General features: G+C 44.5%; 3 protein-coding genes across 10 annotated transcripts; 2 read left to right on the top strand and 1 right to left on the bottom strand.

Moving 5' to 3' along the window:
* The first annotated feature begins 3,722 nt into the window (after positions 1 to 3,722).
* Wasf3 (WASP family member 3) lies at positions 3,723 to 93,718 on the top strand. Of its 7 annotated transcripts, none has more exons than XM_013120487.3 (11): positions 3,723 to 3,798; positions 48,341 to 48,428; positions 57,023 to 57,229; positions 62,807 to 62,949; positions 74,955 to 75,089; positions 76,844 to 76,997; positions 79,276 to 79,393; positions 84,620 to 84,795; positions 89,382 to 89,648; positions 91,164 to 91,510; positions 93,285 to 93,718. In XM_013120487.3, the coding sequence occupies exons 4-11, from the start codon at positions 62,817 to 62,819 to the stop codon at positions 93,440 to 93,442; spliced, it is 1,488 nt and encodes a 495-aa protein (XP_012975941.1). In that variant the 5' UTR covers positions 3,723 to 3,798; positions 48,341 to 48,428; positions 57,023 to 57,229; positions 62,807 to 62,816; the 3' UTR covers positions 93,443 to 93,718. The 7 variants fall into 7 exon arrangements, with proteins under 7 accessions (XP_012975941.1, XP_005079963.1, XP_012975943.1 ...); XM_040751370.1 differs by lacking the exon at positions 3,723 to 3,798 and adding an exon at positions 42,300 to 42,646; XM_005079906.4 differs by lacking the exon at positions 57,023 to 57,229.
* Positions 93,719 to 108,324: 14,606 nt separating this feature from the next.
* On the top strand, positions 108,325 to 124,498 carry LOC121142067. The gene is made up of 4 exons (XM_040751454.1): positions 108,325 to 108,372; positions 108,660 to 108,841; positions 121,967 to 122,118; positions 123,942 to 124,498. The coding sequence occupies exons 1-4, from the start codon at positions 108,325 to 108,327 to the stop codon at positions 124,322 to 124,324; spliced, it is 765 nt and encodes a 254-aa protein (XP_040607388.1). The 3' UTR covers positions 124,325 to 124,498.
* A 15,385-nt stretch (positions 124,499 to 139,883) lies between these two features.
* Gpr12 (G protein-coupled receptor 12) lies at positions 139,884 to 142,697 on the bottom strand. Of its 2 annotated transcripts, none has more exons than XM_040751371.1 (2): positions 142,566 to 142,697; positions 139,884 to 141,526 (listed from the first exon to the last, which is right to left on the bottom strand). In XM_040751371.1, the coding sequence occupies exon 2, from the start codon at positions 141,436 to 141,438 to the stop codon at positions 140,911 to 140,913; it is 528 nt and encodes a 175-aa protein (XP_040607305.1). In that variant the 5' UTR covers positions 141,439 to 141,526; positions 142,566 to 142,697; the 3' UTR covers positions 139,884 to 140,910. The 2 variants fall into 2 exon arrangements, with proteins under 2 accessions (XP_040607305.1, XP_012978268.1); XM_013122814.3 differs by having other exon boundaries at positions 139,884 to 141,930; positions 142,566 to 142,687.
* Positions 142,698 to 144,179: the final 1,482 nt, after the last annotated feature.

The raw sequence follows: 144,179 nt of genomic DNA on the forward strand, positions 1-144,179 counted from the left end.
AGTGTGAGAGGAGGTGGTTCACTGAGGGAATTACCTTTGAAGCAGAAAGGGATACTGAGTGGGGTCTCCACCTCTTCGTGTGTGTGTGTGTGTGTGTGTGTGTGTGTGTGTGTGTGTGTGTTACCACTATGAAGTAAGCAGTTACCACAGGGTTCCTATCATGATGTTCTGTCTCACCACAAGTCCAAAGCAACAGAGCTAAGCAAACATGGAGCTCAACTTTTGAAACTGTCATCAAAATGCATCTTCCCACCTCTGCAGCTAATTTTCTCAGGCAATTTTTTTCTCACTATTACAGAAAGCCAACACATTGAGGGCCAAATGCCTTGGTGTTTGGAATTTGCCTCCAAGTGGTTTAGTTAAGTAAGCTGGGTGGCAAGAGGAAGAGAGGGGGTAGCGAGGAGACAGAGGAGTGGTGGTGGAGAGAGAGCAAGGGATGGAGGGAGAGAGAGAAGAAGAGGGAGGGAAAAGTGCGAGGGCCAAAGTGAGCAGGAGTGAGACAGACAGGAGGAAAAGCCAGAGTGGAGAGTCTGGACAGTGACAAAATGAAACGGGCATTCATTTCACAAGTCCACAAATTTTCTTTTGCATTTGGAAAATTTTCAATATGAAGTTGTTTAAGAACTTAATTATCTATGTGAGGAAGAACTAGATTGTGATTTGTGACTAAAACAAGGCAACAATGACCTTTTAAGAAGATGAACATTTGTCTTCATTGTGTTTACTACAGGTTCTATGGGTTTGTCATTGTCAATGATTAACTCATTTTTAAAAGGACATCTGGATTTACAAAGTAATTGAGTAGGTAAGCACACACATTTTCTGGTACTCACCCTATCCTCCTAGGTTTTGGTTATAAGTATATTAGTGTGGCCCCCTTGTTAAAATTGGCATGCCCACGTGGGTGCATTTTTATTAAAGGGAGCCCACAGTTTACATTAGAATCCTTCATTCTCCAGGTCTGGACAAATGTGTGACGTACACATAGCCACCATGGTGTCACCTCCAGTGTAACTGCGTGTCTCAAGGGTCTGAACTCCATCTAGTCTTTGGTTTCCTACTTCCCCTGACCCCTGGCAACCACTGATCTTATGCTCTCCATAGTTTTGACTTTTTCAGAATGTCACATTTCCAGAATCTTGTAACATATTTTCTGAGCTGGCTTCTCTTATTTAACTGTGAGTGGTTTCATCATCCTTTTGTGGCTCCATTGCTCGTTTTTTTTTCTCCTTGTGGAATAATAGTCCATTATATGGATATGCCACTATCTACTTACCAAGAAAGGACATTTTGGTTTCTTTCTGTGTTTATTGATTATGGTTAAACATTTAAGCATATGTTTCAAGATTTTAAAAAATATTTATTTTTATTTTATGTGCACCTGTCTATGACTGAGTGTGTTTGTGTATCATGTACATGCAGTTCAGCAGCCAGCAGAGGGCATCTCATTCTCACAGGAACTGGAGTTACAGATAGTTGTGAGATGCCATATGGGTGCTGGGAACTAAACCCCATCCTCTGCAAGAGCAGCATGTGCTCTTACCATCAAGCCATCTCTCCAGTCCAAGGTGTGAGTTTCGTATGCACTTGGATAAATTTTAATTCCATTGGATAAATTTCTAAAAGTGTGTTTGCTGGATCCTGTGGAAAAATTAGTCTTTGCTTTGTATGAAACTGCCAAATTGTCCTCCAGAGCGGCTGTGCCATTTTGCATTCCCAGCAGCAGTGAGTGAGCTGTCCTGTGGCTCTGTGTCCTTGCCAACATTTGGCATTGTTGCATTTTTGGATTTCAGTCAATCCAGTACGTATGCTGTGCTATTTAATTTGTGTTTTAATTTATAACTCCCTAATGGTATATTTGGTGGAGCATATGCCTATTCAATCCCTGTATTTTCCCATGCCCATTTTGACAAAGGGTCTGTTCAGATAAATTGCTCACTTTTAAACTCTGTACACCATTTTCTTACTGAGACTTCAGTAGCTTCTTATAACATGGGTCTTCTCATGAATGAGTCAAATGGGAGACTTGGCCATGAATTTATTCACTTCACAACTTCGGCAGGTACTGGCCATGCACAGGTTCTGTATACTTTTTCTCTTTTACTAACAGAAACTGGATGTCTTTCTGTCTCAAAATAAGTAGCACTTTTGACTCCTTTGTAGCCATGTGAACGATGCTAACAGTAAGTTATATGTACTGATACTCAGTATGGCAGTACAAGGTATCACACTGTGTGGAAGCAGAGAATAAAGTGAGGTCTTCCTCAGGGAACTGAGATCTAGTTAAAGGGCAGTGGGCTGTATGCAGCAAATGTCAACACCAGAACCGGGCAGTTAGGGATCACAGTATGTTCAAAGTAAGTCTAGATGCAGCTCAGATAAATGCTACTGAAGGAGAATTGGGAAAAATGTAACAATCTTGTAAGACATCCTGGGTACTGTATACCAGAGTTCTGAAGTTCTTGATCAATGGCCTGAATATACACACGGCAGCCATTCCCCTGGGTAAGAGCAGATGAAAAGGAGGAAAGACAATTTTAATTCATCTTTGGGCTGGGCATACATTTGTCATCCCAGTTTCAATGTTTAGGACCCTAAGGAACTGAAACCTTGCTTGCCTGTATATTCCACATTGCTATGTTATGGGAACCGAGCACAGAGTTTTTTTTTGTTTGTTTGTTTTGTTTTTTGGTTTTACGAGACAGGGTTTCTCTGTATTGTTTTGGAGGCTGTTGATGGATCCAGCCTGGCCTCGAACTCACAGAGATCCGCCTGCCTCTGCCTCCCGAGTGCTGGGATTAAAGGCGAGCGCCACCACAGCCCGGCCTGAGCACAGAGCTTTTAAAAACCTTTGAAAGCAGCGTAGACTTTGTGAATGGTGCATGACTGTTCTGCTGCTTTTCTGGTGGTGTGAACTCTGTTCAAATCTCTATCAATAGTTAGACATTAAATTTACCATATGCCTTAAAGACACCTGAATCAGTTTTTCTTGAGCTCTTTATTGGAATTTGATTATTTTTGTTTTGTTTATATATATATATATACACACACACACATACACACGCGCACAAACACACGTACACAACTGTTTCCATTTTATGATCTGATTTGTAAATAAAAGCAAAAGGCATGTGTAAGATTTCTGTTTGTAAAACTCATTTCCTTTGGAATCTAGGAGAACATACTGTCTTCCCTTTTATTCCCTTTCCTCCCTGTCTTGTTTTAGTTGATAGTTCAAGAGTATTCTATGTAATAGGCAGTGTGAATTTCCTCATAGGTGGGGGGATAGGATTTGGAAATGGGTGAAGACACAGGAAAGGGAAATCTGTAGATGGAAAAGATGGGAGGGTTCTGAACCGATCTGAACAGGGCTTAATGCCAACTGATGACAGGGCTATAATCCTCTCAGGCTGGGGTGAATGCTCAGCCCTGCACAGTGTCTGAGGACATACAGGTAGGTAGACAGCCTGTGTCAGAAGCCCTCAAGACCCAGGTGAAGGTTAGGCTACAGGTGGTGACTCGAGGGGTCTGTGAGCAGAGGGGGTACCCAGGTCCCCTGGTTCCCCACCTTGGAGGAGGAGGAGGCCTGAGGAGGCACCGCCTCCTCCGCAACGCCCCGCCCCCGCAGCGCCTACGCTGCCCGCTCCTGACCGCTCACCATTGGCCGCAGCGCTCGCCAATCCGGCCCCCTGGCCGCGAAGGGGGCGTGGCCTCGCGGTGCCGGGCCGGGGGCGGCGTCTGTCGCCGCTGCGTGCTGCGGTGCGGGCGGCGGGACGATGGAGCCGGGATCGCGGCGCGGTGAGTGCGGCTGTGGTCCTTCCCAGGCTCCTGGCCGATCTCCGGGGGACGTGGGGCGGGATTCCGAGGGCGCCGCGCTCGGGCTGCGGACCTGCCCTGGTCCCTCCCGGCCGCAGGTGGCGCCGCATCCTCCCTGAGCATCCTTCATCCCGATAGCTCCCGTCCCGCGTGCGGCCTGGCCTGCGCCGGGGTCCTGCGGGCCGCGTGCGCCGAGGCTCCGGCTGCTCCTGGCCTGGTCCATCACGCAGCTTTCCGGACTGAACATCTTTCCCCCCTCTGGCTTTGGTACTTCCCAGCAAATGCCGATTTTTCCTCTTGGTTTGGCCTCTCTGCAGTGGAGAGCAGAGTTCTTAATTATTGAGAAACTATGCAATAGGCCTGGGATTAAAGGGAACCTGTCATCTTCTTGGCTGCTGTTGAATGGAATAAGGACTTCTTTATCATTTAGGGGTTGGTTTTAATATGGTGGTTGCCTTCTAGCAGTGATTTTTTTTTTTTGAGTTTTCAAAAGCCGAAGGTTAGATAGGGTCCCTTTTATTTCGCGTCGAAGCTCTTAAATTCAAATGCCTAATGAGGCATGATATTTTGACTTTTAAAATTCTGAACCCACGTTTTTGTAAGGGGAGGGACTGACCATTTGAAATGTTTTACATTTCGAAAGTTTGGCTTGTCTAAAACTGTGAAAATGACTGCGACTCTACAGCAAACCGAGTTTAGAGTATTATATACTTGGCTGGTTTCTCTGTCTAGTCCAGGGCAGATTATCCTGAGCACCGAGTGTTTTTGTGCATGCCTTCCTAAACTTTCCTATTCAAGCAGCGAGACAATGCAGTCACTGGGTCTTTCAGCCGGTTCTTTCATCTGCTTGAGAGGCTAAACCAGAGAGAGCAGATTTGACCTTTCCCAAAGGCAGTTAAGGATCTTCTCAGCTCCCTTCTCCCAGGGTTCTAATAGCTGCCTTGTAGCGCTTTGAATTTAAAAGATCTTTTCAGTTGATTTTTAAGAAAGCTGTGTTGTTTTAGATATTCGAAGCTCACCGGATTGTAAAGGAGACCTCGCTTGGACTGGCATTTGTGTTGCTTTACTTACAAGAGGGCAAAGAATCTTGTTCTAGACCGGTGTATAAACATCACAGTTTTGCAAGTGGAGCTTGGTCCCTCATCAATCAGACATACTTTATAGTTTTCATAGAGACTTGTATGTTGACAGGCAATTTTTTAGTTCTTGGGATGCTTGAATGAAAACAACTTTGTTAGATAAATATGAGAAGTGTTGTCTGTACTGTGGTCTACTGGTTTTTGGATTCCAGAAATTTCCTTTGTAGAATGTAGGTTGTGGCTTCCCTTGGGAGTGTGTCTCAAAATTGCTGTACCAATTTCAAATTGCGCACCTTCTCAATTTTTTAAAAAGTTAATTAACTTATTCTAACTGCTTGTTTAAATTCATTTTTACATGTGTGTGTGTATGTGTGCACATGTGTGTATGTGTGTATGTGGGTCCTCTGTAGATCTCAGACTTTCTTGGGGCACAGTCTCACTGAACTTCAGGCTCTCAGTTTTTCTAGCTGGGGGTCACAGCCCCTGCAGTCCCCTTGTCTCTGCCTCTCCTTGCTCCCCAGGGCTGGGGTTACAGGTGCACAGCTATACCTGGCTTTTTACATAGGTGGTTAAGATCGACACCCAGCTCCTAGTGCATACACATATGCATAAGCACTGTTACCCACCGAGCTCTGCCCCAGCCCCAGAGTATTTTATTTTTTGTTAGGCCCTGTTTCTAGCTTTACTTTTGGGGCATTTGGAACCATGTGTACACTGGAAAAAATATTTCATGTCAATATAGAGATTAAATGCGGAATAAAAAGTGTTGGTTTCTACCCTTCCCGCCTTGTGTCTTTGATGATGCTGTTTCTTCAGGGCTAACCAAACTTAATATTATGGAGTATGTCTCTCTGGATTTGTTTAGAACATTATTTATTTATTTAATGTGTATGGGTGTTTTGCCTGCATGTATGCCAGAAGAGGGCATAAGATCCTCTGGAACTGGTTACAGATGGTTTTGAGCCCACATGTGGGTGCTGTGAACTGAATCCGAGTCCTCTGGAAGAGTAGCCAGTGCTCCTATCCATAGAACCGTCAATCCAGCTCCCCAGATTTGATTTTTTTCAAGTGGCCTTTTCTATTTAGGTGAGTTCATATGCAGTACCAAGCACTACCTTACCCATTGGGGTTACAGAAGTGAGACATGAGATTTTCAGATCTCCATACTGACAGACAGAGGGATGTGGTCAGTATTGTGATGGGCAAGCTTCATAGATGCACTTCTCTTCAACATTCAGGATACTTTAGAGTCTGTCATGCCTGATAGGGGTGTGCAGGTAAACAGGACAGATATCTCTGTTGGCTGTCAGTGGACTTACTGGCTGCAGTGTCTGTCTTGAAAGGGCCATAAACCCCAGAGGGGGACCACTGACTAGAATTAAGGGGCTGTTCCGAGCTGAGGAAAGCTCCCAGAGTAAGTGAATGAAAAGGAGTTGGCTCTAGTCTCAGCTGAGGGAGAACTGTGGAAAGACATGGGCGGTGTGCAGTGAACTAACCGAAAACAGTGCTAGGGTGTAGGCACAGGGAAGTAGCGGGAGGAATTAAAAACAACAGGCCATCGCTGATGGCAGAGTTTGAACATCAGTGGACCGCAGGTGAATACAGGGAGTGAAGGGTGGATGCAAGGAGTAGGGGTGATGGCTGGGTTCAGGGAGTGGGGGTGAAGGGTGTATGTAGGGAATGGGGGTAAAGGTGGATGCAGGGGTAGGTGTAAGGGGCAGCCTTGTTGATTTTGGGTGTGAAGAACTCATGTGCCCTACCACATGGAGGGAGGTCCCTTAGTGACCTCAAGGTAGCTGTTGGGTTTGGCCTAGAGGTGCTGTTAGTAGCTTTGCTGAATTCTCTCCCAAGCCTTGTTGCTGTGGATTAAGAACTAAAGGGAAGAGAGAGGAGCCAGCCAGGGTAGGTGGGCTCCTAAAACTCCGGGAGGAGAGAAGAGTAGAAATTTTTTTTTCTAGATTAGCACTAGAGAAGGGTATCTGGTACTGGATAATTTTTTCCTTCTTCTTTCTCAAGACATAGAGTTTTTAGAACAGGGTAGTCCTTATTTGAATGGGTTCTAGTTGGGCTAGTCTGTCTTTGGGTTCCCCTTGAGGTCATGTTGTCCTTAAAGTGGCAGTGCCCCTTTTTTTGCTGTCTTTTCTTTGATGAATGAGCACTCTCTCTGAGTTATGTCTTTGCACTTGCTTCATGGTCTGCTCTGTTTGGGTCAGAGCCGGTCCTCCTAGGCTCCTAGACAGAATGACTTTTCTGTGCTTATGTTTCAATCGCTCTTCCATCATTTCCTCTTGGACCCATGCCTGCTCTGGGAGGTTACCACTTTTTTTTTGTCTTTCTTCTGAGGACTCTTTTTAGTTGTTTTAATTTTATATGCTCCAAATATCCCAGGTTACACTCTCATCTTTCAGGCCAAGCTTCTAAGCCTTGGTTCTGAACTCAGCGCCTGGGATCATTTTCAGCTTTGCTTTATCTTTTCTGGGTGGTACAAACAAGTAAACCTATGCCCTGGCCATGCTAGGTATGCCTTCCACCACCAAGTCTTCTTAAAGGTTCCTTATTTTGAGATAGGTTTCACTGAGTTACCCAGGCTGCTCAAGTAAATCCTAGGATCCTCTTGCCTCTGTGTCTTGAATGGCTAAGATTGTTGGCGTGCATCATCAGGCCTAGCTCCCAACTTTGTACTTTTTTGAAACTTTTCCTGGGGCATGTTCTTAAGGTCCCCTCTACCACCAGCTTATTGGAGCGGTGTTGAAATGGGTCCCAAGTGTTTTCTGCAGTATTTCATATTTTAGATATAAATATATATGTGAGTAAATATATATAGGCTCTTTTATCATGTAGTTTTACGGTTTTCCTTCCTTTTCTGTGTGCTAGTCATTTTTAGTTTGTTACTGTAACAAATGCCTGAGATAACTAGATTACAAAGTAAAAAGGTTTATTATGTTCACTGTTTTAGTCTATGATCAGTTGGCCTTCTGTTGCCTTTAGGCATATGACAAGATGGCATATCATGCTATAAGCAACTCATTGCTTCAAGGCCAGAGTAAGTGTAGGAAGAAGAAACTGAGGTCCTACAATACTACACCCCCAATGCCTTGAAACTTTCCACCAGTTCCACCTCTTAATCTTACCAGCTCCCTGCCACATTTCTCTGGCAGTCAGAACTTTAACTAGACCTTAGAGTGTTACAATTTCAACTGTAGTAGTCGGTCCTCATGTTTGGATGTCTATGTTTTAGGTACCATTGTAGTTACCCAATGCTTGACATGATCGAACTTCTGTTTAAGTCTGGAGTGCCCAGAATCAGAAGTGCTTTGGATGCTGGAAATTTCTGCATAAACATAATGAGCTACCATGGGTATGGGGCCCAGGTACAAACAGATAATTCATGAATGTTTAAATATATCATACACACGGCCTCAAGTTAATCTTGCACAATGTTTATAATTGTTTTGCATAAAACTAAATTTTGTGGTGGGGATTTTCTGCTTGTATCATAATGTCAGAGCTTATGAAGTTTTGGTTTTTGAATTTTTATTTTGTTATATGTGTGTGTCTCTGTCTGTGTGTATGTGTGTGCCTTGGGGTGTGTGTGTGTGTGTGTGTGTCTGTTTGTGTGTATGTGTGCTTCGGCTTGTGTGTGGTCAGAAGTCACAGTTCAGGAGTCTGTCCTCTCCTTCCAACATGGAATCAGATGGCAAGAGCTTTTACCCACTGAGCCATCTTATTAGTCTAAAGTCTCGGTCTTTGGATTAAAAGTTGCACTGCTTCCTATTTGTCAGCTTGACCTGGGAATAGGGAACCTTAGTTGAGGAATTGCCTCCATCAGGTTGGCCTATGGGAGTGTCTGTGGAACATTTTCCTGACTAATGATTCATGTATGAGGGCCCAGGCCACTGTGGGTGGTGTCACCCCTAGGTTGATGGTCCTGGGTTCTATAAGAAGGAGGGTTGAACAAGCCAGTGAGTAGTGCTCCTCTGTGGTACCCGCCTATGTGCCTGCCTCAGGTTCCTGCCCCGATTTCCCTCCATGATGGGCTTTGATCAGAATGGGTAACCCAAACAAATCCTTTTCTCCCTTAGTTGCTTTGGTCATGGTGTTTATCACAGTGATAGGAAGCAAAGAGGTCAGCAGTGTTCAGCCCACTAAGAGAAACAATTTTCTCCTGGTAAATCATGACTATTGTATAGATTGTATTTCTCATCTATCTATCTATCTATCTATCTATCTATCTATCTATCTATCTATCTTAGTTGTTTTAAATCTACTGCTATATGATTTTTAGTCAAAAAGCAGGATCTGACTTGTACCTCTGGCCCTGGACCCATGCCAGATGGAGATGTATAAAATTGCCCAAAAGAATACAAGACACATCCTACTGTAAGAGGTAATATAAATGATCTGGGCCATGGTGGCACACACCTTTAATTCTAGCACCTTCACTGTGAAGGCGGAGGCAGTGGAATCTGAGTTTGAGGCCAGACTGGTCTACAGAGGGAATAATAGTACCATCAGGGCTACACAGAGAGACGCTGTCTCGAAAAACCGAGAGAGAGAGAGAGAGAGAGAGAGAGAGAGAGAGAGAGAGAGAGAGAGAGAGAGAGAGAGAGAGAGAGAGAGAGAGAATTAATGTAGGACCTGTCAACCACCTGGACAGAAACAGCCCTCAGTTATACTTTAAGTGATCTGTTGTTATAGTTTAAAGACCTGTTAATAGCTATCCTTTTAATAAGAAACATAAAGTGTTTTTATTATATTCTCTCTCTCTCTCTCTCTCTCTCTCTCTCTCTCTCTCTCTCTCTCTCTCTCTCTCTCTCTCTCTCTCTCTCTCTCTCTCTCTGTGTGTGTGTGTGTGTAAACCAGAGGACAATTTACGGGAGTTCTTTCTACCGTATGGGTCAGGCTTGGTAGCAGGTGCCTTTACCCGTACAGCCAGCTTGCTACACCTGAGATATGGACTTTTATACCCAGAAGCCCTTTCCTCACTGCTGAGCCTTCCTGCTTTTCTGAGTTAGAACTCAGTCTTTGCCTTTCCCCCTTTACCATTTTCTGACCCCTTCACTTAAAATGAAAACAGGCAATAATACCACAATCCTGGTTTTCTCTCTTCCTCTAACCCAGCTCTCATGAAATTATCCTCCAGTTTCCTTCTGTGTCAGCTGTAAAATTCTGTTATCTATGAGACTTTGAACCTGAAGAACGGATCCTGGGGTCCCCTCATCAGTAGAATGGAATTCTGAGTGCGGCTGCTGGGGCTTGCAGGGTTTTGTGTCTCTGACAGAGGCCCGTGTCTGACAACTATAAAGCTTAGGTGTATTAAGAAAGGATACAGTAGGAAGCAGATCTGAGCAGGGAGAGGGAGAGGCTCACAGGAGAGGTGCACCAAGGATCCAGGTGGCTGTGTTGCACTTTGTGGCATGAAGTTTGCAGACCCTTTGTCATGCCTGTGGAGTCTGTTACTTACTTGCCTTGCTGGCTCCAGTGTCCCTCTTCCTCTTTGTCAGTGGGTTCTTTCTTTCTTTTTTTTTTCTTGAATGCTAATTTTGTAGTCTTTGTGTGAGGCCTGGGATCACTCTTGTTCCTGCTCCCCAGCCTCAATAGTGCCATCATGCCTGGCCTTTTGATTTTTAACTTAAAACTGGAAGTTGCAGAAATCCCCCAATTCCCTGGTTTTAATTATACAATGCAACATCATTTCTTAAGACTTCCCTGCAACTGAATCATTCTTTGAAATATTCTGACTATTAAACTGTTACTTTTTCTTTCCAAAGTTGACATTGCACTTTCAAGGTTTGTCAGGGATGATTATAAATTCATACTTGAGCCATACTTACAATTTCCATGACTTCTCTGTTGTTTGTACCTTACATAAACTTAATTAGAAGAAATTCTTCCTATGTTAATATGTCCAGTTTCTTCTGTACTTCCTCAAAACAAAACAAACACACAAAGAACAACAGAAGCATCCAACCTGAAAGAGTTGTGTAAGGCTCACACATTGTTACAGTTAGCTTCAGCTGTCAACTTTATACAACCAAGTGTCACTTGAGGAATTGCCTCCATCACATTGACCTGTGAGCATGACCTGTGGGGAATTTTCTGATTACTAATTGATATAGGAGGGCCCAGCCCACCATGGGTGGTGTCATCCCTAGGCAGTGGGGCCTTGGCTGTTTAAGAAAGGTCGCTGAACAAGAGCCTGGGAGCTAGGCAGTGATGGACTGTCATCTGTAAGTGGAATAAACCTGCTCCTCCCCAAGTTGCTTTCAGTCATGCATTTGTCACAGCAGCAGAAAGCCAGCTAGGACAGGCAGTAAAGTGGTTAGTATGTGAGAGCCACACAGCTGCCACACTCTCGATCCATTTATTATTAACTTCGTTTCGCCACTAGGCACTCGGAAGTTTCTGGTTTTACTGTTTTGCTCTTTAGTGTGTAATGATTGTCAGACTTAATTTAGACACAGCATCTTACTCTGCGTTTTAATATACTCTGAGTGCTTTCTCGTTTTTTGGACAAAGAATTTCGGTCTGCTTGCGGGTAAGTGAAAGTTACTAGTTGTGTTTAAGTGGGTGTGTTTATTGTCTGAGATGCTTATGGTTTTATTGGCCATAGTCGGTGGAAGCTTCTTGCTGCCTTCCACTAAATGAAGATCTGAGTTAACTCATAGGAAATACCCATAACAATAAAGAGCTAAACATGAATTCCAAGAATCATTAATACATGTGGACCGAGAGTGAAACATTAAGACCCTCCCTCCAGTATGGTTAAGTCTCCATGGCCAGTATTTAAGATGGCAGAACTAATAGCTTTAGTAACTGCAAGATTTCAACAACTTGGCCTGAGAAACTGTGTGTAGAGGCTTGTGTCTCCAGCACAGCTGGCATCCCGAGTGGACTTCTGCATGGCTGACTACCAGGGCATCCTGCTCTCCGCAGAACTGGTTTAGCTGGTAGTTGGGGAAAGATAAGAGCCTGTGGAAGGCTTTAAGAGCCAGCACATATCACCTCTCAAACTGCAGGCTGTGCCAGGACCCGACCTCATTTACCCTGATGTAGGCTAGAAGATGTAGTGTAGCAAGGAACCCCAGAGAAGAGATGATGGCACCAGCTGTTGCCCAGGGCTGACTAAGAGTGGTAGCCGTAGCGAAGGGAACAAAACTCGGCTTTATGCTGTAGTTTGCACGGTTCGTAAAGAACGTACCAGTTTCCTTAGTAAAGCCTCAGTTTCACATTGCATATCCTCTAAGCTGCAGCTTTCCGAGACCCGGCCAGAAGCCCGAAAAGAGAGCAAGTCCCCTTCCTCCCACCTCTTTATTCCATACACCTTCTATGTACCTGTGACATGGTTAGTGCTAAGATCTCTCCCTACAATTCCCCCTTTAGTGTAAATAAAAGATTTAGTCATGAAACAAAACTAAGTTGTGTCAATATACAAAATGCCTTAAACATATGTAAAAGCATATATACATAGAAAATGATAAGAATATTTATGTACCAAACACCATAAGTAGAAAGAAGACTTTACCCAGTGTGACAAATTGCAATGAACAATTTTCATTAAGGATCTGATGGCATGATTGCAAAGGGAAGGGGTCCCTGCAATGTGCTGCCATAGGCAGAGAAGCAAAATGGCCTTAGGGGGGTGTGGGCTCCAAATTGGGAGCTAACACCTCACTGAACTTAGAGGTGCCAATCAAGAGTGCTTCTATACCCATGTTCTGAGGTTGTTGGAAGGGCTGGTTGCACACAGTGTTTCACCCAAGCCAGGCACTCGGCTGGATTGTCAGAGCTTCTGCTAGAGTCCAGGTGGTTTGGCTTTTAGATCAGGTGGCCATGCCAGCGGTGACTGTCTGGACTGTGAACAGGAGTAGTGCTAAGTCCCTGTCTCAGTGCTAAGCCCAGATGGACAGCACTGAAGAGGGGAGTGATGTTTGCCTTCTCTGCAGAGAACGGGGCCAAGGCAATTTTGATTTGGGAAAAATAGCATCCCTGAGCTATAAAAAGTCAGTAATCTGTCGAGAGTGTGTTGTGAAGAACTGCTGTCTTCATGTGTACCCAACAATATGAAATAGTTGCAAAATGAACCTCTATGTAATTAAACAAATTGCTGTGTTCCCTAGAGTTATGGATATGACCCAATTAAACCTGGGAAGATGCCTAAAGAAATTACTTTATTTTCCAGGTAGGTGACATTAAGCCATTTTGAATAATGATTAGCTGGAAAGAATGTGATTTTTTAATAACTGTGGAGGAGGTCATTTACTTTCCTATTCCCTATAATAGAGTGTCTACATAATTAAAAATATTTTTAGTGTTTATAGTTTAAGCTTAAAGTGAAATAAAGGAACTAAAACCATAAATTGTAGGATTTTAAAAAAAATAAACACAAGGGCTGGAGAGATGGCTCAGCTGTTAAAGGCTAGGCTCACAACCAAAAAAAAAAAAAACACATTTTCTGCAACATCTAGAACTAAATTTAGTAAGGATTTGAATGAAACAATTAATACATTTCTTTGACATGTCCAGATGTTGCTCTAAAAGGTATGAATACACATTCTTTAAAGTTCACACAGACATTTACACAAGTCCCCAGCTCACTGGGGTAAAAGAAAATCCCAGCAGATGCTAGATGAGTCAAATAAAATAGAATGCTGTTCTTTAAATTAAACAAAAATCAATAGCCAAATGTGTCTAGAAAATGTTGTAATAGGAATGACTAAATTTTAGAAATATTTTGATTAGAGTTAATATAAAAATATTGTATGTAAGGACTTGGGATGCAACTAAAATTGTACTCAGAGGAACATTCTTAGCTATAAATGCATACATTAAGAAAGAGAAAAACCTGGAAAATGTGTAGTGCTCTGAGCATTCCTTTAGGATGTTAAATGTTAGTGTGTGCACCTATGTGCCTTGATACTCTCTCATGTATGTCTGAAGTCACACCAAGAAAGAAGTCATCCATCTTAAATTAAAAAAAAATTATCTGTATGTGAATGCAGGTTCCTGTGAAGGCCAGAAGAGAGTATCAAATCCTCTGGGGTTGGAATTAGAGCAGGGTGTGAGTCACCCAATGTGAGCGCTGGGAACCCAACCCAGGTTCCCTGGAAGAGCAGTATTCATTATTAACCACTCAGTTCATCTCTCCTGCCTCCTCAAGAGATTTGTTGTTGTGACTGTGAGTAGTTGAACTCTGTCAAAAGTTTTTTCATTCTCTCTGGAGGTAACAATATAATTCTCTTGCTGTCTATTAATTTGGTGAATTATCTTGCTACAGTTGCCCACAGTGAAACATTGTCACATTCCTGGTATGAGCCCCTGCAGGTGAATTTCCAGTCTTTTTGTTTCTTGTGTGTGTTATTTGGTTCATGTGAGTCATTAGCTTTTCCTTCATTGGAAGTATGTTCAACCTGTAAGTAGTCATTGTCTGTGTCAGTAGTTTTGTCTTGACTTTTCTTTTATCTGATATTATTAAAGCATAATATTTCCATTTGCCTAATACATTTTTGTCTACTCTTTAACCTTTTGAGTATGCATTTGAACTTCCTGTCAATGCGCTACTTATTCTGCATTTTAAACATGACTCATATAGTCAAAATAATTAAACTTTGCTCTAAATAATTTGAAAATATTTTGCATTCAATAGGCAAGTTAGGATCATTTACATTAATTGCCATTTAACTATGTTTGTTTTCAATTATGTCACCATCATAATTATGTCCATATTTCACTTCATTTTATTTAGTCATTCATTGTTAGATTTGTGTCATTGATTAAATTCTTTTGATGCCAGCAAAGACTTTATTATTCTAGTAAGTACCTTTGAAATAACAACCTCAGAAACACCTCAATGGCCTTCTCATTTTAACCTGTCCGCTTTGACTAGCATCCTTTGTTCTCGCCTATTACCGGCATGGCAACAGTGACTTCACTGTGTTCTCCTCTCAATACCTTGGTGGTATTCTATGTAGTTAGAGCATAGAAGGTTTACCTGCCATTAATTAGTTTATTGTTTACACTTTATTTTGATTTTATATATGAGTGTTTGCCTGAATGTATGTAATGTACACTACCTGCATTCAGTACCTATGGAGGCCATAAGATGGCATTGGATCCCCTGGAGCTGGAGTATGGAGTTATGGGTTCACTGGAAGAATAACCAGTACTCTTAACCACTGAGCCATTTCTTCAGCCTCATGCCTATTGTTTCTATCCAGGATCTCAGTCTTGTTTCACCTTCATCCTACACTCTATACACAAAGTGTTGGCTTCTTCACTATGCTTTTACTCCGGTGGCTTTAGTAACCCTTCAGCAGAGAAACTTCTGCTCTGATTTATCTGTTGAATACAGTGAACCACCTCTTTCTGATGTATTAGGATGGTGTTAGCTGTGTGCCATTTGGGGGATAACTGAGAACTTTTTATTGAGATAAGATGTGATGGTCCTGGGGTTTTAGAAGCATGGATGGAACCATCAGGAGGGATAGTATCAAGTACTTTGAGTCTCTTGATTCTTCACATGTTGTGTGTCTATATTTATTTATTTATTTATTTTAAAATCATTTCTTCACTTTTATTTCATGTGCATTCATGTTTTGCCTGCATGTATGTTTATATGAAGTTGTTGGGTTCCCTAAAACCAGAATTATAGGCAGTTATGAGCTGCCATGTGAGTGCTGGAATTGAACCCGAGTCCTCTGGAAGAGCAGCCAATGCTCTTAACCACTGAGCCATCTCTCCAGCTAGTCTATATTTAAATGCCCTTGATATTTGAAGGAAGCTCCGTTGGCTGTCTTTAGTTTCATTTATTTTCCTAAAGGTTTTTTTTTTATGATTTTCTACTTCTGTGTTGCTTTTGCTTTGCTAAATCTGATGTAGGCATCATTTTCCACCCTTGAGGACATTTCCTGTGCTCTTCAAATGTAGCTTACTACATTTAGATTTTCTTTTTTCCAAGACAGGGTTTCTCTGTGTAACCCTGACTGTCCTGCAACTCACTCTGTAGACCAGGCTGGCCTTGAACTCAGAGATCCGCTTGCCTCAGCCTCCCAAGTGCTGGGATTAAAGGTGTGTGCCACTCCCTGCCTCCCCCCCTTACATTTAGATTTAATAGTTTGCCAGGGCACATTTAAAGTTCTTTGTTCTTAGCACTCCCATTTGGCTCTGGGAATGTGTCATTTCAGGTCCTTCATTTTCAGAAAGTTTTATTCAAGTATCATTTCAATATTTTATATTTTGAGCTTTTTTTTCTTTAAAGTTTCATATATGTGTACCTTGAAAGTATGTGTATTTCTGGTTATATGTGATAGTTAACTGTCTTTCCCAATGTCTTAGTTCTTTTCTTTCTGATTCTTCATAGTTCACTATTTCATTTAAACCAAACTCCCTTCCTTCTTTCTTTCCTACCTTCCTTCCTCTCTCCTTTTTCTTCTTATCTAAAAAACATTTTCTTTATGGTTTTTATTAAACTGTCATTTGACTCTCTTTGATGCTTTTGGGCATTAATATTCAGTTTACTATAATTTTATTTACTTATTTTATTGATTCAAAGCATTCTAGTTCCTCTCCTTCCCCTTCTGTCTTAGGGTTACTATTGCTGTGATGAAACACCATGACCAAAGGGCAACATGGATAGGAAAGGATTTATTTGGCTTACATTTCCTTATCACTGTTCATCATTGAAGGAAGTCCGGACAGGAACCCAAGCAGGGCAGGAACCTGGAGGCAGGAGCTGATGAAGGGGCACTGCTTACTGGCTTGCTCCTCATGGCTTGCTCAGCCCACTTTCTTATAGAACCCAGGACCACTTTCCCAGGGATGCCACTCCTCATGGGCTAGGCCCTCCCCCAACAATCACTAATTAAGAACATACCTATGTTTCCCTTTGGACCAATCTTTTAGAGACATTTTCTTAATTGAGTTTCGCACCTCTTTGGTGAATTTAGCATGTGTCAAGCTGACAGAAAGTTATCCAGCATGCCTTCTGTTCTTAGTGCCTGTGTAGGTTCAGTACCATAAGATGGTCCTAGGTCATGCATCTGAAAGGTACTGCTTCCTACAGGAATGGTTTACCCCTGGGATTTCCAAAATTGTCACTTGTGGAATGCAGTCTCTGAATTGTGATGCCCTCTGGAGCGCTATGTGACTGTTACATGGGTGATCCCAGTATGTTTGGGAATGGGACCCAAAAAGGATGTAAGATAGGTTCCCAAATGCACAAAAGGATCATCTTCACATTTTCGTTTCCTTCTTGGGAGTTTACTGTTATTATATAGAAATGCAATTAATATTTATTTGCTTACTAGTATTGAACATTGGACACAGGGCCCTATGCATGCCAGGCAAGTACTGTCCTACCAAGCTATATCCACCTTCTCTCCTTCAAATGTTAAATTAACATCTTCTTCTCCTCCTCCTTATTCTTCCTATTATTAGTATTGTGTATATGATGTGTGTGTGTGTGTGTGTGTGTGTGTGTGTGTGTGTGTGTGTGTGAGTGTGGGTGTATGCGTGCCCGGGTTGTGTGTATGGAGGGGCGGGTGTCAGAGGACAACTTTCAGGGGTGGGTTTTCCTTTTTTACAGTGGGTGTCAATTCTGGGAATTGAAGTCAGGTTGTCAGGCTTACCAAGTATTTTACCCAAGCCATTTCACCGCCCCCTCAACTCCTACTTTAAACTTTTTATTTTGAGACAAGCTCTCACCAAATTGTCCAGTCCGGCCTTGAACTTAAGATACTCCTTCCTTTGCCTCTCAAGTACCTGTGATTTCTGACCTGCATCACCAGGCATAGCTAATACAATTTATTTTTAACTTTTTATTTTGAAACAATTACAGGTTCATGATAAGTTCAAGGTGTACTCTCAGTTCAATATCACATCTGTTGGGACTAATGCAGTATCAAAATTAGAGCGACAGGGCTGGAGGTGGCTCAGCAGTTAAGAACACTGACTGCTCTTGCAGAGGGCCTGGATTCCATTCCCAGAACCAGAATGGCAGTTTCTAAACGTCTCTAACTCCAGTGCCAGGGGATCTGGTACCTCTTCTGGCCTTCATGGGTACTGCACACACATGGTACCCATTCACATAAAATAAAATAAAGTAACATAAAATAATTAGGAGGATCCGTCCTAACTTTTTAAAAAATCACTATAGTTAGAGCAGTGGTGGCACATGCCTTTAATCCTAGCTCTCAGGAGGAAGAGGCAGTCAGATCTCTGTGAGTTGAATGCCAGCCTGCTCTATGAAGCTAGTTCTAGGACAGCCAAGGCTACACAAAGAAACCCTGCCTCAAAAAACAAAACAAGTACAAAGCGAAACAAAGCCACTTTAAAATTATTTATTAATATTATTGTGTGTGTCACACCACAGCATAACTTGGAAAGTCAAGGACAAACTTCGTGGAGCCTGTTCTCTCCTTCAACTTCACATGGAATCAGGTGGTCAAGCTCAGGTCGTTAGGCTTATGTAACAAGTACCTTCCCCACTGACCACTGACCCAGTGCTCTTTTTCAAATGTTCCTGTCCTTGAACTTATCTTTTGATTCTTGTAGGGCTTTTTTTCTTTTTCATGTGTGTGAGAAGTGCTAAATCTTCTTTACTTGATATTATACCCAAACCACTCAAAAGTGCCATTCAGTAGTGAGAGGCGACATTCTTTGACAATAGGGAATTTTAATTAAATTGGCACCATCAAGAATAGAGACAGTTTCTTCTTTGTGTTTAAACAGGAACAGACCAGTGAGCACAAGTCTCAGGGGAGTCTTCTGCTCAGATCTATGGCAGTGAGTCTCCCCATGTTTAAACATCTTTTGTAAATGTAAATCTAGTGTAAAAGAGTCATATAAATCTAAGTGGAAAACCATTCAATAGTCTTGAAGTTGACATTTCCCACCTCTGCAGAAAGTTGAACATTATTAATTAAAGCCAACCCCATCTTTAGAAAGGGGCAGCAGGTGGCAGTGCCTACAGAACTGGGATTATTACTGTAAGTCAACCTTACTTAAATCAGGACTCATGATCAGAGTTCTGGTGTATGGCTCTCACTAAAAGCCACGGGATATTTGTCTCATAAATATGTATGGCAGTGGCTATGACCCATTAGTGGCCTTTAAAAGGGATCAGGTCTGTTCTTTTTCCCTTCTTAATCCCGGCACAGGTCATTTATTCTCAGGGATGCGTCTCCAGGCATTCACTGCATATCTCTGATGCCTCTGTTCTGGCCGGCGTCTGTGTAAGAGGATTCAGTGCTTTGAGCCATCTTCTGCCCTGGCAGACAGTGAAGAATTAGTCCAGTCTTAAGCTTGCCTTCCTTTGCTACAGTGTGGCACTGGGCACACCCCTGAACAAAAGTCTCCTTGCAGTTTCTCAGTGTCACCCCTTTTTTTGGGTCCTGGAACTAGCTCTTGTAGACCAGGTTGGTCTCGAATTCAGAGAGATCCGCCAGCCTCTGCCTCCTGAGAGCTGGGATTAAAGGCATGCACCACCACTGCCCGGCAACGTTACCCATTTTTAACTCCTCTCACCAACACTGTGAATATTATGTCCTGAAGCCATGTTCCACTTTCTGATTTGAGTAGTTTTATTGTATGTTCCTTCTGATTTTCTGCATGTGACATGATGACATGCCTTAGTCATGAAGTTGAATGTCAAGTTGACTTCACTGGCTTGATGCTCATGTGTATCCACATTCATTGTCATTGATCTTACCTTTCTTGCCTTACTGCCTTGGGTGGGAATTCCCACTGCAGTCCTGCATGGAGTTGGCAGGAACAGGTGTTTCTGTCTTGGTCCTCAATTCTGAGCATTAAGTGTGATATTAGGTATAGTGACATTTTTTGTAAATGTCTCTTGTCAAGTTTAGGAGGAAAAGACTTATTTTATTATTTATTTATGTGTGGGTATGTGCATGTGAGTTCAGGTGTCCACAGAGGTCAGAAGCGGCTGTCAATCCCCTGGAGCTGGAGTTCCAGATAATTTTAGCCTCTTGATGCAGGTGATAAGAACTACACTCAAATTTTCTATAAGAACACTGCCGAGCCTTCTGTCTGGCCCCTGAATTACTATTATTTTCAAATGGTGAGAAACAAAAGTTCTCTCTATTATGAGGGGAGTGATGGCAAAACTGGACTGAAAATTCTACTCTAGTGTTTGTTTCTTTCTGAAACGGTGAACTGAAAGATAAAAGGTAGTTCATATTTGAGTAATTAAAAAAAAGTAGGTGAGGTGGGTGCAGCCCAGCACCTCCAAAGCCCAAGTCACTGTTGTGGTTTTCATTATTGTTATTAGCTGTGGGCTAGTATTTCATTGAAAATACCTCATTTTATTAAAAACTCAAAATAACAGATGAGTTGGTCTTTGTCACTATAACAAAATATCTGAGATGGTCAGTTTATAATGAGAGATTGTTTTGACTCAGTATTTTAGAAGTTCCACTCTGCGATAGGTTGTCTTATTGTTTCGGGCCTGTAAAGAAGCAATGCATTATGGAAGATGTGTGTGGTAGAGCAAAGCCACTCATGGCCAGGAAGCAGAGAGACAGATGGTGAGGGCAGGAGGGGCCTGATGTCTCATAATCCCCTTCAAGGACATGCCATCAACAGTATCTTGGAGCTTCTTATCATCTTCCCTCTTGAAGGTTCCATCACTTCAGAGTGTCACCATCTCAGGAGAACATTGTCATATCCAAACCATAGAAGTGAGTTTAGTTTTGTTACCTTCTTTTTGGTTCATTAAGCAGTTTTCCAGTATGATCGTCTCGACCATCACTGTCCTCTTCTGAGGGCATTTTGCCTTTTCTTTAACTTACTCTTCTGTATGTCCTATGCAGGATTTCCCTCCCTCCCTCAGAGTCTTTGTTGTCTGTTGAAGTCACTCGAGCTATGCTGTGGCTTGCTGGCTTGTGATTTGGAGGCTGCCCAATCTTTCAGTCTCCCCCTCAAACCAGGCATGTCCTCACAGGAGTCAGAGCCGCAGCTGTCAGAAGAGGAGCCCAGGGAGTCTTGAATGAGAAAGCAGAGCCTGGGCAGAGATGAGGGCTTCTGTTCAGAAAGGCTCAACTCAATTTGAGAAGATGCTTGCACTCATTGCCTTGTGCCTGTGAACTCCAAGAGACAGTGCACTTTTGCCTGATGTTTTACTCCCTCAGTTTCCACCTGGTTCTCTTTTCATCCCCAAGATACATACTCGATTTTACAAGATTATTGATATCAAGCAAACACTGCAATAAAGTAATTCCTTCTTGATACATTTTTCTAACATTTTAGATTAGTTTAGATTGGTTTCAAGAGACCAGTAATTGAATAGACTGTTGGGACCTTAGTGATTTTTCTTCAAAGCTAGTAGTTTTGGATGAAATGAAACTGAAGTATTTTTAGGGTTTTAAAGATCAGAAAGATCTTTAAATAGAAAATAAAAACTTGTTTTATAGATTTATTTATTATATTAAGGTGTGTGTATGTGTGTGTGTGTGTGTGTGTGTGTGTGTGTGTATGCCTGAGTGTATGTATGGGCACCACATGCATGCAGGTCTCCTGGAACTAGAGTTTCAGACGGTTGTGTAGGTGCTGGGAGTTAAACTCTAGTCATCTGGAAGAGTAGCCATCTCTCCATCCCCTCATAATATAACCACTGAGCCTTCTCTCCATCCCTTCAATGATTTAAAATATGTTTCTACTTTAAGACTGCTTAAACATTTTATTTCTTCTAGTTCTTAGGAGTTTCCATTGAAATATTTGACTCTTATTTGGTTTTAAAATGTCCAATAATGGCCCCCTCATTAATGTGTGTCTAGTTGTTATGGTAATGCTGAATGTGGTTGTTTCTGTACTGTCATTTTTCCCCTCCCTCCCTCCCTCCCTCCTTCCCTCCCTCCCTCCCTTCTCTCTTTCCTCTTTTCTTCCTTTCTTTGTCTCTTTCCTTCCAACATTTCCTTCCTTCCTTCCTTCTTCCTCCTTCTCCCCCCCTTCCCCTCCTCCTCCTCTTTTTTTTTTTTTTAGACTAGGTCTTTCTCTGTAGTTGTACCTGGCTTGTTTAGCCCAGATTGGCCTTGAACTCTACTTAGTCTTACCTCCTTAGCCTCCTAAGTGCTGAGATTCCTGGCCATGGGTCACCACACTGGGTTCAATTTCTGCCCATTTTGTTCCATCATAGCCTAGTTTACTTTGCTCTGCCTAATAATAGCACTTTTAATTATTGTGTTTTAGAGTATCTTAATATGTGACAGGAAATGTTCTCTGTTCTTTATTCTTTTCCCGCTCTTTTTAAAATTAATTTATGTTTTGCATTCTAATCCCAGTTCCCCCTTCCTCCTCTCCTCCCACTCCCCCCACTCCTTCCTTCCATCTGCTCCTCAGAGAGGGTAAGGCCTCCCCTAGGAAGTCTACTAAGTCTGTCCCATCATCTAGTTGAGGCAGGACCAAGGCACCTCTCCACCCCCACAGTCCTGTGTCTAGGCTGAGCAAGGTATCTCTCCATATAGAATAGGCTCCACTAAGTTAGTTTGTGCATTAGAGTTAGATCTTGGACCCACTGCCAGTGGCCTCATATATTGTCCCAGTCATGCCATTGTCACCTATATTAAGGGAGTCCAGTTTGGTCTTATGCAGATTCCCTATTTGCCAGACCTGAGTCAGTGATCTCTCACTAGCTCGGGTCAACTGATTCTGTGGATTTCTTGATCATGGTCTTGACTTCTTTGTTCATAGTATCGCTCCTCCCTCACTTCTATTGTACTCCAGGAGCTTGGCACATTGGTTAGTTATGGATTTCTACATCCGCTTCCATTTGTTTCTGGAAGAGGGTTCTAGCTTCTCTGGGGTTGTGGATTGTAGGCTGGGTATCTTTTGCTTTATGTCTGGTATCCACTTATGAGTGAGTACGTACTATATTTGCTTTTCTGGTTTTGGGTTACCTCACTTAAGATGGTTGTTTTCTAGTTCTGTCCATTTACCTTCACATTTTAAGAGGTCATTGTTTCTTACCACTGGATGATACTCCATTGTGTAAATATACCACATTTTCTTTATTCATTCTTCAGTTTAGGGGCATCTAGGCAGTTTCCAAGATCTGGCTATTACTAATAATGTTGCTATGAACATAGTTGAGCAAATGTCCTTGTGGTGTGAATGTGTCTCCTTTGGGTATATGTCCAACAGTGGTATTCTTTTGTCGCACCTGCTGTGCGGCCTGCATCCGAGAATGTAGCGAGGTGGTCGGGATAGATGACACAGAGACCGGTCGGTTGCTTTAAGAAAACTTTATGCTTCCCAAGTCAGCTTAGGAGGAGACCCCAGTCCGCTTAGGAGAGCTCTCAGGAGAAGTCTCTGGCGAAATCTCTGGAGAAGTCTCTCCAAGAAAAAAGAGCTTCCCTTTTTTAAGGACTTTTGCCATCCATTTACATACCATTCTTTCCACTTCTCACCCTCCTGGCTGGTGGTTTAATCTCTGGCCCCAGAATGGGGGGAGACACCACAGGGGGCAGGGACAGGAAGAGGCATCTAGCCGTAGGAGGTGTGAAAGGGATGGTATTTCAGTGAGCCAGCCCTTTTCTGAGCCCTATCAAGCTTTAAAGCACTGAATTGTTTTCAGTAAACATTACATAGATGCCTGCTCCCAGGCCGAAGGGGAAGTGGGTTTCTGCTCAAGGTCTGGTGTCCCCACAATTCACCCCTTTTTATTTTTAAATGAGGCACTCCTGTCTTAGGTCAAGTAGGGTCACCCTCCCTGGCCCGTCTTTGGGGGACCTTGAACCCCTGTTAGGTGAGAGTGGGTCTTCCCCACAAGTTGCCCGTCATAAGAGCGCCCCAACTTTAAAATCATTTGTAATAAGGCTTTATGGCTATCCGGATTGCCATGGGCTAAGGCACTTTGAACTCAGCATGAAGCCAGAACGCCTACTGCCACTGTTACCATTCCTAGGACCCCCACTGACATAGCGCCTCTCTATCACCTGCCCATCCCCCGATCTGGGCCTTAGCATTCTACCACCAGCCTTTCTTTGCTACAAGGGTGATTTATAGTTACAATTTGAAGGTCAAAACAGTGATAAAGTTTACAATCATTTTAAGATCTACTTAGGAAAGCATTAGAGAGTGCACTTGCACAGATACATTAGGTACAATCATTGATGTTACACATGTAGCATTATAAAAAATATGAACAAGAGGCTTGTTGCACTATTTACAGAGTACCAATTTGTTCCTGTGGTGATGTAGTCTGTCGATTTAATGTCAGTAGTATCAGCCGAACATGCAACCCCAGTCAAAGTCTTTTTGTCGCACCAGGACAAACCATATTTCTCCAGAAAAACACATTGTGATTCCAAAAACAGGAACTACCGAGTCTGATATTTCAAGTGACCATGTCCTGTTCAAATACTGAAAAGAGGCTTTTGTCATTCATCACAGTCCATACCAATGTCCAAATGTTTTAAATTGGTCTTTTTTCACCCAAAGGGAAAAGCTGGCAAAATGAATTCTGTTGTTTTAAGGTGTATCAAAGGCTAGCTGCTAATCTTCCAGTTTTGTTGGCTTTGGGATGAAAACTCACGGGTCCAGGAGGTTGATGTAGCAAGCCTGATGAGACACTGGAAATCTCGAACTGACTGTTTTATTTCTTTCTCGGGCTGTAGATTTGATGACATCAAGGGTCAGGAACACTGATTTAGGAGATCTCGAACTGGCTTGAGCAGGCTCCCACGGTCTCAGGTCCAGTTTTTTCTGCTCCATGCATCTCACCAGATGTTGTGACTGCTACTGAAGCTTTATTCTTTTCCTGTAAGAAAACACAAACATGCCCTCGACCCCAAATTAGGGTCTTCTCTACTGTCTAGTGTATGGATGCTTCCATTTGGCCTGAGTAATAGTTATTTAACATTATGTTAGAATCTGTCTGAAGCAGATTCCTCACTGGCATTTATATTTTATAAATATTTAAATGAGGAGTGGATTATTTAATGAATCATGTGGAGACTGGGGACATTACTCCCTTTTATTTTTAAATTTTGTTTGAACTGTTGAAGTTGGACCATAACAGTAGAAGGATTTGTCTACCCTCCTTAGTCAACTATCTAGGTGAATTGGGATCACTATTTAAAGTATTAGTAGATGTCCTTTAAAAGGGACATAACCATTAAGTACCTTTGAGAATCATTTAAGGATTGTAAACTATACTATGTCCCAAATAGTCCTTTTTTTTTTCCTTCTAACCTGTAGCTCTCACTAGCTGACAAGGCCTCATTTGCATCTGAGCTGACAAGGCCTAATTTGCATCTACACAGACACCTTTGGGGGTGGGGGCCTGCCAAAGCGGCAGGCCAGTTCCCTGAAAAAAACCTCTCTCTCTCTCTCTCTCTCTCTCTGACTGGCTCTGAGGGCTTAACTTGAATTTTTTTGTTAAAATATTAACCGACTGACTGGATGTTTCTTTTGGCTATATCTAAATCAATTTAGGTAGTTTTTAACTGTTTGAAGGGATTTAAGTATCCCTTTAATCATATCCAAGGCAATTAGAACAGTTGCTTTTGTCAACATTCACGCATTTACATTTCACACTTCATACATACTGATGTGGCCACGTCCATACACACAGACCATGCATACATATCTCTCCTTGCCTAGGTTATGATTAGTTTGTTGAACTGAAACTTCTTTAACAGAACAACTCCAGTCAATCTTTTAATTAAAACTAAAGGTTGAAAAAGTCCTGTATGTCCCTCGTCATTTCTTCATTAGAGAAGTTTTGAGCTACACTCAGGGGCTACAGCCATACCCACTCCTTGTAATTCTGTAGATGCAAAGTGGAAAGGCCAGGCTTTTGCCAAAAGTTTTTAGAGATGACTCACAAAATTCAATAACCTACCCTACATAAATGTAACCAAACATTTTTATTTTATATACCTTTGTCTTTTTCTTTACTGAATACTAATACCTCATTTATTAACTTTACCATTTTTTTTTACCCATCTTTAATCTATCCTCCCATTGAGGATGATCCTCCAATCCACCCTCCAACTGAGGGCAACTTTTCATCTTAGGTTCCCTTGACCTTTGTTAGGTGAGGGCTGAGGGCCTAGACATTTGATCTAATCCACCCTTCAACTGAGGGTGATCTCTTAGGTTCCCTTTTTTTTCCTGACCTTTTTCAGGCAAGGGCCTAGAGATTTAATCCAATACCCCCTCCAACTGAGGGCAATCTCTCAGGGTCCCCTTACTTTCCTGACCTTTGTCAGGCGAAGGCCTGGAGATTTAATCCAATCCACCCCCCAACTGAGGGCAATCTCTCAGGGTCCCCTTACTTTCCTGACCTTTGTCAGGCGAAGGCCTGGAGATTTCATCCGGTACCCCTAGCTTGGTACCCCCTTTTTAATACATACTTACTTATAGCCTTACTTGTTGGCCAGTCTTTTAAATCTCTCAGTTTTCCTTTACTTTCCTGACCTCAGTGGATCAGGTGAAAGACTGGAGATTTCTTATTTTACCCTCCCTTTTTTTTTTTTTTTTTTTTTTTGACTGGGCTTCTCTCTATCCTTTTGGAGGCTGTCCTGGAACTTGCTCTATATACAAGGATGGCCTCCATCCTACCTACCTCTGTCTCTCGAGTGTTGGGATTAAAGGCATATGCCACCAACACCCGACTCTAAAGATCATAGTGAACATCCTTCCAATCTGGGACATTTAAGTCTCCCCCAGTAATGAACCATGGACTCGCACGTTCAATCCATTTTAAAAAGCCTTCCAAGGTTTTAGACTTTACTGTAGTCCCATGTCCTTCAAGTAACTTTTTAACTTGATACTGTAATTCGAGCTTCCCAGAACTATTCCCCATGGTTTCTTTTCTTTTTCCCCCAATCTGTCCCTGGCCAGAAAAAGAGACAAACCCGCTCACTTACCTCGCTTTTATGATCTCGGTGGGATCCTCCAATTGTCGCACCTGCTGTGCGGCCTGCATCCGAGAATGTAGCGAGGTGGTCGGGATAGATGACACAGAGACCGGTCGGTTGCTTTAAGAAAACTTTATGCTTCCCAAGTCAGCTTAGGAGGAGACCCCAGTCCGCTTAGGAGAGCTCTCAGGAGAAGTCTCTGGCGAAATCTCTGGAGAAGTCTCTCCAAGAAAAAAGAGCTTCCCTTTTTAAGGACTTTTGCCATCCATTTACATACCATTCTTTCCACTTCTCACCCTCCTGGCTGGTGGTTTAATCTCTGGCCCCAGAATGGGGGAGACACCACAGGGGGCAGGGACAGGAAGAGGCATCTAGCCGTAGGAGGTGTGAAAGGGATGGTATTTCAGTGAGCCAGCCCTTTTCTGAGCCCTATCAAGCTTTAAAGCACTGAATTGTTTTCAGTAAACATTACATAGATGCCTGCTCCCAGGCCGAAGGGGAAGTGGGTTTCTGCTCAAGGTCTGGTGTCCCCACATTCTTTATTCTTCTTTTATAGATTTTCTTTTGTTTTTCTGGAAGAATTTTAAAGTCAGTCTGTCTGGTTCATAGAAGATGGTCAGAGATTCTCAAGAGAAACATTCTCTCTGCCATAAGTTCTTGGGAGCATTGTCTGAATTCTAGATCTGGAAACCCAGTTTTAGACTTTAGTCTAACATTGACTCAGGGAAAAAATATTTAGGTTCATGCTTTATTAGACAGTATTTGCTGGCCTTTGAACACTTTGTAGTGTTTTTGTTGTTGTTGTTTTGTTTTTGTTTGTCAGTTGACAGGGTTATTGTAAAAATTCTCAAAATCCACAAGCACCGTGGTGGTGGTCCTCCTGTTTGCAAAAACCAACGCAGCTCTTTGTTGCTGTAAAACTCAACTGCAAGTAGTGAGAGGCCCATTATACCACCAATCCAGTTAAGGACTGAATTGAAACGTTGGTAGGAAAAAGACTTTCCTACCAAGAGAGGGGCTTCTGAAATGGTTTTGGCAAGATCATTTCTCTCTGCCTCTTCCTCTAACCTAGTTGGTGTTCATGCTACTGTCCAGATTTTCAGAGTTCTCCAAAACCAGGGCAAGGGAGACCCTTCTGTCTGAAGCCTGGAATGTGATTGTGTGTGTGTGTAGCAGAGGGCAGGGCTTTTGTTCTATGTGTGTCATTCATGGTTGCAGGAAGCCTTCTTCTGAGAGTTGCCAACAGGACGGTTGGTTTACCGAAGACAGTCAAGACTGCAGTCGCTTGTGAGAGCCAAACTGTAGACCTTGAAGGGCAGATCAAATTCATGGTTCATGTAACTCTGTGAAAGATTGGAAAGCAATGGAGCAAATGATCAGAGAAAGTTGACCTTCATCTGCTGGTGAACAATGGTCTCTGTTAATTGAAAATGAACTTTCTAAATGAGGGGGTTGTTTCTTTTGTTTTTTTGTTTTTGGGTTTATTTTTGACCCTTTTGGAAAATTATTTTGAGAATCTGTTAAAATTGCCACAGGGTTTAAAACAACTTCTTAAACTTTAACCATAATCTGCCATTCCAGTCATGATAATATTCCAAAGAAGAGGGTGAGGTTTCAAAGTTGTGTGGCTACACTAGACAATCTATTGAAGAATTATACATAACGTTCTCAAATGAGAGTAAATATGATAACGAAATGGGCTGATATAAATGACTACTGAAATTTAGAAAGATGAGAGAAGGGAGTTTAGAAAAAAATATAGAAACAGAAGAGTAATCATGGAGGATAAGTGTGAAAAATTCAGAGCAGGGTCAGTTTAATGACCAGCCCTCAAATGTTACTTACTTTGCCCTAAATAGGAGTGAATTGCCGGGGCTGGGTGGAATAGGACTGAATTGTCAGGGCTGGGTGGGGGCATGGCAGGAAGGAGGCAGAGCAGGAGGGGACAGGGTAGTTGGGGACAACGGGGGCAGAAGGGGCTCTTGACAGCATTCGTATGTTTTCATTGCTCAGAGAATGTGACAAAAAGCAGAATTGCCCAGTCACTGTTCCACTTTTTTCAGGAGGGCAACTTGGGCCCACTTGGGTCATGTCTCCTTGGGCAGCCTCCCCCAGGTTTATGAAGTTACATGAGTGTCACGGTTGACGTCCGTGTTCAGTTGCCATCACTGATAACATTTGAGGAATACACATTTCTGTCTTCTAGAGCTGAATTGGAGCTGTGACCCCTTCTCAGTTGTCCACATTTCCACCACTGGGGCCTGCAACTACCTTCTTCTTCCCACATTGTGGCCTGCACTGGGATTTTTCATGTTTTCATCTTTGCTAATCTAATAAATTAAAATTGTTATGCATTGCATTGTACTATGCCTCTGGCTTCCATTTCTTTATGTTGCATGAGGCTGGACCTTTTAAAAAAATATCTGTTTTCCAAATAATCAGTAGGTGCACATTTTATTTAATTAAATAGTTTTTGAGGCATGGTCTCACCTAGCAGCCCTGACTGGCCAGGAATTCACAGAGATCTGCCTGCCTCTACTCCTTGAGTGTGCGGATTACAGGTGTGTGCCACATGGCCAGCAGGTGTTGACCTTTTTTGTTTTAAGATAGTGTGCCATGTAGCCCAGGCTTCTCTGGAACTCCTCAGCCTCCTGCTCCTCTTGCCCCCACTTTTGAAGTGTTGGGCTGTAGGTACAACCAGGTTTAAGTTAATAATGGACAGATTTGGCCTGTTGTGGCATCCATAGATGCATTTGTGAATGCAATGTGTTGACTGTTAAGAATAACAGTCTCAATGAGACTTTAGCCTGCTTTGTCAGTATATGTACTGTAGAGTGAGGCTTTTCCCTGCATATATCCAACCTGCCACTGTTGGATCTGCAGAAACAAAACTGCAGAGATGAGGACCAACTCTGCCATCTGGAGGTGTTTCTCTAGTTTCTAATAAAATAGAATGAAATGCCAGAAGCACTTTCCACTTTTATTTTTATGCAGCTAGTTAGTGAATAACCACTGTATGCCACAGCCTCTTTTGGGCACTGGGGACACATGGCTGAACAAAATATTAACAAGTTCCTGCCCTGCCCTGCCCTGCACTTAGAGTGGAAGTCTCATGGGAGAACCAGGCAGAAGAGATTCACACTGCAGAGCGGAAGCTCACAGGTGGTAATGGAGAAGGACATTCTTCTGAGAAAGTAAAGGGGCCTGGGGTGGCAGTTTTAGCTGGAGTGGGGTCAGAGCAGGTAGTGTTTAAGCAGAGATGTGAAGGAAGTGGAGCGATGATGCATTTATGTAATTATTCTTCATCAACACCAGGCTAAAACCCTGAAAAATCAGAGAAGCAGCAGAGCAGCTACCAGTAACTTCCTATCTCTTCTGTTCCTCCATCAGCCCCGCCTTACTACTTCCTGTCTCCTATCTGTCCACAGTCCTCCAAACCTCTATAGTTAATGGCTTTGGTCAGCTTAGTGGCTAGCTCTGTCCTCTGACTCCAAGCAAGCTTTAGTATCAGAAATACGATCACAGTATCACACAGCAGGGTGAGGTGGAGGGATGGGGGGTGGGGAAGAACATTCCAGGAGAGACTACAGGTGGTTGCTGCCTGTAGATGGGAAGTTCTGTAGAAGGCTGAGGTAGAATGAAAGATAGACAGATCAAGACACACACACACACACACACACACACACACACACACACACACACACACACACACACACACGCCCTAGATGGCAGGGAGGAAGTGGGTAGATTTGTTGGGTAGTTCCATTCAGTCCTTGGAAGAGTTCTTTCCTCTGACAGAGTTGCTCTGGCTTTTGTGTGGTGGAGATCAGCCTGATGGAAGGAAAAGAAAAGATCAGGAAACCAGGCATGAGGCTAGGACTGAAGCAGTAGGCTGTCTGATCTTGGTCTGTGTAGAAGGAAAGACTTGGGTGTCAGGATGACTGAGTGGCCTGAGGTGCACAAAACTCATTGTTAGGAATACTATCCGCTAGTAAAAATGTTAGTAATAAAGAGGATTTTAATACAGTGTGAGTCTTCTCAAATTTTACAAAGTGTATAAATACTGCATATTTGTAGGTCTGGTATATTTACCTTAATTCTTTGACTTGGTATATTTAGTTGTATCTGAGTTCATCACTGGATAAAAATGTCAGTTGTAATGATTTGGTTAAGTAAAGACTCACATACACTGACAACTGAAGTATTGGAGCTCTTTCGCATTCAATCCCCAGCTCTGCATTCACCCCTGTGGGTGGTCTCATCCATGGCTGGTCTAGACTAGACCTCTGATTGAAGCCAGGGCTGTTGATTTGCAGCTTCTGCTCCTAGCTGCAGCTCTGCACTTTGTAGACAGGACATTCCCCTGCACCGGAAACCTACTGCCTCCCAATGTTCAATTTTTAGTCTTCTGTCAAAATATGTTCCCTGCCTCTGTAACTCTTCTGGGAGAGATGACAGCAAAATCTTGAGTGGAATTGTAAGTGATTCTTAGCTCCATCTCACTTTTATCCTTAACTAGCTTGAGGATGCAATTTATTACAGTTTGAATCTGAACTGTCCCCCAGAGTCCCATGTGTTTGAACACCTGATCCCCAGCAAGCAGCACTGTTTGGAGAGGTTATGGAAGCTTGGCTGATGGGCCTGACTGGCAGGTATGGGTGAATATGGGTCTGTAGGGTAGGCCTTGAAGGTGACAACCCAGTCCTGCTTCTTATCCCACCCTCTGCTTGGTCTGAGGCCACGGTGTTAGCCTGTGCCGAGGGAGCTGCTCCTCCCTCAAGTTGTTTCTGCCAGGCCTTTTGTCGCAGCCATGGCAGAGCAGCATGCCCTCTTGTTTCTGCGCTTTCTGATGTTACTTTGGTTCAAGCTATGCTCTCCTGGATTGTTGCAGTATCGCCCTGTCTTGTTTTGGTGTGTATCACCCACACTGCCAAGCCACCTCTCTAAAACACCCCTCCAGCCCCTCCAACCCTCCCAGTGGCTTGTAGAGCGATGTTTGAACCGTTGCTCAGCAGAGGCCTTGTGCTCTGCCTGCCCACCCTTTTTATCGTTTCTTAGGGCTTCCTCTCTCTCTTCTCTCTTGGGCGTCTTTGGCCCTGTGCACTTCCCTCGAGTGCCTTCTTTATACACCTGTAGCCGTGCCTCAGTGTCATTGCTCACTATCGACTACATTTGTCTTTAGATCCACTTTGGTGAAGACTTCTCCCCAGTGACAGCTTCCTTTTCTGTGCAACCACCCCGAGTCCTTCACTGAGTCCTTTGATGATGATTGTGCGGGGCGTGTGCCACACCCTGTGATCGACTCTTCCTGTCTTTGATTCCACTCCCATGGAAACTTCTGTGGAGGAGCTGACTATCAGTGTGCATTGAACTAGCAGATGTCTCAGTGGGATCTCACGGTGCCCGGTGCTCTTGGCTTTCCTGCGTTATTCCTTCCTGCACAGTCCAGTGCTTTCATTCAGCCTGAGGGGACTGGAGGATCTTTGTCCTCTGGGTCTGCTCAGGTTTGGGTGACCAGAAATGTCTTCATGCCTTATTTGCCTTCTTCTAAAGAACAAAAACGACAGCACTTTTATTTTACAATAATTATACTCTCACAGAAAATTATCCCCATATATGTGTGCGTGCGTGCGTGCGTGCGTGTGTGGTATCTCATCTATTTTTGTTCAGGTTCCCCAGTGGTAATATACTTTATAATTAGTAGAATATCTTAAGTGCTGAGCCATCTCTCCAGTCTCAAATATGTTTTCTTCTTAGCTTTCCCTTTATCATGAAGCAAAACACCCTTCAGGTCTTCTTAGGTGGTTGTATCCATTATATATGTATTTCATTGCTGACTAGTATGTCATTATGCGGCTTGTTTAACTGCCCATCCAAATAGCCTTTTGGTATTAGCAGTAAAGCTGGAATGAACCTTCCCATAAGGTTTTTGTGGGGTTATAAACTTTCATTTCTCTGGGATGATTACACCAGAAAAGTGGGAACAAGCCGTTGTTTTTGGATTCCTAGCTGTCGGAGTTTTATTGTTAATGTTCCATCGTGAGAGTAATGTTCTCTCATTTTGGTTTTGATTTGCATTTTCCTGTGGCTCGTGTTGGTCACCGTCTTTTTTTTTTTTTTTGGTTTTTACGAGACAGGGTTTCTCTGTATTGTTTTGGAGGCTATCGGTCCAGCCCAGCCTCGAACTCACAGAGATCCACCTACCTCTGCCTCCCGAGTGCTGGGATTAAAGGCGAGCGCCACCACCGCCTGGCGGTCACCGTCTTTAAAGTTGTTCATTTGCGTCCTCTTTGATGACATGTTTTTTTGTGTGTGTTTTGTTAATTTCATAATTGGATTATTTTCACCCAGTTATTTTTATTTGAGATTTCTTTACTTTGACTTTATGTGTGTGGATGGTTTGCCTGCCTGTATGTCTGTGCTCGATGTGCATGCAGCACCCACAGAGGCCGGCAGAGGGCACTGAATCCTGGGGAACTGAAGTTAAGGCAGTTGTTAAGTTGTCAAGTGGATGTTGGGAATTGAGCCTCCTAAACACTGAGCCGTCTCTCCAACCCCATACATTTACTTAGTTTTGAGAGTTTTTTTTAATGTAGATTTTGCTGAATGAAGGATCCTGTGAAGCAGTCATTTTCTCACATCTAAACAGCCTAACATCTGTCCATTGCTGCGTCATGCTCAGCTTGATCCTGGAAACCTGACTTGAGTAACAAGGAATGAAGAAAGTACAGATAGACAGACACAGGTTCAGGAAATCTGGGTGCCCATGAGCTATGCTCACTCTGATCCAGTAACCTGGATTCTCAGTGCCATGGGGAGGGGTTAGCTCATCTCCATAGGAGATCTCTGCAGGGACTCTCAGGTTGCAGTCATCTGGGAGGAAAAAGTATGGTTGCTGGTTTTGTATACACTGCCAACCAATATCTGTATGGAGACCAGGGGGAGGCTTTACCAGTTCCCATGGGTCTGAGGTGTTCATCCTTGTCAATAATACACATCACTCAGGACTTCATCCTCTCCTCACACATTCACTCAGGACTTCATCCTCTCCTCACACATTCACTCAGACTTCATCCTCTCCTCACACATTCACTCAGACTCCATCCTCTCCTCACACATTCACTCAGGACTCCATCCTCTCCTCACACATTCACTCAGACTTTATCCTCTCCTCACACATTCACTCAGGCTTCATCCTCTCCTCACACATTCACTCAGACTTCATCCTCTCCTCACACATTCACTCAGGACATCATCCTCTCCTCACACATTCACTCAGACTTCATCCTCTCCTTACACATCACTCAGGACTTCCTTGACTCCTGTGGTCCATTCTTTTCTGGCTTCCATAATTTTTGGTAAGAATTAGTATAAAGAGCAGAGGAAGCCCCAAGCCAGTGAAGTCCTTAGTGAATGTGTGCCATTAACATGGGCACAGTTTTGTTGATACTCATGGGACACCTGCCCTTTCCTAAACATAGACAGATGAGGAGTAGATTGTGGGGTGGGAACAGAAGGGGGAATTGGGGAGGGACTGGGAAGAGAAAGGGAGGGGGAAACTGCAGGCAGGATGTAAAATACATAAGTAAATGAATTTATTAAAAACCAACCAAACAAGCAAAAATCCAGTGAAGATCATGGGTCCCTGCCTCTGGCAAAGGGCCTTGTCACACTGCTGTGTTGGTTTCTGAGGCGGGGCTTGGCCTTGTAGCAGCACTAGTCTGAGTAATTTCACTTCCACTGTCTCCTGTTCTGGGATCAGCCTTTGTTTCTAGCGGACTTTCATGTCGGAGCCCAAGCAGGACCTGCGAGCTCTCTCTGCTGCAGAGACCAGCTCTGAGCCTCTGAACAGCAGAGCTCTCTCTGTCTTAGAGCAGGTAGGGCTTTCTCTCTGCCTTACTTTTCTTCAGGAGGATTGTGCTCCATTCTTCAGCCTCATTCCCAATGCCAGGTGTTTGAGAACATCCACAGGTGTGTGATGAGAAAACATCCCGATTCTTCTCCCAGTCTCCAGTGTCCTATCCTTGTGTGCTTAGTAGTGGCTCACTGGGAAGAATTGGCAGGTAGATGCAGACTAGTTCAGGGTTGGCCCGGAGGTCTTATTCCTCATATCGGCTCACATGTGGTTTATAAAGCTAAACACTTATCTGGTCCCTTCTTATCCCCCCAGTGGTGTGCTTCCATGCCGAGCACAGCTTGGATGTCTGCTTTCCTAGGAAAGCCTTGTTGACACCTGGCATTTCTTTCGTTTAGGTTTCTTTGTGTTCTGGGATTATTTTAAGTCCAGGGGCATGCTGTATTTGTATAATGGGCATTACTGTCACCCTACAGGATTTGATTTGATCCCCTAGACACAGTATTTTCAGAGGCACCATCTATGAATGAAATGGGCAGTTTGGATGTCAGCTTTGAGCCCCGGAAACTTCGTGGCAGATTCAGTAAATGTCTTTGGAATACTCATTCATTAGTGTGCCGTCCTCTTTGGGCTCTGAAGATGGTGGAGTGGAGGGTATATCACCTCCATGGGCTTCAGTGGCTGCCTGGATTACTGCCAGAGTGGTTTTGAGATGTTTGCTTTTAATAGTGGAGCAGACACCCTTCTGTTTCCAGAGACGTCTTCAGAGTGAGATGATTTTGTTCTAAATAAAAGGCTAATGGATGGAAGCCCTGTTTTCTAGAAGCAGATCTTCCAGGTTTCACTCTCACGTCTGTTTGCACCATGGGTAGAAATAAGAGAGGAACTGGCCAGGGACATCTAGTACTTTTGTCAGCTGCCACAGCGTCTGCAGTGTCCTTTGGATTGGTGCTCCCATTTTTACATTCAGGGATGGAGAAAGGGGTGTGCCACCTGCACACCAGTGTGGGGTGATGCTAATACTTCCTCTTCAGAGGATCCAGGAGAAACAGCTAAGTGCGGTAGTTGTGCTCTTCTGCTGCCTTCTCCATTTCCTGACAGGCTCCACACTGTGCTGCCTACAGCAGAGGAGTGCTGGTTGCCATTCCTGAAATGCACCGCCCACTCCCCTGTGCTCTTTGCCTGGGATAGCCCATCCTCTCTATCTTCACCTTCTGAAAGGCTATTGTCAGCCATGTTTTCATACAAGGGGGCACTTGAGGATCTGTCAGTAGTATCCTCACCAGTGCCCAGAGCTTTGGCTAGTTGGTCCACGTATGGAGCTCAGATCTCTGCAGACCCCAACCCCATTCCTTCCCTTTTACCAGACAGGCTTGGGTGTCACAGGAGATGTTTCTAAGCAGGATCATACTGAGTGTTGAGTGAGTATTGCCACTTAACTAATCAGAGTTTGGATTTAATATTAGGATCCTCTCAGTGTTGGTGAATTGTGCCGGTTCTTTCTCTCGTTGGCGAGAGAAAAGTGCCTGATCTAAGCATATATGGATGCAAGGGTTCATGCTGGCTTATAGACCTTATAGACCTAAGAGGCATGGCAGCGAGAGCGGTCACATGGCACCCACACCAGGAAGCAGAGCGGTGGATGCTGGTGCTCAGCCCATGGGTTGGCGTCACCCACAGTTAGGGTGGGTCTTCACACCTTACTTAACCTAATCTAGATGTTTCCTCACAGAATGCCAGAGATGTAGGTGATCCTGGATCCTGTCAGACTGACAGTGTCAACCATCACAAGTCTACCTGCTTGTCAGTTTAACATTAACACACATCACTGTCAAACCACCACCTTATTCTCCCACACCCCCAGTCCCCATAGGCCTGTGGTCATCTCCTAACTCACAATGCAAACTGCATGCAGTCTCACTTCAAAGTCCCCATGATCTTTAGAGTCCCAACACTGTTAAAAGATGAGTGCAAAGTGTCTTCAGAGACTAAGACAGTCTCTTACCTGTGAACCCCTACAACATAAAAAAAATACCAAAAAAAAACCCCAGCTAAATGTTTCCACTATGCAGTGGCATAAAGCAAACATCTCCATTTCCAAAGAGAAGACTAGGGTGATCAGAACAAAGCAAGACTGAAACCCAACAGGGAAAACACTAACACCTGCAACTCCATGTCTGGCATAAAGGGCTAATGGTGGAATCACCCGGCCTCCAAAGGGCTTAGGAAGCTGTCTGCAGCACACAGACCTCCCCCTTGTGCCAGATCCACTCCAAATCTTCTATTTCCTCAGTAGTTTTCTCTTGGGTCTAGCATGTCTAATATCCTGAGATCTCCAATACAAACTGGACTGCACCATCAATAGCTCTGTCCTCACTCTTAGAGCCTCCTTACAGCAACTCTGACCCTGCCACACATTGCCTGCCTAGCCTCAGTGTCTCTGTGGAACCTTAGCACCAGACCCCAACCTCTGCTGTTGCATATTTCATGGCTGCAAAAGTAGTAATCACATGGCCGACACTGCCAAGTTCTGCTGCTAATTTGGGATGGATCTTGGATCACAGTTATATCAGCTTCTACGTACTGACCCTGGAAAAACACTTCTCTAGGTGATTGTTTTCAAGCAGGAAATCCGTTGGGCGGCCCTGCCCTTTTAGATTAATTCGCATATTCAGTGGGTTAGGTCTTGCCTTTAGGGCCCCTTTCATGTTGTCCCAGTGTGGTTTCTCTTTAATGACATTGCTTTCATTAGCAGTCATAGCTACCTTCAAGCCCACTCTATCTGTAAGGCTAGGTCCTGCTCACACTCTCTTCCTGCACAAACTGCACATCTTAATCACTTTTCTGCTTCACTTTTTGCTCTGGCTCACATAGACCTGGATGATGGCAGTACTATGACATAGCCTAAATGCCATCCTGTGTCAACAAATTAGTTCACTACCTTTGAATTCAACATTGATGCCACCATTCTTTGCCAGAATGTAACATGAATGACTTCTAGGTGAGTTCCCAGTAGAGTGAGTCATTGTTCCCTTCCAAAGCCTCGTGAGCCAGACCCTCACAGGCCACATTTTCCTCCGCATTCTGGTCTTATGAGCTCCCACCAGAATGGTCCAGTAAGTTCTGTTTATAACATCCCAGGGTTTCTCTAGCCTGACGTTCCAGACTCTTCCAAGTTTCTCCAGCAAACCAGCTCCAGAGGCTCATGAACCCCAACAAAGATAACATGTTTAGGAACCAGTTTTCTATGTTAGTCACTTTCCTGCTGCAGTGGCCACAATACTTGATAAAAGTGGCCATTTAGCCCTCTGACTGTTTCATATGGTCAGACTAGAGGTCTGGGAGAGTGGGGTTGGAGTGGTGTTGTGAAGCAGTCAGCTGTGTTTGACGGTCTTATTTGAACATAGTCCTCTGTGGGGAGAAGTGTATAGACCTATTTGTTACAGTAACCATGACTGCACTTTATCCTCAGGTAATTTATACATGAATTTCTTGTATCATATTTAGTATTACAGCTGGCTATGAAATATAGTTTGATTGTAGAATAGTAAAAATTGCCATGGTAATAATGAAAAAAAATATCCTCCCTGTAATGTTCCTCAGGCCTCTATGCTTTCATTTAATACAGGTGTGGGTTTCCCAAGTAGTTTTTCTTATTTATGTAATAATTCTCATTATTTTCCTTTGTCAAACTAGAGTTCACACATCTAGTGACACTGAATGGTGACCCTGTGATGAGACTCACACATCTAGTGACACTGAATGGTGACCCTGTGATCAGATCACACATCTAGTGACACTGAATGGTGACCCTGTGATCAGACTCAGGCTTCACTTTCAGTGATGGGACATGGTGTTTCAGGTCAGGGCATTTGTCACCTGTTTGGATGTGGGGGTTTGAAACAGAAGGAGGTCAGGGTCCTAGGGAGGTGGGAGTAGCTATTAGGGCTGTTGTTATGTCTTTCCATCCAAACAACAGTGGCAGTGCAGAGTGCCAACTGTCAGCTCAAGTTTTTTGTTTTTGTTTTTTTTAAGACACAACCCCTCCCTGGCCAACAGCAGAAAGCTCTGCAGCTCTCCTGGAAGACTGAGGGGAGGAAAGGCTGGGCAGTGGGATCAGGGCTGGTGATTCAAGAGGAGGATGCTTGCAACTGTGGAATATCGCAGGTTAATTGCATTTTTTTTATTTAGTGTGGGCTGCAAAGACAGACTGATAGACGGCAGTTTTTGTTGAGCATCACATAGGCGCTGAGTTTCTTTGCATCTACTGGGAGGGGTGGCCCCAGAGCATGCTGAGGAAGAGAAGGGGTTGCAGAGTCAGAAGGTGCGGGCTTTGTGGGTGAGTGTGCTTCCATGTCTCTTCATGTAGGATTCTTTTGTTTTTCTCCAGGCTAGGGAATTGAACTTAAGGCCTCAAGATGCCAGGCCTACTAAGCTATATGGTCACAGTCCTTGATGTATAACTTGTAAGTGTGCATTTTTCACACTTAAGCTTGGGCTCCAATTTATCAAATATATAAAAGCAATTCTCGGGCCTGGAGAAAGGGCTCAGCGGTTAAGAGCAGCAAGTGTGCTTCTAGAAGATCAGAATTTGTACCTTGGAGGCTCACAGTTGCCAATAACTCCAGCTACAAGGGATCTGCTGTCCCCTTCTGGTCTCCACAGAGCCATACACACATTGGTGCATGCACACATATACATTGTTAAAAAGTAATCTTACCTTGTTGGTGTCAATGTTTTGGATTAAATAAGGCAATTTATATGCACACCTTTTGTAAATGACCCTCTGGATTCAAATGTAAGTTGTTATTAATAAAAATAACTTGCTCTTTTCGATGGGGAAACACATTGATGATTGCTTTATTTTAATTCATTCATCATATGTAAATGAGATTGTATTCTTGCAATCAGAGTCATTTAATGAAGGTCATGATTAGAAGCAGAGGGAGTAAGCCAATGAACTATTGTGTCATTGTTGTTTGTTTTGAGACAGAGTCTTCCTGGATGTCCTAGAACTCACTTTGTGCATAAACCAGGTTGGGGTCTTGAACTCAGAGATCTACCTGCCTCTTCCTCCCATGTGCTGGGATTAAAGGCATGCACTTCAGCATGCCTGGCAAGGAAACCATTTTTAAGTAAGAAATATTGCAGTGATTTCAGTAATAGACCCGTAATTGATACTGAAAATTAATGTTTTGTGTATATCTGAAGTGTTCTCTATTTTTGCTAATAAAAAGACAGCACATTTGAAGGGTACATTGAAGAAAACTGAGCTAGGAAAATTGAGAACAAGATGGTGTGATGTCTCATTCTGCATTCTGTAGAGGGCTATTTTTAGTATCTCTTTGAATCAGTGATGAATTCTCATTTCAAGATTCAACTATTAAAGGAGAGAAAAATATAAACCAGTTTAGACAAGGCTGCTTTCCACGTGGCCCAGATCTGTTTCAGGCTTTAACATGTGACAAGGGCCCTTTCTGGGAGCCACTGGTTTGCAGTCTTTGAAGGAGCAAGAGCAATGGGAAGAGAAAAAGCCAGAAGATCAGCCAAGGACACGCTGCTCCACTTTTACAAACTCTGGAATCGGGGGTTGCTTAATGAGGAAGCTGCATTGTATCTGCGAGGCTGGACAAAGGAGTCAATCAGGCGTCCCGTGGCCTCCCTGCCTTTCCTGTCCGCGGATCCTGTTGTTACCAGTTGGTGTCCACCCTCTGGACCCCATCCCAGCTGCTGCCCCCATCCTGGCCGATGCTTTCTTTCCCCAGTCTTTGGGCTCTCTCTGAGGACAGCTCAAGAAAACTGCATCCCGAAGCCAGCTGGTGCCGGTCCACGCTGTCCACGTTCAGTGGTGCCACTCACCAGCCTGGCCACGCTCTTCTCAGTGTCAATCTCTCCTCAAGTGGGAAGCCTTACTTCATCGTGAACAAATTATTCTTATTTTTATCTTCCGATGCTCATTCCAGAGAGGCTCATTAACTGTTTGGTGGCCTGGAAACAGCTGCTGCCCTGGCATGCATTCTCATGCTCAAACCCATGGGACTCTAAGTGGGGACTACAGATTTGGTTTGCGGTCCTTGAGCCCAAAGCACAGCCAGCTTACTCTTGCTCAAATAGGTCGGAATTTTTTTCTAAGCTTAGGCATTTGAGAAAACTCACTTGATTGTCAAATGAATGGGTATTGTGTGTGTGCTGAGGGAGGACAGGAGGCAGGGGAGACAAAGAGTGCAGTTAGGATGCAAAGTCTGAGAACTTTTGGGGTCATGTCTGCCCACCAAGGGAGATTAACATACAAAGAAACACTACCCTGGCCTGTGTAGACTGAAGCATCGTACAACTGGATGATCTATTTTCCTTCGAAAACCAAATGTATTTACTATGAGTATCTGACCATCTTCACCTTTTCTTGGCAGTGATTGGGTTATTTTGATACGTTAATGAAGAACTCAACAGATTTAAAACCAGAACTAAGCTGAACCTTTCCAGAAGAATGTTACAAGCTTTAGTTTGTGTGTGTTGGTTTTGTTCAGGCTAACATTGATTGGAAGTTGCTGTGAAGTCCTTTCTGGATGACACCAGGGGTTAGGATCCAGGTGTTGTGACCCAGTCCGGGAGTCTTCAGTCTGGTGGGATGGTTGCAGGACAGGCTGTGGCAGTGCTGTCGTGTGCCGAGCCCGGCTCTTCTTATCATTAAGTCACTTAATGAGTCTCCCAGTGTCTTCTTTGTAGCTTGGGAAGCAGGTTTGAAGGAATTGCCCTGAGTCTCACCGTGAGTGAGTGGAGGGAGGCCCATGTGAGATTCAGGCTGGCTCAAGCGCCCACTGTAGAGTGGCATCCTGTGCAGAGGGCACAGAGAAGGGTGATGGAAATCCCCAGGGTGTCTGATCAGTAAGTACTCTTCAACAGTGTCACTGCTGGTTGCTCACTGGTGAGAAAGGGATGGGAAATGCCAATGCCGGCCTGCTAGGGCTGGGGAGATGTGTGCTGCTGAGAAGTACCTGAAGGCCATCTTGGAAAAGCAATTGGCATCCTGCATGGCCTCGGATGCTATGCTCAAGAACTGGGCACCACTGTTTGGAGTGCTGCAGGGTCAAGGGACAGGGACCCTTTTTGTGCTGACAGCGTCAAGGAAGTAGATATTTTCTGAGGGTGTTGCAGCCCAGAAAGGTGTGTGCCTTCCCTACCTTGTGTGGTGGGCACGGCCTTAGGGCAGGCATCTCTTCTGTGGCCTGAGTTCGACTCAGGAAGGTGGTGGAGTTGTAGATTCCAGACACTGGTGTTGAGTTAGAACAGGAAGTACTGATTTGATGTTTCAAGGATGCAGGCTTCCCCTAAATACCAAGAAAGCCTTATTTCACACTGTGGTGCTTAGTGTCTGGGATTACAAATCATTAACTCCCTCTGGGCCTCGGCAGTGTTCAAGTGGAAGTGGACAGGAGTTAGAGGGGGGAGTCCTCGCTAAGTAGGAGGTGTGTCTCTCAGGCTCCTTAACACCTGACACTGCTCAAGTCAAGTGTGAGAGGCCCTGTCTCCCTGGAGACACGTGTGCACTGTGTGCAATGTGTCAGGAGCAGGCAGCCTATCGGCATGGTGTTCAGATGATGCCAACCTTCTATCTTTACATTCGCCTGATATCCTCCGCATCCGAAGGACGGATCCTCAATGTCACTGTTCTACCGGCAGATTTGAGAGCTTCTGGCTTGATGCAGCTGGAGCCGGTTTTCTCTCAGCACTCTGTACACATCCTCCAACACCCTTCCAGCCTGGGCTGCAGTGTCTTTCTAGCATGTAGTGGGAGGCTAGAGCCAAGGGGCAGAATTCAATGACGTGTAGTTTCAAGATGGCTTTTATTGGTGATTCTGTAATCAGACAACTACTTGTATAAAGACAGTAAGTGTTCGCAGTGCTGAGAAGAGGGGCGTGGATTCACTGGCAGAAAGGAGGAATGAAGAATGGATTGGTTACTCTAGAGTCACTGTGCATCTACGGTCAGAACAGAGGGATTTTACACGCCAGCCCAGGTAACCGGACCTCTTCTGATTGGCTGCTTAGTGTTTCTTTCTTCTGATTTGCTTTTTGTTGTTGTTGTTGTTGTTGTTCTTACATGCCAGCCCAGGTAACAAGACCTCTTCTGATTGGCTGCTTAGTGTTTCTTTCTTCTGATTTGCCTTTTGTTGTTGTTGTTGTTTTTATTTGTTTTTTTCCCCTTTTGAAAGTCGGTTTATTTCAGGTTCAGTTTGATGGTGTGGTGCCTCACAGGAATGTCAACATTCTTGTTAGGTCCGACCCACAGAGCCCTACTGCAGTTCAGTCCAGAACAACAGCCTACTGTGGTCTTCCTTTCATATTTTCGACCAGGCACTGTTAGCTGGTCAAACCCATGTTCTAGTCCTGAGTTCCTGTGAAGTCATGGCAGGAATTGATTTTCCTTCCATCATATCATATCAGGCTCACAGCCATCTTCACTTCCAGTTCCCACAGGATTCTATATCCTCCGTTAACCTCCAAGGGCACCATGCACAGTTGTGGTGTGCATACATACGTGCAGGCAAAACACTTATGCACATAAAGTAAAATGAACAAATCTACAAAGAATTTTCAGAAGCAAAAATACTAGCTGACAGTGTGATTTGCGCTACATTTAATAAATGCCACCTGGTCTTTTTATTTTAACTTACTCCACTATCTCTTCCATTACCTGCTTTATGTTTATCCTGTGTTCCTGCCAGTTCAGTAAAGACTTGTAAGGGCAAGGGCCGTCTCTTTTTACTCAATAGTGGCGCCACCATTGTTTCTTAACAGTTCAGTTATATGTTGTATTTGTATTTGAAAAGTTTCTACATCCCGGTAAGCCTCTCTGCCATTGCAGCAATCCAGATCAGACCAAATCGAACCGAATTAGAAAAAGTCTTCATTTGATGGATATAACACTCCTTGATGGTCTTCCAACCCCCAGAGAGGAGACAAGAGAGAGACTTGAAAGCCACATGTCTATTTTCTGGGGGATAGTTTAAATAATCTGTGGGAGTGGTCTTGAACATCTCTGGGAGAGAGGTCATCATGCAGCAGGGTTTGGAGGGAGGGAGGGGAGGGGGCCTTGGGTGGAACTTCCACCATAACATCCCAGACTCTTTGGGTATGTGGATGCCAGGGGCTGGGGTGAGGTATTGAGACATGGGGCCAGATAAACATGGTCCCACTGGTTCTTCTGTAGAAGGTGTAGGTGTGTAATGCAATGAAAACTAAACTCCAGAGACCAGAGAAAACACCAAAACTGCTGCTGGTGCCAGACGTACGCTCCATGACCCCACTCTCTCTCCCTCCCTTCCCCCTCCTTCCATTCCCCCTCTTTCTCTCCTTCTGTCCTTCCTTTCTCTTTCCTGTGCTGAACTATCTCCTCATTCCACTGAAATGTCATGTTTCACGTTTTATGAAGTGTGCATTTCTGACACTAGTAGTGGCCACATGTTTTATAGGCTTGAGCAGGGTGTTGCAGACAGAACTTCGTTTGTGAATGCTTGAGAATGCTGCTGGCCTGATCTAAACGGAAATGGGGCCTAGTTAAGGGAGTGGAACAAGGGAGGGGCTGCAGCGAGTAAACAGCTGCACCAGGAGGGACCACATGCGAGTGAGCTGTGTGTTATGTCAGCTTCTGACTTCTGTGAAACTAGGATTGGGAGGCTTAAGAGCCATGGCATGGACCAAAATAGTCAACAGGCTTTATGCGATCAGATTAGGGGGATCTGGGCAGATTAACAGTGAGCAGTTTAGATACAATCTGTTTTGACAGGAAGCATTTTCATATCACAGCATTCCTTATTTTATATTGACTTTAAATGCAAGTGAGATCAGCAGCTGATTTCAGGGAACACTTGACTGTCGCTGGCTTTGAATGATGCCCTTAGAAAAGACCTCCTGAGCTCAGTCCAGTCGTCTTTCGTGCTGGGGGCTGAGAAATGTGAACTGAAGGGAATTGTACTGCTGTTGACTCAAATGGTCTGAAATGCATTTGAAGTCACCTGGACTCATGTTCATTATCATAGAAGATGTCTGGTCCTCGCCCCTCTCTCCTCCCTTGCTTTTAGGAAAAGACTCAGAAGCATTAACAACAACAAAACTGGGTGGTTATTTATTCGAAGCTGTGACTCACTGTGGCTTCACTCTAAGTGATTTTTATTTGGTATCAACATTCTTACAATTACCTGGAGACAACAGGAATGCATTTTGATGCTGTCATGTTGAGGCCATTAATCAGAACCCAAATGGCCGAGGGTAGATGCATCTTTGATGGAATTTTGGAAGGGGAAGTGGCTCCCCAAAGACAACCCTTCATTCTTGATTTGTTTGTTCTTGGAGTCAGTGAATAGTTTTGAGTGTATGAATGCTATTCTTCACAGTATATCTTTCTTAGATACTGTAATAGGAGCTTCTATCCAACTGTCTGAGCCAGAACCCCTGGGGTGGCGCTGTTTGACAGAGTGGCCACTTGCTTCATTTCGCTGCTTATGTTAACATTAATTAAAATTAAATAAAACATTCCGTCTTTCCTTCACACTAGCACCCAGGCCAGTGTTGCAGGTAGCTGGAGGCTGTCCCATTGAACATTGTTCCCTCACACCACGGAGCTTAGGTGGACAGGCTCCCCGAGGGTATTCCTCGACTCCCCTATCTGGGAGATAGCTCAGCTTTCCCTTCCACTTCTGACCATGGCCTACACCTCTCACTTCATTCCCTGTAAACCTCTCCCTCGTCTTAGTATAAGGCTGTATCTCCAGCCATCTGAATTACAGCTCAAAGTCAGTCTCTAAATCTATAGCCCTTCCACAACCTCTCTGCAGATGGCAGACCCTGCCCTGTGCTGGTTTGCACCATTGTAACCTCTGTAAAATACTGGTTACCTGAAACGTCACTTGCTTCTTTTGGTTTACTGAGAGATACTTTGGAGTGCAGGATGGGGCTTTGGTCTTTGCAAAGTGGGGACTTACATGCTGTTTGACATGTAACTACAAATGTGTTGACTGAGAAGATGAGAAGGATAGATGAAAGTGAATGGCAGAGCCAGGGGTAGGTTTCATTCTGAAGGGCAGGGACGCTTTGGGTACCTGGAAGCCACAGCTGAGATGATTGCTCCAGACAGAGGAACGTGAAGGGCAGGAACTGGTGGGGAGCTTTTGTCCGCTCCTGGATGGTAGCCGCACCAGGCTGCTGGGTTTAACCTTAGGCACGGGAAGAGCTGGAGCCATGCTGCTCTCTGTAAACTTGTGCCCCCAAGCTGGTAAGATTTCAGCTCTTTAAAATTTCCTCTTTAGCCAGGCAGTGGTGGTACACACCTTTAATCTCAGCAGGTATGCAGAGACAGGAGGATCTCTGTGAGTCCAAGGCCAGCCTGGTCTACAGACCGAGTTCCAGGACAACTAGAGCTATTATACAGAGAAACCCTGTGTCTCAAAAAACAAACAAAAAAGAAATTGTTTTTAAATTTACTTATTTTATTTTATGTGTATGACTATTTTGCCTGCATGTATGTATGTGTATCACGTACATGCCTAGTTCCCATGAAGTCAGAAGAGAGCATCAGATTCTCTGGAGCTGGAGTTACAGGTGGTTGTGAGCTGCCATGTGGGTGCTGGTTCTCAAACCAGGTCCTCTAGAAGAGCAGCCGGTGTTCTTAACCTCTGAGCCATCTCTCCAACACCAGCATTTCACCTCTTGGTAGCTGTCTGTATTTCGCATATAATAGTGTTGACCACGAACACTCTCTAGTTAATTCTCAAAGACTTTTTAGTTCCTGACCTGTACTAGAGATGTTAGCATCTGTGCGAGGAAGAAAACTGCATGTGTTTTTCTGTGAATAGAAACCACGTGGTCTCGGTAGTAACTCATCTGGGCCCTTGCTTGTCCTGTGTGACCCTGGACAGGTCACCTTCTGATGTTCCCCTTCTTCACTGCAGTGGAGGTTCTACCTGCTTCCAAGACTAAGTTGGACCCATGTGATGTTGGTTTTAGAAATGTTCCTGACCCCAGCATGTACCAAATGTTAGCTAGTAGTAGAAGTGGTGATTCGGTAGACTTTCCCACAGATCAGAGAGTTCCTGGGTATAGCTGTCAGAAACCACGACACTGGCCACTTTCCTTCCCCGAGGTGCAGTCTGTTAGGTGTCCCTTCTCTAGATTAGCTACTTTTCTGTCACTGATCAAATGCCATGGCTAGAACAACTGGTAGAAGAAGGAGTTTATTTTGGCTTACCATTCCGAGGCATGGAGTCCATGGTGGAGAAGGCATGGCATAGTGCAGGGGCAGGAAGCTGAGAGATCATATCTCGACCATACATGGGAAGCAAGGAGAGAAAACAGGAAGTGGGGGAGAGGTCAGGACCCTCAAAGCCACCCCAACGATGTGCTTCCTATGGCAAGGTACCATAACCTTCCCAAACAGCGCCGCCTACTGGGGACTAACTGTTCAAACACGAGTCAGGTGAGGGCAGTGGCATTTCTGGTTCAGACCATGGCGATTGGTTACTTGTGTTTATAGGTAAATTGATAACATACACAAATTACTTAGGGAAAAACATTTTCTAGGGGTTTATTTTCTTTTTAATTTATTTTATGTATACATGTGCGTCATGGGTATGTTCCCATGAGTGCTGATGCCTGTGGAGGGCAGAAAAGGGTGTCAGAGCCTGGGGCTAGAGTTACAGTCATTGTGAGCTCTCTGTTGTGGCTGGTGGGAACTGAACTCAGGCACTCTGCAGGAGCAGTAGGCAGGCATGTCTAGCAGCCCAGCCATCTCCCCAGTGCCCAATTTTCTCTTTTACTCTTCAAGCTACATAGCTGACTTTTAAAAGTGTTCTCAAAAGGGTGGTGGCTGGCTTCACTTTGTTGCTTTTAAACTGGTATAACTGAGGCATGTACAAATAATTCTTTTGGAAGACTTGAAGTTGCTTTCTCTGTTTCAGAATCTGTACTGTTTCTCCTATCCCCTTGTGCCTGGCCTGCCTTCCAGGTTTGATGTCTGCCACTGGAGACCACTAAGTGGCCACTGGAGACCACTAAGTGGCCACTGGTGATCACTAAGAGGCCACTGGTGACCGCTAAGAGGCGGTTTGGCAAGATACATCCTATTTCTAGGCTGCGTTGTTCTCAGTGTCTTGCACAAACTGATTTTGCAGCAACCCCCGGCCCATGCGTTTCTCATTCGGATTCTTTCTCGAACAGTCATTTCTAGATGGTTTTATGTGTTTGGTATCTAAAAGGGGCTGACTGGTCTTTTTTAGTGTTTATCTCCATTTTTTTCACCATCAAAATGTTTATAACACAATTATCAGGATTCTAATTAAATATAAATATTGTTGGGAAAAATGAACCATCCATACAAGACGAATCAGTATTATTTGGCTAATTCTGTAGAGGCAGTAACAAAGCCTAAAAAATTCTTACTGTTGAATGAACAACTCAAATCACTTAGTAGAAGGTGCTTAGGATACATTTGACAAAATCCTTGAAGTTACTTCTAGAATTTCTCCCAGAATAGAGAGCTGGGCTAAATAAAGGTTTATGTACTATAGTAGATCTTTGCTTAAACTAATTTTTAAAAAATTAGCCGTTCTGGGTTTAGGGGTCCCTTGGTGAAATTATTCAGTTGTAAAATTCAAATTGGTGAAGACTTGAACATTTCAGTTACTGTTATTAATTATCTCCTTTATTTTCCCATTTAGTTTTGATCCCGCTCGCTGTCCCTGCTGACACCTGAGCCGAGGCGGTGATGCTGCCAAGACCTCTGCAGCCCACAAGTCAACCTACATGGTAGGAGTGCCAGCCTTTTAGCCTCAAGGCCACTCAAGTGCAGCACCAGCACAATCTGGAAATGTAATTGAAAATAGAATAGCATAAAAGATATTGATGGCTTTGAATGTTTACTAACAATATAATCTGATATATTGATAATAACTAGTATTTGGGGATGGTAAAAGAGAAAAACTATGACTGGGTATAGTAGTAATATGACTATCTGGTTTATGTCTTACCCAACAGTTCTATTCTTATTTCCCCCTATGAGATTGTTTAAATGAGGTTTTATTTTATGTGTATGATAAGTGTTTTCCTGCATATATGTATCTGCCTGTATTGTGTGCATGCTATGCCTACAGAGATCAAAAGAGGTTGACAGATCCTCTGGCAAATGATTGTGAGGGTCCACGTGGGTGCTGGGAATTGAACTCAGATCCTCTGCAAGAGCAGCTAGTGCCCTTAGTTACCTGCTGAGCCATCTCTTAGCACTGCCTCCCCTTATTAACTGAACTGTACAGTTCTCAAGAGTGACCTTTGCATATGAGTGTTGTGTCACAGTGTCAAATGGTGTAATGATAGAACCCATAATTGATAAGGTCCCAGAAAAACAGCCATGTGAGAAACATTTTCAAAGATAGGAATACAAAAGTCCTTCCAGCACTCGAGAAAGGTATCTGCAGAAACCCTGTAGCTAATACTGGAATCATTAGTAACAGAGGAAATGCTTTCACCTGAGGCTAGGAACAAGGCAAGGGTGGCCTAGAGATCCGTGAGCACAGGGAAGCAGGAACGGAAATTAGAAGACCCAGGAAAGGAAGAAACAGAAATCAAATTAGCCTTCTAGGCTCTGCAGGAGAGAAAGGATGAGAAGCAAGATAGTGAAGTCTAGATGCTAGTGGAGGCGGTGCAGGTTTTGTTGTTGTTGTTTGTTTACATACCTCTACAGAAAGAGATGAACAGAAAAAAAAAGGCAAAACAGCTGGCATGCTAACATAGGATAGTGGTTTTTAAAGTCCCTGGAAATTTCTGTCCTTTCTCCATGGGCTGAGACTTCTAAAGTTCCCCATCCTATTGATTTAGGCCACAGAGACTTAGCTAGAGAATACTTTGGGGCTTGAGGCTGCCCCCATTTCTGTGACTCTGCAGCTCTCAAGAGTTCTGAAACAAGCAGGGGCCAACAGCTAGGGGGAGGGGCTGCACCTCAACATCTGTAACCCTGATGAGTTGTGAATGCACCTCGTACTGAAGATGGACCATGGCAAATATTTCTAACAAGAGGACTGGGGATAGGAGTGGATGCTGACAGCCAGTAGATGTCTACTAGATGTATGTGCGCATGCATGCATATGTGAGCACATGTGCATGTATGTATACCTGCATGTGTGTGCGTGTGCTTGTGGTGGGGCATGTGTGCACGCATGCCTGTATGTGCGTGTGTTTGTGTGTATGCACTCATGTGTGTGTGTGTATCCCCGTGTGTGTGTGTGCATGTGTGTATACTTGTATGGTGTTTATCATTTGGATCCCATTGTATATCACTACAAGTCACATGTTATGGCTATTGATTACTTAGTGCTCCCCAACCTTTACTCCTTTTTATGAAGTTTCACAGTATGGAGTTGGGGAAATTTGAATTCTGGTCCTGACTGCTTGGAATAGTTGTGTGACCTGTCTAGTGGCTTTGGATGATTTTCTAGAAATAAGACAATTTGAAATAAATCAATTACTCTAGCCTGGGTAGGATGTCTAGACATTTTATTAAACCTATGGCTGTGTGCCTTTCCAATCGCATGCTCTGTGGGGTGGGGTGGAATAGTACAGTAGTTCATACATTAATCCCGAAAGCAGAGGAGACAGATTTAAGTGCTATCCGTCAGCGGCCGTTCTTTTGCTTGAATTGAGTCGAAGTCATGAAAACGCTAAGTGCCAAGTCCATCTTCTGAATCGAGTCGAAGTCATGAAAACGCTAAGTGCCAAGTCCATCTTCTGAATCGAGTCGAAGTCATGAAAACGCTAAGTGCCAAGTCCATCTTCTGAATCGAGTCGAAGTCATGAAAACGCTAAGTGCCAAGTCCATCTTCTGAATCGAGTCGAAGTCATGAAAACGCTAAGTGCCAAGTCCATCTTCTGAATCGAGTCGAAGTCATGAAAACGCTAAGTGCCAAGTCCATCTTCTGAATCGAGTCGAAGTCATGAAAACGCTAAGTGCCAAGTCCATCTTCTGAATCGAGTCGAAGTCATGAAAACGCTAAGTGCCAAGTCCATCTTCTGAAGTGTTCCAGCCTTGAGCTTTATGAGGCAGTGGCTCTCAGCTCTCAGCCTTACTTAGCAGCTCTGAGCTCCCATTCCCAGCAGCTGTCAGCAGCTGGTGTTGACGGCTGCTCTTGGCAGCCCTCTTAGCAGCTCTCTGTCGCTGTCCCCAAGCAGAGCCAGTAGCTCCTGGCAGCTCGCTCCACAACTCTGCCCGCTTGGCATTTTCAAAGCCAGCTTTCAGTGAAAAGAACTCAGCCCACTCAATCCCTGATGCAGACATGAGCAGATGATAAAAGCATCAGAACATGGTTCTACCAGGGTTTCCATAAGCTGCTGTGCTTGCAACAGAGACTTGACCCTGGCCCAGTGAGGACAAGATGAACACTGCTTATGTAGACGTGAGAGAGCTCATGCACCATCTGCTGCTCACTAACTATGGACTTCCTGTGTTGCCATGCCGGCCTGTACAAGAATATAGGACTTACCTACCCTGCCTGTCATAGATAGGGGGATGCTGGTCACAGACCAGAGTTAGGAAACCAGAAATAACTGTAGTGTGGGCAGAGATACCTGAAGTGCTGAGGCTATGTGTCCAGGGACACTTGCAGAGGGACCGCTGCACGAAGGGCTGAAGGAAATGTACCAGGAATGGTGCTGGCTAGTTTTATGTCAACCTGATGTAACTCAGCTGAGAAAACGCCCCTATCAGACTGGCCTGTGGAGAGCCCATGGGGCATTTAATGTGGAAGGACCCGGCTCACTGTGGACAGTGCTGGTGCTACTCAGGTGGTCCTGTGTTGTACGAGAAGGCAGCCGGAGCAAACCAGTAAGCAGCACCTTCCATGGCCTCTGTTCAATTTCTGCCTCCAGGTTCCTGCCCTGTTTGACTTACTGCCTGCCTTCCTTCAGTGATGGGCTGTGATGTGGAAGTATAAGCCACATAAACCCTTTCCTCCCCAAGGTGCTCTGGGGTGTGGTGTTTATTACAGCAACCACCCTGGTGGTTGCTATAACAACTTCAGAAGTGATGGTGCCTGGAAGCGGCCTGCTCTGCTGTCAGAAAGATAGCGCGCTCAATCCTCAAGGCAGCCATACTCACACACTCACTGGAAGCCCCGCTCCCATTGGAAGCTGGGGCAGATGTTGTGGCAGCCAAGATGCAGAAGCCCAGAATTCAGAGCCAGGGCTCCCAGCAGCCATGCCTGATCTCGGCTGATTTGTGCTGCTGTGGACCATCCCGGATCCCTTTAGGATGGTGGTAGCAGCTGTACCAAGGAGCCCATCATTTAGGGCTCCGGGAGATGCAGGCTTGACTGTCAGTTTGCTGGCCTTGTAAGGGAAAGATCATATTTGATTAATGTCTTGTGTGGCTGCCATTTGTGTTTCCTGGGTGGGACTTCCCTCCCCTTCTGTTATGTCTCTTTAGCCTGCAGACCAGCACAGCCTTCAGCACGGTTTTCGCTTGTGCTTTTTTCATTGCTATTTAACTGCTACAGGTTGTTTGTCATCTGTAGCTCAGCAGAGTTGTTCACATATTTGAAACATGGGTCTTTATTTCTATGAGTTGGAGCCTGAAGGACTCCAGGACACAGGAATGTCCTTTTTTTTTTTGGTTTTATGAGACAGGGTTTCTCTGTATCGTTTTGGAGGCTGTCGGTCGAGCCCTGCCTGGAACTCACAGAGGTCCACCTGCCTCTGCCTCCCGAGTGCTGGGATTAAAGGCGTGCGCCACGGCAGGAATGTCCTTTTTTATTGATTATAACACTTTTGAAATAATTCCTATAAATTATTGTCATTTTTCAAAACATACCTGTTTTCATACACACCTAGAAATAATCTCTCATTTTAGTAGAGAAATATATGCATTTGGCATGTGCTGAAAGGAGACTAGACTACAGGAAGCACTGGAGGAGAGCCAGAAGGCCTTCTTCCTCCTGTGGTAAATTGGGCTTTTCCTTGGCATGGCCACAGCATTTCACCCAGTCTCCTTAGCAACTCTGCATTCTAGTCTTACATGCTCAGTTTCTTCACAGACACCAAATAGAATGTGTGTTACAAGGAGCCATACTGGATCGTGGTCCACAGAGACCCGGGACTATTCCCTTGGCCTGAGCGAGCTTAGGTGTGTGTGTGTGTGTGTGTGTGTGTGTGTGTGTGTGTGTGTGTGTGTGTAAAGGAGTGCAGAAAGGAATAACACAGGAATCTCAATTCGTGCATACCATCAGCCGCAAGGCAGTGTGGGGAGGGGAGGATCCAGACAGGTAGTCGGTTAGGGAGATAAAATCTGTGCTATAAATGGAACAGCAGAAAGGTAAACCAGTTTATCTCTTTTATATGCTGGAGTTGACCATTCAGGACAATGAGAGTTAAGCTGAGAGGAACTTCCGAGGAGAGGGAAGGAGAGAAAAGTGGAGACACCGCATTGGAAGTCAAGGTCATCTCCAGTTCTCAAACTGACAGACCACACTGCAGACAGCAGAGGTGACCACTTAGCACAGGGCAAGTCCTTAGGTTAGTGTGATCTTTGCTGTCCCTCTGTCCCCTCAGATCGCATTTTTGAAGTGTAACAGAGAGGATATGTTCAGGCAGCATGACTGCAGAGGATCACATGACTAATGGGACCTCAGAAAGCCAAGCCCTTGCTTTGACTGTGGGAAGGTTTAGCTAGTGATGACTGCTTCCCAGGAGATATGAGGAGGCCCTTGACTCCACCCAGGGTACTGTAACACTGAAGCAAATAGTCTAGATTGAGTCCTGGCTTGGAAATAAAAAGGGCGCCCTTAGGTGAAAAGACATTGTGGACTCTGGTCAGCATCATGTCACTCTCTGCGTGTGGCCACAAGGATGCCGCGGGGATCGCTTGTCTTCCAAGGTGAATTACCAGCTCATGTAATTAGAAAGCCAGCGTCTGCAGCATGTGCAGACTTAGTTCAGTGTGAAAATGTAGCCTGCACCACCCAATTTAGCTCTGCCACACACCGCGCTCTGAATTGCCTGGCACGCAGCAATCAGACTAAAGGTCACCAGCCCTTCAGGAATAGAAAAGACAGGATCGTTAGCCCTGTCAGACCTTCCAAGCGAATGGAGTCTTAGGTCTCTTGTATAAAGATAGGGACACCTTACCTCCTGCCTTGCCTGTTTTTAACCCTTTTATTTCTCTCTCTTGTTTGACTGCTATAGCGAAGGCATTAAGCACTGGGTTGAATGAGTGGAGAAATTGTGGACGCGCCATCCTCCCCTGATCTTAGTGGAGAGGTTTCGGTGTTTTCTCATTTGCTACAGTGCTGACCAAGGTTTTCATGTGTGCCTTTGTTTTGTTGGGTTACAATCCCTCTATTCTTCATTTGGGGTTTTTATCAAGAAGGAACTCTCAGTACAAAAACACAACTCTGATCTCACAAGGGTTAAGGGGCAGTTCATTCTAGAGTGAAATATGAGTGACCAATTGCGCGGGAACACAGATTTGGGTTGTCTTAAATAAATAATAGTTTGCTGATGTTTTTATGGTAACAGAACAAAGAGAGTCATGAATCAAGGCATTCTCAAATAAACCATGAGAAATGTTAGGGCACTGGTTACAGCAAGGCTCGGATGTTTCAGCTGTGACTTCAGGTGCTGTCTGGTGTCATTTTAGACTTTATGTGATGAAACTAGGGTTTTGTTGAGTTAATATATCCCAAGAGGCTTTGTCTGTTAGTCACAGAATGGTAGACCAGACACAGAAGTGGGCAAGGGATGGTTATTTAGCAAGCTGAAGGTATATTGTATATATGAGATAAACTGTAGGGAGGAGCTGCCTGTGATTTTCCAACCTATCTACAGGCAGTGAGGTTCTGATTGGCCAGTCAGCTTTGCAGAAGCGTCAGTGCCAATGTGCTTCTCTTCAGGGACTTCAACTCGCAGTCCCCCATCAGTCATACATCACACCTTGTGCATGTGCGGACTGCATATAATTTATTAAATATTATTAATGTCGCCTGTCACTAGGAAAGTTTCATTCCTAGGAACTGATGTAGATGAGGCCGGGTGCTAGGCAGAACAACAGTTTTCAGGTTGGTAAAGTCGTTAGGAAAAAACTGTAATTATTGGATCATATCAAAATTTACTAGCCAATGTCATCAGATTTGATTTTTTGGTCTGTATTTGTCGTGACATGTAACAGGTCCCAGGAGTAATCTAAAATTAAAATAATCAAGAACACTGGAGGGCTAACAAAGTAAATTTGGGAAACAGATAATTTAAACAACAGAAATTTACAATTGTGCAGCTATTTGATTGGTTGCCAGTTTCCTCCTGTACTGACAGTTACTTGTAGCCTATGAACTTGTTTTATTGTTGGGGTATTGAAAACACCTATTGCCTTTTAATTTTAGTTGGTCTTTTGGTCAGCTTGATCCTACAGCTACAACCATGTGCAAGATCCTGCTCTGATTTCCAGAAAAGATAACGTTATTAACAGTTTAGTACTGCCAGGTTAGTATTGCTTTACCATCTAGGAATAGACTAAAAATACTAAATATTATGAGCAACTTTAAAAAAATCTAATTAAAATGTTTAGCCTTGGTTACTGCATTTCTAATGCAGTTGAACATGAGTGTTATCTAGTACTTGGAGTCCGTGTGGATGTGTTCTAGGATGAAGCTGATCCATGTTTGAAACAACAAGCTAAAAGTTTGTCCCGTGAGGTTTTATATTATAGGAGTAGACTGGAACTACCAGGGTGGAACCCTTTTCTTGTAGGCAGCCCGGAGGCTTTAATGGGATTCGCTGCCCCCAATTGATGAAATCGTCTGATTTTATCCTTCTGGAAAGACTCTTGTAACTAATTCAGAATTTTTAGTCATCAGATTTAAAGTCTCACACATCCGGAGACATTGTGCAGGGGTCCATTGGGCCACTTCGTGGGGACTGCTGCCTCAGACAGGCACTTTTTTTTTTACTTCTTACTCAATTTCTCTTGCATTGTGGGACATTGTCCTGTGTGGGGGGGGTTAATTTGCAGGACAGAATTTTTGTGCCTTTATCATGACATCCTTAAGAAATCCAGGCTTGGCTCGGCTTGTGACCTTCAAACTCAGACTACCTCTCTCTGCCTAGAAAGTGGACACGCTGGTGGTTACTGTGCAGCTCCTTTGGGTTTTCCTGTCTTGTCTCTCTTCACCATTCCAATTGCAGCTGCGATCAGTTTCTAAGCAGCATCCATGTGCTGAGGTAACCACTGTGAGCACGAGGCTGGGGCTTCCCCTCCTTCAGCTGGCCATGTGACTCTGCAGCTCCAGTAGTGACTGGAATGTTTGGCCTCGATACTCACAGGCTTCCTTTTTTCTCTCTGGTTTTGCTCTGACTTGAGTGTTCCTATCTCATGCACTGGATCAAATTGCTAACTTGGCTGACAAACTCCACAATTTCTGAGAATCCCTTGGTGTTGTGTGGTCCCTACCAAGACCTGGTGACAAACCAAAAGCTTTGTAACAAGGGTCTACTCTGAAGTGATGGCAGAGTCCCTGGGCATGCATTTGGCTCTGCTGGCATTCAACGTAAGCCTTACCTTCCTATCATTGACACTTCTATGTCATCTGGAGTCTGTTGGGTAATGTAGACTAAGCAGATGGGCTACCTATGCCACAGCCCGCCCAAACCAGGGAGCTGCAATTTCAACCCAGTGTGAGGGCCAGGTCTGTTGTTCCCCAAGCCCAACCTAACAGGTATTGACAAACTGTCCCTCCTTGTGTTGGGGCATTAAAAATACAACAGTTTTCCTTTTATCTGGGAGGGTGTCTTGGGGTTTCTATTGCTGTGAAGAGACACCATAACCACAGCAACTCTTATAAAGGAAAACATTTACTTGGGACTGGCTTACAGTTTCAGAGGTCCAGTCCATTACCATCATGGTGGGAAACATGGTGGCATGCAGGCCAGGTGCTGGAGATGGAGCATCTCGACTTGCAGGCAACAGGAAGTGGTCTGTCTTACTGGGTGTGGCTTGAGCATATGTGAGACTTCAAAGCCCACTCCCAAAGTGACACACTTTCTCCAACAAGACAACACCTACTCCAATAAGGCCACACCTTCTAATAGTGCCACACCTTTGGGGGGCATTTTCTTTCAAACCACCACAGAGGAGCTATCCCAGCACAACCTTGACTACTGCATCTCTTCCAGCGCCAGTATTCTGAGGTTTTCTGTAGAACTTATCTGTCACACTTTAAAGACATAGGCCTCCAGCATATCAGCTGCTATGCAGTCTTTCTGTCTGATCAGTGGGATGCCCAGTAATCTGTTTCTTTCTTATTGGGCTCAGCCCTTCTTAGGCTGGGTTATGCCATTGTCTGTCCCTCGTCACCCGCTTGTTACAGAGAATGAATATATGCTACAGCACCGCTGGAGGTGTTTGGCTTCAACAGCATCGCATGCATCCACCTACATGTCCCCTCTGAGACTTCAGGATGCCAGTTTTCTCCACTGGGCCCAGATGCTGCTCCTGTCTTGGCTGGCAGACTTTCCCAACTCTAACTCCACAGGTGGAACTTCAGCCCGCAGTCTCCATTGTGTCCACGCTTCAGGTACAGGTTCCCAGAGGACCGCTTTGTGCCCACCAGCAATGTCTTACAGTCAAAATCCTTGGCCATGATCTGCTCATGTATAGCTCTCCTTCTCTCATTGGCTTTTCACAGGACATGAGTACAGCTCATCTGTCACTGGCTGTGCTGCTGTTTTGTGGCTGGTGTCACCTCTGAATCTTCCAGATGTCTGTACTGCTGCCCCTGCCGTGCCACATCCCTCCACCAGGGCATTTTCCTAACCGAGCCATGCCACATGACAAGGACTGCATGTTACCTATCAGCTTGGGCATCGTTCCCTCACCCTCACCTGCAGAGTGGTGTTCAGACAAGTCCTAAGTCCCCACATGCTCCCACTCTTGGGGTCACTTGTGTTAGCTTTTGCCTGAGAAATGGAGGCCCAGATATGATTAAGGAAGTCCCCTCTGTGAAAAGAGCTGGGGTAGGGCACCAAGGAAGCCAGGACAGCACAAGCCAGCCCTGTGGGGACAGAGCATCCTCCTGGCAGTGTGGCACAGCAGAGGTCGAGGGGCCGTGACTTTTCTCTGCCTTTGCTGGTTGCTCGATGTTGCATTCCAGTTTCTGTCTGCAGAATTTGTCCATCTGTCTCATGCAGTGAGATCTGTCTGTCTCCTCCACTAAACAGTGCAGTCACTCCAAGCTGGGCACCGTGGTCCCACTTCCAGATTCCTAGGGATCTGAGATGTAGTTTGCGGTTCTGCGATCTAGATTGTCTCTTTCTCAGGAGAGACCATTTCCCAGAAAAGTGGGAAAAACCAACCATACCTCTAACAAGATTCCTTACAAAGCCCCTGACAACCCATAAAAATGTCAATGGCAACCTTTGCTTCACACTTAGCAGACAGACAGACAGACAGACAGACAGACTTGAAAGCATGGCTTGATATATCCTGGTTCTTCCAAAAAAGAAAAACTCATGCTGACTCTTCTGTGGATGACAGTCAGATTAATCAACTATGTTTGTCTTTGTCATTGCAAAGCATTCTCAGAAGTAATGAACAACTCTGTGATCATTTCCCTTTTGCTTTCTGGTGCTTCAGTTAATTCTAGACTGAATTAGTGTCAGATAAAATAAAGGCATCCTGGGAAAAGCATGCAAGGACTTCACACTGGCCCAGAAAGTGTTGCTTACAGTGGATTGGAAAGTTGTTTGCTAAAAGTGCAGGCAAGGAGGCTATCCCTGTATGTGTTGTTGGTGTTTATATGTGTGTGGGAGCTTCAGAGAGAGGCACAGGGGTGAGAAAGTAGTCAAGGCTGAAATTCTAGAACAGTAGCAGCAGAGGAGGCAAACGATGATACGTATGTATGTGGCTGGATAAGCAACAGATTCATTTTTCCAGAATCAGGTTGCACTGAGGTCCATTTGTGGCATTGGAGTGAGCAGAATCCATAGAGTTGACTCACCTTGGAGAAAAGGCAGCCACCGGCCTCCCTGTGATAGCCTCAGACATTCTTGCAGGTTGCAGGAATGAATTTTAAGGGGGGAATTTAAGAAGAGGAGGTGTCAAGTTGCTGTGTCTTCTCCATCCTCAGACCTCTTTGTAACAGTAGAGTATAGTGTGGTGAGTGAAGACTTGAGATGCAGGGACACCAGCCATTGAGACAATTATCACTACAATTACAGCTCCCAATAGGATTGGGTTGGCCATGCCGAATGGAAAGCACCTGATCCATTAGAAGGTGAGGGTGAAGGGACCTTGAACAAGACCTTCACCATAGTTTCTGTGGGAAAGACTCTCTGAGGTAGGGAAGACTGAGAATTTGCTAGTTTGAATAATTTCGTGGCCTTCGGGGTATGGGGCTGTCTGTAGCTGTCTTGACAGGTTTCCCAGAATGGATTAGGGGAGGTGGACAGTGGACCTAGCAAAGCAGGCAGTGGGTGTGAGGTTCTGGATTGGGAGAGCTACCCTTAAGAGCACAGTGTTTCTAAAGATTGGTAACTCTCTCAGGGGCAGGCTGAAACATCTGGAAAAAGCCTGCATTCCAGTAGGACTGTGAGGTGCAAAGCTTTTCTCATTTGTGCCCTAAAAACATCTTATTAGTCTCAGGTTAGCCTTTACAGCTGTTTCCCAAGGATGCCATGAGCCTCCCCTTGCTACACATCACTTATCCAGCAACCCCCTAGGATACAGGAAGATGTTGTTTTACCCTTTGGCAGGGTGGAATGGGGAGGCACAGGACACATACCTGTGTAGGTGTATGTGCGAGACATTGTGTGTGTGTGTGTGTGTGTGTGTGTGTGTGTGAGTCAGCCCAAGCCAGCTGCCTGATTGGCCAAAAGGATAGACATGTGCATTTAACCCTCAACCTGGGAGATGTCGAACAGCTCTGGAGAAAATGGAATCCAGATCTCTCATTTCAGATAATTTGTAGACTTGAAAGTGAGGCACCAGAGATAGGTGTGTGATTAGGGTTCAGTGTATTTGAACAATTGTAGGTCCAAATATGGGTGATGACTTTCTGTCCTGAAGGTTTCTATACCAACCATGTTTCTAGGCAGGTCTAAGGTTAAAAGTTTGGCATTGAATTCTGAACAGATGTAGAAGCGAGTATTATGTCCAACTCATGTCACACTTTGTGGGGCATAAAGTACTTAGAAGGCAGTGAGTGCTTAGGCAGTCTCACAAGCTGGCATTGGGAGCTGCGATGCAGGTCCTGTCTGGCATCTGCTTCCGTTGTCTCCCCGGCTTTCTCTTCAGAAGCCCTGGCCATCCCTTCTGCCTTTATTGCTCTATTTCTCTGTGACCTTTTTTAAAATTATTTGACAGTTTCATACATGCATATGCTGAATTTTGGCCGTTTTCACTCTGTCTCTCACCCACAGCCCTCTCCTGCTGAGATCTTCCTTCTCAACATAGCCATTGGGACTTTGGGATGTGTGTGTGTGTGTGTGTGTGTGTGTGTGTGTGTGTGTGTGTGTGTACATATGTGTGTCCCACTGAGGTTAATTAAGATTGCTTGCATGAGTATCCATGGGGGGTTATTCACAGAAGCATGGGCAACTTAGCAGCTACACCATTACAATCAATGTCATTATTTCACCCCAGCACCCATTAACTGCCCATAGTCCCTCTGTGAGGGATGGGCCTCATTGGTTCCTTGCTCATGCATAATAAGTTGGTGACCAGCCCAGTCCAATGCAGGTTTTATGCAGGTAAACACAGCTATGGTGAGTTCATCAGTGCAGTGGCAATGCCATGACTGGAACACTGTTTTACAGCTCTCCTTCTCGACCTCCAATGCTTAGATTCTTATTGCCCCTCCTTCCATGATGTTCCTGAGCCTTGGGTGAGGGAGCGGAGCTTGTGTAGGACCGAGCACACCACAGTCACTCACTCTCAGCACTTTGATGAGTTGTGTGTTCCTGCATTCACCACCATTTGTTGTGAAAATGCTCCTCTGACAAAGACTAAGAGCAGAGCCAGTCTGGATATAAGCACAAATATTTAGAAGGAAGGTCATGTCCATTTACAAAACAGCTAGTGGGTTTTCCCCTAGGGCCTATGATGTCACCAGCCACAGACTCTTGACTAGGTTTACAATACAAGGCATGAGTCTCACATCCCAATAGAGAGAAAGTTTATCACTCCCATAAAAGGCATGCTACTATTGGCGTCAGCAAGTGTTATCTCGCGGGTTGTTATTGTAATGGGTCGAGTCCACAGCTGGGTAGAACCATTGGTGACCTGCCAGCAACTATCCTTCCTGCCTGTCCACTGGCCACACAGTGCTTTATTCATTAACCAGTAAGAGAAACATACACAGAATAACATCCATCAGTCAGCCTGTTGCATTGGGCTTTGCTGAGGTAACGTGCTGTGGAGGCAATAGTGGGGCAACCAATAAGGGGCTCATCCTTAGGATAGGCTAATTCTCATTCACCCAGAAGTCATGGGTTGCCTGTAGTTTGTTGTCTTGAGTAGGACCCTGCAAAATGTCCCCCTTCCAGTGTTGACATGTGTAACAAGAGGTTCTTTGTCCCAGCTGGTCCCACAGCCCTTGAGCCCCCAGATAAACACACAAAGACCTTGGACTTCTTATTGGTTAGCTCTGTCGTAATTATTAACCCATTTGTATTAATCTATGTATTTCCACATGGTCTTGGCTTAGCGGAGAATGCCTTGCACGTCCTCTCTTCCTGGGCTCTACATGACGACTCCAGTCTGCCTACACTTCCCAGAATTTTCCTCCTCTGGTAGTCATGCTTATCCTTCCTGCCTGGCCACTAGCCACACAGTGTTTTATTCACCAACCAATAAGAGAAACATATATACAGTAGGACTTCCCCCATCAGACATGTCCATTAATATTCCCATCGTTCTAGCCTTGATTATGCAGCTGTTTCTAGAGGAGACTGGTTCATAGCAGACTTCCTCGTGTGCTGGCTCTTACAATCTTTCTGCCCCTTCTTCCTGGATGTCTCATGAGCCATAGATTCAGGAGTGGCATCCATTGAGTTGAAGTCCCCACAATCTGTTATCTCTGCACTATATCCAGTTGTGGTTTTCTGTGAGGGTCTCCAATCGCTGTAGAGAGAGGTGCATCTTTGATGAGCTATGGTAGTTACACTTACCTGTGATGTAAAGATGAAATTTAGAATGTAGTAAGGGATCACGCTGTTGTAGCAGTGGCAGTTGTGGATTCTTTTCTAAGGTCCAGGACTTCACTATCCCCTGGAAGCTGGCTAGTTTTCTCCTGTTGATATAAAGCAAGAAAACGAAACACACCAATTCTGGTAAATATTACAAACATTATACTGAAAGAAAAATCTCAAGACTTGGTATGACTCCAGTTATATCAAACTCAGTTAAAAACTAAACCGTACAATGAGAAGCTTCCTGCATAGGTGGTTCAGAAAGGGCTAGGGACACCTGCCCGATGCTCAGGGTCTTGAGGAGGGAGAAAGGAGCTGTGACCAGGAAGGGACATTCAGAGACATTCCTGGATGCCAGCAATCCCTGCTTCTCCACCCAGTGATAATTACACAGGCATGCCAAAGTGTCTTCTAACATTGTGAGAGATGTAGAATGCATTTTGTGTATATTTTGCTTTAACTAATACTAATGTGTTTTGCTTGTTTTTGTTTTTGTTTGTTTTTGAGACAAGCTCTCACTGTATAGCTCTGGCTATCCTGGAACTTGATTTGTAGACCAGGTTGGCCTCAGATTCACAGATACCCACCTGCTTCTGCCTTCTGAGTGCTTGGATTAAAAGCGTGTGCCACCATGCCCGGTTGTAATTTATTTTTTTCTTGCCCTTTTCCTTTTCTTTCTGCTGTCATTTCAGTGGAGAGGGAGTGAGGGAATGATTCATGATCTCAGGCACTTACATGTACCTGGAACTCAAGGATATTCTTCTACTAAAGGAGAATTTTACATATCTTTGTAATTCTAAGGTAACTAAACATGCATCACCTAGCTAATTATTTCACATAGGAATGAAAAGCTAATTAAAATTCCTGGCCAAGGATCCTTTCCTAAAAAATATTAAAGCTCCAGATTTACTTAAATGAGACCATGACTGTTTTTTAAAGAATATATGTATCTTTTTGATTTTTAGATTGTCAGCCATGCCTTTAGTGAAAAGGAACATCGAACCCCGGCACCTGTGCCGCGGTGCTCTGCCAGAAGGAATCACCAGTGAGCTTGAATGCGTAACCAATAGCACCCTCGCAGCAATCATCCGCCAGCTGAGCAGTCTGAGTAAGTCCCTGCTTTCTCCCCTGGTGATTGGCGTGTTTTATGGACTTCACACTATCCCGTGGGCTTTGACTCAAGAGTGACAGCTGTAAGGAAAGGAATCCTCCGTTTTCCATGACAATGTCTGTGTCTGCCCTGAGCTCCTGAAGCCTGGCCCTACATTTAAAGTTGTCATGATGAAAATATGAGCTTGCTCGTCGTTAAAGAGAACCAAATGTGTAGACTTCACATCGTGTTAATTTTAAATACCTTCTAAGACCAATTTGATTGTGGATTAAATTTTTTTCTTTAATGAACTGTCTTACTAAATTTGACATGACCTAGGTTTTTAAAAACCTGTTTAGCATCACAGTGCAACAGTGTGCTGTTGGTGTTCAACAGATGTCTTCCCAATTCCAAATAGAAAATAAACAGGTAGGCTGATTATTGCATACATATTACATATGTTAGACACATGTGTAGTTGATTGATAGTGGATACACCTTAAGGAAGGAAAGAGTCCTTATTCTGTCAGTGAAGATTAATATTAAATACCCAAGGGATATCTTTTGGGGACTCAGATATGCGCAGAAAGCCTTTTTCTTCAAAGCTTTATGAAATTGTGCTATCTTTTCCCACTTGACTTTTCCGTCCTGACCTTCTTTTCTCACTTTCTCTCCATTCCTTTTTAGTGGTGACAGATTTTCACACTGCAGATTTGTAGGAACTCGTAATAGCTGGAACATCTTCATGAAATTCTATATTCTGGTAGCCTTAAGCACAGAAGATAGGTGTGTGTGTGTGTGTGTGTGTGTGTGTGTGTGTGTGTGTGTGTGTGTGTAGGGGAGACAAAGAAAGAGACAGAGAGACATACACTTATAGACTTAAGTGTTTTAATGTATTTGCTTTGGAAAAGAACGACTACAGGTAACTATTTCCTTGTAAGAGTTATATTTGGTACTGATGTTTTTAACGAGCTTTGTGAATTAAGGAAAACATAACTTGGAATTTAATTAATGTGTAATTTGGAATGGATTTCCTCATGAATCTAAGCTAATTACAACTGACTTTGAGGTAGTGGTTATTCATAGAATACATACATTTGTATAATTACAGAAAAAAAATCCCTTGCAGTTTATTGATAGACACATTTCTCTTTGCTTTTGTATGTTTTTGCAAGTTCACTTTCTTGTTTGTAGCTAGACTGTCTGCTGATGTAAAGTTGAAGTTACAGAAATTAACTTAAACTTAGAATTTAATAACAAGGCTACCTCTTGAACTGTGGTGTTCAGCAGGATGTTATATTAATCAGGTTTATTCTACCTGTTTTCACGTAGTCCCATGTAACTGGCTTTCAGCCCTTTTGGTATGTACTCACCAAATCCCTTCCAGATGTAGCCATATCCCTGTGTTTGAAACCTGTAGATGTGTTAGTTACACACAGGGGAACATACAGAAAGCAGGTGACCTTAGGGTATTTCCTGGGCCCAGGAAATCACGGATTGTGGGATTCCTTTAAATGGGGAGGGAGACAGTAGAAAAACTGCTATTGGAGTGTTTCCTATCAGAACGACTGCTACCTTTGGAGGTGAAGGACAGGCAGTCCTTAAAAGCTAAAACAGGGGAATAGTTCTCCTGAGGCTTCCAAAAGAATATAGATTTGCTAATATCTTGACTTTATTATAGTGCAGACCAAGTCCATTCTAGATGTCAGTCCTGTAGGTAGAGGATAATGAGTGTAGTTCATTGTGAATACTACACCCACAATAGAAACACATTTGTTACACTGCTTTGGATTTTGTTGTATTGCACATGATCACACACAGACTTGACATTGCTGTACACCACTGATCATCCATGGCCTCGTGACTGGACCAGCAATGGGTACCTGCCTCTCAAGGACACAAGATTCCAGGAAGCATCCCATAGGTGTTGATTGGAATATGGAGCAGAGATGCCAGCCACCAACTGCAGACCTGTGTGTTTGCATTTAAAACAAAATCTAGGGTAATCAATTCATTTTCGGAAGTTCCAATTAAGAAATGCAATGACTTATGGGACCTGCTGTTAAAATATCATCCAACAATAAGGAGCCACGATGACCACCAGGGAAACCCAAGTTGTAGAGGAGGCAGATATGAGAAGAAAGATGCAGTCAGTGTCTCTTGATAGGTCCATAACTCCCCAAACTGCACCACCAACAGGGGACCAAGTGAGCAAGTGGGGAACATTCCTTCTTCAAACCAGCACACTCATAGTAAGTTTCAACCTTGTTCTCCATCTTATCCTCTGCAATTTATTCTGTTTGGTTGCATTGGATGTGCCCCCTACTGTGCTTCAGTCTTTGGGGAGTCTTTCCTTGCTGGGATTTATTGGTGACTGAGTTCCAAGTATGTGTATGAGCAGGCTGCTAACCTCAGGTTCTCATCAGCAACTTTCTGACTATGAGGGTGGGCAAGATTGTGTGCCAAGTAGAACCAAGCAGCCTGATTTTGGTTGCTTAGGCAATGGCTGAGATGGCTCCCCCTTGGGTTTTTCCCCCTCGGTATTTATGACCAATCTCAGCCTCATTGCCCCCATCTCTGCAGTCTGCACTGGCCTTCTATCTTTCTACCCAAGGAGTGGCCCACCATGAGAAAGTGGACTAGATAGCACCCGGATCAGAATTTACAGTGTAATTTGGATCAGTACTGCCTTCGTCACATGGGCTCCACCCCCATTGTACCATCACCAGGCAGACAAAGTGGCACAGGATTGTAACCTCAGCATGGCAAGTGGAGGCAGGAGGATCGGGGGTTCAGAGTCATCCTTGAATACACAGAGAGTTCCAGCCTGACTCCATGAGACCCTGTTTTTCGTGGTCTTTTCTTTTCTAATTCATTATCATCCTAAGGTGTTGTTTTTCTCAGTGTTAGGGCTCTGGCCCAGGTTCTTGTGCACTCTAGAGCATGAGTCTGCTCAAGTAACCAACCAAGCTGCACCCATTTCTCAGCATTTACAACAGAGTTCTGGGAATGCATGAATTTGTCATTTTAGAAAGTCTTTTGATAAATATCCCATTCTCTATGATAAAGTCAAAGCAGAATCTTTAAAAAACCTTCTTGGCTCCTTGGATTGTTCAGGCAATCCAGATGGGAAAGGATTACCTAACCGCTTCTGCTCTTCTATCCAAACTCTCCTCCTGCCTGCCTTCAAGTCAGTCCATATTTCTCCCTCCCTCCATCACATCAGCCCCTCCCCCTCCCTCCTTCCCTCCCTCACATCAGCCCCTCTCCCTCCATCACATCAGCCCCCTCCCTCCCTCTATCACATCAGCCCCCCCTCCCTCCCTCCATCACATCAGCCCTCCCCCTCCCTCCCTCCATCACATCAGCCCCTCCTACTGCCATCCACTATCAACACTTTCAGGTGCAGGTCCAGATGGGTGATGTTCAGTATCTAGATTTCCTACAGGTGTGAGAGAAAGACTGACTGCCCATCAGGCCATTGTGGTCAGTGGGAAGGATTTAATGAGAGCTAAAGGACTTGCCTTAACCTTGCATTGGCTATCCCTCTCTTGAGAGCAGAGGCTTGCATGGGGACCCACCATTTTCTTGTGGTTCTAGAGTAGACAAACACACCAGGAATCCCCTGGAATGGTGGTTGTCTGTCACTCACCTGGTCATTTTGATTCTCCTAAGTTTATGGGAAGCTCAAGAAGTGAGGATTGAAGACATTGCCCAAAGCCTGAAGAGATGTTGTCTCTGCGTGCCTTCGTGGTGTTGGCACATTACTTCTACAGCCTAATTTAACACCAGCTGTCAAGGCAAAGGATTTTTGCAGCTTTTTTCCCAGTGGGGTTTTTAGGAAACCTTTACAATGAGAGGATATTGCCTGCTGCTGCTAAGGTTAGGGACAATCAGACAGGAATGAAGATTCTTGTAACTTGAACAGTGTTAGTTTGAAAGACAAGGCCCACAAACCTTCAGTTTATCCAGTAATAGTTACAAAGTATTCATTATGAATTTTCTGATATTTTTGGAATGGTACCAACTTCCAATATAGGAGATTGGAGGAGTGGGTGAGGGAGAAAAGCCTCGCTGACACAGCTTTGGCTAACTCTGTGTTACTTGGTGTCCAGCTGAGGAGCATTGAGCCATTTCCTTCAGATAATGACAGTCGGCTCTGCACACCAATTAGCACAAAACTGAGACTGCTTCTCCACCATTTTCCTTGATTAATAATCTCAAGCTCTTGCCCTTCTCAGCCAGCTGCTCAATTAAAATTGCAGTAGCTTGCAATCAGCTCCTTGCTGGCATGATAGTATAATGTTCGTATAAGTTAAAACTTTATTAAAGCTAGAAACTTCTAAGAAAGATGGTTTTTAAAGAATGCAAAGATGAGCCTTATACACAGATCTGATAAGAGACATCTAAGAAATTTAAAAACTCAGTGGTAAGCAAGGCAGGGGACTAATCCAAAAGAGAACAAATACTGGGGGGTGGAGATATGGCTCAGTCATGACAGCACTGCCTGCTCCAACAGGACCTGGGTTCAGTCCCCAGTAAATACATGGCAGCCACAACCATTTGTAACTCTAGTTCCAGGAGATCTGGTGCCCTCTCCTGGCCTCCACGAGTGCTGCATGCGTGTGGTGCACATACATACATGCAGGCAAACACTCAAACATATGAAGTAAAAATAAATCTTTTATTAAAAAAGTGAATAAATAACAGTACACATTTGAGGAAAAATGAGCTAATAAATGCAAAAAGATACTCAACACCATTAGAATGTGATTTCAATGTAATTTTCCTTTTAAAGAAAGATGAACATCTGGAGTCTATGCCAGCTGTGACAGGAGTCCTTACACATAAAAGTGACTGTTATGAGTTTGTCTTTGTTCTTGTGATAATAAATTTCCCCTTCTCCCCTTTAGAATGTTCCCAAAGTGTCACAAAGGAAGGAATTAGAACTTCAGTGTATCCTGCTCTCTCTCTCTCTCTCCCCTCTCTCTCCCTCTCTTTCTCTCTCTCCTCTTGCTCTCTCCCTCACACACTCACTGTACTTTGCAGTATCAATTATATGTAAAAATGTAGCACAAAGTTATACAAAGTGCACAATATACAACATATCATCAATCAAATGAATTACTGATGATGCTTTGTGTGTGTCTTTATAAGATTGACATCTCAGGATACAAAACAACCCATCCTCACCATGTAATAATTCTATGGGATCTTCTTCTTCTTCTTCTTTTTGGGTTTTTTTTTTTTTGGTTTTTACAAGACAGGGTTTCTCTGTATTATTTTGGAGGCTGTTGGTCCAGCCCGGCCTCGAACTCACAGAGATCCGCCTGCCTCTGCCTCCCGAGTGCTGGGATTAAAGATGTGCGCCACCACCGCCCGGCTCTATGGGATCTTCTAAGACACAGTTAATAGATGAGGATTATTATGTGAGTTGGATTATTTAGCCATTTTCACTGTTAGAATACATGAGGCCTCTTTGTTGGGGTACATTATTATAAATTCATTTTACAAAACATAACAGATCTTTGGGTGCTTTGGAAAAATGTTCTGCCTTCTTAATAGCCATTAACTTATTCTTAATGAGAGATAGTCTCTGCAGATGGTTTAGAATTTTTGAATTCATTCATTTAAAACTGCTCTTTTCCCTAATCACTATAGACCTCTTTTTATTGGGGGTTTCAAGAAGGGCTTCTCTGTGGCTTTGGAGGCTATCCTGGAATTGTCTCTATAGACCAGTCTGGCCTCAAACTCACAGAGATCTGCCTGCCTCTGCCTCCTGAGTGCCGGGATTATTGTAAAGGCGTGTGCCACCACTGCCCGGCCACTATAGACCTCTTAAAAGAGAGATTACCAAGTTAAAATAGTGAGACTAACATGCATATAATTTAAGGATAAATACACAGACTTAAAGAAAAATCATGGGAAGAAAATATTTTATTCAAATGCAATACATAGGAACGCTGGTTTGGTTAACATTAGACAGAGGAGACTAGGAAAGAGATGGAGGGGATTCGTAGAGATAAAAGGCCACAAACATGGACCAGTGTTCAGTGTGTGCATCCAGAGGAAACACTTCAAGGTACAGGTATAAACAGGAACTTCCTGAGCAGGACCCCAGCAGTACTGGAAATTACACCAAAAATTAACAGATGGGATTCCATGTCATTCAAAAGGGAAAGACACCCTCAGCAGATCAAACAGCCTGAGGGATGAGAGAGACAGAGCCTTGCATTTTGATTATATACACAACAGGAGTTGCAAATGTCTGTGAGCTGCCATGTGGACACTGGGAACTAAACTCACAGCCTCTGCAAGAGCAGCCAGTGCTCTTAACCCCGAGTCATCTCTCTAGCCCTTATAACTTTTTTCTTTTTAAAAGAATATGCATTGTTGTATTAATCAGATGGAACATCTGCTAGGATACAGCAAATCTGTCGGAAGAGATTACTATATAGCATGTGTGATGATAATGAGATGGTAATTATCTTTAAGATAATTTTCAAATATTGGAAAATCAAGCAATATTTTTTAAAATATTCCTGGTCAAAGGAAAACTCAAGATGGGAATTAGAAATACATTCATAGTGATAATGAATGCAAAATCCCATTGTCTTTGTGGGATTTGCTTATAGAAATCCATGGTAAATTGCTCAGTGATGTGGCTATAATTTTTTTATTAGTTAGGTTTTGTGGGTTTTTTTTTTTTACACTGGCTGCTTCATGTCTTCTCTTCCCACCTCACATATACACTCAAACGAACATGATGTTTATATCACTTATAAAAGAGAACTGCATTCCTCTCTGAATGATTCAACCCCCCAGTGTTGGTGTCTGTACCCTCACACTGCCTGCCCCTCTTCACCATGGACATGGTGTTCGTGCATCTGTTGGATCCAATTCTGCTACTGTAGCCCACAAGCTCCTGTTCAGTTCTCTTGTTCTGCATTGTCCTCCTGTCAAATATAACCCAGTGAGAGTGCTCCCGTACCTCTTGATCATCCTCCCCTGTTTGCTGATTCTCTTCACAGCGAGATTCCTTCAAGAACTCCTCAGTCTCCACAGCCTCCACTCCCCTCCTTGTCTCCTGTTCCCACTCGGATTTTGTCCTCCCAGTCTTTAGAAACTGCATCAATCTTTACATTGATATCCAAGTGGCCAATGCCCTCGGTCTCGATAGCTTTTGGTCTGGAGAGACTGTCTACACCCGGCTTCTGGACCACCTCACTGTGGTGTTTCTCCTGGATAGTCTCATCTTTCCACCCTCTCTGTTGGAAGAAACACTCTAGGGAGTTGCCATTAGGATTGTTTTTTGTGCCTCTTCCCAAACATTGGTAAACTACTCTGCCAGTGTTTATGCTGTGACTTCCAAGTTTACATCTCCAGTTCTGACCTCTCCCCTAGATTTCAAATTCATTTATATAACCACTCACTTGACACTTTGACTTAGTGCATCTCAGAAGCACATCAAAGACAGTATGCCTGAAGCACAATGCATAATATCTACCTTTGTCTCTCCTTTTTCTGGTACCAAATGCCCACTCCATAGCAAATGTGTTCAGTTGCCTTGAGAATAGGTACTTAATATGTAAACCCACCCACTTCTCTGCTGCTAGTATCCCAATCATCATCACCTTTTCTCTGGTGGACATGAGCCTCCTATCTTCTCTCTTGCTGACATTTAACCCACCCCAAGGGTGGACATGTATTTCTCAGTTCCACCATTCTCTGGGCTCAGTGACCCTGGCCTCCTAGGTGTTATGCACATATACCAAGTCCACTGCTGTTTTCTGCTGGACAGTTCTTCCCCTGATAGAACCCTCTGTACTTCCGTTGATCTACTTTATCCAAGGCCATGTGGTGCACACACATATACATATAGGCAAAACGCCCATCCACATAAAATAGTGATACATTCTTAGCTGTCAAATGTGGGTGAAACCCCCTTCATTTCTTTATGCTTTGACACTTTGGGGCTATTTCTCAGTCTGATGTAGCTGGCTCACAAGGTCCTGATAAGTCCAGAGGCGAGAACTTGTCAGTAACAAACGAATAACTTGCAGCTCTTTCAAAACGGTCGTTAATTCACTTCAAAATCATTTTAGTTTAGCTGTCACTAGACGTGCTATATATATATTAGTAGAATTCAGCATTTCCGATCTTTTTGGGAAAGTGTAATGGCAACAACACTTTCTACATATTCACCAGAGAATGTACTTCCTTCCACTTCCTTTCTAGCCACTCATCTGCTTTCTGCAGCTGGAAAAAAATACTAATTACACAAGTCTTTATTTCTGTGTCTCTTTATAAATCCAGAGCTTCCAAGTGGAAAGATAGCATCAAGTTCATGCTCTCGGAGTTGATGGTAGAGCTCCGTGTTATCTATCATGTTCTGCTTGTATAGCATCTAGCATAGAGTGTAGTTTTCTCAACAAGAGTTACCACACTTTCAAAGGACGCTGTGGCTTCTGCAAGAGACTGAGGTGTTCGTATCTGTCTTGGTGATACACACTGTCCATAAGAGTGAATTTTTGTTGTTGTTTTGTTAATTTTTTTTTTTGAGACAGAGTTTCTCTGTGTAACAATCCTATCTGTCCTGGAATTCACTCTGTAGATCAGACTGGCCTCAAACTCACAGAGATCTGAGTGACTCTGCCTGCTGAGTGCTGGGATTAAAGGTGCACAGCACCACCACCTGACAAGAATGATTTTTATAAAAGCTAAAGGGGAAGAAGAGTTCTTGATGTTTCCGTGTGTGTTTGTGTGTGTGTGTGTGTGTATGTGTGTGTGTGTCTGTCTGTCTGTCTGTCTGTCTGTTCAAACTGAATGGCCAAGTAGGAAACAAGTTAGTGCCCTGTGGTTATGTCAGACAGAGCACTGGTAGATTGATGTTTCTCGCACAGGGTCTGATCAGTAGTCTGCTGTCACGTCCCCAGTGCCTGATCAAGATTTTAAGGTGCCCCAAAGGAGTAGAAACATTTGATCCCTTTAGCTAATGTTCTCAACAAGTCTATGGCAGCAGCATCTGTTGCATGCTTACTCACTAACAAGAAGACCCTGTTCCAGTCCGTGTCTTTTCTCTTTAGTCACCTAGAGAACCAGCTCTGTGTAAGTAGTGCAGGGGCCAATGGCTTAGTTCACATGCTCAGAAAGCTAGTGACTCAAAAACAACATTCGCTTTATGTGAGCCAGGAGCAAGGTAAGCAGGGTATCATGAGAGCTCAGTGTTGATGTCTTACCAGAAAACTCACCCTGCACTTTTGAGGAATTGGTTGTAAGGTTAACCAATTCACAGTTTGGTTCATGTGCTTTAATTCTGTAATTCCCAAACTCTAAACTCCTGGTGCCATTCCTAAGAGTAGTTCGCTTGTGGCAACAGCTGGCTTTGGTTAGTAAGGTGGCTGTGGTAGCCAGAGCCCTGGTGGCTGCTCAGCATTCACGGGACAGCCTGGCTGTATTTGTTCAGGAAGTTTGTAATGAAAGCTGTTCTGTAAATCAGGAGCTGGGGTTCAGTGGGAGCAGCTTGGCTTCAAGGCAAGAAAGTACTGTCCTGATCCTTAACTACAGCATCTATGATCAGACACAACTTCCACTCTGCCAGCCTCTCTCCTCAAAGCTTCCACATCCTTAGTGTTAATTGTGACAAATTTGCATATCACGAAATTGACCCTTGTTACTGTGTTTAGATGTGTAGTCAGTAGTGCTGAGTTATGGTCACAATGCCCTGTGACAGATGTGCAGATGTTTCATCTCACAGAACTGAGTCTGCCACATTACACCACCTACCCTCTCCCTTCCCCAAGTCCATGGTAACTTCCCCAAGTCTACTTTCTGTCTGAATTTGTTTGCTCTATAATGCCTGTGCATGAAATCAGATAGGATTGCCTTTCTGTGACCATCTTGTTTCACCTAACATAGTTTCCTTAAAGCTCAGCCATTTTGTGGAATGTGCCAGAATTTACTGCCTTCCGAAGGCAAATATTCTACTTTGTCACCCATTTATCTATCAATGAACACATGATTTACTTTTACCTCCTAGCCATACTGAATAATACTTCTGTGAACATGGGTGTGCAAACAGCTGTTTCTATTATTGCTTATTATTTGTTTATTTATTTTATATGTATGAGTGTTTCCTGTGCACGCACTTGTGTGCTAGTGCCTACGGAGGCAAAAGGAGGGTATTGGATCCCCTGGAAGAGAAGCTACAGATGGTGTGAACTGCCATGTGCTGGAAACTGGGCCTGGGTCCTCTGCAGGGGCAGAAAGTGCTCTTAAACAACAAGCTCTCTCCAGCCATTAAAAGTTTATTTGACAGAAAAACAGTTGCTTTTCTGGGCTATGCTCAAAAGTGAAATGACTGGATCCTGTGTGATGTTGTGTTGCATATTCTCAGGATCTGTCACACTTGTATGTGGCCAAGAAGGTCCAGTGAGGTAGATAATAGAAGCTAAAACTAACAAGGTAAAATTTTGTCTCATCTATTTCTGCCACTTACAAGGTCAGTGGTCTTTTGCTTAGAGATCACCATTTGTGCTTCTCAGTGTAATCATGTAGAGAATGAAAACAGTAACTCCTGTCTGTGTGCCGGGCTCACTCATTCATTTGTTGAGTGACTGATGGAGAGGTGCGGCTCTGTTGCTGGAGCTACAGTTGTACACAGACACAGTTCCTGTTCTCGTGGATTTGGCCCTGAGCTGATCAGTTGCAGGTATCTTCTAAAAGGTAATTGTTTGTATTAGATACTTTTCTGCTGTTGGGTGAAATACATGACCAACACCAATGTATAGAAGGAAGACTACATTCACCAAGAGATAGTCCATAATGTCAGGAGAGGCATGGTGCCCATTGGTTGAGCAGGAAGCTGAGAGATCACATCTTCCACACAAAGGAAGCAGAGAGGATGAACTGAAAGTAGGTGAGACTAAAAATTAAAAGCCCATCCCCAGGAACACACTTCCTCCAGCAAGGCTCCACTCCCTACAGGTCTCACACAGACACAGACACAGACACAGACACAGACACACACACACACACAGACACACACACACAGACACACGCATGCACACACACAGACGCATGCACGCGCGCGAGCACACACACAGGCACACCTACTGACAATGCAGTGCCACCAATTGGGAACCAAGTATTCTCATACATGAATCTATGAAGAGCTTTTTTCTTTCAAAGCAGCACAGTGTTCCTGTGTCAGTCAGCCTGTCTTCCTGGAATGCTCAGATTCTCTTTGATCAGCTGGGCAAAGACTCTATAGAAAATGAAAATCAGCAGAGATGCTAGCTGTTTCTGTCAGAGACGTTAATTTCTTAGATGCACTAAATTCTCATTCACAAAACATTTGTAGAATAAGTAAAGAATGGTGATGGGATTTGGAGATTCAAGGTGAGGAAATACATCTATCCAGAAATGTTAAACAGATATTAATATAGCATGGACCCAGACATGCTGGCAAATGTTAATAATGCCAATCCTGGGGTGACTGAGCCAAGGGGATATGGCCAGCCTGGGCTACATAGTGAGACATTGCCTACACTATGTCTAGCAATCATGAGTAAGTAGAACTGGCCGAAATCTTAGAGCGTGAAAGACTTGGTACTGCATTTTCAAGTGCGCAGGGAATACAATCATCAGAAGACACCAAGCACAATGAAAGAGAATCAATGTCACTTGTTCAATGACAGTCTACATTTAACGGCCAATGTGATCTCTTGAATTTTATTGAGCAATAAAAGGAGAGCTTAATTCATGAGGTAATATTTCTGTTTTGTGTAAAACAACAACTTAAAGTTCTTTTTCCCTTCAAAGAAGTTTTGCTTAGTGGTAACAACTTAAGTGACAGCTTAGCTTGACTGACAGCTCAGGCAGTGAGGAGGATGACGTTTTACTGTTCTGAAGGCCTTGGGCCATGACATGTGCTTTGATATTCACTTGGACAAGCACTGTATGGTGGCAACGAGCCTGCCTCACAGTTCCTCAGCAGGTGCCCTTCTCCCTTCTCTTCTCCAGGCAAACATGCAGAAGACATATTTGGTGAGTTGTTTAATGAGGCTAACAGCTTCTACATCAGAGCCAATTCTCTTCAAGACAGAATTGATCGCCTTGCTGTCAAAGTCACCCAGCTGGACTCCACAGTGGAGGAGGGTAGGTAACTGCATGAAAGCAGTGAGCTGCACAAGATGTCGGCACAACAGTAGTAATTAACTTCAGCGTAATCTCTGCTTTTCCTCCTGGGTAGCACACTGCCACTTATCTTGTCTCTTCCTGGAAGAGCGGGAAGGGAATGCCCCATAACACTTGGTTAATTAGTGACTTAAAAGAAAAAAAGATTCACATCTCATCTACTTCGTATGTCATGCTCTTATTTTTAAAAGTTGCAGGTGTTACATTTGAATTCAATAATAATAATCTTAAGACAGTTTCATTTTAATTGAGTTTTGAAGTTTTATTTACATATTAAAAAGTAAAATTTTAATGTTTACTTGGTCTGTTCAGGTAAGGAATTCTTAGTGTTTTTTAAAGATTTATTTGACTTTTTAATTAATGTGTCTCTCCGTGTCTATGTGGGTGAATGTAGGTATCCATGGAGCCCAGAAGAGGGCATTGAAAGCCCTGGAGCTAGAGTTACAGGCAGTTGTGAGCCAGCCAGTTTGGGAGCTAGGAACTAAACCCAGGTCTCCTGCAAAAGCACCAAGTGTTCTTACCTGCTGTGACGTCTCTGGCCTCAGTTTCTTTATCTTAATTGGTCACTTTGTAAATGTGCATTACAGCTGAGTTTTAGATTGTCTTTCTTGTGCATTTTTGTTGACTCTTAGAATTAGATGCTTGTGATTAACTCTACACTGGAAAAGGTGAGTAGGTTAAGTGATATGAAGTTTCAGGGCATGTGTCATGTCTCTAAACTCTTTTTCCAGGCACGATTTCACTATATTGTTTGCACTGGCATGCATATTAACATTGCAGAGACATTTCCCTTAAAGCTAAGGAATATAGATCCTTTCTCTGGGCTGTCACAATAAATTTATTGGTAATGTTGCACAGCATATGTGAGTTACAGTTTTAATGATCTAGTGGAAGGGCAAATGCTACCAGCTGGGACACCTAATGTCCAGGTCGGATGTGTTAAACACAACGAAAAAGTTGTGGAAAAATGTAAGCAGGCTCACCCACCCAATCAGCTTACCTAGCTCAATGCTGTTTCCTAGATCAGGGTGAGGACTATGTGGGTCATAGGTGGAAGAGCTTCAGGGTCTCTCCTCCCCTTCGATGAGAGAGATGCTGCCACATGTGCACTGCTCTGTGCAGGTGTCTCACTGAAACTGGTGCTGTGGTGTCTCCTAAGATCCCCAGATCTCTGCACATGTCTGCTATACTCAGCTGTTTACTGTGCGGTGTCTGAGAAGGGCTACTCACACAACAGCAACAAAATGATCCCCTGGCCCAATGAAATATTTCTGTTGTCACAAAAGAAAAGGAAGCTATAATTTGACCTCCTGTCATAGAGAAAACTTACCCTTTAGAGGGAGGAAAGGGCATTCTGCTTAAGCAAGGTTTTAAAGGAACAAGAAAAACTGTCATTTCAGGAGCTAGAGCAATGACTTATTGGTTAAGAGCACTTGATGCTCTTGTAGAGGACCCAGAGTCAGTCCCCAGCAAACCACATTGGCTGTCTCACAACTGCCTGTAACTCAAGTTCCAGAGGATCCAATGCCCACGTCTGGCTTCTGCTGGAACTGCACACATTGCTCAGGCACATACACATAAAATAAATCTCTGATTTAAAAGCCAATATTGGGTCATTCTGGGAGATGTTTACGATTCTGAGTTAAACGTTGGTGCTAATTTCTAAACAGAAAACACTTCTATGTAACTCACCCTGGGGACTTTTCTCTCAATAGTCTCACTGCAGGATATCAACATGAAGAAAGCATTCAAAAGCTCCACCATCCAAGACCAACAGGTGGTTTCCAAGAACAGCATTCCCAACCCTGTTGCTGACATTTACAACCAGAGTGACAAGCCTCCGCCTCTGAACATTCTCACACCGTACAGGTACGGCTCCCTCCTGGCTTCCCCACGGCCTTTACAGTGGAGGTGGATGGATGCTTGACAGAGGCAAAAATGTGCTGATGTGCTGGGTGGAGCCACCTTTGAGGGCTCCTTTGGGTTGAAAAACATTTTGAAAATAGTTAACTGCTGTATCATGCCCAACAAAATGACCTATTGCTACAGAGTTGTTGGAGTTCATAATTGTAAGATGCACACCAGAAGGGTAAGCTCTGATTTCCATGCTCAGATGCAGATTTCAGCAGAAGTGGCACTTTGCGCTGCATACCAGGTGTGAGTATGCTGTTCCTTGTGCTCAAAGTTAGCTGGAAAGAAATGGCACAGTTCATTTATAGCATGGTAAAATCCTCGACCCAGCCCTGCAGCCCCACACAGACATCTGCTGTTCTGTTGTTGCTACCGTGGTTGGGCATATCAGGGACAGACTCCAGGAGAAGAATAGAAAAGCAATAGTGCCACATTTATAGGAAGAGGCCACCTGCACACACGCTTGCCAAGCACTGAACGTCCCTCCCATCACTGTGGTGTTTTCTTCTTATACCTCCTGCATCACCTTTGGATCTTTCTTGCTCATTCTTACTGTCCTCTTGCCTTCCATGGTGGGCCTTGTCCCTATGCCCATCTTTCCTCCCCCCTGTGAATCTCACTTCACCAGCACCTGCTGGGCACAGCGGTGGGAGCCAGCAGCGCTCACTTCACAGAGTCGGGGCTATAGCTCAGTGTCTGTGATGGTCACGGAGAAGCCTGTGTGCTCTTGGTCTGTGGTTGCCATCCTGACATTCCTACTACAGAGCCCTTTGGTCCTCCTCAGAACGGCCCAGGCTCTCCATCTGGTTTGGAGCTAGTCTCCATGATAAGAAAATTGCAAGTGTCACCTTTTCTTTCTGCTGGACAGAGAGACTCTCTCAGACAAATGGGCATGCACCCTGGAAACTGACAGGAGATAGGCAACGTGCCTCAGCTTCAGTGAGACAAGTGTGCTTTCCTAGAATTTAGAGCACACACATTTAAAACTAAGATGTTTGTGAATAGAAACATCTCTCCCGCCCACCCTCTTTTCCCACTAATTTTTGTTTTGTTGTTCCTTTGTTTGGGCATAAATGTTCTCCTGTCTGTGTGTTTAACTGACTTTGCATCTCTTTTGCACATATTTAACTTAGTGGAATACGGATATAAAGAGTAAATCTCATGATTTTGTTTTGTTTTATTTTTTCAAGACAGGGTTTCTCTGGCTGTCCTAAAACACGGCTCCAGGCTGGCCTTGAACTCTCAGAGATCCACCTGCCTCTGCCTCCTGAGTGCTGGGATTAAAGGCAGGTGCCACCACTGCCTGGCCCTCCTGATTTAATTTTGAACATAGAGTCTACATTACATCATGACTATTCCAAACATTACAGAAAATGTTTTAATTCTTCCATTTTTATTCTGAGAGCAATGGAAAGCATTCTTTAAAGACTCTGTTTTTATTTTTGATTATATATCTGTCTGTGTGTGCAGTGTCCTCAGAGGCTGGGGAGGGTGTAGTTACAGGCAGTTGTGGCCCCTGACATGGGTGCTGAGACCTGAGCTCAGGTCCTCTGGAAGAGAAATTGGAGCTTTTAGCTGCTGAGTCATCTCTCTAGCTCCTTGAGCAGTGCTGTTGATTCCTATAGCACCTTGAATTCGTGGTGGCTAGGTTATTACTGGTTCAGTGGTAAGGGAGTAATTCACACAATGACTTGAGATATTATTTAGACTGTGGCAATCATAACAGTACTGAGATAGCCACAGGGAATGAATGTGTCTCTGTCCTGTCCACGTACCACAAACATTTGCCTTCTTTCCATAACGGTGCTGAGTAAACCTGAATTGACAAAGAGGACAGAGCACTTACTAGTTTTTTATATCGTAACTGTATTGACGGTCCCAGTAGAAGTTAGTGTGCACTGAGCATCCAGCTGCCTCTATATGTAGCTTGCTGTTGGGATAAACCAAATAGTTCCTTAAATGCATGAGCTGTTAAAACTGGATATTTGTGAGGTGGGGGCAATTGTCACAGAGAATTTGTACCTAGTTAGCTCTCAGTTTTTAAGTTTGTAGGGTTATTTGCTTTTGCGCCTGTTTCCATGTCTTTCCAAATAGGGAAGTTTAGGGCATGATACATAAGGTGGTTAGGATGCCTCACGTAGGTGTTAGGATCCAAAGAGTTAGATTTAATGCCAACCTCCCGACAAAGGTCGCTAACAATCTTTCTCGCCCTGACTTTGAATGCATTGGTCCATAGAGATGATAAGAAGGATGGGCTGAAGTTCTACACAGATCCCTCTTACTTCTTTGACCTCTGGAAAGAAAAGATGCTGCAGGACACAGAAGACAAGAGGAAGGAGAAGCGACGTCAGAAGGTGCGTGGCTGGGTGGCATGCTCTCACCAGTGTGCACACGGGTCCTTGCTCAGATAGTGGGGCTGTGACATCTAGTGCACAGGTTTTCTCAGGGTGCCCTCTTTTCACACGGCAGTCCTGACACTTTAATCTAGCACAGCAAGGCTATTTTAAGAGAAATACGGCAGTTTGTTCTACAGCACTTGTCTGTCTTTAACAAAAGAAGTGGCGCCCTCTCCATTTGGTTTCTGACTGTTTCATAACCCCTGACCCTTTGCTCCCTCAGAGCTTCATAGAACAGTCAGTGCTCCCATCAGGCATCTTAGTCACATTCATGCTGTCGGGCAACCACCTGACTGTGACTGACAACTTGGTGAGGTGTTCGTGAGAGATTGGGAAGCATGAGTGACTGTGCTTTCAGAGAGATATCCTACAGGGGGTGGAGGTAGAAAACAAGAGGAATCCAAGTTGGCACATTTAAAGCCAGCTGCCCTACACACCATCTTGGCAGGACAAGGTGACTTGTTCAGGTTCAGGGACTTCCACTTTGAAACCAGGCCTCTTGACTGAGAGTTTAGACCTACCCCATTGAGAGTAATGAATTTTATATATAAGCTGTGTTCAGAAATCAACCTCATGCCATGCTTTCAATCCCAGCATGGGAAGGCAAAAGCAGGCAGATTTCTGTAAGTTCAAGACCAGCCTGGTCTACATAACAGATGCTGGAACAGCCAAGGATACATAGTGAGACCTTGTCTCAAAAGAAAAAGCACCAAACACAAACCTGAAAACCAAGAACAAACATCAATAATATAATATTGCCAAGTGGTAGTGCCCACCTTTAATCCCTGCACTCAGGTGGCAGAGGCAACCAGATCTCTGTGAGTTCAAGGCCAGCCTGGTCTACAGAGGGTGTTCCAGGACAACCAGGACAACTATCAGCTTGCTTGATAAATACTAGGTCATACTGGAAGAAATACCCAGCCCTCTGTGGGACAATCTGAGGTTTGAAGTGTTTAGCTGTACTGATCTAGTTGGAGTGGAGTTGAAGATGAATATGAACTTGAGGTTTGGAAATTGGATTTAAGATCAGGCCAGGTGCAACTCAGCAGCAGGGCACCAGATCATATGCACAGGTCTTGGCTTCACAGAGGGGGTGGGGTGGGGTGCCCCGATTCTTACACTCAGGGTTACACAGGTGTAACTGGGGAATCTGGAAAGAACTGCTGAGTGTTACAAAGAATTCAAGAGCAAAGAAGTCATGGAAGAAAAAAAGTGTCTAAAGCCATTCTTCTCTAGCTCACCATAGCTTTCATTACAAAACCCAGGACTTTCAGGAAGGCCTTCCATGGACACTTCCTGCCCTTCCAAAAGTCCCTGCCTTCTTAGGGTCCTCTTCAGGAGAGGGTTCCCTTCTGGAAGTTTTATTTGTTTGTTCAGGTTTGTTTTGCCTATATGTATATCATGTATCACTTGAGTGCTTGGTGCCTGCTGAGGCCAGAAGGGGGCATCAGATCCCCTGAAACAGGAGTTACAGGTAGTTGTGAGCCACCGTGTGGCTGCTGGGAATGGAAAACCAGTCCTTTTAACCACTGAGTCATCTCTCCAGTCCTGTGTGTGTGTGTGTGTGTGTGTGTGTGTGTGTGTGTGTGTGTGTGTGTGTGTGTGTGTGTGTGTGTGTGTGCGTGTAATAAATTCTAGGATCCATAAGTGAAGGAATACATGTGACATTTGTCATTCATAGTCAGGCTTAATTCACTTAGTATCAGAATTTCCAGCAGATCCATTTTCCCTTTTTCTTTGTAGCAGAATTCAGTTCCTTGTGCACGTGTCTGACATTGTCTTTATCCATTTCCCTGTTGACAGTCAACATTTAGCTGTTGTGAGTGACACTGTAGTAAAGCTTTGGGAGGAACCATCTCTTTGATAAATTGACTTAGAGTCCTTTGGGCAAATCCCAGAAGTGGGGAAGCTGGTCTGGTTTGGGTTTCAGGGGACCCCTATATTGCTTCCCTGGGTGCAGGATTAATTTACATCCAGGCCCAGAAAGTGTTTATGGTTCCCTTATCTCTGTCCTCACAAAAAGTGCTTTTCTTAGTGAGTGTTGGCTCTGGCTGAATTGAGACAGACTCTGGGTGTAGTTGTCAACTGTGTTTCCTAAGAAGGTACTTGCAGGGCTCCTTCCTGTAGTCTGTGAATTTGTATAGTCTGAGGGCCAGTGGGGTAGAGCATGTTTTCATGTGTTACATGGGGTCTTACTCCCCGAAGTGCATATGTTGAACCATCACCACACCTCCAGAATGAACCAATTTGATCATGGTGCATGATATTTTTGATGTGTTCTTGAGTTGCATTTGCAAGCATTTTCCTGAAAATGTTTGTGCCTCTGATAAGGAAATTGCCAATAATTATCTTTTTGTTGCTGTTTTATCTTTATCCTGTCTTTGTATTTGGGTGATACTGGCTCTGTTCAGAATGTTTGGTGACATTTCTCCCTTTCTAGTCTAGAAAGCAGCATAGGAAGCATTTCCGTTAGCTCTGTAACTGCCTCACAGATGCAGCAGGCATCTGGGGTTTTTGAGAGACTCTTTTCTTTTTTATTACTGCTTCAATGTTGCTTTTTATAGGAGTTTAAGCTGTTTTTTTTTACTCTTTGCTTAATTTTGGTAGGTCATAGGCACCTAGACATGCATCTATTTCTTTCATGTTTACCAACTTACTCTAAAGCAGGTCTTCGGTTATGGCCCTGTAAGTTTCTGAATTGTATGCTGTCTGTTCCTGGATTTCCCTTCTCACCACTAATTTTATTAATTTGGATCTGTGTTTGGATTTTTTCCATTGGTTTGACTAAATGCCAACCATTTTTATCTTTTCAAATAACCAACCCTTTTGTTGATTTTTTTTTTTTTACAATTTCATTTCTTTCTCCCCTGGTGTCTGTTATTTCTGTTCACCTGCTGATGGGTTTTTCTTGTTCTTATTTTTCCAAGACTCTAAGGCACATTGTTAAGTTTGTATTTCAAATCTCTCATGTTTTTAAGATGTGGACACATCACAGCTATAAGGCTGCTTTTATTACATCATGGATTCCTTTAGCTTGTATTCCTCTTCGTGGAAGTGTTTCTCCTTCAACAGTAACTGATAGTTTTGCTGGACATAGTAATCTGGGTTAGCAGAAGAAGGGCATGCATGAGGTGGGGTCAGTAAGGACAGGAGGCAGGTGTGATGGGCACAGAGCTGTGTTGCATGGTCTTGGAATTCTAATGTGGGCCAGTATGGTTGAGATACAGTTCATTATTGTTAATATTTAGCAATGATGGCCTGGTGTGTGTCTCCATCTTATATACATGTTACTGGATAGAACTGAAGGCTGAACCGTTGTGACGAAATAACACACCTATTTCCTGAATATGTCAACGTGTGCCTCTCGAACAGGAAGAGGGATAGCTGGTGAGTGCCTTTAGCACTGAGCTCTCAATTAGGTTGCAAATTGGCTTCACACTGAAATTCCCCTCCCCCTTTTTCTTTTGGGTTTTAAAAGTAGACAGACAATATGTCCTAGCTATAGCACAGCCAAGTGGCTTTAAGGTGACAAAGGCACACTCTCTCTGTGAGGACCTAGCATTGCTTAGCAGTCGTGTGAGCATCTTTTCAGACCATGTATTAAGGCATGCACACACATGTGGTAAAGCATTTTATATATGTAGAATCATACCAGACATGATTTGTGCACACATGAATTATTAAAGATGTGGTGTTTTTTTTCTTAATAGCATACAGTATCCTGAAATACAAATGCCCTATAAACTACCTGCCCTTTGCCATGCTGAGTGTAAACTGCACTCTTAAAGTACCCCAGTAGGATTCCTACAGCAGCAGAGTTGGTTTTTAGGATAAATTCCTAGAAGTTGAATTGCTGTTAATGAGGAGGAAGCAAGGCAAGGTCTGGGTGGTCCCGTCATATCGCCCCTGCCTCTCAAAAGGCTGAAGACTTAGTTTACACTGTCAACAGGCTTTCGCCAGCCTCTAGTAGTGTTAGTTTGCTGAGTGTCCCATCTCATCTGCATCCCGTCTTTCTGTGTCCTCACCTGACATTCTGCATCTTGTGTGCATTTGATGTTTTTACTCTTTGTTCCAGATCTTCTAAACACCTCTAATCCACTCTGCCCACCAATCTCTCACTGCCTTCAATTGCAGGCATTTGGTATACATATATACACATGTACATATTTAAATATATGAAATGTAGAAACATATAATATGCCTATCTAATATAAAGTTGTAAGATATATCACATTTTAAAATATAGATACATTTATATTTTACCATATTCTACAGAGACACTTGTTTATTCTAGCTTTCAGTCTTCCCTTTCCAGAGTACAAACTCCATGAGGATAGAAACTGTGTGTGTGTGTGTGTGTGTGTGTGTGTGTGTGTGTGCTTGCCATTTGTGTCGTCAGTGCCTGAGTGCTGATCATAGACCCTGGGACATGCTTACGCTTGAGGTATGGTGTGTGGTTTTGATCATTCAGCCAGCATTTATTGACTGTATGCTTCCTGTAAAGGTAATACAGTGTGGTGAGGTCCATACGGGAGAGTTGGGGCCGAGGGAGCACACAGCCTTTGTCAAGAGAGATCATAAATGTTTGTGCAAGAAAAGGGACAGATGTGTCTCAAAGAGGATCTCACCTTGGAGGAGGGGCTTGCATGGGACCACAGTGAACACTGAATGTGCTTTAGCTAACAGGACTGGTATAAGAATGGTTTTGTGTGTGAACAGGTAAGTTGTGTGTGTGTGTGTGTGTGTGCGCACACACGCGCGCACATGCACATGCACACACTCATACATGCTCATGCTCTTGTAGGGTGTTCAAACTGTCAGTGAGAGAATGATTTTTATGAATGGTTTTACCAGATATCTCACATGGGCAGTGCAGATCTAGGTGTGAGCATGTTAAACAGGCCATAACCCTAGCGAGCAAGGGTCCAGTCCCAAAGGCGAAGGTAAGTGCTCTAGTGGGAGTGGGAGCCTTTTGTTTCTTTAGAGACCCACTTGATTTCTGATGGACCTGGTGAGCCCGAGGCATATGCTGTCCTAGAATCTCCTTACAGTCGGGTATAAGCAGGATGAAAATGCCTCTTGTGTGTGCACCAGGCTTGTTTATTGTGCATTTAACTGCATCTAACCTGCTGTTTTCCTTTCCCTTCTGTCTTGGCATGCTTGCTTTCTTTTCCTGGACATCAGGAGCAAAAACGTGTAGATGGCACCACCCGTGAGGTGAAAAAGGTTAGAAAAGCCAGAAACAGGCGCCAGGAGTGGAATATGATGGCGTATGACAAAGAGCTTAGGCCCGACAACAGGTTGTCTCAGAGTGTGCACCACGGAGCATCCTCCGAGGGATCTCTGTCCCCAGATACTAGGTGTGTGCGTGTCACGTGCCCCTCTCCCCATGTTTGAGCCCCTGTATTTTGGGTTTCTGTGTGCCCCACTATGTCTTAAAAATGACATCCATATTTTGATTTGAAAATAATGCCTTATGGCAGTGCTATTTGAAGTTGGGTTACTTTGCATGCTGTTTAAACTTTCTTAAGTTTGCTCTGGGGTTTAAAGTGGAATTTAAATGTGGATTCTGCACTTGGGTGACTGTCAATGACTTGAATTTTGCTTAGTTGTCCCTTACTACTTTAATGTAGATTGTTGACTTTCCTTTGTTCTTTGTCACCTAACTGTGATCATGGGGTGGTAGTAGTGACCCTGGAAGACGTTCATTCGAAGAAGACACAGACAACAGAGGGCTGATGTCTCACCTTTGGTAACTCATCTTACAGGCTCTCATTTCAGGAGAACTTCCTACTGAGTTTTCTTCTAAAAGTTGCCATCACCTAAATAAGAATATTTCTTGCAGGTGCAAACAGTGAAGTCATGAGGTCACATTTGTCACAGAGACTCACCCAGTGACTGCTAGCCAGCTTTAACTTTGGTTTAATGTCTTGCTTCAGTTTTATTGAATCATTGTGATCCATGTGTATGGACTTCCAGTCTACAGTATTACAAGTTTGAATTCAAGTTGGGTGCCCAGCTCAGATGGAAGAGTGATCACCTGGCATGTGTGAAGCCTTGAAGCCTGGAGTGTCACAATCCCCGCATGGTGGCACATGCCTCTAATCCTAGCACTCAGAGGTGGAGGCAGGATGATTGGAAAATCAGGGTCCTCCTGGGCTACATACCCAAGGCCATCCTGGGCTACATACCTGAGGCCATCCTGGGCTACATACATGAGTCCATCCTGGGCTACATACCTGAGGCCATCCTTGGCTACATACCTGAGGCCATCCTTGGCTACATACCTGAGTCCATCCTGGGATACATACCCGAGGCCATCCTTGGCTACATACATAAGGTCATCCTGGGATATATACCTGAGGTCATCTTAGGCTATATACATGAGGCCATCCTGGGATGTATGAGACTCTATCTTTAAAATAACAACAAAGCACTAAATTTATCAAGAAAATGTCAAAAACAGCAAGAAATCAAGCACCTCACACTTGATTTCTTCTCTTTGGTTCTTTCTTCTTTTCACCTTTAAACGTCAGCGATTAGAGCAGTCTCTACCTACCCAAGCAATAGGTGGGTGTTTGCTAGGACACAAGTCTAAACTTGTTGCAGGGCATTTGACATTGCTTCCTGCCCAGGCCTACGAGCTCTGAAAAGGCAGGCCCCAGGTAATCTTTCTACACACCTGCTGCCTACAGTAGTCAGAGAACTCTGGGAGCTTTGGGTTCTAGCCTCACATTTGAACTTCAGTGTCAGTTTATTGATATTACGGTTCTCTTCCTAAGGTGAGGGAGACAGGGACCCAAGAGTCCTCACCAGTGTCAATTTGTTGTTTTGACAGATAGCTTAGTTGGAATTTTAACTTTGTCATGCAAAGCACATACCTGTTTTCACTCCGTATATGCTCTAATTTAAACACGTATAGATGGAAAACCTGCAGTTTTTTTAACCCTTGGAATGCTTCTCACCCTACCATCTGGGGTGAGGTTGTTCCATGCTGGCATGATGCTGAGGGTCATTGGAATTATTGATACTTTGCTTGTGTGTGCATGTGGTCTAGATAAGGTTTCATTTCTCTTAGCTTACCAGAACATAGCTGGGTGGATCGTTTTGTCAAAACTTGTCTTTCTAGTGACTTACTCTTGGCATACGTAACTTACTAGCAAACAGATCACAGTGCATCACTGGGCTTAGACTGAACACCTTGAGTTAATTTGGAAAGTTTTGCTTATTTTATTAGATTAGAACTGCAGCCTTTTCTCTTTTTAAGAAAATGTTTATTTTCTTTTGAGTTATTTGTATGTATATGTACGTGACATTGTGTGTGTGTGTACAGTGCCTGCAGAGGCCAGAATAGGGCGTCAGATCCCGTAGAACTGTAGTTACAGATGGTTCTTAACTGCTCTGTAGGTGTGGAAATCAGACCTGGGTTTTCTGCAGGAACAGCAAGTGCATTTCACTGCTTAGCCATTCATCACTCCAGCCCTACCTCTTATTATGAAACAAAACATACTCATGTCTGGATATTGCAGAAAGAAATTAAAGTTAAGTATCTGTCACAGCATCATCCAGAGACACCATTTGCATTTTACTGTATCTGTCCTTAGTCTTTCTGCACCTGTGTGGGATTTTTATCTTTACAACATTGGAATCATACTGCGCATTTCCTGTTGACTTTTTTATTATTGCTGGGTTGTTTTTGTTTGTTTGTTTTGTTTTTGTTTTTTACACAGGGTCTCACTATGTAGCCTTGGGTGCCCTGGAACTCTTGATGTAGACCTCAAACACATCTGCCGCAGCCTCCCAAGTACTGGGATTAAAGGCATGCGCCACCATACCAAGCTCTTTGACATCTTAAAAAATCTTATTTTTCAATAATTTTTGGTAAAAGCAGGATTTTTAGTTGTGCAGCCTCCTTCTCACATGTCCATTAAGAATACCAAGGAAATTCATCTCAAGTTTCATGGTGTGTGTACAAGACAGTTATATGTGCAAAGTGTTGTAGCTCAGCCCAGGTGAACTAAACTGCTAGTCACGGCTTGTCTCCACCTGCGAGTTTCGGATGAGCAGTTGATGGAATGCTCTCTGGAGTCAGAGATCGGTGCGTCTCCACATCCAGCCTGCCTTGTCCTGGACCATGCTTTAGTGCAGTGGCTCTGCCCACCTGCCTCTCTACAGACCCCAGGGATTGATGGGATTCTCCCACTAGGTGAACAGCCTCCTTCCTGCCTGCCTCTTTATCTTCACCCACCAGTTCTCTCTGCTGCAGCACACGGAGACTGGCCATCGCAGAGCCCCAGGACCACACCCTCATCACCACATAGACAGTGTGGCTCATGGCAATTCTGCCTGCCCACTCAGTCAGCGTCCTCCGAGTCCTCCCGCCACAGCCTGAGGGCAAGCCCCTGTTCCCTGTCCTTCCATCTTCACCTGGCCAGTCCTCTCTACTCCTCCCATTTTCACCCTTCTTCAGAGTCCTGTCCTGTAGAAACCCTGCACCTTCCTTTTCCCACTGATTGTGTGTCACTTCTGTCTCTGTCTGGTCACCACCTCTGTCTTGACTCCTTTTTGCTGTTTCTCAAATCTGTTTTCCAAGAATGACATTCTCACTTGTGCCACAGAACATGCTGTGTCCTGCCCTGTGTCTCACTGGAGACACTCCACAATGTTTCCTTTAGAGAGTGACACACTGGTGATCTAGGTACTTGGCAGAGTGTGGACATCATCAGTGACCCCATAGTTTTAGATCTGTTTATACTTTTGAAATGCACTGAGCCCAAGTACAGGACAGATAGCTTTTACCTCTAAAATATTGCTAGAGGTTGGAAGAGTGGACCAGACATCATCACACGCACATCATAATCTAGGCCCCAGCTCACAAATGGGAGAGAAATAAACCATTCATTCGTATGCTGTAGTTAGGGGACAGAGAGGAGGAGGAAGAGATTCTTCTGACTTGCTCAGTGCTCCAGTTGTATCTTAGTTCCTGCTCCCTCTACATCCCCAGTGTATGTTTACCTGTTTCCCTTCAGAGAGAGAAACACAAGCTGAATCCTAACAGGAACCAACAAGTATACGTGAGAAAAGTCAGAACAAGACGAGAAGAGTGGGAGAGGAGGAAAATGGGCATTGAATTCATGAGTGACGCAAAGAGCCTGGATCAGGCAGTGAGCACAAAGTAAGACGGGAAGCCCAGAGGGTTCGTCATTTTGCTTTCTTGGATTCCCAACCCAAGGTCGAGCCCTGCTTCAGCATCACGGGAGGATGTGCAGCCCCTACTGACTGTCCTGTAACTCGGGCGAGAACATGTGCCTCTTGCTAACACGCTTGTGGTCACCACGTATGCAGTTCTCACCCTCTTCGCAGGCCATGCAGGATGCCCATCGTCAGCCCCTTCCAAACTGCTCACTAATGATCTCCTTCCCTTTAGAGCTCTGTTGTGACGGTGTGCTCACAGCCCAGGAAACCTGTCCGCGTGGCTTTTCCTTCCTTGCTATTGCATTCTGGACCCCACTTTCTTGTCCTGCCGTTAACATGTATCCAGTTCGCCTGCCGTCTAATTAATCGCTGCCATATTTTCTTGCCTCTGCAGTTCTCTGTCCATCTGAGATTTGTTTCTAAATGAAATGGGGTTTGATATATAACATTGTTTTCATAAAAAAAATAATGTGGAATGTTGTGAAAATGAAGGCTCTGGTAGCCCTACTTACTGGTCTGACTTATCAAAGCTTCAAATCTGAATCCATGTAACGCTGGGGCTTGCTGCTAAAATCATTGTTGTGCTTGGAAGCTCTTTCGTGGCTGGACCTAGCTGATCATAAAAGGAATAAGTGTCTCATCCTTGTGTACTGACAATGCTGTTATTTGTGGATATGCATCTTCTTCTCAGGAGACATTTTTAAAACTTCAATCTCTCCCCCCCCCCCCCAACCATTTCCTCGGAAATCAGGTCTCACACGTCCGATGTCACCGATTACTCTTATCCTGCTACTCCCAGCCACTCTTTGCAAGCACAGCCGGTGACACCTTCCTGCACAGCTGGTGACACACCACTGCATGGAACCACAAACCAAGGCGCTGAGCATGAGTACCGACCCTCGTCTGCCTCAGCAAGGCACATGGCCCTAAACAGACCTCAGCAGCCACCGCCCCCACCTCCTCCCCAGGCCCCAGAGGGGGCCCAGGCTTCTACATCAGTGGCCCCGACTGACTATGGGTAAATTACTATTCATGTTCACTGTTGCTCTTGAATTTGTGTCTTGAAAGAATTTTATCACATAGAATATAGTCAAGAATGGTCAGGCATACTGTCAGTGTTGACTGAGTCTATGCCAAATAAAATAGGTGTAGAACCCTGTCACATCTAAGGTGGGCAGTGTGTTTGTGTGTGTTCCCCCGTTCCTCTGTTCATATACTGACTCCAAGCCAAGGTAGCAGTAAAGGGTAAAATGTTTATTAGCCAACCTGTTCACACCTTCAAGTTTCTCAAGGAGTGCTGGTCATAGACAATGAAAACATGTAATGTCACTCCTCTCCATTCATCCTATAAGCCCCTTTCTCAGCCTCTGGGCTCCTGGTGCATTCCACCCTACACCCTCTTGCTTTCTGATCTGTGGGTTGAATGCCTCCACTGTGTACAGACCCCTCCTGATCATGTGTTGATTCATTTGAGCCCCTCCCCTTTATTTTGGTAGGTTGCCTTTAGCTCTTTCAAAATTAGTCTTCAAGATGCTCCCTACCCTAGTGTCTGCACACAGAGAAGTTGAATATAGCAATGTGCCTCCACCAGAGTGCTGGCATTGTTTTCTAATTGTACCCACAGCCTGAAAGAGGAGAGAGACCACAGGGTCTGGGTGTCCCCTATCCTTAGGCGTTGGCTAAGCTGGGATTACTAGAATGTGTTTTAAGGCTGCTACATCAGGCACATGGAGAGTGTTGTAATTTAAAAAAGCGGAGCATGAGAGAAAGACGCCATGGGGCAGGATAGAAGCAGAGGGTGTTGTTGTTGTTGTTGGGGAAAGGGAAGGGGGAGACTGGCCTCCAGAGACAGGAGCAGCAGGAGAGAGGAGAAGCGAAAGAGAGAGGGGAGAGAGAAAGGGACAGAGAGGAAGAGAAGAGAGAGGGGAGGGCGGGAGGTGGGCAGGGCCCTTTAAAAGGGAACATAGTGAATATGCACAGGTGGTGCTCTTAGTGGCTGCTACTGAGGGCGTATCCTGTCAGAACCCCAAGGACAGGCCAGTACAGATGCCTGAACACTAGAGAGTCTGTGGTTTTCAAAACCATTGCCATGTCCCTTGGGATGTTTGACATGACACTGGGCCCCTTAACCTTGGAGATTCTCATCAGACAGGGTCAAAGAAAACAGCATCCTCCCAAACCCTGTCTCCTAGGCTTCAGAAGCCTCATGAGATAAGATAAAGAGCTACACAGCATCTTTGAGGTACCCAGGATGAAGAGAGCATTAGCCTTTTACTGTCATGAATATACCCTAGCCATCCAGAGGTTTGTTTTTCAAATGGTCGTTTTAGGTGCATTTCAGTGGGTTTTTCATTGTCGTGATGAATTGTATGTATAAGACTGGAAGAAACTTTCAGAGTGGACATGCACACCCACAGTGACTCCGTCTGGCTGGCAGCAGCACACACTGTGTCTGAAAGGGTCTCCTCTATAAACTCTGTTAGAACCTGAAAGATGTGACCCTCTCTAGTAACTGTATCTTATTGTTCTTTAGGATGCTTCCAGCACAGATAATTGAATACTACAACCCCTCAGGACCACCACCGCCTCCCCCTCCACCCATGATTCCTTCAGCACAAACTGCCTTCGTCAGCCCTCTCCAGATCCCCGCACAGCCCCCATTCCCTGCCTCAGCTGCTTCCCACCAGCCCTCCACCGGGCTCTTGGCCACAGCACCACCACCTCCAGGCCCCCCACCTCCTCCACCTGGTCCTCCTGGCCCCTCGTCTCTTTCATCCTCCCCACTGCATGGCCCCCCTGTGGCTGAGGCAAAGCGCCCAGAACCTGCACAGTCGCCCATAAGTGATGCAAGAAGTGACCTCCTGGCTGCCATCCGGATGGGTGAGTGCACACCTCATGTCACAGTCTCCCTTTTAGAAGAGACTGCCTTGGGGTTAAGCTAGCTACACTGCCTTCAGAAATAACTGTACAATCTCTTATTTCTTTCTTAAAAGATGGGAGTCTTTTACTGGTAGCATGGAAACACATTATAAAAAAAAGTTAAAGATTCAGAAAATGTGTGCTTAACAAGAAACCAGAAATTAGACATCAAATGATAGATTAAGTAATAAGACCTTTCTCACTTTGTACCACAAGAATAAAATGGAAGAAAGTGAGCCACCAGCAATGGTTTCATTTTAAACAAATCTAAGTTTACTCTGGACTCGGCAGAGAAGCTCCATGTGCCAAGCCGGTGGTTCCGGCATTTATTCAGCAGCATAGAGATTGTGCCAGGCAAAAGTCCTGCCCTCACCGCCAGTCCCCAATACAGGAGAGGTGTCACTTTCATCATGTACACTCAGTAGAGGGAGCCTGGCGCCTGGCCTGTCTGACTGTTCTGGAGCCTTCCAGGAAGACCTGTGTGTGTAGTACCATTCATCCTTAGCCAATCAAAGCCCAGGGTGGCCAGGGCAGAGACAGGCCATGGGATTCTCACAGGGCTGCTTGAGCCTTGGGGAACGAACAGTACAGCCTCCTGGTTACAGTTTGTCTCAGCTGAAAATAAATGAGGGCAGTTGCTAGTCTGCAACCCTAGGAACTCCACTGGCATAATATCTTTGACAGAGCTGTGATGCAGCTGCCTCTGCCTGAGCTCATTGAACCAGGCCAATGTGTGTTTGTGCATTGTGCGCACGCACACACACACACACACACACACACACGCGCGCGCACAAACTCACAAATGCCACTCAGAGTTTCCTCCAAGTACCTTGAATGTCATTTATAAACTTCAGTTTGTCAAGAAATGAAGTCTGAAAGGCAGAATGCCGTAAGGGGCAGTCAGCTTTCCTGTCATAGGAAGAGAGTATTAGATGTGCTTTTTGTACACCCATGGCCAGTCCAGTGAGCCCATAACCGGAGACTGCCATGTTCCGAAAGGCCATCTCCATTCTCTGTAGATGCAAAGCCTGTACATATAGAGATCAAAGCACTGTCCAGATTAAAGTTACCAGAAATGGGGGCAAATGGGGCAGGAGATGGCTGTATCCTGAGCCAGGGAAAATGCCCCCAGTAGATTGGCTTAATGGTAGCATTTGAATAATATTTATGAAGAAAATAGAAACATTGTTTATCTATGTTAACTTCTGGTTTTGATGTTTTCTTCAGGAAAGAATATGTGAAGCATTTTAGTAGTATAGGAACATTATGTCCCATGTAATTCCTGAAAAGTCCAGAGAAGAATGAAGTGTGTGTGTGTGTGTGTGTGTGTGTGTGTATGTGTATGCCTGTGCCTTTGTCTGTGTCTGTGTCTATGTCTGTATGTTTGTGTGTGACAGATTGGAAAAGCTTCTTCCAACGCTGTCAAGACAAATAATATGGGAATATTTTTCTCCTGGTTTCATAGAGAGCCCATAAATCTGAAATTTTGTCAAAGAGAAAGATTTAAAGTGGTCCAAGTTAAATCCCCTGCATACTGTGTTCCCACACAGTTGTGAAGAAGGTTGTATATTGTGTCCATTACCTGCAGTAGACTTAGCACACCCATTCTCTCCATCCTCAAATGGCCACCACCATTTGTATTTGTAAACTCAGTAGAAACGGGGAGACCTGTTTGGTTTTCCTTCACTGGGAGCTAGCGAAGAGACTGATTCTCCTCCCCACACTGCGTTTTCAGGAATTCAGCTGAAAAAAGTTCAGGAGCAACGAGAACAGGAAGCCAAACGGGAGCCTGTCGGGAATGATGTGGCCACAATCTTGTCTAGACGCATCGCCGTGGAGTACAGTGACTCAGATGATGACTCTGAGTTTGACGACAATGACTGGTCCGACTGAATCGCACAAGGCTGGGCAGCAGGTGGACAGCCAGGGCACCGTATGGCAGTGTGTTAGGAGCGTGTGTGATCTCTGCACCCACATAGTGGTGTTACCCTGTAGCTTTAGTAACTTTTGTATTAACAGTGTGCTATTGCTTCTGCACATCCTTCTGGATTTGTTGAGTATTTACTGTGTAATACTTAAGTGCCACTAAACACAGCACACCGTGCTGCACACCAGGAAATACGCTGTAACTAGTGCATAGTCCTGAAATAGCATCTCGCTTCCCTCTTGGCCCTGAGTCTTCACTCTTGTGCATCCTGATTGGGCAGACTTGCCATGTGTGGGTGGAGCTGCCGGCGTCAGGTCTTTGCAAGATGAATGGCTATGTGTCTCAGTGATGTCTTCCAACTAGTAGGTGATACTGCTTTACTGTTTCTTTCCTTTGCAGGGTGATTTCTAGGTGGACTTGGTTCTAGAGGGAGAGGTTTAACGAATAAGAGTGAGATGTTTCTCCATTTGGACTCCTGGCCTGGTGGCCTTCGAGTGAATGTGTGTGCTCTGCTTTGCTTGTATGCTATGTTGTTTCTGTTGGCTTTGCACCCACAACAGAGGGCTCCCTTTTCAACAGGGGCCCCTGTGGGCACTCACATGGGAAGTGCTCACTAGTGACATTTGTTCAAAGCTGCAAATGGGACTCACTATAGTGGCCACCCCTGATAGTGTGGACACCAGTGAGCCAGGCCAGATGCAAGCTGCCCAGAGTTACAGATCTTACATGGCAAGCTGCCGCATCTGGTCCCCTCCTACCCCACCCAGCTCAGATGAGACCTACACATTCCATTTCCTGGGATCCCTGCTCCTTTGTTCACCAGGAGAGAGCATAGCTCAGCACCTCATCCCACTCGCTCAGAATCTTAGGGGCTTGGGCTTAGCTGAGAGATGTCGCCAGCTGTTCATGACCCGCGGTGCTGTGACTGGATTCACACTCAGTCTCTCAAACAGGGCCTTCACCCCCTCCGGAAGCACAGTGCTCTTCTCTCATGTTGTTGGCACATTTTAATTTTTTAAAGTACCTCACCAGATAAACTGGATCCAGCCTGTTGCCATGACAGAGAACCCTGACCTCCCCCTGTTGTCTGGTCCCTGGCATAGGCAGGGGCTCTAACTCCAGGAGGACACTGTCAGCTTTGCAGTTGGAAGGACAGCTGCTCATTTAAATAAGTCACTGGGTGTCCCAGGCTTGGGTTACGGAAGGACCTCATGGATGTGCTAGGACCCCGATGCCCCAGAACTCCTTAGGTGCACACATCAAATGGACTACAGCCCATAGTATCGCTCACTTTTGATGAGAAGCGGAACCTAGATCTGGGGCGAAGTCATGTCAGTCCATGCAGAGTGTCAGTGGGATAGTGAAAAGTCACTTTTGCTCATGAGTGTGGGGACATCACCCAGCTGCCCACATCACCCTCTGGGTGAATGGACACCTGTCTACTTGGGCAGCCATCTTGTAACACCTGCCTGTAGTAAGTTTTAGTCACATCGAATTTAACACTAAAAACCCATCTAAGCCCCCTCCCTGTTCCCCGCTTTGGCATGTGTCCCAGTATTCTCTGCTGCTGGGTGGACTGGCATGCACTTCCAGTGATCATCCTGGAGCCTGTACACACATGGCCATTACTATGACTCACTGTCATATTACTAATTTTAACAAGCTTCTACATTTCTTTGTCGTTTCCATTTTTACCAGCACGGAGACCTAACTTGTTGGCATCATCCTCACGACTTTGCCATTTTGAGTCGTTTGTTATGCTTACGGTGGTTTGCCTCTGTTGTTCCTCCTGTGTTCCTGTGTTCCTGTGCCCTGTGGAACTCCAGAACTCACATTTGGCAGCACTCCTTCATGTGGTAGGGTCCTTATGTTCTCAGGGTGGAGGAAAAACATTACAGCTACCAGCCATTGTCAGGGTTTCTTTTACTGATATCACATCATAATGAAGTTAGTGGCACTTTATTCATAAATATTCTTGTTGATTGTCCTGTAGTTTCATCAACCAGTTAGTTTTAGTTTGTTATAGCTAGTGAGAAAGCTTTTGCCCACTGTATTCTGTAACCTTTGAAAGAATGGAAGGTGACTAAAATACAGTTTAGATTATCTTCAGAGTATCTTTTCAGCAAATTTGATCTAATCTAAAATTTAAACCCAGGTTGCTTCTAACACAATACTTTATAAAAGAGCACAAAGTAAAAAGTTTAAAGTTTCTGTTTCTATTTTTTAAAAGAATCTACTGAAACAAATGGAGAACAGAATTTCATAGCATATTTGCTTTCTATAAAGCTCATGCTTATAGTTATAAATTCTAAGATTGTTTTAAATTGTTCCCAGCTTTATTGTTCCCTGTGTATTTTAACTGAGTATCTGACATGTTTTTTTCTCATGGTATAGACTCAGGAAGATGGATAGATGGAGGGGTGGGTGGGGAGTGGGTAAGCAGATGGATGATGGATGGATGGATGTGTTGGTGGGTGGGTGGATAGATGGGTGGGTGGATGAATGGATGAGAGGTATGTGGGTGGGTGGGTGGATGAGTAAATGGATGGGTGGATAGATGGATCAGTGGGTGGATGGGTGGATGGATGATAGGTAGATGGGTGATGGATGAATGGGTGGTAGATGGATTGGTTGTAGATGGATGCATGAATGGTTGGAGGTATGAATGGGTAGTGGATGGATGGATGCATGGATAGGTGGTGGATAGAAGATGCCTGAGTCTGCACATCACTGCCCTGCAGAAGGTAAATGAGTGCACAAACCATGAGCTTATACTTAGATTTTATTCACTAAGATGCTGCTAGAAGGTGGATGTTTTCATCCCCATTCATTTTTAACACATCAAAATTGTTATGAGCATAGGATGGGAAGGGTCGTGAAAACTTTGTAATATTTTCAGCAGAAATGTGTGATACATTGGAACCTTTAAAGACTGCAAAGAGTGTATCAGCAAGACTAGTAAGGGTTTTTTGTTTGTTTTGTTTTATGAAGGAGAGTATCTATTATCTTGCAGTATTATCAATGCAGTTGTGAATTGAATCTAAAGTATTAAAAACTGTCAAACAATTTTTAATCTGTTTGTATATCTTACTATAGATCACAAGTAACATCTAAATAAAATCACCCGTGTAACCCTACGTGGCTCTGTTTGTTTATGACAACACTATGTGCTCAACCCCACTGGGAGAGAAGCTGGGCACATACAGGATCTGTAGCTGACATTATCCTCAGGAGACAGTGGAAGATCCCACTATGATCTGCATTAAATTTCTGTGGGACCACAGGTTCAGAGCGAATTCTGCGAAAGCCATGAGCAAACGCTAGTGTAGGTAGATGTCCTTTCAGACATGGTGACAACATGATCACTGAGTAGAGACCAGGACAGTGACGGTCTCAGCTGCATTGAGTCTCCATAATAATCATGCATTATCTGTGACCCACATGTTATATGAGGTACTTTACTTACATCTTCTCAGGAGGGTGCTTGCCCTCTTTCCCCCAAGGAAACTAGAGTAAAGTCACCTGGCTAGATGCAGAACACAAGCTGGGGGTAGCATTTCATTTGTGGATCAGTGGAAATCAAGCCTGGCCTGGGTAAGTAGTGAGGAAATGAATGTGCGCTTCCTTGGATGGCTGCTTTTGAGCACCAAGAGTGCCCTGTGTGTCTCCACTGTGAGTCTTCACACAGGATGCCAGAGTCTTTGCACAGCCTGGAGCACAGTGCTTGACCTACTCAGAAGCCTGTGATCGGTGCCCAGCTACTCGGTAAATGATGAAATGAGGGATGGTTCCCCACCTTTGTAAACAGAAAGTAAATGTAAACTGCCTTTAAATACATGGCATATCCAGTCTTTGACTGTAGATGCTGCCCCAGGCAACTGTAGGACTTCTCACACTTGCTCTCATTGGAAGCAGGATTTCAGTAGAAACTCCACCATCTTCCAGGTGAAAACACCAAAGCCAGCCCATTGCCTGGAGACAGAACTGAGGCTCCAAGCCCAGCCTTCTGCTCAGACCTGCTCTTGTACCCTTGTCACTCAGGCTGTAGAGGGATGCTGGTGGTAGCTCAAGATATTTGTCACTGTGCTGGAGCTGCCTGGCACCTCCAAGACGTGCTGGTGCAATGAAAGTCTCCCAGAGATGTCTGTCTTACAAAGTCTTTTCATAGCAGCTTGCAGGTCAGATCCAGGGGCCAGTCTTCTCCCACATGTGTGCTTCTAGCCAATGGTTGAGCCTCTAGAGCTGTGGAGTTGCTCTTATAGCCTGATCTACAGAGCAAGTTTTCAGCACAGCCAAGTTAGACAGGGAAAGACAGAAAGATGGTGAAGTTGTAATTGAATGAGGGGGCCATGTTCCAGGTCCAGTAATCAGTGGAACTTGGCATCTTCAGACACGTGGTTCTGGCTTTTGAGTTAAGGATAAATGAAACAGGCTATGGAATTTGCTTCTGCTGTGAAAGAAAGCCACCAAGGTCAGGCATGTGTCAGGGGTGTCCTTGAATGGAGGCCTAGGGAAGCCATTGTGTGAAACTGTGAAGTTGAAACCTGGATTGCCATGGAGAACCCAAGATGTTGGAGATGCCAAAGTTACGGCATACCTGCCAAGGAGAGATGCTAACAGAGAGTGGAACCAGCCCAAGAGAGAGAAGTGTGTTGCAGTCAACAGAGTTGAACAGAGTTGGAGATCTGAAGAGAATTTTGACATAAGACAGAGTTAGGAGTTTGCCCAGCTGTTTTCTGGTTTTGCTTTGGTCCAGAATTTCCTCACTATGTTCCCCTCCTTATGTTTTTGGATGGTAATGTGTATCCTGTGCCATTATATGTTGGAAGTATGTGATCTGTTTATTTTATTTTATAGGGGATTACATGACTCTCAGGAGAGACCTTGAACTTTAAGACATTGTTAAGATTGTGATAGACTATGGAAACTTTTGAAATTCAACTAAATGAATTTTGCATTGTGATATGGCTACAAGCCTATGGGGAACAGGAGTGGAATATGGTGGTTTGAATGTAATTGGTCCCCATAATCTCATAGGTAATGACGCCATTGAGGAAGTGAGGCTTTGTTGTAGTGGGTGTGACCTTGTTGGAGGAAATGTGTCACTGTGGGGGCAGATTTTGAGGTTTCCTCTGACCAGGATAGCACTCAGTGTCTCAGATGTAGGACTCTCTGCTACTACTCCAGAACCACATCTGCATGCACACTGCCATGTCCTACCATGATGATAATGGACTGACCTGTAAAACTGTAAGCGGGCCACCCCAATTAAATGTATTCCATTATAAGAGTTGCTGTGGTCATGGTGTCTCTTCACAGCAATAGAAACCCTTACTAAGACACCCTCCTTTTGTTGTCAGACTATTGAAACACATAATTCTCACCTCAAACAGCATAAGAGAGTTTATTCTGGAACAAAATATGAGTGATCATGACCCCCAAATTGTACTTCCCCATGTGGTGACACTGGAGATCTTATAGAAACAGAACAAGGAAAGTTTAAAAAAAAAAAAAGGGTTCTTTTCCAATGTTTTGGTGGAACTACCATCAGGTACGCAAGTTCAAGAAAACAGGACTCTGGATACTGGACATGTGGTTCAGTGATTAGATCACTGGCTGCTCTTCCAAAGGACCTGTGTTCAGTTCCCAGCACCCACATGGTAGCTCACACCCACCTGTAACTCCAGTTTCAGGAGATTCAACACCCTCTTCTGGTCTCTGAGGGCACTGCATGCCCATCACACACACACACACACACACACACACACACACACGCAGGTAAAATACCCAGACACATAAAATATAATAAAACTTTTTTTTAGACTGGCTGTAAAGAGCATAGTAAAAAATGCCTTTTAGACATGTAGAAACGTTTTAGGAACCCCACTACACCTAAGGCTGCACTCAGTGACATCACACATTCAAGATAACCAGACTGTCCTAGAACCACATGATACCCAATGGACAGTCTCCAAGCAGAGACCGAGAGCAATGCTCTGCTCTGCACTTCTGGACAGACATTACTCCATGGATGGAGAGTCTCCCCCAGGATCAGGACCCTCAAATCAGAGACTTCTGTTAGAGAATGAACCTGACCTTCAGCTACGATACATCCATACATGTGAGCAACCTTTGGGAGATAGACTTAGGACCATGGTTAGGAATTTAGATTGTGAACCTTGTGTGATGCCCCTCAGCATGATTAAATACAACTTTTGTTATACTAACTATGCATGTCTACCTTGTTCACAACACTGACCATGTAACACAATGGGAGACACCCTCCCTAGGCTGATAGACCTGGGATATATATACAAATGTTGCTGACCCTGAGCCTGGGAGCAAACCAGCAAACCGCTTTTTTCCCATGGTGTCTGCTTCAGTTCCTGCCTTCAGGTGGCTGCCCAGTCTGCCCTTGCTGGGCCCCAGCCCTCATGGGGTCTCTATGAATTGCTTGTCAGCCAATAACCACGGGTGCATACTGTTTTCTAGTCCCGGCTTACAGCCCTGGCTTTGCCCCCCTGGCATCAACCTCTAATTGAACTCTTACACCTAGGGTTTCTCCACTGTGTTGTAAGTCTGTATATAAGGCTGCTCCCTCATTGCAATAAACACCACACACACAAACACACACACACACACACACACACACACACACAAATAAACATAAAAACCAATTAATTGTTTTTGTTATTCACTGATTTTTGCCAGGCTTTTGGCTATGTAGGAATTATCCCATCAAGGTGTACTTCAGTATCCATTGTTGAAGCATTTGAAATGGGTACTTTACTGCTTCAATACCCTGTGTCTCTGTGTCTAGCAATGGCTGGGGCTGTGTATTTTAATTTTATATATATTTGCACAAGCTTATATGGTTATATGTCAGCTAAATACATGCTAAGAAACCAGTAAGTGCTTTCTATGAATATGTAAAATCTGTATTATTCCTGGACTCCCAACCTGCAAAGTAGCCAGTGAAGTTCTTTGGACATGCCTACTAATCCTTATTCAGAGAGAAAACCTGCCATTCAGGTTGTCCTCTCTATGTCTACTTGCTTTGAGAAAACAAGTAGTGTGCTATGGTATGTGTGATGCAATTCTTTTGTTTTCATTTTTCCAGACAGGGTTTCTCTACGTAGCCTTTGCAGTCCTAGAACTCACTCTGTAAACCAGGCTGACTCAAACTCGCATAGATCCACCTGCCTCTACCTTCAGTGTTCTTGGATTAAAGGTGTGAGCCACCACCACCTGGCATAAGATGCAATTTGATTATAAAAGAAAGTCTGCCTGTCACCAGCACTAAGTCCCAACTGTGCCATGAATCTGTAAGCAGAAGCAACGAAATATGCAAGCAATTCTGTACTCCAAATAGTACCTTTAAATAATTGAAAGGTATTGGATACCTAAGGACTGCATCTGAAGTCTTCTTTAAGTGTTTGCTCTAAGGGGCTGATGGTCCAGTAATTAAGAACAATGGTCACTTGTCCAAGGAAAAATTTCAATTCCTAGAACATGGAAGATCATGCACTAGCTCCAGTTTCAGAGGATCCAATGCCCTCTTCTGGCTTCTATAGGTACTGCATGCACATGGTGCAAAGACGTAGACAAAGCATCCTAACGAATTTTTTATTATTATTTATTTTTCAGCTTAAATTTAGATTAGAAACAAGGTTGCTTCACAAGTCAGTTCCAGGTCCCTCTCCCTTTCCCTCCCCTCCTCCTGTGCCCTCCCCTCAACCCCCCCATTATCCCCTCATTTCCCCAGGGAGGGTGAAGCCCTCCATGGGGGTGTCCATAGTCTGTCATTTCATCCAGGGCAGGGCCTAGACCCTCCCCCAAGAGTTCAGGGTGAGAGTACATCTCACATTGTTGGATGGGAGTCCAAAGTCCATGTGTATACTCGGGATGAGTACTGATCTACTGCCCAAGGCTCAATAGATTACCTAGGCCTCCTCACTGACACTCACATTCAGGGGGTCTTGATCAGTCCCATGCTGGATTCCCAGGCATCAGCCTGGGATTCAAGAATTAACCTTTGTCAGGTCAGCTGTTTCTGGGGGTTAAACTAGCCCAGTCTTAATCCCTTTGGTCATCAGTCCTCCCTCTCTGTTACTGGCTTTCTTGAGTTCAGTTCAGTACTTAATCGAGGGAGTCTGCCTCTTCTTTGATCAGCCACTGAATGAAGGTTCTGTTTCCCAGACTCTCTGGCCATGGGATTGCAGGCTGGCACACCCCAGATCTATGCCTAAAATCCATATATGAGAGAGTACATGCCATGTTTCTCTTTTTGTGACTGGGTTACCTCGCTCAGGATGGTTTCTTCTAGTGCCATCCATTTGCCCGCAAATCTCAGGATTCCATTGTTTTTTTCTGCTGAATAGTACTCCATTGTATAAATGTACCACATTTTCTCTATCTACTCTTCGGTTGAGGGGCATCTAGGTTGCTTCCAAGTTCTGGCTATTACAAACAATGCTGCTATGAACATAGTGGAACAGACATCCTTGTTGTACGAATAGGCATCTTTTGGATATATGCCTAAGAGTGGAGTTGCTGGGTCTTGTGGTAGGTTTATTGCCATTTTTTCTGAGGAATCTCCATACTGATTTCCAAAGTGGCTGAACAAGTTGACACTCTCACCAGCAATGAAGGAGTGTTCCCCTTTCATCACATCCTCTCCAGCATAAATTGTTGTTGGTGTTTTTGATTTTAGCCATTCTGACAGGAGTGAGATGGTATCTCAGAGTTGTTTTGATTTGCATTTCCCAGATGGCTAAGGATGTTGAGTACTTTCTCAAGTGCCTCTCAGCCATTTTAGACTCCTCTATTGAAAATTCTCTATTTAGTTCTGCAGCCCACATTTTAATTGGATCCTTTGTGTTTTGGAGACTTGCTTCTTGAATTCTTTGTAAATTTTGGAGATCAACCCTCTGTCAGATGTGGGATTAGTGAATATTTTTTCCCATACTGTGGTCTGCCTTTTTGTCTTGCTGACTGTGTCCTTTGCCTTACAGAAGCTTCTCAGTTTCAGGAAGTCCCATTTATTAATTGTTGATCTCACTGTCTGTGCTAGTGGTGTTATGTTCAGGAAGCTGTCTCCTGTACCAATTCGTTCAAGGGTACCACCCACTTTCTCTATCCAGTCACACTGAACCTAACGAATTTTTTTTAAAAAGTGAAATAGTTACTCTATTTTGTTGCTATCATGTGTCTTCTTGTAAAGTTCTTAACTATTGTCTGTTAACACTTACGAGGGAACACATCACCTAGTGAAAGAGCCTGAGCAGCATTTTGAGATGCTAGGACATTACTCACAATACAAATAGAATCTAATCCAAGAAAGGACTCCAGGTAGGTGTGAGCTAAGAGCTATCCTCTTACCTGATAAAAACTGGCTGGAGAGTTTTAGTGGCCCTGCCTCCTTGACATCTGAAACTTTCTTCCCCATCACAGGTTCAAAGCAGATGAAACATCTCCTCAGTGGTGACAGGTGGACAGGATCAAACAGGATGGTAGATCAGTGATGTCTGCTGGGGACATTGCTAAAAGATGAGGAAAAAGTTGACCGAATAAAAAGGGAATCTCTCTGGGCAGAGTAAGCTTTGCCTGTCGTCTTCAATAGACTTCTTTCGCTGTGATAAAACGCTGACCAAAACCAACCTGGGGAGGAAATATCATATTTGACTTCCATTTCCCTATCACTATCCATCCTGAAGGATGTCAGAGTAGGAACTCACGGCAGGAACTGCATCCATGGCTTGAAGGAGAGCTGCTCACTGGCTTGCTTCTCGTGGCTTGCTCAGCCTGTTTTCTTATGCAACCCAAGGCCATGTGCCCAGGGTTGGCACCTGCTACAGTGAGCCGGGCCCTACAGTATCAACCGTTCATCAAGAAGATGAACCACACACTTGCCTAAAGGACAACTTGAGGGAGATGCTTTCTCAGCTGAGGTTCCCTGGTCGCAGATGACCCTGGCTGTATCAATTGACAAAACAGACCAGCGCAGACGTAAGTCAGTGCTTGAGAAGCTGGGCAGAGAATACTAAGGTTGCTGAAGTCAGCCTGTGCTCCATGGCTAGATCCTGTGACCACAGCACCAACAATGGAGTCACTAGTGCCAGTCCTTTCATGAACAGCTAAAACAAGGGAGTATGGAGAAATGATTATTGTGCGTGGTTGCCTGGCATAGCCTCCAATGTTCCTGCTTGTGTTCTGTTTACGTTATTTGATTTAGATAAAAGACTTTTCACCTCAACTATCAGTAGTGTAAAGGAAGGCAGGGACAATCTAACTGTCCTGGAAACAGTGAAGGTCCTCCAAAGAGACACTGTGCCTCCCTGATTGGACACAAGGTGATAGAGTCAATGCACCCTAGCAATAATTGCAACCCCTCCAGGAATTTCATGCAGGCAAAGGGAAAAGACTGAAGCCTGCTGCTGCACTTTGGCTTCCTTTAGGATTCAAAGACTTCTGCTCACTTGTCATATCACCTTGCAGGGGACACTGGAGCAGAGGGACTCATGGCTCAGTGGTGGACACGACCACACCTTAATCAGGATTGCTTAGTTTTGCACACCTCTCCTTCATATTAAAACCAACTCTCAGACGAGGACCGGAAATATGAGTGGGGTGTCACTGGACCTCATTATTAGCTGCTCTTCCCAGTGTGGCTACTTGAACTATCTCCTTTCTCTGCTTTTGTGTTTGTTTGCTTGTTGCTGCTTTTCTTGATTTTGAGACATGGTCTCTCCATTGTGGAGCATGATTATCCTTGAACTCCCTCTATAGACCAGGCCAGCCTTATACTCACAGAGATTCCCTGCCTCTGCCTCCCAAGTGCTGGTTCATTAAAACAAATTCACCACCACGCCCAGTCTTTCTCTGCTCTTCACTGCTGTCTACCGGGCCAAAGGTGTTAGGGCTGCCAGGGCCCAGGCATATGTACCCCAAACATAGCAACTCAGGCCCTAGAAGTATATCCAAAGCAGGCTGGAGTTTTCCAAAACTGGTGAGAAGTATTCCTTGTAGACTCTTCTACTCTTTATGAACAAGTGGGCCACGTTTCCCTCTATTGAAGCTATAGTGCTCCCCCCACCCCACCCCCGAGACAGGGTGTCTCTATGTAACAGTCCTAGCTGTCCTGGAACTCACTTTATAGACCAGGCTGGTCTTGAACTCAGAGATCCACTTGCCCCTGCCTCTCAAGTGCTGCGTTTAAAGGAGTGTGCCACCACCTCCCAGCTATCTATTGGGCTTTTGGCACTGTCCTGCTGCTTGTCTGACATCTAAGGCCAGGGTCTGAGAGGCCTTCTGCTGGGTTACCACCAGTGTGCTGTGGGGGAAGCCAGACCCCAGCTGTCCTGGCTGGCAGCCAGCATAGCATCCCTTGGCAGACCTGAGTCAGCAAGACATGGACCCTTGAGACCCCAGCTGGTGGGCAGCCAGCCTGCATCCTGGGATACAGCCTCACTTATCCCTGCATCAACCTGTCACCAAAATTACACAGCTGTAGCCTAAATAAGTGTGGCCATCAACTGAGGCTGTTAACATTTGATGTTCGTTGTATAGTAATTTAATTAATAGGATAGAAATGAATGATACAACCAAGTTGTGTAAAATAACCCAGCTGGAAATTTTTACTGGGTAGCACTGAACACTGATCAAGGTTTCTACAGTGGGCTACTCTTTGACCACAAAGAGAACAAAATTGGGCTGGAGAGAACGCTCAGTGGTTAAGAGCACTGGCTGTTCTTGCAGAGGACTCAGGTTCAATTCCCAACACTGACATGGCAGCTCACAACCACCTATAACCTGGATTCCAGGAGATCCAACACCCTTTTCTGGTTTCCACAGTACTGCATACATCTAGTGCATAGACACACATACACTGGTACACAAAAAAATAATAAGATAATTTTTAAGAACGAAAACATTTTCTTAATTATCTAAATGATACTTGTTCCTAATTATATAATGTAAACATTGTCATAAAATACATTGAGCATATCCCTTCCCATACATACATCTATCCCCCTAAGTCCCTTCAAACCCCACTGGTCACTTTAATTCCCAGAGAGTTTCATGCCATATATATCAATATGAATTTATATATTTTATAAATCTTGGAACCAGAAACTCACTTCCTTCTTTGTCTGTTTCTGCATAGACTTTTTTTTGGTTTGGTTTTTGACACAGGGCATCTCTGTGTACAGTCTTGACTGTCCTGGAACTGGCTCTGTAGACCAAGTTGGCCTTGAACTTAAAGATCTATCTGCCTCCGCCTTCCAAGTGCTAGGATTATAATCATGTACCAATGTGTAATTTGCATTGAATTTTTTAAACATAATATTTCTATTGATTCTTTGGGAATTTCACCTCATGCACCCTAGTTCCTCTCATTTCCCAGACCCTCCATATCTTCCATTCACCTTTCAACTGTCCCTCCCTGCAAAAGAAAATTTTATTTAAAAATAAAAATATGAATATTAAAAAAAGAACATCATTTCTCAATCTTTCCCGCCTCTCCATCACCTCATCATTTGTCTTAGTGGCATTGGGAGCTGTAGTGTATCACGCAGTAGACCCTTTTTCCAAACAGCTTTACATGCAAATGGCAATGGTAATGAGTTGTTGGGATGGTTCCAGGTACACCATTAATGCTGGTCCCTCACCAGAAGTCCTCTTGGATCTCCTGCTTGTTGCCTTGAGTCATGGAGACCCTGCAGCTCTGGTTCACAGAACCAGTCCCTTCCTGCACTCCAGCAGGTCATAGATGGGGTAGATGTTGGGCTGGTCCAACTCAGAGTACTGGATGTGGGCCAGGGTGGTAGCTCAGTTGGTGAAGCCAGGCCTCGGATAGGACTTCCTCCATAAATGAGGGCCAGGGTCAGCTCTCATGAACCCCACACCATTTGGGTCAGTTGTCCCATGCCTGTGGTGAGATGTGAGGGTCAGTTCTCCTTGTAGATGGAAGTTTCTGCCCTACCCGGTTACACAGCCATTTAGTTCCAAACAAACACACAGAGGCTTATATTAATTATAAACTGAATGGTCGATGGCTCAGGCTTCTTATTAACTAGCTGTCTCTTAATTATTAACCCATTTCTATTAATCTGTGTATCTCCACATGGTCTTGGCTTACCAGTGATGCCCAGGTCTCTTGCTTCCTCAGCAGCTACATGGCATCTCTTTGACTCTGTCTACTACCTTTTTCTATCCCTGTTTGGATTTCCCATCTAGCTAAATCCTGCCTGTCCATTGGCAGAAATGGCTTTATTCATCAAACGATAAGAGAAACATACATTCACAGCATACAGGAAGGCATCCCCCATCATCTCCTGAATATGAAGCCAGCTCTCCCAGGGTTGGGTCATCAGGGCCAGTTCTCTCAGGGTCAGTGAAGGGTGGGGACAGCTTTCTTTGAGGGTCAAGGCCAGCACTTCTGCTGCAGCAGCCAGTGAAGGGTAGGGGCAGATCTCCTAAGGCCAGCAAAAGGCAGGGTCCTCTCAGCATGGCACTTGGATTTCAACACACATGATTCACATGCCCCCCTGTGGTAAAACAGGCCACAGACATCAACACAGACTACAGTTGTAGCATGACCACAGAACCAGACATGGCCCTTAGCAGCTTGGGCCCAGATGTCACCATGAACCTAGGTTGCAGCACAGGTTACTTAGATCAGTATGGCTTTAGAAACAAACATAGCCTCAGGTGTCAACACACACCTCAGGCATCCTCATGGCCTTTGGTTGGAACAGGGGCAATGGACATCAACAAAGAACCTGGATTTGGTAGGGTTACAGACACAGACATGACCCTTGGCAGCTCAGGCCCTGATGTCACCATAACCCTAGGTTTCAGCAAAGGCCATCCACATCTCTACACTGAATTTTTAAGCTTCTTGTTTTTCCTTCAACAAGCCTGAGACTTGGACATGCATGAATTTTGAACTAGTCATCAACGAAAGCAGATAAGGAAACTTACAAAGTCTTCATGTTAATGTGTGCTTTTTCCTCGGGGGAAGGGATGCTGTGAGCAGTATGGAACACCTTGCAAAACAGACCTCAGTCTGGGGATGCAGAAGAGGCACACTGTTGCCTGTGGAAGCCCGAAGGGAATAAACACTAGAATGCATAGAAAAGGAGAGGAGCCCACCCTGGTCATCAAAGTGAAAGGCACGACTAAACATGAGCTCAGACAGTTTTTTTCTGTCTCTTACCCCAACACTAACCTCACTGTAAGTATCCCTAAGGCCACCTAAGCATGGTCCTTTCTGTACTGACATATTCCTGGGCATCTGTAAGTGGGTGGTCTGTGTGCCCTTCTGGGAGTGTGGGTGTGAGGACATGGGCACCTGTCTCTATTTGTACCTTCACCCCTGGTGACAGGGATTTCCCAGGTATAGGGTATCTGTGATCATATATACACAATGATATAATAGGAAATCAACACTAGAATGATCTACAAGGAGCAGGTCAGGACAGTGGGAAGATCCTAAGAGAAACTACTTTTTCCTTTGATGCTTGAGGTATAGAGGGGATAGTTTGGAAAGCTCTTCTAGCTTCTCAAAGCTGAAGCCAGACTCCCCAGGCCACTGTGTGGAATAAGCATATGGATACTACTGTGTACCACTGTACACATGGAGAGGCAGGGGGAGAGTTGTTGGCAGCCCTGGTCGGCCCTTAGCAAAGCCTATGTGAAAGAGACTTATGCTGGAGGGCCCCAGGAAGTGACCTCACTTCCTTACTGTTGTCCAGATGTAACAGGGACTCCTGGTTACTAGGTAACTGCAGGTTGGCAGCAGCCTCAACTGACTCATTTCTTTGAAGGTGCTTGAGCATTTGGGATGTTCTGCTGTTTCCAGACTTCTGATGATGGCTTAGGCTACCAACGAGCCTAGAGTTGTGGTCTTGGTCACCTTTGGAGACTTTGGGTATGCCCAATGATCCAAAACCTATGGCCATTTTCTCACAGAGAAACCAAGGTGACACAGGCCAGCATATAGCAGGAAACCTTTATGGGTCCCCTGATCCACCACAGTCCCTGATGGGGTGCGTGTTCCTGGGAGAACCCTGGGGAACATTCTTTATGTCTGCTTTTCACTTCAGTGTATGGTAATGGGTTGGTGATGTCTCTGAATTTTTATTTTAAACCCTCTTTCCTTCCTTGATCTTTCCTCAGAATAAAAGGAAGTGGCATAAGTCCCCCAGGTTCAATCCTACCACCCCAGACTACCTGGAAAAATTCATATCTTATATTCCAACTGCAATTAAGAATGAGGACATCATTGAGATATACATATTTTTGGCTGACTACCAAAAGTTTGCCATCACCTGGAAGGTGCTGGACCTGATAATGGAAATGTGAGTGGTTACACACAAGTTCAGGCTCTCAAGCCTCCTGCTCTGGTTTCAGGATGGCTCTTCTCTCCTCTGGGATTGTATGCTCTCGTAGGACAAGGATGATTGTACCCTGGCATCATTGGTCCTGGTTACTGGCCCTTCAAAGTGACATAGCCAGAAATGGGATGGAGGAGACAACCCTAGATTGTGTCACTCACTCTCCCCAATTTGGATCAAAAGTTCTAAACACTATTTAGGTGATGGGATGAATGGAGCCAGATATGAGTACCTGGGGTGTACCGAGAAACCTAGCAGGGAGGAGCTTAGGTTCCGCCCATCGCATGAAGATCCTTGAATTGCTGTGAGCTCAAACAATTTTCATTGTTTACATTGTTATCACCTGTAATTTCATTTAATTCTTGTTTTATTGTTAATATTGCCTTTAATTTTGTTTAATTATGTTATTGTTGGGTTGATATTTATGCTTTAGTATTAATAAAAGTTTATTGTTTACTCATTTTAAATTATATGGTTCAGTGACTTCATGTCTATTCCCCATGTGGTACAATCTACTCATGTCTCACCAGTGGATGGCAGCTCTGAGCTGCTAACACCTAGCTGGAGAGTTTTAGTGGTCCTGGCTCCTTGACATCTGAAACTTTCTTCCCCATCACATGTTCAGACCAGATGAAATGGATCTCCTCAGTGGTGACAGGTGGACAAGATCAAACAGGATGGTAGATCAGTCATGTCTACTCGGAATATTGCTAAAAGATGAGGGATGACTTGACTGATTTAAAAGGAATCTTTATGGGCAGAGTAACCTTTGCCTGCCATCTTCATTAGGTTTCTATCGCTGTGATAAAATGCTGACCAAAACCAGCCTGGGTCGGAAATACCATATTTGACTTCCATTTCCCCATTGCTATCCATCCTGAGGGAAGTCAGGGCAAGAACTCCCGGCAGGAACCAAAGCAGCAGCCATGAGAGAACACTGCCTTCTAGCTTCCTCTACATGGTGTGTTCAGCTTCTTTTCTTTTAAATTTCTACGTTTTTAATTTTAAATTTTCTTTATTTTATTTTTTATTTAAACTTTTTTTCATTTTACGAACCAACCTCAGCTTCCCCTTCTTCCCTTCCTCCCCTCCCACCTTCACCCTATCCCACCCCTCATCCACACCTCACAGGATATAAGGCCTCCCTCAGTAGTCAGCAAAGTCTGGGATACCAAGCTGAGGAAGGACCAAGCCCCTCCCCTATGAGTCTAAGCTGGGCCAGGTATCCTGACATAGGTAATGGGTTCCAAAAAGCCAGCTCATGCTCCCAGGGTAAGTCCTGATCCCATTGCCAGGCCCCAACAAACAGATCAAGCCTCATCTTATGTCAACCAAGACCACATGCCCAGGGTTGGCACCTGCTACAGTGAGCCGGGCCCTACAGTATCAACCGTTCATCAAGAAGATGAACCACACACTTGCCTAAAGGACAACCTGAGGGAGATGCTTTCTCAGCTGAGGTTCCCTGGTCGCAGATGACCCTGGCTGTATCAATTGACAAAACAGACCAGCGCAGACGTAAGTCAGTGCTTGAGAAGCTGGGCAGAGAATACTAAGGTTGCTGAAGTCAGCCTGTGCTCCATGGCTAGATCCTGTGACCACAGCACCAACAATGGAGTCACTAGTGCCAGTCCTTTCATGAACAGCTAAAACAAGGGAGTATGGAGAAATGATTATTGTGCGTGGTTGCCTGGCATAGCCTCCAATGTTCCTGCTTGCGTTCTGTTTACGTTATTTGATTTAGATAAAAGACTTTTCACCTCAACTATCAGTAGTGTAAAGGAAGGCAGGGACAATTTAACTGTCCTGGAAACAGTGAAGGTCCTCCAAAGAGACACTGTGCCTCCCTGATTGGACACAAGGTGATAGAGTCAATGCACCCTAGCAATAATTGCAACCCCTCCAGGAATTTCATGCAGGCAAAGGGAAAAGACTGAAGCCTGCTGCTGCACTTTGGGAAAACTTGGCTTCCTTTAGGATTCAAAGACTTCTGCTCACTTGTCATATCACCTTGCAGGGGACACTGGAGCAGAGGGACTGATGGCAGTGGTGGACACGACCACACCTTAATCAGGATTGCTTAGTTTTGCATACTTCTTGCTTCATATGAAAATAACTCTCAGGCGAGGACCCTAAATTTGGAGTGGGGTGTCACTGGACCTCATTATTAGCTCCTCTTCCCAGTGTGGCTACTTAAACTAAATCTCTTTCTCTGTGCTCTTTTGCTTGTTTTGTTTATGAAACAGGGTCTCTCCATGTATCTGGCTTTCTGGAAACCCACTGTGTAGATAGGCCAGGCTGGCCTTTAAACTCACGAATATCCACCTGACTCTCCATATTAAAGCTGGAAAAAAAGGCGTGTACCACCATGCCCAGTCTTCCCCTGCTCTTCACTGTTGTCTTCCAGGCCTGTGGAGAATAGGTGGTCAAAGTATAGGATGTTAGAGGTGCCAGGGCCCAGGCTCTGACCTTAACAATCTACTGGAGCATCCCTGCCTGTGAGCAATCATGAATAGCCCTCAGGTGGATGTCTGAGGAGCTGGGAGACAAGTGCGGGGTCTGGCTGGTGGAGTAATATGCCAAGAAGGCCCCAACAGTACCTCTGAGATGCACAACAGCCCCCTCTGGGTTATCTAGGCAAAAGCTGAGCAATCAGACCAGGATGGGGGCTAAAGTCTCAGACCTACCCTTTTTTATTTTTTACATTCCAAAACTAGTCCCCTTCCCTCCTCTCCTCACACTCCACCCCCTGCCTTTTCATCTCCCACCTGCCCACCAGAGAGGGTAAGTCCTCCACTTGAAGTCTACCAAGTCTGTCCCATCATCTTGTTGAGGCAAGACCAAGGCATGTCCCCACCCCCACAGTCCTGTGTCTAGGCTGGGAAAAATATCCATTTAGAAAGGGCTCCACTAAGTCAGTTTGTGCATTACAGTTAGGTCTTGGACCCACTGCCAGTGGCCTCATTTATTGTCCCAGCCACACCATTGTCACCTATATTAAGGGAGTCTGGTTTTAGTGTTATGCAGGTTCCCCATTTGTCAGACTGGAGTCAGTGATCTCTCACTAGCTCAGGCCAGCTGATTCTGTGGGTTTCCCCATCATGGTCTTGACTCCTTTGCTCATATTATCACTCCTCCCTCACTTCAATTGTACTCCAGGAGGTTGGCCCATTGGTTAGTTGTGGATTTTTGCATCTGGAAGAGGGTTCTAGCTTCTCTAGGGTTGTGAATTGCAGATTGGGTATATTTTGCTTTATGATTCTTGGATTAGGTTTGTCAGTATTTTATTGAGTCCATACTATATTTGTCTTTCTGGTTTTGGGTTACCTCACTCAAATGTTATTTTCTAGTTCTGTCTATTTGTCTGCAAATTTTAGTTTTCCATTGTGTAAATATACCACATTTTCTTTATCTAGTCTTCAGTTTAGGGGCATCTATGTTGTTTCTAACTTCTGGCTATTATGAATAATGTTGATATGAACACAGTTGAGCAAATGTCCTTGTGGTGTGAATGTGCCTCCTTTGGGTATATGCCCAACAGTGGTATTGCAGGGTCTTGAGGTAGGTTGATCCCTAATTTTCTGAGAAATCACCATACTGATTTCCACAGTGGCTGTACAAGTTTGCACTCCCACCATCAATGGAGGAGTGTTCCCCTTTCTCCACATTCTCTCCAGCATAAGCTGTCATTGGTGTTTTTGATCTTAGTCATTCTGATCAGTGTAAGATGGAATCTCAGAGTAGTTTTGATTTGCATTTCCCTGATGACTAAGTATGTTGAGCATATCCTTAAGTGCCTTTCTGCCATTTGAGATTGTTCTGTTGAGAATTCTGTTTAGATCTGTGCCCATTTTTAAAATTGGATTATTTGGTAGTTTTATATCTAGTTTCTTGAGTTTTTTGTGTATTCTGGAGATCAGCCCTCTGTCATATGTGGTGTTGGTGAAGACATTTTCCTATTCTTTAGGGTGCTGTTTTATCTTGTTGACCATGTTCTTTGCTTTACAAAAGCTTCTCAGTTTCAGGAGGTCCCACTTATTAATTGTTGCTTTCAGTGTCTGTGCTATTGGTATTTTATTTAGGAAGTGGTCTCCTGTGCCTATGTGTTCAAGTGTATTTCTCACTTTCTCTTCTATGAGGTTTAGTGTGGATAGTTTTATATAGTATTTGATCCATTTTGATTTGAGTTTTGTGCATCGGATAGATATGCATCTATAGATTTGCATTCTTCTACATGTTGACAGACAGTTATAACAGCACCATTTGTTGAATATGTTTTCTTTTTCCCAGTTTATATTTTTAGCTTCTTTGTCAAAAATTAGGTGTTCATAGCTGTGTGAGTTGATATTGGGGTCTTCAATTAGATTCCATTAGTCTACCTGTCTGTTTTTATGCCAATACCAACCGTTTTCATTACTATAGCTCTATAGTAGAGCTTTAAGTTAGGGATGGTGATACCCCAAGATGATCCTTTATTGTACAGTATTGTTTTGGCTATCCTGGGTTTTTGTTTTTCCATATGAAGTTGAGTATTGTTCTTTCAATGTCTGTGAATAATTGTGTTGGTATTTTGATGGGGATTTCACTGAATCTGTAGATTACTTTAGGCAGGATTGCCATTTTCACTCTGTTGATCTTACCTATCCGGGAGCATGGATGATCTTTCCATTTTTTTATATCTTCTTTAATTTCTTTCTAAAAGACTTGAAGTTCTTGTCATACAGGTCTTTCAGTTGTTTGGTTAGAGTTACCCCTAGATATTTTACTTTATTTGTGGCTATTTGCAGAGTGATGTTTCTCTGATTTCTTTTTCATCCCATTTATCATCTGTGTATAGGAGGGCTACTGATTTTTTTGAGTTAATCTTGTATCTTGCTACACTCCTGAAGGTATTTATCAGTTGTAGGAGTTCTCTGGTAGAATTTTTGAAATCACTTCTGTAAACTGTCATATCACTAGCAAATAGCAAGCTTGATTTCTTTTCCAATTTGTATACACTTGATCTCCTTTTGTTGCCTAATGTGATAGCTAGAACTTTGAGTACTATGTTGAATAGATATGTATAGAGTGAACAGCCTTGACTTGTTCCTGATTTCAGTGGTATTGCTTTCTCTCCATTTAGTTTGATGTTGGCTGTTGGATTACTGTATATTACCTTTATTATGTTTAGGTATGTTCCTTATATCCCTATTCTTTCCAAGACCTTTATCATGAAGGGTTGTTGAATTTTGTCGAAGGCTTTTTCAGCATCTAATGAGATTATCATGTGGGTTTTTTTCTTTCAGTTTGTTTGTATAGTGTATTACATTGATGGATTTTTCATATGTTGAACCATCCCTGCTTCTCTGGGATGAATCCTACTTGGTCATGGTGGTTGATTTTTCTGATGTGTTCTTGGATTAGGTTTGTCAGTATATTATTGATTATTTTTACACCTATGTTCACAAGGGAAATAGGACTGTAATTCTCTTTCTTAGATATGTCTTTATATGGTTTGGATATCAGAGTAACTGTAGCCTCATAAAAAGAGTTTGGCAATGTTCCTTCTGTTTTTATTGTGTGGAATTGTTGGGCCTAGAAAGGCCTGGACACAAGGCCCACTGGAATTTCCTGAGCCTGGCTAGAGTTTGGAGACCTGTCTCTGAGCTATCACTTCCACTGCTGGGCAGAGGCAGTGACTCAGGAAAACTGCCTCTGCCCAGCTTCCGCTAACATGGTGGAATATTATTGGCCCTTACACCTCACCTATCCAGAGGTCCCCACTCACTTTCTTAACTCTATATAAGCCCATGCCTGTTATAATAAAGCGAGACTCTGCTTTGACAGGACTCCAGGACTCAGTGTGGTTCTCTCTGGCGACTAGGAGGGGATCCGGGTCATCAACACTCACCATCCTGCTCAGCCCCGGGGAGTGACTGGCTGGACCAGACCTTCCCCACAGGCCTGACTGCCAGAGGACCCAGAATGGAATAATTTGAGGAGTATTGATTTTGAACATCTGGTAGAGTTCTGCACTGAAACCATATGGGCCTGAGTTTTTTTCCCATTGGGAGGCAATTGATAACTGTTTCTATTTCCTTAGGAGTTATAGTATATTTAAGCTGTTTATCTGTTCTCGATTTGATTTTGGTATGTGGTACTTATCTAGAAAATTGTCTACCTCCTTAAAGTTTTCCAATTTTGTGGAGTACAGGTTTTTGAAGTATGACTTGATGAGTCTCTGGATTTCCTCAGTGTTTGCTGTAATGTCCCCCTTTTCATTTCTGATTTTGTTATTTTAGATATTCTCTGTCTTTTGGTTATTTTGGATTAAGGTTTGTCTGTTTTGCTGAATTTCTCAAAGAACCAACTCTTTGTCTCATTGATTCTTTGTATTGTTTTCTTTGTTTCTATCTTATTGATTTCAGCCCTCAATTTTACTATTTCTTGCCGTCTATTCCTTCTAGGTGAGTTTGTTTATTTTTTGTCTAGTGCTTCCAGTTGTTCTGTTAATTCACTAGTGTGCAATTTTTCCAGTTTATTCATGTGGGCGCTTAGTGCTGTGAACTTCCCTCTAAGCACTGCTTTCACTGTGTCCCATAAGTTTGGTTATGTTGTGCAATCATTTTCATTCAGTTTTAGGAAGTCTTTAATTTCTTTATTTCTTCTTTGGTTCAGTTTATCATTGTTCAGTTCCCATGTGTTTGTGGGCTTTCTCAAATTAATGTTGCTATTGAATTCTCCCTTTCAGCTCTGGTTGTCCGACAGGATACAGAGGATTCTCCCATTTTTTTGAGGTTTGCTTTGTTACCAAGTATGTGGTCTATTTTTTAGAAGGTTCCATGAGAATCTGAGAAGGTATATTCTTTTGTGTTTGGGTGGAATCTTCTATAAATGTCTGTTAAGTCCATTTGAGTCATAACATCTGTTAGTTCCCTTATTTCTCTGTTAAGCTTCTGTCTGGCAGACCTGTCCAGTGGGGTGTTGAAATCTCCCACTATTAGTGTGTGGGGCTTGATTTGTAATTTGTGATTTAAGCTTTAGTGATTTTTTTTTACAAATGTCTTTCTCCTTTGTAGCTTTTGTTAGGGACATAGATGTTCAGAATTGAGATTTCTTCTTGATGGGTTCTTCCTGGTATGAATATGAAATGCCCTTCTGTATCTTTTTTGACTGATTTTAGTTTGAAGTCTATTTTGTTAGATATTAGGATAGCTACACCAGCTTATTTCTTAGATCCACCTGATTGGAAAAATTTTTCCCAACCCTTTATTCTGAAGTAATGTCTCTCTGTGGGGTTGAGGTGTGTTTCTTGTATGCAGCAGAAGGATGGATTGTGTTTTCATATCCAATCTGTTAGCTTGTGTCTTTTTTTTTTTTTTTGGTTTTTTCAAGACAGGGTTTCTCTGTATTGTTTTGGAGACTGTCCTGGAACTAGCTCGGTAGACCAGGCTTGGTCTCAAACTCACAAAGATTCACCTACCTCTGCCTCCCGAGTGTTGGGATTAAAGGCCTGTGCCATCACTGCCCGGCAGCCTGTGTCTCTTTATAGGTGAACTGAAACCATTTATGTTAATAGATATTAATGACCAGTGATTTCTAGTTCCTGCTACTTTTGTTTTTCTTGTTGGTGATGGCATTGTATATTTAATTCCCTTCTTTGGGATTTACTGCTGTAAGCTCATCTATTGCCTGTGTTCTTGTGGATGCAGCTGACTTCCTTGGGTTGGCATTTTCCTTCTAGTACTTTCTGTAGGCTGGATTTGTGGATAGATATTGTTTAAATTTGGTTTTATCACTGAATACCGTGTTTTCTCCATCTATGGTTATTGAAAGCTTTGCTAGGTAAAGTAGCTGGCATCCGTGATCCCTTAGTGTCTGCATAACATATGACTAGGTCCTTCTGGTTTTCATTGTTGAGAAGTCAAGTGTAATTCTGATAGATCTGCCTTTATATGTTACCTGGCCTTTCTCCTTTGCAGCTCTTAATATTCTTTCTTTATTCTGTAAAGGTTTTTTATTGTTATGTGGTAATGGGACTTTTTTGGGGGGGATCCAGTCTATTTGATGTACTTTAAGCCTCTTGTATTTTCACAGGCTTGTCCTTCTATATGTTGGGGAAGTTATCTTCTATGATTTTTTGAATATATTTTCTGTGCCTTTGAGTTGGACTTCTCCTTCTTCTATATCTATTATTTTTAGGTTTGGTCTTTTGATGGTGTCCCAGATTTCCTGCATGTTTTATGTTAAGGATTTGTTGAACTTAAATTTTTCTTTTACCAGTGAATCTATTTCCTCTATTGTATCTTCAACACCTGAAATTCTGTCTTCTATCTCTTGTATTCTGTTGTTTATGTTTGCATTTGTGGTTCCTGATCATTTACCCAGATTTTCCACTTCCTGAGTTCCCTCAGTTCATGTTTTCTTTATTGCCTCTATTTCAGAATTGAATCATTTCCTTCGCTTGTTTGATTGCTTTTTCTTTGTTTTCTTTAAGGGATTTGTTGTTGTCTTTTCCTCCATTTCTTTAAGGGAATTTTTCATTTCCTCTTTAAGGGCCTCAATCATCCTCATAGAATTATTTTTAGGTGGTCTTCTTCTACTTCATCTGTGTTGGGATGCTCAGGCCTTGCTGTTGTAGCACGAGTAGTTTCTAGTGGTGCCGTGTTGCTCTTTATATTGTTGAGTGTGTTCTTGTCGTCTCTGCATCTCTTTCTCTACTAGGTATAGGTGGAGCTGGTGCTTCAGGGGGGTCTCTCTTTCTCCAATTAGTATAGTTGGGGACTTGGCTCCATTGACTGCTCCTTCAGGCACAAGCAGAGCAGAGCCTCTGGTGAATGCTCCTCTTGGTGGAAGTTGGCCCAATGCTCAGGTGGTGGCTCCTTCAGATACAGATGGAGCTACAGCTCCAGAGGACACTCCTCCCGTTAAAGGTGTGGATGGGGCTGAGGGTCCAGTGTTAGTGTAGTAGTGGGGTCCCTTCAACCCTGAAATGGCAGAGGATGTTGGCTGGGACACAGGTACTCTTTCCCAGAAGAACTTTTTGTGATAGTTTCTGGAAGCTACTGCTGCTGTTGTCTCACCCAGCAATCTCTCCTCACTCCTGGGCCTGAGGCTGGGGCCTCCCTCTAACACTGCCCTGGATCTGAGGCTCATGGCTCCACTGATTCTGCTCCAGGCCTGAAGCTCGGGCCTCCCCCTGTTGCTGCTTCTGGGCTGGGATTCAGGCCTTCCACTGATGCTGCTCCAGGCCTAAAACTCCAACTGTTATGCCCAGAATGTAGGACCCCCAAAACATGACCACCACAGAGCCAGGTACCAATTCAACCATACAGGAGTTTATTGAGTTCAGGCCCTCCAGCAGCACTCAGATGTAGCAGGCGAGAGGGACAACCCCGAGCCAGCAGGGGAGTGAACTCATAAAGGGGAAAACAGTAGGCTAGGGGAGTACAAGCCTTGGCATTTTCTGGTCAGTTCAGAGGGGATGCTTCCTGGTCAGATTGGCCCTGGAGTTAAGTATTTGGAAATTTCCATTAGAGCATCTGGAGACCTATTGGGACATCTGGTGACTATGATAAGATGTCTGTTTCCTCAGTGTCAGGCTGATTCAGTAGGATGTGGGGGCCCTGGAGCAACTTTTAGCTGTTTGTGGTTTTTCCAGGAACTGGGTGCAGGGTCCAGTCAGCAACTTCTCAAGATGGTGTCCCGCCTAAAATGGTGTTAGTCTTGCCTGCTGCTGCCTGACCTCTCAGAACCTCCTCACACCCACACTTTAAGTGAACATGGTCTCCATGTGAACAGGTTGGGAAGGGGCTGTCATGCAGGGCCACCCAGAATGTACGAAGGACTTGGTTCTCCTTGCACACAGGACAAGCCTCAGCATTCCTTGGTAAAGCTAAAGCTATCTGGAAATCTGCCTTTGAATAACTTCCATCACTTACCCCACCACCCTCAGAGCCCCAGAAAATCAGCTGCCAGTCCTGATATGGCTCATGCTTCTGCAGGAGGCAGCACCTTTCACAGAGACAAAGGCACCCGCTTGGCAGAGTATCAAATAAATGCAAAGCTACAACATTGGATTTTATCTTAACAGCCTATCAAGGGCATCCAAGTTAGGAGTGAAGCCCTGCCCAATCCTGTTGTGTTGAGTTCACCTAAATAGCTACCCCCATTCCCATCCTATATGAAATGTCACTGTGATGCCATCAAACAGGTCAGAGAAGGTCTCCTTGTGTTGCCATGGAGAACCACTGTCCTCTAGTGGCCAGAAGAGGAAGAACAATATCCTTAAGGAAAGGATCACAGGCATTCAGTATGTATGTATGTATGTATGTATGTATGTATGTATGTATGTACATATGTATGTAATATATAATATATTTCCTCCCCATGGTGCTGAGAGAGAATTTGTGGAGTTTCTCAGGAGCATTGTTTAGCAACCCTCAATCTAAAATGAAAAAATATGTGCCCCATACAAACTAAGACAGGTTCTAAAAGTGACAAGAATATTTCTTCTAGAATCTTTTACCCCCTATCAATAGGGGACTGTTTTTCCCCTTAATGAAACTATTGGGCTTTTGGCCCTGCCCTGCTGCTTGAGTGACATCTAAGGCCAGGGTCTGAGAGGCCTTCTGCTGGGTCACCCCAGATGTCCCTACTGGCAGCCAGCATAGCATCCCCTGGCAGACCTGAGTCAGCAAGACTTCAGACCCTTGAGACCCCAGCTGGTGGGCAGCCGGCCTGCATCCTGGGATACAGCTCCACCAATCCCACCCTGACCTGTCACCAAAATTGCACAGCTGAAGCTAAAAATAAGTGTGGCCATCAACTGAAGTTGCTAATATATTTGAGGGTCTTTGTTGTGGAATATTATGTTAAGATGTGTTACATTCATTTATGCTGTAGAACATTTGTTTAATGATGAAAAGGTGCATTGTATTCTTTTATGTTCCATTTGTTTAACTCTTTGAAGCTGTGTTACAGTGCCAGCCTAAAACACCTCATTGATCTAATAAAGAGCTGAATGGTCAATAGCCAGGCAGGAGAGGGATCTGCAGGGCTGCCAGGCAGACAGAATAAATAGGAGAAGAGGGAGGAGGGAGGATCAAGAAAAGGAGAAGGAGAGGGGGATGCCAGGGGCCAGCCACCCTGCCACACAACCAGCCACCAAGTAAGAAAGGAGGAAAGTCATATAGAATAGGGAAAGTTAAAGGCCCAGAGGCAAAATGTAGAAGAAGAAAATCAGGTTAATTTAAGTTAGAAAAACTAGCTAGAAATAAGCCAAGCTAAGGCTGGGTATTCATAAGTGTATTTATTGTGGAGCTGGATGGCAGGCTCCCAAAGAGCTGAGTTAAGAAAGAAAGAAAGAGGCCGGGAGGTGGTGGCGCACGCCTTTAATCCCAGCACTCGGGAGGCAGAGGCAGGTGGAGGATCTCTGTGAGTTCAAGGCCAGGCTGGACCGATAGCCTCCAAAACAATACAGAGAAACCCTGTCTCGTAAAAACCAAAAAAAAAAAAAAAAGAAAGAAAGAAACTACAGTTCTTGGTATAATACTTTCACAGTACAGAAGAAATTAGAAATTGCTGGACACTGATCATGGTTTCTACAATGGGCTGCTGTGACCACAGAGAGAACAGAAATGGGCTGGAGAGATTGTTCAGCAGTTAAGAGCACTGGCTGCTCTTGCAGAGGACCCAAGTTCAATTCCCAGCACCAACATGGCAGCTCACAACCACCTATAACCCAGTTCCAGGGAATTCAACACCCTCTTCTGACTCCCATGGGTACTGCACACCTAATTGCACTCATTCATGAAAAGTAATGATAGATTTGTTGAACTAAAATGTTTTCTCAATTATGTAAATGATCATTTTAAAGAACAGAACATATTCTTAATTATGTATATGATCATTGTTCTTGATTACATAATGTATGAAGATGTTGTCATATATATATATACATTGAGCATATCCCCTCCCATACATACTTCTATCCCCATAAGTCCCTTTGAACTCTATTGGTCACTTTTAACTTCCTAGACACTTTACAGCATATATACCTATGAAATTTTGTATTTATGAAAAATCTAGGGATCATAAACTTGGTCCATTCTTTTTCCTTCCTTCTGGTTTTGCATAGAATTTTAAAATTTCTCCTTTTTCCATCAACAAGCCTGAAACTTAAATATGAAAGAATTTTGAACTGGTCATTGAAGAATGAAGATAGAGAAACTTTTACCAAAGTCTTTTTCTTGGTTTTTGGAGACAAGGTTTCTCTGTAGCTTTGGAAGTTTTCCTAAAGTTAGTTCATACTTTTCCCTGGGCTAACGAATGTTGGAAGAGTTGTTAAAACCCTGCAAACCAGACTCAGACATCAGCGCCTAGGGATGCAGAAGAGGCACACTGTTGCCTGTGGAAGCCCAAAGGGAATAAACACTAGAATGCATAGAAAAGGAGAGGAGCCCACCCTGGTCATCAAAGGGAAAGGCACGACTAAACATGAGCTCAGACAGTTTGCTTCTGTCTCTAGCCCCAACACTAACCTCACCCTAAGTAAGTATCTCTAAGGTCACCTAAGCATGTTCCTTTCTTTACAGACATGCTTCTGGGCATCTGTAAGTGGGTGGTCTGTGTGCCCTTGTGAGAGTGTGGGTGTGAGGACGTGGGCACCTGTCTCTATGCTTTCACCTCTGGTGACAGGGGTATGGGTTTTCCCAGGTATAGAGAATCTGTGATCATATACACACGATGATATACTAGGAAATCAAAACTAGAATGATCTAGAGGGAGCAGGTCAGGACAGTGGGAAGATCCTAAGAGAAACTACTTTTTCCTTTGATGCTTGTGGCATAGAGGGAATAGTTTGGAAAGCTCTTCTAGCTTCTCAAAGCTGAAGCCAGACTCCCCAGGCCACTGTGTGGAATAAGCATATGGATGCTACTGTGTACCACTGTACACATGGAGAGGCAGGGGGAGAGTTGTTGGCAGCCCTGGTCGGCCCTTAGCAAAGCCTATGTGAAAAAGACTTATGCTGGAGGGCCCCAGGAAGTGACCTCACTTCCTTAAAAGTGGTCCAGATGTAACAGGGACTCCTGGTTGCTAGGTAACCAGAGGCCAGCAGCATCCTCAGCAGCCTCAACTGACTCAACTGATTCAACTGACTCACCTGGAAAAAAGTGTTCTATACTTCTCTGGCTCAGGCCACAGAAACACCAGGAGACATTGGGGGCACCCTCTGGCCGTTATTCCAAAGGAAAATCAAGGTAACACAAGCAGGCCAAGGTTTCCTTTCTGGTCTCCCTGATCCACTACAGTCCCTGCCTGGGTGTGTGTGCCTGTGAGAACACTGAGGAACATTCTTTATGCCCACTTTTCACTCTTCAGTGTGTGGTAATGGGTTGATGATGCCTCTCAGAGTTTCCCCCATTTAAACCTGCTTTCTTCCTTGGTTCTTCCTCGGGGTAAAATGGGCCTGAACTCCCACCTTAAGCCCCTCAGGTTTGGTCACAACAGCCCAGACTACAGGGAGGAAGTGATGAAGCACTTAGCAACTGCCGTGGAAACCAGGGACCAATTTTTCATCATTATTGTCCTTGGTGCCACCACCTGGGAGGTGCCGAACCCCATTATGAAAATGTCAGTGGCTACAGCTGAGTTCAGGGCCTCGAGCCTCCTTGCTTGGTTTTAGGAGGATTGTTCTCTCATAGGAGTAGTGCAACTGGACCCTGGAAGCATTTGTCTACTGTCTGCCCCTTTAAAGTGACAGGACAGGAGACTGAGGGCAGGAAGATGAATCTAGTTTGGGAAATTTACTTTTGCCCAAGAAGTGTCAGACACTACTCTATCTTATGCCTTGAGCAAAACCTTTTCCCCATTTGGAAAGAAGGTTCTAGACCCTATCTGGGTTATATGGAACCAATGGAGCCAGACAAGGATCCCTGCTGAGTCCCCAGGAAGTCATGTACAACCTGAAAAGGAGCAGCTTGGGTTCCTCCCATTGCATGAAGAGCCATGAGCTCATTCCCAGGCCCTCAGCCTGGAAGTCAGAACAGTGCAAAGAGCCCCCCGCACTCCCACCCCCTCCCTGGCTTCTATTTCTACCCCATATTCAAGTAGCTCCCTCTAGATCTCTGGGTGGGTTAGGGATACATGGCCTTAGCTGTCCTCAAGAAATGCCGCAGGCATGGATCTTTCCAGCCTGACTGTGTGGAGGATGGACATATAAAGACGTGAGTGGGCTTTGGGCGGGGAAGGAGGTAAGAGCCCAGATATGCACAGTGGGAGGTTTGGGGTGACTAGGGTTCAGGACTAAGCCATTACCAGTCACCTCCCCTTGGGATTCCCAATAGAGGACAGCGCCAGAGACTTCACCCACAGGTGGAGAAAAGCAGAGATCCCCAATGGTCTCCTTGGTTCTGAGGAGCAGAGGGATGGATGAAGCTAAAGGGCCATACTGGGATCCATCTTCACCACAGTGCACCCCAGTTTGCCCAGTCTGTCCTCCAAGGGACAGAAAGTGTCCAGAGCCCTCTCTCTATCACCCCACACTCCTCACCCCTATTTCCAGCAACAAGTGGACTGGGCACCCATTCCTCGTCTGAGGGAGGTCTGCTGTGCTGGTGCAGCAAGGCCAGGCTTCTGACTCTACTTCCCACCAACCTGCTCCCCCATGCCGTGCCATACAATTCTTTTTGGCGCTGTGAATGCAAAAAGTGCCCCAGGATTTTAAGAGGTCTCCAGTCTGGGTCACCCCTAACAAGCTGTTGGTCTACTTATGGCTCAACGTGCCTTTCCCAAACCTCCACATCCATGTCCAGAAGCTTATACCACTGCTAGCTGTGAAGATGAGAAGGCTGGGGGGCATGGCTTCTGCGTTGGGTTCCATGAGGGAATTCTCCAGAAACCTTGACCTCCAACCAGAGGTGTACACCAGTCAGGTAACATGTCTGCTTGCGGGGAGAAGGGACTAGAGATGGTCTGACATAAGCAGGCCTTGTGTGACCAGCAAGGCAGTCTCTGGGAAGCTCACTGCATCCTGGAAGGTTCCAGGCTACCTCCACTAATGGTTCATCTCTTTCTGTCCTAGATTGTGGCCTCATCAGGTCAACAACTCCAGAAGCCCCAATGCTGGATGCCTCAGGGATGCAAAAGACAGTGCATCTGAGAACAGTTACTGTGGCAGGGCCACAGGGAGATCTGGGACCAGCGTCTGTGGCAGGGCCACAGGGAGATCTGAAACCCCAAGAGAACACTGAACTCATGGACCCAGCAGCTAGGGAACCAACTGTGCCAGAAGCTGGACCTGTGCAGCTCCTGCCTTTAGACCAGCCTCTGCCCACATCAGCTGATACACAAAAACCTCCGGGTGTGGCTGCAGATGTTCCAGCTGCCAGGCAGGTATTTCTACCTGCTGTTGTGCAGTTAGGTGCACCAGAGCCTATCTCCCCTCTGCCTGATGTTGACATATAGTCAGATAGTAGAATTACCTGCTGAGTTCCATCCAGAACCAGCTCTATGTATAAGCTGTTCTTCCTCTCTTAAATATCCCCTTCAATTCCTTTTAATTCTGTTTTATTGATGTTTTCAATGTTGAGTTGTTATTTAGGTTTTAATATTAATAAAAAGGTGTTTATTCATTTTGAATTGCATGGTCCAGGGACATGAAGTCTATGCCCCGGGAAGTACAATCACTTGTGTCAGCATGCGGATGGCAGCTTTGAGCCAAACATGTGGGACATGAAGGGAGGACCCTTGCAGGCTGTCCTGGAAGCAGGGAAAATCAGACTGCTGATGTGGCAGAGAATGGCATGGAAAACAAAGTGTACAAGTGTGAATGGGCAGTCCTGTGCTCAGTGGCACCCCTAACAGTTAGGGACATCCTGGGGGTCACAGATGTGGGTTTCCCTTTCTCCCTGGGCTTCTGCTCTGTAAACTGAACATCAGGGGCACGCAGAGCAGGAGGAAGCCAGCTTAACTGTAATGGTGTCCACCATTCTCTCCCACCCTGAGTCCAGAGACATGCGTATACACTCAATGAACCTTGTGACACTTTGTCACACCCCACCCAACATGCTTAAACAGATCGTTTTCTTTTTGAGATTTATTTATTTATTGTAAAGTGTTCTATCCGCAAGTACGCCTGCAGGCCAGAAGAGGGCACCAGATATCATTCTAGACAGTTGTGGGCCACCAAGTAGTGGCTGGGAATTAACTCAGGATCTCTGGAAGAGCAGCCAGTGCCCTTAACCTCTGAGCCACTTCTCCAGCCCATAAACAGATCATTTTCATAAAGAATTGCCAGGCTTTCCCCACAATTCTGAGTGTGACTGACAAAAGATGAAGTGTTGAGCCATGGAAATTTTATACATTTGTTTGTGGAGAATGGATTGGATGCAGTATTACTGCTCACGATGCACTGGCAATCCTCCGATGGACAAAGGTAGAGATCACCATTACACCATCAAAAATGGCTGACTGTGGTCCTAATTCTGGGCGTGTGGGATGCCACCTACCGTCTAGAAGACACTGAGTGGAGTTGGGCCTTTCAGTGTGTAGGGAAGCTCATTTGGGCTCTGATGAGGAAGGGGACACACACACACACACACACACACACACACACACACACACACACACACTAGCCACCTAGTCATGAGATTTGGGGAAAGGTCATATACTTCAGGCTAGTTGACAACTCACCAAGCAGTGAGCTGTACATGTCATCTATTTCAGAGCCGGTGTGTCTCTGGGACTTGGATACACAAGGTTGCACTAGCCAGACTGAGGGAAACCCACTCAAGCTGCAGTTTGGAGGCACGCTTCTCTATAGAGCAATGGAGGCCTGTCCAGCACAGAGGACAGAGAGGGGACAGTTGCCAGAAGTGATAGGCAGTAATAGTCTAGTTGTCCTCCCTACACATGAGGAGATGAACTAGTCCACTATTAATATGTGCAGAAAATCTTGAGGAATCTGCAGAACATTATTAGAGCTAGTAGGCCTAAAATATTCTTGAAGCAAGATAAATTCTCATAGGGAAAATAAGAATTCATTTTCTGAGTACACAAAAATATTATTCATTTGCTGCTGTATGTGTGGAATGACTCACATAAATCTTTGCCTGTTTTTACATTGATAAAATTGCTTCTTGGTTCTGGGGATACAGCTTAGTGGGAGAGAGCCTGTCTAACTCGGTTCAAAATCCTGGCTTGGCTTCCCAGAACAGAAAGGAAAAAAAACTAAATAAAACTAACATATAAAATGTGTTTGGGGTTGCTGAAGGTGGCTGCTGAGTGGCCAAATGACATGTGTGAGCCTCAGAGTTCAAATGTTGAGACAGTCAGCCCCCACCAGGTATCCTCTGATCGCTACAGGTGGAGCCTTGCTCTGAGGTCACCACTCCCTTTATTCCACTTCGCGTCAGGCTATTTGTTAGCCTGTTTGCACAGCCTGGTGTCCCTTTTCTCCTCAAACTGTACATTTTGTATTTTTCCTTTCTCATTATAAATCTGTGTGTGGCCTCTAATAACCAAGCAACACAGTAAATACTAGGCTGTCTGGAAACTTCCTCTGCCAAAGCTGTTAATACACAACTCTTCAATTTAACCTCAGGCAGATTTTTCAGACAAGTGCAGAAAGCAGCCACATTCTTTGCCAAAACATAAGAGCAGCCTCTAGGCCATATACTAATATTCTTCTCCTCTGAAACATTTTGAGCCAGACCTCCACAGTTCCAATGACCCCAGTGCTACTGGCTTCCATGTTCCTAGTATGGCCCATTAAGGTCCACTTAAAACATTCAACTGCTCTTCTAATCCCAAGTCCCAAAGTCCATGTGCCTTCAAAGAAAAGCATGGACAGGCCTATCACAGTAATACTCCAGTCCCTGGTATTGATTTCTGTATTAATCAGGGTTTCTATTGCTGTGAAGGGACACCATGACCATAATAAAAACATTTAATTGGGGCTGGCTTACAGTTTCAGAAGTTTGGTGCATAACCATCATGGTGGCAAGCGTGGTGGAATGCCAGCAGACATAGTGCTGGAGAAGGAGCTGAGAGTTCTACATCTTGATTTATAGGCAGCAGGAAGAAAGAGACACTGGGCCTTCTTTGAGCATTTGAAACCCCAAAGCCCACCCCCAATGACAAATTTCCTCCAACAAGGCCACACCTCCTCATAGTGCCCCTCCCTCTGGGCCCATGGGGCCATTTTCATTCAAACCACCACACGACCATCATGATAAATAAGAATCTCCCTGATACGCACCCACCAGATGAGCATCACCAGTTGGAGGTCCAGATTAACCTAGGAGGGGAATGGCCTGGAAATGATGCCTTAGTCATGAAGGGAACATACTGGAAGCAGCCTTCCTTATAGCATAAGCCTACCAGATTGCAAGACAGAAAATCTTGGGAGTCTCTGAAAATTCTCTGAAGCCAGTGGCAGCCGTGAACTCGTTTGTCATTATATGGACATAAGAACTCCATGATGCTTCCAGATCTTTCTAGGAAGGAACTTTTCAGAACATTGCCAGGGAAGCCTGTTGGAATGTAAAGAGGAATAAGGAAAAGCCTACATGCAGGGATAAAGTTGTCTCGGCCGTTGACTGACAGAGGAGATGGGACCCCAGAGTCTCTCCGTGGAGCCAGCTTGTATCGAACCCTGATGTGCATCCCACATACCTGAATACGCATTCTGGATGCAGCTGTACAAAGTTGGATGCTGACTTGAGGCAGGAACAAGTGGCCCTGGCCCTCAGCCCAGAACTGTCACCAGGAACGGTCCAGCAATGGTTGTAGCTCGTGTCGCTTGCTACAGATCAATTCAATTCAAAGGAAGAATGGAGGAGGAAAGCTATTGTTTTTAAAAGGGCCAGGTTGAAGAAACTTCCAGGAGTGACGATTGCTCCAGACGTTACTGTTTCATTGATTTGATATCTCTATATGTTAAATTCTCTTTTAAAAGGCAGAGTGCATTACTCAGCTGTTAAAAAACAAAACAAAACAATGACATCATGAAATTTGCAGGCAAATGGATGGGACTAGAACAAATCATCTTCAGTGAGGTAATCCAGACCCAGAAAGACAAACATGGTATGTACTCACTCATAAGAGGATATTAGGAGTAAAGAAAGGTTTTGCCAGGCCGCAATCCATAACCACAGAGATGCTGGGTAACAGGGAAGGCCCAAAGAGGGCCTGGGGGATTTCTCTGGGAATGGGAAATAGATGAGATGTCCTGGGTAAACTGGGGGTAGGGGTGGATGGTGTGAGGTGTGGGAACATGAGGGATCTGATTGGGTGAGTTGGGGGTGGGATGGAGGGGAAAAGTAATGAAACAGATGTCTTGACTGGGGGGTGGGCATTTTGGGATTAGGGAGAAACCTGATGCCAGGGAAACTCCCAGGAATCCACAAGGATGACCCCAGCTGAGACTCATAGTAATAGTGGAGAGGGTGCTTGAACTGGCAATCTCCTGTAATCATATTGGTGACTACTCCAATTGTCATCAGAGAGCCTTCATCTAGTAACTGATGGAAGCAGATGCAGACACCCACAGCCAAGCACTGGGCCGAGCTCTGGGAGTCTTGCTGAAGAAAGGGGTGAGGGAATTATACAAGCAATAGAAGGTCAAGGTCACGATGGGGGTACCCATAGAGACAGATGACCTGAGCTTGTGGGAGCTCACCTACTCTGGACAGACAGGAAGCCTGCATGGGACCAACCAAGGTCCTCTGCATGTGTGTGACAGTTGTGTAGTTTGGTCTGTGGGGCTCCCAGTGGTAGAATCAGGACCTATCCCTGGCACTTGAGCTGGCTTTTGGGAACCTATTGCCCGTGCTAGGTTGCCTCAACCAGCCTTGATGCAGGGGGAGGAGCTTGGTCCCACCTCAACTTGGTGTGCCATGCTTTGTTGGCGCCCATGGGAGGACACCTTCTGAACGGAAACAGATGTGGACAGAGGGTAGTTGAGAGGAGTTGAGGGGAAGAAACAAAAGGAGAGAGGGAAAACTGTGGTCTGCATGTAAAATAAATGAACATTTTTTATTGTTAAAAAGAAAAAAAACCAGACAAGTGTGTCTATTTCAAGCTGATATAATGATAAGGGAGACCAAGAAGCAGAAACGAGGCTTCCAAAAGTAATATTGTTGGGTTTACTGTGAAAATAATCTCAGAATAGGTGGCCCACATCTCTAATCCCAGCACTTGAAAGGCAGAGGCCAGCCTGGTCTACAGAGTGAGTTCCGGGACAACCAGGGCTACACAGAGAAACCCTGTCTTGAAAAAGCAGAAAAAAATCTCTTGGGACTGGAGAGATGACTCAGAAGATAACAGCACTGGCTGCTGTTCCCAAGGACCTGGGTTCAGTTCCCAGCACCCACATGGTGGCTCACAACCATCTTTAATGGCCTCCTTGGGTACTTCACACACATGATACACAGACATATATACATATCAACCATTCATACACATTAAATAGTTTTAAAAGAAAAATCTCTTATAGATGTCTCCATGAAACATTTAGTTTATACCTAGATATGTTCGACCCAGCACGGCAGCTAACAGCCAGGTGTGCCTTTTACATGAAAGTGGGTTAAAAATTAAGTACAATCGAAGGTTAAGTTCCTCATACTCAGGCTTCAGAAGTCTGAGGTGTAAGGATATGGGAAATTTCAAAACAGAAACTATCATCAGGAAGTCCTTCTGTCTCCTCGGTGATCAGTACGTAGAAACAAGCTGGTCAGGTTTTCTTTTTCTTTTATCACAATTCTTTACTGATTCTTTGGGAATTTCACATCATGCACCCCAATCCCACTCACCTCCCAGTCCCTCCATATCTGCCCATCACCTCTGTGGCATGCCCCCCAAAATTAACTAAAAACAAACAAAGCCCACGTTATTCCTCCATCTTTTCAGCACCTCTCCACTCATCCTAGTGGTATCAGGAGCTGTGACGTGTCACACAGTATTTACCCTTTTGTCCCATCAGCCCCACCTGCAAAATGTTCCTTGCAATGAGTCACTGGTCTGACTTAAGGCCTCTGGCACACCATCAACACTAGACCCTCACTGAAACTCTTCTTGAATATCCTGCTGTTGGTCTGACTCATGGAGATCATGTGGTCATCATTCTGCAAGATCAGTCCCTTCACGCACTTCAGTAGGTCATAGATGGGGCAGATATTAGGATGGGCCAACCCAAGGTCCAGGATGTGGGTCTGGGTGGTAGCTGGGCTTGTTAGTCCAGACCACTGGGACTGTCCCCTCAGGCAAGGGGCAGAGCCAGATCTCCTAAGCCCACGCTATTGGGGCCAGCTCTTCCATGCCTGTGGTGAAGGGTGGGGCCATCTCTCCTGATTATAGGGGCCAGCTCTCCATGGGTATCCATTGGCTGATAGGGCTAGCTATCTCAGAGTCAGTGAGGGTCAGGGCTGATTTAACATAGCCCTTGGATTTCAACACAAATGGTTCCTGTTACCCTCTGTGGTAACATGGGCCATGGACATCATCATAGACACCAGCTACTGCAGGAACACTGACCCAGACATGCCTCCAGCAACAGCTCGGTCACCATGGCACCAGTGGTAGCACAGGCCACCCAGATCAGTACTGCCCCAGCAGTATCAAGGTCTTCAGACACCAACATGGTCTCAGGTGGCTGTCCAGACCCTGGGTATCTGCTCAGCCCCTGGTGGCAACAGGAGCCATGGACATCAACCTAGACCCTGGCAGCAGCTAGGCCATGGACCCAGACATGGCCCACAATAGCAGGCTGGGCCCAAATTACACCATGGCCCTGTGTGGCAGTGAAGGTCACTCAAGTCATCATTGCACTGGTGTGGCACAGCCCTCAGACACTAACATGACCACAGGTTGCAGCCCAGACCCTGGGCATCTAAGTGGCCTTTGGTGGTACCATTGGTCATGGACATCAACACAGAACCCAGCTGTGGTAGGACCACAGACTCAGACATGGTCCTCAGTAGCAGCCCAGGCTTAGATGTCACCATGACCCCGAGTAGCAGTACAGGACACTCAGATTGGAATGGCCCCCCTGGCAGCATGGCCCTCAGACACCAACACGGTCCCAGGTAGTGGCTCAGACCCTAGGTATTTGTATGGCCTTCGGTGGTATCTGGAGCCATGGGTATCAACCCAGATGCTGGCTGCGGGAGGGCCACAGACCCAGACATGGCCCTATGCTGCAGCCCAGACTCAGATGTCACCACGACCCCAGGAGGCAGCACAGGCCACTCAGATCAACATGGCCCCAGTGACAATACAGCCCTCAGACACCAAAATGGCCACAGGTGGTGGCCTGACCCTGGGCATCCCTATGGCCTTGGTGGTAACATGTGTCACGATGATAACACAGACCCCAAGCACTGGGCAGCAGCCCAGGTCCAGACGCCACCCTGGTCCCGGGTGATAAGCAAGCTGTCAACATCAGCCCCTTCCTCACCGCCCTTGCTTCTTCAGAACTGCCCCTTTCCACAGCACGTGGACAATTATGTCTCTCTTTTTCTTCATTTCTCCACACGTGCTTGCTCATCACAAGGGTACCTACCCACCTGGTGCCTTGGGGATGCTTCAGACAGGCCCAACCATGAGGACCCCGGCTGCTGGCGTCTTTCCCCCAGCTTCCTGGTCGAACTTTTCAAACAAGTCATCTGGCTTTGATCACTCTAGACTAATCATTTTATAACTAAAGTTATAGATTCAAAGTAAGCATGGAACACTGCCATGAAAAATCACTAATTTGAAAAACATAGAATTTAAAAATGCAAGCTTGGAAAATCTGAACAAGTCCTGCCAGAACTCTGTAGTCTGACAATGTCCTCCTTGCCATATTTTACTTTTCATGCAGGAAAAAAAGCGATCTTTATTTTACACATCCTCAATAGTTTTCATTACCAAAACCTAAAGAGAGTGCACACATGCACACACACATACACACGCATATACAAACAAGCAGACACACATGCACATTGGATGCACACACATTTACACACACACACATATATATATACATATACGCAGACACATGTGCACAGGCATACATACATATACACATACATACATACATACATACACATATACAAACATGAGTATGAGTACATGTGTATCCATGGTGCCTGCCTTCACTCTGTAACCCACTGGTCCTGCAGCACACCTCTGTCCCTGAGCTGGGACTGTCTTTGGAGAGGCTCCCCATCCTTCCACATCCATCTTTGGATGGTCTCACTTGATGCCTTACTAATTCCTAAGTATTAACAGTAATGTATAATACAAAAGACTGTGTGGGCTTTGGCAATTGCTTCACCTCTCTGTACATCTGTTTCCTTATCTGTGATGGGAAAGCATATCAGTGCCTACCTCATGGCTTTGCTGAAGATTACCTGAGATCTGGGTACTTCACTCATGGATGAATAGAAGCAATGTTAGTAATTGACAAGCCTTGGGGAAGCAGTAGTGAGGACAATGCCAATGCAGCAATGGTGACATTAACCACAGAATGTGGCATCCAAGCAGATATGTGTCCATTCAGGTGCTCCTGGACCTAGAATAGGGCTATGTCTGGTAGAAAATAAGGCAAATGCATTTACCCACCTAACCCAAATCTGTCTGTACTGCATATTAAACACTTATCACGTCTTGTCTCACTTAACATTGAGATGGGTTCTTGGAGCATGCTCAGTTTAGCAAATAAGACCTTGCAGGTTTGGAGAGGAAAAGGCCAGATAACCAGGAGGCAAGGTGGCAGCAGTGGGTTTAGGTTCTAGGCTCCAATCCCACCTCATCCCAGAGAGACAGAATGCACATCGTATCTGCCCACATTAAGAGAGCACGGGAGGGGGGGGGGGACAGCTACCGCCTCTGTGGTTGGGACCAGAACCTCACAAAAAGAGAACACCTCAACAAAGTGGTCAAGACCATGATGGAGAAACCCACAGAAACAGCTGACACAGCTAGTGGGAGCTCACAGACACTGACTGACAGCTGTGGCCCCTGCCTAGGACCTAATGAGGCCTGCTGAATGACAGTGGGTGGCTTGGGCAGTTTGTGGGGTCACTGGCGGTGTATCCAAGATCTATCCCTCATGGCTCTTCCTATGGAGAGATACCTTGCTCAGCCTAGACAGAAGGGGAGGCCCTTGGTCCTGCCTCAACCTGGTGATGGGACAGATTTCATTGACTCGCATGGAAGGCCTTAATCTCTCTGAGGAGCTGATGAGGGGGTGTAATGGGGGGAAGGTAGAGGGAGCAGGGAGATGAGGGAGGGGGAAATTGGGATTGGTATGTAAAAAAATAAATAGATAATTCGATAAATAAACAAAATAGAGCAGTTGCAATAATAACCTTTTTGAGTACTTGGAACATGGTCTCCTGGCATGAAGCATTTCTAAAGGAAACTGTCCGATGCAGGGTCATGATCTGAAGGATGAAGGGGCCTACTGAAGACACCAGGGTTCAAAGCTAAGGTGCAGCAGGTTTAACCCAACTACTATGAAATACAGGAAAGCTTTGCCTCTGGTCTGCGCACTGCTGCCAGGTACTGCTCTTTCTGGACCCTAAGTCACAGGGCAAGGCTGGTGTGAAGGTGGGTGAGACATAGAGACCACACCTTCCAGGACTCAGTGTAAAATACCAGAGGTGCTCATCTGACCCAGGCTTGTCCCCCCAAAAAATCACTACCAAGCTAGACCGAAGGCAAAGTGGGTGTGTATACACAACCATGCATGTACGTGGACTCGTGTGTACGCTGGCACAGGACTAGAGAAACCAGGTGTGGACAGACAGAAGATGGATGGATGGATGCAGCCCAACCAGAGTATTCAGCCACTCACAGACTGCTCATGCGCAGGAGTGAGTAGAAAATGACTCTGCAATGTCCACGGCTCTCACCACCAAGTTGCTTTGTATCTGAGCGACATCAGATATAGGGTGACAGAGCTCGTGGAAGCTGGAGTTCAGTTGAGCCTGGTGAATGATCGATGTCTTGAAAACAGTAACCTGTGTGAGGCAGGAATCTACAAGCTGATCTCACAATCGCCTCTAATGGCTGCTTGGCTCTGATGTGGCAGAAAGACTCCAAAGGGTCCTGATGATGCAGAGACAGCAGAGTCACTAGCAACCTTAACTGATGCTGGAATTTAGGGAACTAGTGCACATCAGAAACACCTGGTGTGCTAACCCTGAATTGTGGACCCACTCCCAGAGTTCTAAGCAGTGAGTCTGGGGTCAAACCGGAGAATCTATTGGAGTATGTTCCCATGGGATGCTGTTGGTGGTGATAGTGATGGACCACTCTCTAAAAACCACCATTCTGCAGAACAGAGAGTATCAAGCAGTTATCTCTAGCCAGTAAGTGTTCTGTTAGTGAATGATGGTTCTCCTTTAAATGACTTGATGCCAGGAAATGCTCAGAGGATAGGTAATTGGGGTAATTTACTTGAAGGAGAAAGAAATAATAGTCAACAAATTTTTCAAAGATTTATTTTAATTTTAATTTTATGTCTGTGTGTATGAGAACATGAGCGCAGTGCCTACAGAGGCCAGAAGAGGGCACCCAATTCCCTGGAGCTGCAGTTTCAGGTGGTTGTGAGCCAACAGACAGGCTCTGGGAATGAACTCAGGTCCTCTGGAAGAGCAGTATATGACCTTAACCACTGAGCCATCTCCCCAGCCAACCTCAACACAAAGATGTGTTCATAACTCCTGGGATTAGGAAGTGTCTCGGTGCCTCCAGATGCTAGGTCCAGACAAAATAGAATTCTAATGCAATGAGAAAAACCTGGGCTTGAGGAGATTAAAATCTTGCTACTCATTATTACAGGAGAGTTTGCAGCTCCTGTTTACAAAATTACCTTGACCCAGATGATTCATGCTTGATTTAGAAAAGTCAGCTTTATTAGTTTCCATCCAAGTACTAGACATATGATATAGAATCCAGGGATAAATTTATTGTGGTTCAAATGACCCTAAAAGAAGGATGAAGTTGAATCAGAAGCAACTCTCTCTCAGGGTTTACCCCAATGACCTCATGATGTCTGTAGGACAGTCCCTCCCTGTGGGAAAATTTACATTTTCAGCCATTCAAGTAATACTTCCTGAGACTCAAAATACATTGCTTGGTTGAGAAATGCAACTCCAAACCTTACTGAAAATTCTGTAAACTGTTTATTTTTTTGGTTTAGTGTTTAAAATATTGTACTTTAAATGATCTGTCCAAAGAACCAAATGCCAAGATAATCGGTGCCCAAGTAAATATATATATTTCTCCTCTAAACTTATTTTTTTAATAATTTATTTTTACTTTTTGTGTATTGGTGTTTTGCCTGCATGAATGTCTGTGTGAGGTGTTGGATCCTGGAGTTACATGCAGTTGTAAGCTGCCATGTGGGTGCAGGGAATTGAACCCAAGTCCTCTGGAAGAGCAGTCAGTGCTCTTAACCACCAAGCAATCTCTCCAGTCCCCTAAGCTTATTTTCAAGTGAAAAGTCTTTCATTGGTGCCCAGCTTTAGAATCCAATTAAAAGAGGAGGAGGAGGAGGAAGAGAAGAAGAGGAAGAGGAGGAGGGGGAGGGGAGGAAGAGGATGAAGAGGATGATGAGGAGGAGGAGCAGGAGGAGGAAGAGGATTCTTGATATATATCCCAGGTTAGCTTTGGACTCCAGACCCTCCTGCCTCATTGTCCCAGGCCCACACTTTCATACCGGACTTGGAATCTAAAAAAAAAAAATCAGATTCTAGCCTGAGCTATATAGCAAGATGCTATCTTGAAAACAAAAACAAATCTAAACCACTTTTAAAAATATTTTTTTACAAAGGAGATGTTTGAGTTGTGTACTGGCATTCACCTCAACTATTAACTCTAACCTCTTCCTGTCTGAGAAAATGAAATGCAAAATTCTCGTCTCTTTGGGCAGAAAGAAAGCACGGAAAATGAAATGTTTTGGGTTAAGGTTAATAGACATTTCAATGCTGCAAAGAAAAGGTCACAGACAAATGTCAAATGGAAGTGAGGTCATTTAATATCCTTTGATGTCCCTACCGAGAACAATGGCTTTGTGGTGAATTCAGCTGGAGTACTGAGCCCAGAGAGCAAAGGTTTTCATCTTAATTACCCCAAGATGAATTGAAGTACACTCACAAACCACTCACATCATACAGAGAACTGCCCTTGAAAACTGGAGGTGAAGGTCTCTGCTGCTGGGAGGGGCAGCGGCAGGTGGGACACTACAAGGAGTTTCTAGAAATTACTGTCTTCAGATCATGACAATCAGATCTTAAAACAGAGAACCCATACAGTTCCAGGTCTTCTTAGCTACATGTTGGGAAACTCTAGGAAGGCTTAAAGTTCATGTCCTTTGAACATACTCTGCTTATTCATTAACACTCATGAAAATAAACACTTTAAACACATGTATTTATTGACTGGTGTTTATGTATTGTGTTAATATTTGAAAAATTGACATTTTCTTTGTGAAACTTCAAAGTGTCACTTATAGATGCTCAATACCAGAATCCCCCGGGAATTAGTGAGACAGCCAGCCAGGACCCAGGGGCCTGAATCTAAACTTTTCACAAGATTCCTGGGGATTCATATGCTATGCCTCCTAAATACAGAACATTCTAGATGCCTTTATGAACATGACCATAATCTTTTTCTCCATTGTTTTCTAGAAGGCAGATACATCTCCTAACTTAATCACAACACAAAAACATATTATAAAATCCTTAGTTGAGGCTGGGTGGCGGCGGCTCATGACTTCAATCCCAGCACTCGGGAGGCAGAGGCAGATGGATCTCTGTGAGTTTGAGGCCAGCCTGGTCTACAAAGTGAGTTCCAGGACAGCCAGGGCTATTACACACACACACACACACACACACACACACACACACACACACACACACACACACACACACACAAACCTGTCTTGAAAATTTGAAGAAAATCCTTAATTGAATAGTTCTTTTTAACAATTCATTTCTTTTTATTTTTTTGTGTGTTGTTGTTTTGCCTGCTTGTATGTCTGTGGGAAGCTGTCAGATTCCAAGAGTAGCTAGTGCTCTTAACCGCTGGGCTGTCTCTCCAGCCCCAAGCTGATAGTGAAATCTAATGGTCGTAAGTGGACCTCAAAAGCATCCCAGTAAGCATCATGGTTTCCAGGCCAGACAAGAAAGCAGTGCATTCCAGGATTACAGTGCAAGAGTCAGCAAGGTGGGAATGAGTGTAAACCAGCTCAAAATCACACCAGTGGCAGCGTGAACTTCCAGCATGAAGTGGTGCCTCTTCACCTTTGCACGGTGCTTGCTGAGACCGTGAAGTGAAGCCACCAATATTTTAGTTTATCTTTTTAACTTTAAAGAGTCTCCGTTCTGCTTTTTGGTGGGTATGAAATATCTCTGATCCTCGTCTTCGTCGTGTTTCCATTCTGCTTCAAATCCTGGGGAAATCTATGGCTGTTTCTACTCCACAATTTGGCCCTTTGATTTTAGGCATCTAAATGAGGAAGCCCCCCCCCCACTGTCTCAGCTACCAGGAAGGAGAAGGGCCACTCTACCACCAGCAAACTTGATTGGAGCTGGGCGGGTAGTTCAGTGACTGAGAACTTGTCTAGCAGGGGCAAAGAGCTGGTTTAAACCTCAATAAAGGAAAAGAAAAAAAAAGAGGGAAAACCAACTGAAATAGAGAAGGTAAAAAACTAAAATGAGACAGGACTCAAGTAGCCATCATCTGGGTAAATACTCTGGACTAATTAAAGAGTCTGGTAAAATGATTAAATTGTCTAACAGATCCAACTATTTCTTCTGACAAGACTATAAATTCCTTGGTAAGTAGTAATTGTAATTATATGGAACACAAGATTCTCTGTTGCTCTAAAATGGCCCAAAATATGATTAATATATACTCGTAACCTCATACACATATACATATATTTAGATGGGTATCCATTTCTTAGTGGTTATCCTTATTAAAAACAGAGAAACCTTGTAGGAAATAAGTTGAATGCTAAAAACTCTTCAAAATTTAAACAGTAAGGATGAAGAAAACACTTGGGTAAAATCACGTGTGTTATCAAAAAATGGGTCAAAAGCAACCACTGGGCCAGCAAGATGGTTCAGCAGGTGAAAGGTGCTTGCCACCAAGCCTAATGACCCAAATTCAATACTCGGAACCCTCATGTAGAAACAAAGACCTGAGAACTGACTCTCACAGATTGTCCTCTGACATCCATCCTTGTACCATGCACACATACATACATACATACATACATACACACACACATACACATGTATACACACATACATACGTATACACACGTACACACACATACATACATATACACACATATACATACACACACGCATGCATACACACACACATATATACACACACACTCAATATGTATAGACACATGCATACATACACGCACATGTATACACACATACATATATATATATACATATATATACACACATGCACACACACCACACACAAATACACATACATGCATGCACAAATTAATGTAAAAGCTTTTAAGCAGTCACTGAGTAAATATATAAGGCCGTTTCGCCCAGCTTACCATGTACACAAACATTTACCCTCATTGGCTATTGGTCCACATGTAATTTTAAATGGGATGTTTTCTCTCAATTATAGAACCCAGATTTTGTGACAGTGACGTGTTAAAAGGCAGCTCTCTTTGGAGTGAGAGACCAAAGACAGCATTACTAGGGAAGGAACTTGATCTAGGCTGTGGAAAGCCTGTCTTCAGTTCTAGCCCACACTACAGCCCATAGCCTCAGTCTGTTTCTTCTCTCTGCAGCTATGGTTTCCTTGCCACAAATGTGTGTTTTCACAGCTACAGTTTTTTTAAAAAGTTGGTAGAACACCAAGTATGGGACTGAGAATACATGGGGTCCAGGCAAAACTTGCTGTTCTTCTGTAATTCCTCCCAGAGCTATTCAAATGAGAGCTTCCATTTATTTCTATAAAATGTCATCTTTGGCTTTAAGAACTCATCATGAGAAATTCCCTGCCCGTGTCTAACCTAACTTGCTGGGGCTGGAGAGATGGCTCAGTGGTTAAGAGCACTGTACTGGCTGCTCTTGCAGAGGACCCAGGTTCTATTCCCACCATCTGTACGCGGCCCACAACCATCTGTAACACCAGCTCCAGGTGGGTTGGATACCTCTGGCCTCTCAGGGCACCTACACTCACATGCATGCACATGCAGATGCGTACACATGTACATATATGTGAGTAAAATAAATAAAACATTTAAGTAAACACAGCCTATTCATTCTAACAAGCCCGTCTGCTATTCAAAAGACGTGTTTTAAAGTTGTCAGCTGGACAGGGGGTGATTATACAGTGCTGAAAGTCCTTTCCCACTTCTTAAATATGTCACCCCCTCACGTGCTTCCACAAATAGCCTCTGAGAGGAGATGCCAATTCAAGTAGAGGATTTATTCTCTATGTGAGAAGCAGCATTGGAGAGATGGCTTTGGCAAGCAGGCTTGGAGATTGGTACTAAAGCCACCATGGGCATACTGATTGGACAAACCTTTGAGAGGGACCTATTACAAGAGATACCCTTGAGGACACTGGTCTCGATGCACCATCCAGGAATCCTTCCACTTCCTGTAGAGACACAGCTATGAGCCCATTACCAACAGAGGGATGGTGTCTGTGGCTGCATCTGCCTGCTCTCACAGAAAGTGACATTCAGGCACAATGACCTTGTTGAGTGTTTCAAGTCACTTCCTGTAATAATTTCTCAGCTAAACCTTTGCTCTATGAAAGCAGGTAACCATCCTTGTTGCATTCACTGTATCTTACAGTGAAAAGAAATTAAACTTTTTACCAACAAACACATGGTTATTCTTCTTGTGAGCCCACAGGACACAGATGGCACATGGCAGTCACCTTAACTGGGCATTTCACAGACCTAGTCATTAAGACAGGAGACCACCTGCTTCAGAATGCATTTTGCACTACCAGCAATATGAGCCAGAAAAAATTTTGGTTTGTAATACTTAATTCTATTCATCTTAAGCAAGAAAACAATTAATATATTCATATACAGAAATGTGAAAGGAGATGTTTGCATATTTCTTAACAGCATCATACTCATTTATTTTTCAGAATATATTAAAAATAAATATAATCTACTTTCAATAGATACTATTAATATTTTCTCTTTTGTTTTCTGAAAACCACCAGACTGAAGTTTTAAAAATCACAATGGCAAATCTAATTAGTGCTACCTCACATATAATTCAAAATGTTTTTTCATGACTCATTTTGGAAAGAATATATTAAACTGTATTGAAAAATGACTCCTTTAATTCTGGGATTAGCGTGGCAATATTGCAGTTAGTGGTGTAACTAGCACAGGTAACCATGCATGCCAAACTGTAACACAGAGACACTACAAAGTAATTCTCAGGGGCAGAGACTGCTGAGAATAGAGAAGAATAAAGGGGTTTGTGGTTTGGTTATTGGTAACTTATCACTGAGTCTGCGTTACTGAAAACAAGTCTTTCCAAACATAATTATGTAAACTATTTTGGTCATATGAAAAAGCTCATATCCTGCTAGATACATACAAAATGGAAGATCCAACTTGATTTTTTAAAAAAAGTCCAGAAAAAAGTAATCCCTTCTCCAGTTTCCTTAAAAAATTCGATTTATTTTCAGGTCTAGGTTAAAAATCTTGGGACTTGTGCATCATTTCATGACCACATGGGGTCCCACTATACCCTCCAAAACAAAGAAAAAAACCCTATTAAATGAAATATTTTTAAAAATGATAATAAACCTAACTTCCAAACAAACACCATAATGCTGAGCAGAGAAGTCGTTTGTTTTCCTTTTTTGTTTTTAACACTGGTGGCATGGTTTTCACTGTCATTGCTTATCTGAATGATGCCATTGCTTCTGCTTGTGAGAATCCAGTGCAAAGGATTGAAGGACAGGAAAGCACTGGCCATCCTGGGCAGTGGGGTGCTTGGTGGAGGCGGTATCCTGCAGGTGGAGGAAGGTTGCTACACATCGCTGGGAGAGCGTGCTCTCTGGGACAGCGTGGAAGGAATACACCCACAACAAATGAGGCAGAGGGCTTTCTGGATCTCTTGGTTTCTGTAAGCATATATGACAGGGTTGATGATGGAATTGTAGGTGGCAGGCAGGAGTGTGGCGTAGGTATAGATGGAGGGGTAGGTGTAATCGGCGATTAAGGAATAGAGCGTGAAAGGCATCCAACACGCAGCAAAGGTCCCCAGGATGAGAGCCAGGGTTGAGACCCCTTTCCGGGTAGTCACATAGTGCGATGTGGCCAGGAAGTGGTGCTGCAGGGCTATCTGATGGGCATGCCTCATCACAATCTTACAGATCTGGATGTAGAGTTGAAGCATCAGTGCAAACATGAAGAGGAAGGAGATGGACAGGATGGCAGCATTGTTCTTCGTGAGAGGTCTAACCACGCTGCAGGTGGACTCATCCCTCAAGCAGTTCCAGCCCATGACAGGCAGCAGCCCCAGGCAGATAGACGTTCCCCAGAGTATAACCAGCATGGCATAGGTAAATGTGACTGTCCTCTCAGAGTGGTACGTCAGGGCATAATACAGTGAGAGATAGCGGTCCACAGTGATAGCCAGCAAACTGCAGACAGAGGCAGAGAAAGAGGCAACAATGAGCCCAATTGTGACCAGCTTGGTGGCTTCTGACTGAAGCAGGTATGCAAAAACAAAATTGATGATGAGTCCCAGGCCAGCCAGCAAGTCTGCAAGAGCCAGGCTGCCTATCAGCAAGAACATGGGTGCTCGCAGGCTGGGGCTGTGGAAGATGATAAGGACCACAATGGCATTTTCACAGCAGATGAGGGTTCCTGAGCTGCACAAGACAATGTCCCAAGGGTTGACAACAAGCTCAGGTTCTGACTCCGCACCAGGGTCCTGGGAGGGGGCAGCGGCTGAGATGTTTTCCGTAGCACTGGCATCTATACAATCCCGAGGCAGCCCACTTAAATTGACCTTCAGGTCTTCGTTCATTTTAACCCCTGTCCTCTTCAACGGAAAGACAGGCTTTTTAATGTTTGGTAACAGTAGGGTGCCAATCCAAGATCATGCAAAACACACAGAGACAGACAGACAGCCCTGCGCTCAGACACCAGTGTCAAAAATGCCACGAGCTTCAGGAATTAGAAACAAAAGCTGAAGTCTGCATGGATTAAACCCCACAACTGAAATGCCATTTGTCACCGAGGGAAACACAGGACAGGACTCCCGAGGCGGCACAAGAACACTCGCCAAAGCGCTGGGAATCAATATTGGCAAATTGTATCTTGCATGCCAAAAAGCAACAACTGTTTGACATCTGGACAGCTGAGAGCACCGCCCAGCACCTACAAGTCTGCAGAAGGGCGGACTATTTTAAGAGCCCGGAACTCCCACCCTTCTAAAAATCCCCCACGCGCGTGCACACCCCCAAACACACCTCCGGACCCAAACAAAGAGGCGGGGGGGGGGTGTCCCAGTCTCTCCCCGTGTGCACAGATCAAACAGCTAGGGCCACAAAAGGTAGGTGTGTACCACCGAGGTGCCCAGACAGACAGACAGAGAGAAGGATGTGCATGCATTTGGCCGCTCCCCTAGCGGTGGGGACGCACAGCCTGCGGGTCGAGGGGGTCATCGGGAGTCACCTTGGCACGCCCAGACCGAGGAGGGCTCCTCCGGTGCTGCCGAAGAGCGCGGGCCACCCGCGTGGCACGTCCGCGGTGGCGCCCGCGGCAGGTGAGCGGCGGCGCTCGCGCCCAGCTCTCCGCCCTGCGCGCTCCCTGCCTGGCGCGCGCCCGCGAGAACCCCATGAGGCCGCGCGCGCCCCCACAGGTCGCAGCTGAGCGCGGGGCGGGACCGCTACCGTGGACACCCGCCTGCAGCAGTCATGCCGAGACTGGCTCTGCATCTCGTCCTGGAGGAGAACCTGGCATCCTATTTGGTTCCTGTGACTTCCCTGATGAGTCCTAGCCACCGGGGGACTAGGCTTCGTAGTGCTTTTCCCTAAACTGCCGAGTTCAGGACCGAAAGAATTGCAAATAGCGACTGGGTTTTCGGAATGTACAGGAGGGATGCAGGGAGAGCAGGTTGGGGCAGAGGAACCTTACAGTAGCAAGCTGCAGCTGGCCTCTCTGCAAACTCGATGTTATTGTTCCCCTGGGGACGTTCGCTTAACTGGGTAGAAACTGCTGCTACTTGGATCGCCAATATCATCGCCCGGTTTACTTGTTAAGTACTCCTGGAGCCATTTGAGAGTGGAAATCATTTGCAAAAGCTTCCTGCAGGCACTGGTCCAAACCCAATTCACTTAAGTACCAAAGTGACAATTTATTATTTCTATTACCACATCCGTGAAGTCTAGGACTACGATCCTGAAGGTGTCTGCCTTAAAAGGATGGGCCTGTGTCTCGTATCCCGGAACCGGATCAGATTTTAAATTTAAACATGATCTCCAGCTTAAAGGTGGGAGAAGTCACATTTCCGTGTGACCTAAATGTTGTACAGTGCAAAGGGTCCCGAGGACCGTTCATCTGGGGCATCATCTTGTGCCTCTGCCTCCCGATTCCCACAGAAATTCCTGCTCCAGCCCAGCAAGCTCCCAGACTTAGCCCTCTATTCCCCTAAAGTCTTTTTTATTCACATCCATCAGGGTTGCTCCAGCTCTCCTGCCTCCAAGACCCTCTTCTTCACCTCCCTGGTTACAGCCCTCCTCATCTCTCACCTGAACTTGTGGTACCCACACCCTTCCTTCCCTCTTTCTCACCAAGGCAACCCACTGCCAAGGTGTGGCACTGCTCCATTCAGTCTGAGACCTCACACTGCTTCTGAGCTTTCTCCATGGACAGATTCTGCCTTGGGCTACAGTGGAACTGTTTTGTTTTGTGCTGTGTCTTGTCATGTCCTCGAGAAGGCTCCAGGACTCTTCCTGGGTCCTATATTCTCTACAGCAACACTTTTGAATCTTAACTTAGAAAACAGCAGTTCTGGGAAGGGGTCTCAGCATCAGTCCCAGATGCTGCTGCTGATGCTGCTGTGATCACACTTTGAGAAGTGAGGTTCTGCAGGGTTTAAATAGTCATCTGTATGGTAAGGACACAGCAGGTGCCTGTTGCACCAAGGACTGTGTTAAAGCCTGTGTGGACAAATCCAGTAAGACACCGTCTGTGCATTTAAGGGCACACCATAGTCCAGTGGTGAGATAAAAGTCAACAATATCCCAGGTAACAAGTGCTGCAGTAAAGGGATGCTCACCTCTCCTT

Source organism: Mesocricetus auratus, unplaced genomic scaffold (assembly GCF_017639785.1).
Source record: "Mesocricetus auratus isolate SY011 unplaced genomic scaffold, BCM_Maur_2.0 Super-Scaffold_100008, whole genome shotgun sequence".
Lineage (NCBI taxonomy): Eukaryota > Metazoa > Chordata > Mammalia > Rodentia > Cricetidae > Mesocricetus > Mesocricetus auratus.

What these genes read in the sequence shown, in the direction of transcription:
- Wasf3 (XM_013120487.3), top strand. Translation starts at nt 62,817, where the DNA reads ATGCCTTTAGTGAAAAGGAACATCGAACCCCGGCACCTGTGCCGCGGT. An exon ending in GGACTCCACAGTGGAGGAGG is followed by an intron (nt 75,090 to 76,843) that starts GTAGGTAACTGC and finishes TTCTCTCAATAG; the next exon opens with TCTCACTGCAGGATATCAAC. An exon ending in TCTCTGTCCCCAGATACTAG is followed by an intron (nt 84,796 to 89,381) that starts GTGTGTGCGTGT and finishes CTCGGAAATCAG; the next exon opens with GTCTCACACGTCCGATGTCA.
- LOC121142067 (XM_040751454.1), top strand. Translation starts at nt 108,325, where the DNA reads ATGTTCTGCTGTTTCCAGACTTCTGATGATGGCTTAGGCTACCAACGA. An exon ending in CTGGACCTGATAATGGAAAT is followed by an intron (nt 108,842 to 121,966) that starts GTGAGTGGTTAC and finishes CTAGGTAACCAG; the next exon opens with AGGCCAGCAGCATCCTCAGC. An exon ending in TATTCCAAAGGAAAATCAAG is followed by an intron (nt 122,119 to 123,941) that starts GTAACACAAGCA and finishes TTTCTGTCCTAG; the next exon opens with ATTGTGGCCTCATCAGGTCA.
- Gpr12 (XM_013122814.3), bottom strand. Translation starts at nt 141,915, where the DNA reads ATGAACGAAGACCTGAAGGTCAATTTAAGTGGGCTGCCTCGGGATTGT.